Source organism: Corvus kubaryi, unplaced genomic scaffold (assembly GCF_017639235.1).
Source record: "Corvus kubaryi isolate FWS band 111438036 unplaced genomic scaffold, C.kubaryi_AGA036_p1.0 37308, whole genome shotgun sequence".
In the NCBI taxonomy this organism is placed as follows: Eukaryota; Metazoa; Chordata; class Aves; order Passeriformes; family Corvidae; genus Corvus; species Corvus kubaryi.
Window position 1 is genome coordinate 7,910,358 of NW_024581096.1, and position 135,185 is coordinate 8,045,542.

The 135,185-nt window shown below is 38.1% G+C and overlaps 1 long non-coding RNA gene across 1 annotated transcript; it reads right to left on the reverse strand.

The window, feature by feature from the left end:
* Window positions 1-53,617: 53,617 nt before the first annotated feature.
* Window positions 53,618-106,588, reverse strand: LOC121664812. The gene is made up of 6 exons (XR_006016141.1): window positions 105,448-106,588; window positions 101,911-101,993; window positions 92,342-92,394; window positions 63,533-63,645; window positions 62,722-62,887; window positions 53,618-57,841 (listed from the first exon to the last, which is right to left on the reverse strand). It is a non-coding gene; the product is annotated as an uncharacterized LOC121664812 (long non-coding RNA).
* Between the last annotated feature and the right edge of the window lie 28,597 nt (window positions 106,589-135,185).

Below are 135,185 nucleotides of genomic sequence, written 5' to 3' on the forward strand. Positions count from 1 at the left end.
CCTTCCTTCCTTCCTTCCTTCCTTCCTTCCTTCCTTCCTTCCTTCCTTCCTCTTTCTCTTTCTCTTTCTCTTTCTCTTTCTCTTTCTCTTTGTCTTTCTCTTTCTTTCTCTCTTTAATTCTTCCTTCTTTCCATCCTAACACAAAGAATTTGATTGTTGACATTTCATAACTGATGTATAGGAGTCCTAAATACACACAGGAAACTCACAACCATATTCTAGCAAAAACCCAGTTTAGACCAATGAAACATTGCAGTTCAGTAATAAGAAACAGAATGAATGCCTTCCGTTCCAGCTTTATTTTTTATACTCTTTACAGCTGTTCCACTTATAAACAAGAACTTCAGTACATAAACAGAGACTAAGCATAATAGAATGACAAATTAGATCCCTCAGAACTGATGATGTTTATTTTTCTTATTCATTTTTATTAGTGTTGAATATTGCATGTCTAATCCATACTGAAAGAACTATGTAAAGTGGCTGGCCTGACCCATTTATCTGGTAAAAATTGTTCAACATATAGAGCCCACAGAAAACCTTAATTTGCTAATAATTCTCAGTGAAAAGGGGAGGAACAGAGGAGGAGCAAGTCCAGCTTTAACTTATTGAACTGCAGCTAGAACAAAACTCTTTCATATTCAAGCAGATAATTGCAGGGAAAACAGTCTATTTCAGTCTTTAAAATTTGATGTCTTTGTTTTCCAAATATTTATTTGTACTGCACGAGAGGCTTTATGAAGGAAAGTGTTCTAAAAGCTGGAGGAGACATTCAGGCTGAACACTATTTTACTTATAATTTACAGACTTGTAGTACTTAATATATAATGCAATAATCTATGCTGTGCCATTTGTCACTTGGACTAGGCCACAGATTATAGCTTAGGGCAGTGCATCTGTGCACAGATAAGGCAGGAAATGGCCTAAAATCTTGAACAGCTGAGCATGATGTCTCAGTGTAGTTGCAAAATTCAACCTCTGCTCCAGAGGTCACTGCATGCTTCAGTCGTGACAGCCCAAATTGTTAAGCATGTGACTAATATGCATACAGAACACAGGCTGCCTAGTGTCTGCTGCAAGCTTGATGGCTGGTTAGCGGCTAGTCTTAATTTTATGTGACAATCCTATGTAGGAAGTGCCGGGTGGGTGACTAAATGGAGCATATTGATGTCCCACTGGGTGTAGCCCCTGTTGTTTTGACAAATTCTCCTTAGCATTTATCAATCAGGCCTACAATGGGGAGTGTGCTGAATATCTAATTCAGACATGCTAGTCAGGACTAATAGAGCAAGATAGCATGTTATTCAATTTGTACTTGTTAGTGATGTCCCACTGTCACTGGGCAATTTACCTTCACACTTCACAAATGAAAAGAGAAATTTGCTGGGCTTCAAACACTTACATGAGTTACAAGCAAAATTTTAATTAGCATGTCATTACAGCAATAATTTATTGCTTCTTTCTAGTGTCCTAGCACCCAGATTGCACTTTTCCTTTTTTTTTCCCTTTAAGGCAAGAAGTGGTTTAAAATTTATGGGGCAGGTACTTGAAACAAAAATAAAAACCAATTCTGCAGCAATTGAAAAACTGCATAGTAAGATACATATCAAAAACCATTATTATTTGAAGCCTAAAAGAGATTTATACATTTATCACTTAAAGGAACGTTTTGAGCTCTCCTCTTACCACGTATAAAGGGATTCTGTAAACAGTGTCATTTAAAAATCTTCTTATTTTAATTAATTTTATAACTATTTGAAAGTGTAGTTTTCATCTATTTCCAAATGGAGTATAAAGAAAGTTGGAGAAAGACAAGAAACAAAGTGTGTCATGTAGAAAACAGTAAAGCAAAACCACATTTTTATTATATGTACATAAATATTAGTAGCGAATTTTCAGTAAAGACCCATGTCAACAACTAAAGAAGCCTAATTTTTGTAAACAGAGGAGAGATGGATTCTTTAGCTAAAGTCAATGAAAAGAACGGATTACTCCCTAGAAGTGTTTGGGAAGTTCAGAGCATCTTATATTGCCATTGAAGTTGAAAAGGGCCTGCCCTGCACTTTGAAGAGCTGGTTCCTGTGGCCTTTGATGCTATTGTATTTATTTGTGTATATTGGTTCACACACTTATTTTTCTAAATTGCAGCCCACAATTGACAGAACACAAGCATACTCAGTGCTTTAAGAGAATTATAGGACAAAATGCAAGCAATCTGCATGAAGCAGAGGGGAGCTCAGGGATACTTAAAATTCCTCAGACAAAAAGCAGTGTGAATTAGTCAGGGTGAATGCCATGCTCTACATTGCAGGATGCAGGACAGCTCTTCAAATGCCAACTTCGCTGTCTCTGTGGCACATTGCTCAGAAACACAGCCATGCTCTCTTGAGCTATCTTGTAGCAGGTTCTTGAATAAAATGATAAATAAGAAATGTGAGCAAACATTGGGAGGTTTGTAGAGATGGCTGCACACTAGAGATAAGACACTTGTACAGATTCTCAGGGAAGCAAAATAAATTTGATTCCAGGACATCAGTGATACCACATATTAAAGGAGATTTTCTTCTTATTTTTTTTATACAAACATGCTATGGAAATAAGTATGAAAACAGAGCATTGATCAACAAAAGGGCCTGCAAGATTAGGCCTCCTGTGTGGTATGTAGGAACACCTTAGAGGAAAGTTAAAGAATTGAGGAGTTTCAATACACCAGGAAATGTAAATTTTGCTGCTAGAGGTTATGGTATTTCATTGCTTTCAGCACTCTGAAAGAAAACAGTGTGATTTCACAAAGAGTCCATAAAATTTAAGGGAAACTTTTGCCTTGAGTTATTTTTGTCAGTGACAATTCATTTTCCCCTTGACAGGTCCTTTCAGAGTAACAATATATTTTGGCCTCACTTTCAGTCTCATTTAAATTGTTTCAAAGGCAAAATTACCCTACGGATTCTGACTTAAACTCATGTGGAAACAGTGGAATTTGACTCACAGGTGTTAGTCATGAATCAAAATCCCACTGCTCCAGGGCAAGCAGTATGTTGCAAACAGCAGAGATACCAAACCATTGGTCATGACTGCTTGAGCATGAGGTGGCTTCTACAAGCACCACTTGGAGTACTGTAGCAGCAACAAGATGCCAGGAAATCTTTGCAAAACTTCGAAAAGCCTGGCTATTTTATTTCCATGCCCTAGTGTTGATTCTGTGCCAGCTGAGAGGGGAGCACAGGCATGCAGACTGTGGAGTGTTGTATCAATATCATCAATATGAGGAACTCTAAGGCCTTGAGAATCCACTAGAAAACTATAACCATGGTCAGAGCAAAAACTGGGATGGGAGCTGCTACCACTTTTTGATATTTTGATAGCTCTTCCCTCACTGTCAAGGGTTCTTTCCTATCTCTTGGCATATCCAGACATTTCAAAATGCAAGTACTGAAAGCAATTTATATGCAGATGTAGAGAAAAACGCACATTTTCTCAGGTTTTCTTCGGCAATTTTTCCTTTTTTTTTAATTCTACTTACTGTATAATTCACAAAAAACGGAAAATTGTCAATATGCTTGTACTCTTACTTACTATTGTCTTTATCTGCCTCTATTCCCCCTCCCAGCGTGTCTGTGGTCCACACAGTGAGTGCTCTGCTTCTCTGGTCTTCACATTTTTCCCAAAGATTTACTGCTCTAGAAGGCTCACAGACACAACCCTTGCCAAGACGATATTTATTATTATTAGATAGTAGTTTATATATTTTACAAGTCAGCATTTTTTTCTTTACTGTTCTGTTGATTTTTATTTTAATTTTTATGGAGGAATACCAAGCCCTAATCCAATCATTTAGCTACATAATTTTGCTTAAGCACATTCTCTCTTTCCTAAGTATGCTTAGGAAGTATTCAGTTCCTAGTATTTAGTTCAAGTCTCATCCTCCTAATTCTGAAACATTTGCACAATTCCAATATATTTTGTTACTTTTTATTTAAATCTGCATACAGGTAGCTGTAAGCAGAATTTTCCCTGATAGTAGTGAGGGGAGGTAAGTTTCCTCTATCTAGGCTACCAGGATTCTGAAAATTATTTCCAGTTGCAATAGATAGCTAGAGATCTCAATAAAGGAGACATGCTTTCTTTTCTTCTGAAATAATCTTTTCACTAAAAGGAGTACTAAGTCCACAGTCAAGAGCTTATATACACAAAATGTGGTACTCTGGAGCCTAGTGTTGTGCATTTGATGAGATAATATTTAGAGCACTAATCACAGAACAAATTAAACCAGTGACTTCTCCAGTGATTCAGCAGTGTTAAGTCATAATTTTCTAGCATCTGAAAACATTTCCTGGGACTGTTTAATTTACTGAAATTTCTACACTCTTCCTACCCTAGATACTTGATACTGTTCTTAGCAGTGCTCAAAATCTAGAAGAAAAGAGACTCAAAACAATTTGCTTTGCTATCTGAGTTAAGAGCAAAGGTTTTGATACAGAATAAGATGTCACACAAGAGAAGTTGTGGGCTAGAAGAGGAAAAGACTGTAATTCTACTGACCGTGTTATTAACGAAGGTAAAGCCAGTCATTACAAATCCCTTTTCTGACTTAATATGTAGTGCTTCTTCTGATGGATTATATATTACATGAATAGCACCCATCTTCAGCATTTCTTAAGAAACTAAATCTAATCCCTTTAATGTCATTCTACAACAGCAATGTGAATGGTCATCTAGTAGTTTTAGAAGAAATTTATTTAGCTTGCTAAATCTATAGTCAAAATAATTGGGAACCTTGCATTTTCCTTAAACCCCATTTTATTCATGATATGATTAGAAAAGATCACTGTAGAGTTTTCCTCATCATCATTAGACATACTTATACTCTACATTAGATTTTCAACTGAATTAACTACTATTCAAAACAATGGGCTTGGTGTTACTCACTGAGAACTTTCAGACTTACTAATTTTTCCAGGTGGAGATCTGCATCTTTAACATATCAACTTATGGATATCACACAGGTATCTTGCATTAAGGCACATCTGAGTTCTGGATCTGTAAAACAGAAGAAAAAAAAGGTCAAAATATGCAAGTAGTAGGCTTTTGGGGAAACATTTATCAAATAAATCGATTAAAACTTCAGGCCATCCCTCATTTTTTCTATATATTTCCTTTCATAGAAAAAACCTTAATTTCAAACTGAAAGACATTACTGTGAAATCAAATACTCAAACTCTTTGTGTTCTAACATAATATGTAGCAACAATGAGATGTATAGAATTCTATTTTTTAATTTTCATAAAAATATTGTGAAGTCTGTCATCATTTCACTAGTTTTCACCTATTCTTGATAATCCCCTTTCTTTTTCTAGAGTTTTGATTGAGCTTAACTACTAAGTGAGCTAAAAATGTGGATGGATTCACCAAGACCAGGATCTACCTAACCAAGCAAAACTAACACTTAGTTCAAATCAAGGCACTAGGCGATGTAAAAAAAAAGCCCCAATCAAATCAGCAAAGCAACTATTGACTTACTCTTTCCTGGTTTTCCCTTTTTATATGTTTTTCCCTCTACCCAGATGAACATTTTTGTCTTTTATCTCCAGGTTATCTAACAGGTTAACTCTATCTCCAGGTTAAATCTAACTCTGTAACAAACTGCTGTCTTTATGAGTTCTCAGTTTTTCTTCATGACATCTTAATATCTCAATACTTCCCACACTAAAAGAATTTCTTTATACTGGGCTTAACATCTTCAAATCTAGACAGTTCTACTGTTTAAAAAAACTGAAAAAAAAGAAAAAAACAAGCTAGAGAAATTGAGGTATTCTGACAATTCCTAAACTGACATGTCTAGTCACTGAAAATAAAACAATTTTCTCCATATTAAACTAAGGATATATCCCCCAGTCTAGAAAGATGAACCCAGACAAAATATTTCTGCGAGGAACCATGTGAGAAAGAGCTATCAGCAACTTTTCTCTTTACTTCCTATGTAACATCATCATTAGGACATCTATCTCACATATTTGTCTTTTAAAATGTGCAAACATTCATATGAATAGCAGTCAGAGTCAATCCAGATAAGTAGGGGGTGTCTCTGTGTTCTGTGATGACTTCAGAATGCCCAGCATAGAGGGATAATCTGACTGCATTCTATCAGGGAGTGGTGGGTGCTCTCAGGGTTGCCCTGCTCAGTATCCTCCTGCCATTGCCTGTCCTTGTGTACAACTCTTCCACTTCTTCCTTTTTCCTTTCTTTCTTTAGTCCCAATTATCCACCTGCTAAGAGATGGCTTATAGATACTGCTGCTGCTGCAGCTGATTTCCTCAGCAGAAGAGCAAGTGACCATCAGGCAACATGGGCGGTAAGAACCTCCCATAAGAAAATACTAGAAGGCATGCATCTTACTGTTTGTATAGAATGCCTTTCCAAAGACTTGTCTCACAAGGTGCAACTTCCTGAGGCACTGGTACTGCCTTTAAATAGTGATGTATTTAACAATAATTTTATTTATTTATTTATTTATTTATTTATTTTTATACATCATTTCCCAATAGTGTCATGCTTTAATCAACTTTTAACCACCAGGCATGTCTTCTTGTGCATGTCTCATTCTCAGTTAAAATTAACTCTGGTCCGAGATATTATGGATTAAATGAAAAGCTTCTATAGATATGTTGCAAGCAGGAGAAGGACTATGGAAAATGCAGCCTGATCTGGAAGGAAACTGAAGACCTGGTGGCCTACAAAGAGAGGGCTGAGGTTCTCAACAGCTTCTATGCCTGTTTCCCACAAGTATTCCAACCGTGTCACACAAGTCAAGAAAGGAAAAAGCAGGGACTGGGAGAATGAAGACCCTAAGCCCACTGTAGAAGAGAAACATGCCCAAGATGGTCTAAGGAGCCTGAATGTGCACAAGTCCATGGGAACCGATAAGATTCATCTGTGGGTCCTGAGGAAGCTGGCAAATGAAGCTGATAAGCCACTCTCCATCATTTTTTAAAAATCATGGCAATCAGGTAAAGTCCTTGGTGACTGCAAAAAGGAAAATATAACCCCCATTTTTAAAAAGGGGGATGCAGAAGACCCGAGGAACAGACCAGTCAGTTTCACCTCTGTTCCAGGCAAGATCATGGAGTAGATTCTCCTGGAAACTATGCTAAGGCACATAGAAAACAAAGAGGTGATTGGTGACAACCAACATGGCTTTACTAAGGGCAAACCATGCCTGACAAATCTGGTGGTCTTCTATGATGGGGATACAGGTCTGGTGGAATTAATGAGTGAATTTTCACTTCATTGCTTTGTGGTGTTGAGAAACAACTAGCACTCCCTTAGAAGAGAAGGAAGGGATGATGGAGGAAAAGGTATTTGAAGCCTCTTCCATCTGCATATCTTCTCAAAGGAAAGGAGAGAAAAGCTCCTTGTCAATACCAAGAGGGTAAGACACCTTTCTAAAGTCACCTTCGGGGATTTTATTTAGGTGCAACTTCACTAAATGCAAAAGATAAAGAGTTGGGATTTCTTCATGGAACTTAACTTTCTTTCTCAATAGTTCTGGACTCTCTTATTTTTTTGCTTCATTATTTTATGACTGTTTTGCCAGTAAGTTTTCTTATGACGTGTGAAAAAGGAACTTTCTAGCACCCTATGATGCCAGGGCAGCATATGTCAGAGACCACATGATTTTATAGGACCACAACAGTGGAAGTTCCAGGTGCCACATGATCTAGAGGTTTTCACCAACATTGTGGTTTAAAAAGGCACTTATAGGCAAATCAAAGCTCACGGAAACTGAACAGAAACAATTGAGATGTGAAAAAGAAGGAAACAAATGTCAAGGTAGATGCAGAAATTAGACATTGCACTGGAATAGTTTGCATTTTAAAGTGGACTGAATTGTGCTGTAGACTAGATAAGACTAGCTAAGTCTTATTTGAATTAAATCAATTGGCCCATCCTTATATCTAAGTAAATAAGCACAAGTAATTACTGTGAGTCTTTAGGGACTGGAAATATGATAGAAGCTTTTTGCATTAGTCCATCCTTCATATCTATCTGTGATTTTTGACATAAGGTGTATTGTAACTGTTGGCACTTTTTTAGACAAAAAATTTTTGTGAGATATAGCAGTTCACTGTGATCAAGAATGTGATTTTTATGTGAAAAAAATATACTCATATACATGAACTGTCTGGTTTAGAGGTATTGCTGGGAATTATATGCATAAATGCCTGTAATAACCTAATCAGTCACCCATAATTTGAGAAGTGATACGGTGGAATGGAAACAAGGTGGGAAGTTATCAGCACAGTCCTTGTTTTTCACTGACTTCCCTGAAGACTTGGGTTAAAGTCTCTAGTATTGATAGTTGAATAATGCTCAGTTGCTTTCTGTACAATTTGATTACCCAGCTTATCTATATATAATTTAAGAATTTATATAATACATGTATGCATATTTTGTGGGGTTGCTGAAATCAGAATCTGAAAGTTTCATGGCAGTAACCTTTGAAGAGGAAGGATCAGCTTCATTCTGATAGTGAGATCCACGTGAGTCTTCACACACATAAAATTAGATTTTAAATACTTTGCTGGAGTTCTTTCCCAGTAAATTATCTCTTAATTCTTTGCAAAAAATTAAATACCCCAGCTCTTCCTTCAGGAGCTCTTTTCCATAGTAAATGTTACATTATATGAAGAGGGACTAGAAACACTGCTATGCAGTCTGTGTCTGTGATATTCATAGGCTACTAGTGGGCAGTATTCTCCAGACTATTTATCCCCCTTGCTAACTCAGTTAAGCTTTTCAGCAATCTTCTCAAAGTCTTCCTCAAATCCTTAAGACTAGTGAAAGAAAATTACCAAAACAACAATCAATTTGTGGAAAAAGTTAGTCAGAAAAGTATCAGATTCAAGATATAAATTGTTCACAGTCATGACAAGGTCTTTCAATGACTGAAGGGAAGATATTATGAAGGTCTTTCATGGTCAGGGTGTTTCAGTGCTGAGGCTGATACATCAGCAACTGATACCTATTTGCCATGCAGACTAGTAAGTAATTTGGCACTACTGCCCTTTCTCTGACTTTTGTTCTGTGGAAAAAGGAGAGGGAAGAGGTATCAATGAATATTTATCCCAGTCTAACAAAGATATGTTTATCTATTACTGTGATGGAATCCACACACACATCTTGAGCACAGATAGGCTTTTATAACAGTGATTTCACACCATCAATGTTTGATGTAAAAGGCATTATAAAAACATAAAAGGTACATTCCACCACAGCACATTATATTTTTATTGATCTCAGCTTCCAGGCAAAAACTAATTTAGTCTTTATAAATCAAATTTTAAAAATAGCTCAATCTCCCTTCCGCCTGCACCACTCCTCTTGGAACTGTATTCACAATGTGATTTCAGTTTGCATTTATTGTCTCTGTGTGCAGAAAGCTTGCTCCTTTACCGCTTTTTCCACAAGATACAGATTTTTATGCATCTGAATCTATTTTAAATGACCATAAGGACATGGGTGGTGACTTGTTGGAAAGTCAGGATTGATACTTCCTTAAATGTTTGGTCCGAATTTTGGAATAGTGACTGAAAGAAAAGGAGATGATAACATCACATTGAACTTCAGGACCATCTCACTTAGGTAACTCAAGACCAAAAGACATCTTGTTATCTCATTTTTATAATTCATACAGATTTACTAAATAGTAGCAACAACTTGCTGTATAATTTTAAAAACACTTTATTTGAAAATTTGCAGTTTACTCACGCATTGATCACGAATTCAGGGCTATATAGCAACATAAGCAAGGCTGAAATACATTCAATATTACTCCAGTTGAGATGTCACTTGATGTACAATTTTTTTAAAACAAATAAACCACTTCCAAAGAAAGGACAGCAATATCCAGGCCTTCAAGTTTCATAATTTTAAAACTATTAAATACATTTGCTTATTTTTCTCTCTTTACTCATCTCTCTATTTGTTTCTTGTTTGAAATATGTCTGGGCTGTCTGCCTGACCTTCTTTCAAAATTAAATGTAGGGGTATATCTTTGATTTCAAAATTGTAAAAAAATTCTTTTGTTTTACTACTTTTGTATTAATGAAAATTCTTTTTTTGTGTTTCTCTTAAAGTGTAGCCTGTACATCTGCAGTGCAAATCTGAATGATGAAATAAAGGCAATTTTCTTCTAGTGCATGCCTTTTCCTAAAAAAAAATCCCAAAACAAAACTAAACAAAACAAACCCCTCCCCCACAGAAAAACCCACCCAACTCTTTACAAGATACAAGACAAATGACACAAAAGTGAAAGGGCACTGATACAAACTGGATAGGCTTACAACATAATTGAATTAAGTCCTGTGTGCCACATATGATCACAAAGCAGGGCCATGTCTTAAGCACTCTGAATGTAGGGAGGCTGCCAGTCAATAAAAAGACCCTTTAAACTGTTTAAATGCATCATGAGCATGTGCAGAACACTCCTAGCTAACAGGTGGCTGAATAAAACTCAGCTGGTGTTGCACAGGGCTATAGCATTGACCTTCTTTAGGATAATTTCAGCCCTCTTAAAAAAAAAAAAAAAACAACTGTTACTGTACTTGGTGTAGTGGAAACAATTTAGGGATGAATAATTTCTTTTACCCCCTTGAGACACCGGTGGCTCGCTCGCCGCTCTCCGCTCTCTCTCCCTTTCTGTGTCTCTCAAGTGAATTAACATAAAGGAACAGGGACAACAGCAAGCTGAAAAGCGTAGCTGGTGGGAGGATTAAGTATATCATTGAAAGGAATTATGTTGTAAATGACTGGGAGGGGTAGGGGCTTCTGTTCCTTGGTCCCATCTGGTCTTTAAAGAATACCTTGTTGTAATTACCCCCAGATGGCTTTGTGCTACACTGGGTCTGGACAGCCAGGTGCCACTGTACCCTGCTGGGTGTGATATTCATTGCTACATGCAGTGACAAAAATGGACTTCATTGCAACCTAATTTCTTCCAGGGTATTACACAAATATGGAATGAACGTAGCTTATCAAACAAGAGCTTAGTGTGCCGGGAGCTGAAACTGTCACGCGTAAGACAAGACTGCCTTGTTGTTTCACTTTTAACAATTGTCTTGAAATGTGGAAATATCAACAATTTACAGTGTTTGTCTGCTAATAAATATATATTATATCATGTTAGCTATTTTTCCAAAAGCTGAAATACTCAAATTACCCTAAGGCAATTGCTGGAAATAGTAGAATAACAAACTCCTCTTACAAAGTCAGTTTTTCGACAGGATTTGCTGTAGGCTGGGTTTGGGCCCAATCCTGGAAGATGTCAGCACAGAAAAGCCTTTCTCTTCACTCCCAGCCTCAGGCTTGTGCTTCTACCCCAGATGAAAATTTTTCTGCTTTCTTTCATCTCTTTTATTGATATTGCTTACTTTATCTCATGAAGTTCTGGCAATTTTACTTCCAAAATCATACCAGTCTTACGTTTTCAAATCCTCCTCAAAAAAGAAGTTGTGAAGCTATTCCAAAAGAATTATTATTACTATACAAAACTAGGCCTTTTGCCACAAAAGGGAAAACAGAAGTTTGAGGAAAAACGGAAATAGAGGATTCGAAATCCTGGCTGGCTGTGAAACAACTAACTGTATTTTGAGAAGTGGGTGGTCACTACTTCTTTCCTCATGAAAATGCACAAATGAACATTGAGTAAAATGCCACAAAGAGTAAAGATCTTCGAGCTCATCTGCTTCCCTGCTTTGTCACACACCTGCCTACATCTCCCATGTCTGTATAAGCCCATGCATGCAGCTTCTTCATTATGTTTTGCGCAGCTCATGCACAATTCCCTACTCTCCAGCTCCACTGCCAGTGGCAGTACTGAATGACCAAGGTGTGGAATGGCTATCCCAGCAATGCTTGGTCACCACAATGCCAACAATACCACCTGCTTCCTCTCTGAGGTCTGAAGGGAATGAAATGGTGACTGCCTGCTTCTTATATCTGTATTTAGCCTAACAATGCCAGGATTGTCTTTCCCCAGCCTTTCTGTACTTTCCACCACGTTGCGTATCAAGAGGAGGTGTAACTCTGTGGCAGCTGGTTTTTGACTGCAAGTTACATATGTGCTCAACAAATGTTAGTACCTTGTGAAAAAGATGCTCTTTACATCTTTAACCTATCTGTGAAAATGTGTATGTAGAATCATGACTGAGTCCCTAATCTCCTTCGCAACTATCATCTGGTTAGTAATGTACATCTGAGAGAAGAGCCTGGTTGAATTTTGTTCTAAGTCCTTTTTATTCTATCCAGACAATGCACATTTTAAAACTGTGATATTTCCTGAGAAGGAAAAGGAGTCTTAAAGAAGAGAAAAATCTAACTTTCAAAACATAATGACATGGTAGTTTGGGTTTTTCAAAATTGTCTCCAATTAAAACCTGTATCAAAATATGACTATTCGACCTTAAATCACCAACTAAACTTTTAAGTCTGGGAATTATTAGCAGATAATTATGGACTCCCATTTTCATAATTAAACCTTCTTTTTTTAAAGGGAACCTTTGATTTTACTAATTGCTAGTTACTCAGACTTCAAATCAGTCATAACAAAAATAGAATTTCTTTGCAAGGTAAAATAAATTTTTCACCCATTTTCTGTGACTTGGACAACGTAATTTTACGAAATGTCCCTGATCAGCTCTTATCCACCTTTTCCAGGAAGTTAAAATTCATTTATAAAGCCTCAATGTCATCTTCCATCACCATTATGAATACTTTCAAAAGAAATAAGAGTGTTGTCCCAGAAACAAGTGCATTAGTCAATCCAATCCTTTGCTATGAAAAATGATGGGACAAATTTTGACATTAGAGACAAGGTCAGGCTTATTCTGACTTAGTACTGTGTAGCGGTGAGTTTCTACATGTTGATCAAGATAATAAGATATGTTCTCTCTTTCTCTGTCCCTCCCTCTCTGTCTCTCTTCCTTCTTTTTGTTTGCATATACATGTGTATAACTGAGGGAGAAAATCCCAGATGTTAGGCAACTATAATTATAACATCCATCCTCTTAAAAATTAATAAAATTATAGTTTGAGTGTTTTTCAAAAGATAAGCCAAATCTGAGATATTTATGAATGTCAGATTATTTTTATTTAAGAAAGTGATGAACATGTATTAAATTAATGAATATGGGCTATATGAGTCAGACATGTTTGTGAAAATTAATTTTAGTCCACATAAACTTCACTACGTACATGATTTCTAATATATGAATGTAACCTAGCTACATAGAAATGAGAAAAATATCAGTTCTGGCCTTGAGAGCGAGTTATATTATTATGTAATCAGAGTTACTAACTAGAAAAATGAAGTTCCCAAATCCTCTGTTCTGCATCAATGAGACTGAACCAAAAATAAGAATTATCTGAAGTTTGCATATGAAATACAAGGTCGAGTTTCAACTTAATTCTTAAGCTTTGCTTTGTCACCAGTGCCAGCTCTGTATTTCAAGTGTCTGCCATAAAAACAATACGCTTGACAAGCCTCCCTCTGACTGCAAACCTCTCATTTCTCATCTTCTTCCTTCAAACCTGCTTCTGCCGATGAAGAAATTTAGTGAAATATCAGTGCTTCACATCCCACTGCAGAACCTGTGTGAAACTGAAGAAAAACAAGAAAAACATCTGCAGCGCATTATTACAAGTATTTTGCCCCTCCACCTTGTTCACATTCGGGCTTTTTTCAGACTGGGAAGATCTGGTAAAAAAACTGGTGGCTCTTTTTGTTTGTATTTTGTGACATTAATTATAAATAAAGAAATTAAAGAAATAATGGCAGTACAATTTTAATGTGTATGATTTAATGACATCAGTCAACCTTTTAAGCTTCACTTAGTATTAGCCTTAAGAGATTATGCGTTTCTAAGCAAAGCTTACAGCCTATGATTAATGAGTATCTTCTGAATGTAGAACATTAATGCAGTCCCTCAGTAGGTATGTTCATCCAGGAGACTGAATGTTTACAGGCAAAGTAGAATCACAGAGCTCAGGAGATGACATATTTATTGATTAATGCACTGTTTTGTCAATAACACTAAAGTGAAGCTGTGTCATATTGAACCATTTAACCAGGAAGATCTTGTGTGGTGAGTTTGCAGAATTAGGCTTGTTTTGTTTTGTTTTGTTTTGTTTTGTGGTGTTTCATATTTGAGAAAACAAAAATTATTCAAAATGGAGGCAGTAGTGACAATTTCTGTTGAGTATTTCTCAACCTTCTGGGTATTTCTGTTAACCAGGTTATGATCCTGGTTTATGATGTACCATTACAGGATGCATACTGACAGTTAGCATGGCTTTAGTGTTGCACATCACCTTTCTCTTTGTTTGCAAGTTCTGCATGCACCGAAGTAGAAACTGCAAATGATAACAAACTTGCTATCACTTACTGAAAACAAGCAAACAAAACATTCTTGTCACCCTTCTTCATTTTAGACAAGACTGAAATCCTGAGAAACCTCTTTGTTTCAGCCCCAAATGGAGAAATTAAAGCTGCTTAGGCGAAAATAAGTAAGCACAGATATGATAATGCAGGAGAAAAAACACCCAGAATTGTACATGTACACATATAGGTGTATACACTTATACCCAGTTAAGGACTTTTACATATTTTATCTACAGGGAACATAATAGCACAGTGCCACAAACTTGGCTGGAAAATAATATCCATAATCTCTGAATTCACTGACTTAATATGGAAGAAGCTATCTTTCTTTCCTGAGTTATATGGCTTCTGAAAAGCATCTTCCTCTTACTATGGGAGTTTTAGAGTAAATCAGTATTTATTGGAAGCAATTTTTTGGTAACAAGGTCTGCTCTTTGTTCTCAGATCGGTCATCTTGAGTCACAGTGTAGCATGGCAGTGAAGTTTTAAGAGTGACAGCAGATATGGAAAACCACCTCTGACAAAACAGCATGGCCTTAATGAGAAAAATATGACGCGTTCCCAAGCTGGTGAGTAGAGTGTAAATTTTCAGTATTTGCTAAGCTGAAAGCCTTATTGTTTCATGGTTGGAATTTACAGGTAATCAAAAATGGCTACACCCTAGTGTTGGGGATCTTCCACTCAAATTTCAGCTTTCATATAGTCTTAAAATCAAGCCAGACCTCAAACCTCTAAAAGCTGAACCTTCTTCTGCACATGGACATATCTTTTTAATTACTATTAGCCTGAATCCTAAGACTTTACAGAGATTTATGGCCCTTTATGAGATGGAGTCTTGCAGTGTGCTGTAGTTACCACAGGCAGAGTACGAGCCACAGCAGGAAACATGCAGGTGGTGTAAAGCTCTGCTGACCCTGCCATGAAAACAGCAGGGTTCTGCATTTGCCAATGTTATGATGCTTTAAAGGAGGCCACAGGGATGTGGTACGGGGATGTTCTCACCAGTCATCTATTTGTAGAGAGAGCAGTAACAGCCAGCCTTTGGCTGGAGTGGGGACTGTGGGAGCTGAGAGAAAGATGAAAGAGGGTAAGGATGTGAACAGCAGTGGGTTGTAGGATGTGAAATAGAGAGGGTACAAGGGTGACCTAGCAGTGAGATTCCAGGAAACGCAGGAGGTGGCAAGTGCTGCCAGTAGCCTTCACTTCTGTGCAGCCACCTTTTACAACCTCCAGTCCACATCAACCATTTATCTCGTATGTTGTGCATTTTAGACATCATCTAACTCTGAATTCAGATGACCTTTCTTACTGATTTCAGTGGGAAGACACCCCCTTCTGATGACATTTGGGACCATGTGTTTAAATACTGTGACCTTCATATTTTCTTTACATTTTCCTTTTATGACAAAAAGGTTTGACTTGATAGAAATATCATGCACTTGTCCAGTATTATGACTAATGTGTTATAAAAACTTATATTTTAGTGTATTAGTCTCCTTTTGAAAGTTATGTTCTAAATTAACAAATCCTTTTGTCTTTTTTTTTTTTAAATGTGGTATTTCCCATCCCGACCTAAATTCTAAAGTGATGCTTTGTGAGAGTGATGCCTTCTGTTATGCCATCATACAGAGGAAGTAGTGACTTTGCCTCTCTTTGCTTTCATTACAAATCAATGTAACTCCTAATATATTTCTTCAGTTGGTGGGCTATTCAATAAAAACTTGCAAGAAATGAGAAGGTTTTTCATTTTCTACTTCTCAGCTATTTGCACTTACTTAGTGAACAATATAGTTCTAAAGCAGCATCTTGAAAATGGAGCACATTACATAGATACTGTGTAGAAATCTGCAACCACAGTATCATTAAAGGAGGCACTCATGACCGTCATCCCTTTTGTTAACCTCTAAACTAAACAATTCATTTTTATGAGCTAACTTGTGCTTAAGGTAAAGAATATATAGTTTGGAAGGCCCAGATAGATAATGAAAATATATTTGTGACCAGGACAATACTGCTATTTTCAACAGAAAATTAACATGGAAACACAGCAATATTTTTTTCTTCATATGTGAAAACTGATTTAATTTTTGAATAAAGTACTTAAAGATGAGACAAAAAATGAAATGTTCACTATACAAAGTTTTCTAACAAAGGAGAAAAAGAAACTTCTCTATTAGGTAAAATTGGAATATTTATGTGACCTTCTACTCATGGAAAATTCAATAAAGGATCTTAATATATTTTTAGGTGCATGCAGGCTTCTACTCCTACATGAGCATTTACACAATTCTGCAATTCAACACAGAAAAGTTCTGTGAAATTATTCATTTTATCTCCATGTTGGGGAGATATTGTTCACAAATTGTTTTCCCTGTTGTGACCTATGTTCTCCTGTATGTCCAATCTTGGAAAAAAAGGAGGATGTTTTAAAGAGTAGTAGAATGAAAAATTTTCTATTTTATTTCATATACTAATATCCCACCATCTGCTATCTGATTATTCCTTTAGATCACACAACTCTCTTAGGCTATAAACACCAATATGTATAGACAGATATTCAATTTAGGGCTTGCAAAGGCAGAGCAGACAAGGTACAACTAAAACTATATACATTAATTTTCAGTAATTCATCCTCAAGTACTCCAACTGAGTAGTGTGTATGAACTTATGCAAGGGCAGGGCACAGATATAAACAAAATCTTGTAGATAAATGGCAATTCCAATTTATTTATGACAACACTCAGAATATGTCTTCACTCAAAACCTCTTCTCATCAGATATGATTGTAACTAAAGTACCCTACAATTGTAAAGATAAGAGGATATTATTCTCTGGCATTTCATTCTTCTTTAATTTTTTATTTTATTTCACCTCATACTTTATCCTTCAAATGCAAAACCCTAATAACTTGTCAGTCACATTTTATAGTGTAGCAAAATTGCAAATTAAATTGAGAAGGGGTGGCAAAGTATGTTGCCCATCTATTCTGTAATCAAATATATCCCTGTGTCTAATCAGTAAGAGGACAAGTCAGCTGAAATGCTTGTGCACATCTTTACATTATATTCTCAGCACCAGCTGAACCAAGCAAAAGTCTATGTGGAGATTCACTCCTCTGAGACCTACTGCAGTATTGATTCTTTATTAAGGTACTCAGTAGCAAAAAGAAATTCAGCATGATTATTCAAACATGCTCCTGAAAACACTACGAAATATCCTTTGCTTGACAATACCTTCCCAGACAAATTTTAATGCACACTTTACAAAAAAGTTCAGAAATAATTTTGAGGCAGACAATTGACTTAAGAGTCAAAAAAGTCATATCCCTGTTGGACAGCACTACAAATCATTGAAAATTTCTTATTCAGCTTCTCCCTTGATATTGATTATTTTCTATCTACCAGGAAAGAAAGAAAATGCAATTACAGCAGCACTGTTCATGCTGCTACTACAGGTACAGGTCTATCAGGTTTTCCAGTATTAACCCCTATTGTCACAGGTTTCTAAAATCAGCAGTAGTCTGGCACCCATGAGCTCAACTCTACTTCAGTGTCTGAATCTTAACAAGGATTGTATATTTAAAACACTTGGGGCCATATTCTGTTCACAAATATCCTCCTATAAATCTGAACTCTTACCATAGTACCCAAGCACAATCTTTCCATTCCACTTTTTGCAATCTTATAGGAATGATTCTGTTAAAACATAATGCATGAAATTGCCATTTCTAGTCTCCTAATACAGATTTAATAATCTGGAGATGTCAGAGAGAAAGAAAGTGTTACAATGTCCCTTATTAAAATAATGATTGATTATGTTTAAACCCAGTAGGATAAACATAATGCACTTCAAAAATGTGATCATTATCATGTCTGTAAGTACACCAGAGGAGTTTTTATGATTCAAAAAATTTGATAGGCATTTCATGCTGCGTCATCATATAGAAGAGAATTAAGTTCTCTAGATCACCACTTTTTATCTTCCAGATAATTTGCTCAACTGACAGTGAAGGGCTAGCTCTTGTGCAGATGATCTATGAAGTGGGTGGAACTTTAGCAACACACGGTATGGTTTCAGAGGAGCGTATTTAGCTTCATTTTTCTAATTACAAAATTATATTTCAAGGTCTAGAAACCCCCATTTTAGATTATATTACAGTTCTAGGTAAACCAACCTAGAGAAAGCCTTTTCAATATTATGCGTGATAAAGCTGAACTGAGTGCTGAATCCCCTATTCAGTTATATGACATTTTTTCTGAGTAGTGTGAAAAGTAAAATTTTACATTAGTTTAGTGCTGCTTAAAAAGAACAGGAACAAGATACACCTATTTTTCTCACTTCACTCTGAATGAGGATCTAAACCTGGAGGATAACACTTTAGCAGTTATTTAGCTTTGTTTTAGTTATGATTTAAGTGTGAAGAAAATTAAACTGACTTTCATTAAGTTTAAAAGGTTCTTCACTTAATAATTTTTAGGCCTTTGAAATGGAAATTAGAGGAATAAAAACCATTCTGACATACCATATCATTAGAAAACTTACTAAACTTACTTCAGGTTTTCCTATCCTGCCTCAGTTAAATATCAGAAATAATGAGAAATTAATCCTAATAAGAGATTGAATATTTTGAGGCTTTAAAAATGGGTTTCTGTATTATTTTTAAATTAGATTCCAGAAAATTATCTTAGAAACTTTCTGAGGATGAGCCATGATTACAGAAAAAAATAGAGGCAGGCCTGAAATGAAGAGCAGATGTAAGAGTCATTAGCTTGGAAAAACCTCGGTGCACACTTCAGAAATGGCACCTCTGCTGAAAACTGTCCTACAATACATCATTGCACCACAAACTGAAAAAGAAAAGCAACTCTCAGGCAACTTCTGAGAGCTAATGCAGCCAGATATTTCAGTCTAATTTTGTTGAATTAAGGAAAGAAAAAGCAGACTTTATCACAGCCATTAATAAAATCTATTGCCATAGAAATGAATCACAAGTGAGATTTGAAATATCACCTATTTGCAAATTACATGTGTGTTATTCAAAGCATTTAAAGAATATTAAGTAACCCATAAGGACCTATTTTTTTCCTTCCTGTGCTCTCAGGTACAGGTCTGAAATTAGCATCAGAGGGCTTATTTTAAAGCAATACACATGATAATGTTCCTTTCACTCATACTAATGCCACTATGAAAAGGTTTCAGTTAAGAGTGGGTTAACCACAGTTAGTGGGTTAAAGTGTACAGAGAATGGGCTAAAGTGTAATGAACCAAGTTTATTGAGAGAGACATGACAGTGCTGTGTCTTGTGGAGCACTCTGTTGTGGAGGGATGTTGCTGTCTCTCCAGGTGATAGAGGAGTTGGTGACAAAATGAGGTAGTGACCCACTCAGAGATGTCTAACATATGCTGGCGCAGATGCTACCAGACATCTCCCACAGGGAAGCAGACAGGGAGTGATTATTGAATATTAGGGAAATTTGTACCAGAGAGGATTAAAGCTTCTTTCTTTCCCTTTCCTGTTTTGGGGGAGGGGATGAGAAAGGAGAGGGATCATTTCACTGCCCTGCTCTAGTGAAGAACAAAAGATAAGCAGCTGAAGTTCAACTTCATGAGCTGCCCCCCTCTTGATATACGTAAAGCCACATGTTCAAGCAACAGTAGATTAATGTGGAGATCTTTCATCTCTGGAGATAAGAGTTTAAATCTAGGTCAGATCCCATTCTGAGATGAAATATAAAAATGCCCGTGCTATCTTTTGCTTCTAGAATAGAATAAAATAGTTTACTTGCGTATTTTGCATTTTATTTGGAAATTAGTTGATTTCAGAAGTTTTAAAGTTTGTGTAGATGTTAAATTAATACATTATTAGTGAATTTGTTGGACATTTGTTTTTGTCTGTTGCCCCTATTAATGGGGTGTATAAAGCAAGTTCAGCATGCGGGTACACACAGACTTCTAAAAGAACAAAGGAAAAATGGGCCAAATTTTGGCTGAGTGAAACTGCCCGTAGGGGGAACGCTGATAGCTCAGAGCAGAACCAAATATATGTAAAAATAATTAATTAAAATATACATGCACTAGTTTTGTGACACATTGTGGAGTACGTACACCAGGATTCACAGAATACATGACTGAATTTATAAGAGTGGGACAGAATATAAGGCAACTTTCTGCATCAAACCTTTTCATTGTTTCAAATTATTGAAATGGATAAAAATGTCTGAATAATAAAAATTATGTTTTACATACCTATGAATTTTACTGAAATAGAAGAAAACTTGACAATCTTTCTTTCTACTGATTAATCTTTCTGATATTTCGTAATAATGTCTGTGCACAAAAATGAAGTTTTTCCAAATATAATAATTGAGTATTTCATTGAGCCTTCCTTTTTCCCTTGTAGTTTGTGGCCTCTAAGAGATATGGACATACTAAGAGGCAAGAGAATGCAAGGCTAAAGCTCTCTATCTGCCTGATGTATCCAGAAGACAGACACCTGCTTAGTGGGAAGGAAGAGTGCTGCCGGCTGCACTTTCCCCATCCAAGTTTTGAAAACTTCTTTCCCAAGAGAGCAAGGAGTGATCAGATATCTACAGAGAGATTTCATTTTCAGAGCTGTAATTTCAAAACTGATGTTGAAGAAAGGGTTTGCCTACAGAAGTTCTATCTAAAAGATTTGCACCAGTGTTTGGATTTATAATCTGTATTCATGCATCCAATTCCTATATTGTAACAAATCTTCCTGAGGTGACCAGCTGTCTCATGACTGGGAACTACATGGCATGCAGACAGTTTTTTCAAAGAAAATAATTTTTTAAAAAGAAATTTTTATAAGAGGACTGGATTGAAGCGTGTTAACCAGCTCACCAATCCAACTCTCTCTGTGCTTAATATTTCAGACCATGATTTTGTTTCTAAGTTCCTTTCCCAAGTGTTAATTTCCATGAGGATGCATTTTTCTGAAAAGAAACTGGGGTGCTGGGACCAATAGAGTTGTTTATAATACCCAATTTGGACCTCATCTACATGTCATGTTCTGTCTGTGTATGGTCTATGGCATTAGCTTTATTTCCTATTGTTATAAATCCTAAAAGTAGATTTTTCAAGTGTTCCTTAAACAGGAAAATATTTCATTTTGTCCCTTAAAACCTTTGTCTTGATAAGCAACAAACTCTGGCATCAGAACATAAGGACTATGTAAGTTTGTAAAAATTATTTTTGGGCCTACTCACAGGATACTGTACTTAGGTGCATGCATGCCTCACAGGTATGGCACCAAAGAGAAAAAGTCTTTGGAGACACTAACAGATTTCCTACCCATTTTTTTCTACTTTAGCAGTGTCACCTTCTATCACTAGTGTACTTCAAGTGCCCCAACTGTAGCATGCGACTGTTCTTCTGAATCTCTGACTGAACACTTTGATGATTTCAGGCAGCAAATAGATCCCAGGAACAAAGACATTTCCCAAGAAAAGTTTTCCAGAACACAATTCAGACAAACTGTTGCCCTATTAGTATTTACATGTTTGCTGAAATATTTTGAGGGAAATTAAAGTGATAGTTTTTTAGGTTCTGCAAAAAAATGAAGCGGATTTGAGATAAAATTTCAATGCCTTCTGTGAAGATTATTTCCAATAATGACTAATATGCTTCTGGAGGTATTTATGGCCCTTAAAACATAGTTTTGCTCCTAGAAGTTTAAAAATGAGGATTAGACTCTGTGCACCTTAGTTCAGAAATCTGGATGAATAAATCCTTTTTGCATGACTAAAGCAAGCAATATTGACTGCTTAATTGTACAGCAAAGTCAAAAATACTTAATAAAAGGAATGGGAATGTCTAAAGGCAGTGGCTAAAGTTCAGGAGTACACATATTCATTTTTTTTAAATGAGCTTTTAAAAATGAGCTTCTTTGTTCTCCTAGTTTTATTTATATGATTCCAGGTTTAATAAGATTTTCTCTAGCAGAAGGGAACATAATAATGCAAGACTAATTCAAAGAGATAAGTTGATGGGGGTTGCGAGGTGGTTTGGCACACAGCATAAAAATGGATGCGAAAATATCATGCAGCTAAATCAGTGCCAGAAAATGATGCCATCTAAGGAGTGAAAGCCACATAGTCAGCTACATAACAGTATGACTTTGATATAACCCTACAGGCAGTTCTACACCCACAAGCAGTCAACACTGAACACAGCCACATTGCTGGCAGTGAATCCACACAAAGGACTAGCCATGGGCCATGATGCCATTGCAGGAAGAATATATATTTCAACATTTGACATCTTGCTCTAACAGCTGCCAAGTTTGGCTGTAGCTATTGACCTGATTGCTCAAGGACAGAGACGAAGAAAAAAAGAAGCGATATAGGCAAGTGATAGGCAGAGATTTAAAGATCAGAAGCATCCATGTAGATATATGAATAGACACTTTGCCCATAGGCATGGAAGCTCATCTTCTGGGAAATAAAAGCCATATCATTATACAAAAAAATACAACATTGAAAGATATTTAACACAGTGGAGATGAATGAAAGAAAATTACAAGTTTTGGAAAGCACTTGTCCATTTGTTATATTCTGCAGGTTTTCAATGCTGCATGCTTAAGAACATGATCAAAAGAGATTCTGTATTAGAAAAACTTCCAAGAGGAAAATCATGCTTACATAACTGATGAGAAGTTTGCACCATTTCTCTACCAAAATCTGTTCAGTCTTAAAGGTAAAGAATCAAAAGCTGTTAATTTCCAGTGGGCTTCCCACATCTTACAATCAGAATCTCTGATTTATCATAACCTTCACTGATACTGTCCCTGTTCACAACTTTCTTTTTCCTTCTCTTTTGCTGTTGTGCTCAGCAACAAAATCTCTATGGCAAGAATAGTCATTTACTCCAGGGCAGATTTATCAGGAAACTAATGGGGTTGTCATGTCCCCTTAAATACCCATTAACAATTCCCCCTGTGATGAGTATTACGTGTCACAACAAAAGCATAACTGAACAGGTCCACTTTGCCATTGCCAGTCCACTGAGTCAAAATGCAATTAGTTTGGTTTTTGGGTCAAGTTATTAATGAAACTATCCATTTTTCTTTGAAAGTAAACAAGTATTTTATTTTCTATTTGTTTGCAAAACCAACTATCAGGATGGGTTACCATCCCTATCCTAATGTTGTGTTTGAGGGCACAGAGGAGAAGAAAACACTCATAGGTTTGTTATTTCCGTTTGGAAACAAGGCTGTGTAGCTCCCTAGTGATAGATGCTCTGTGCTTTGCAGTCTATGGCTGAACTGTAGAGCTAAAATGTGTTATAAACGGAAAATGTGAATGCTTTAGATGAAAGATAAGGACTGAAGCTATTAATTCTCTGTTCTTGATGTTATGTCTGTCCAAATTATTCTGATATTTTCCTTAATATCAGAAACAAGCAGTTATTTTTCTAATACAATTTAGTTTTAGTTCTAAAACTAAAGGAGAGAAAGGCTTAGGAAACAATTTTAATATTACACACTTCAAAATAAGCTTAAAAGTGTAGGGTTTTTTCCTTCAATATTTCCTTGAAAGCTCTTATAAAAATATATCTTCTGAAAAATATTTTTTTCCTTTTGCACTTAAGGGGTGAATTTATGCATTTGGTTCTACACTTTAAAGGGGTTTTTACAATTATTTGAACTGTGAAAAGTGGTAGGTAGAAATCTATGTTCATGTATCCCAATACCTTGTGCAATTCTTATGAGTTCTGTGTGTTCCGTCATATAACTTTATGAAAAGTAATTACTGACTTTCCAGATGAGTCACACTTTGACAGCTACTTTAAAAGTGCAATCTCTCCAATTTGGGTAAAGCAAATGGGCAAACAATGAATAGCGGGAATTGTACAAATAGCTATAGCAATTCAGCATCACAAGTCAGTTGTGAAATCTGTAATATGTGAGGAGATTAGTAAGCAAGTATAAGAACAATTCAGTACAGAAGGCACCCCAAAGTTTCAAAGGTGACCTGCAAGGAATGTTGACTTGTTTATTTTTCCTGAAACATGTCTCAAGGTCATTTATTTATTTATTTATTTATTTATTTTCTCATCTGCTTTTAAGGGCATGAAAACAAATCTTTGATTTTTCTGTCTCCTGTTATTCTTTAAAATATAATGAACATGAAGCCTGCTGCGTATTTGTGTTCACTTTGTTGGAGGGAGAGGAGGGTGCAGAGAGGGTTTGCTAGGAATTGAGAGGAAGGTATTGTGAGGGGAGAAAAATATTTTTTCATTTCACCTTTAAAAAAATATTTAAATTGACCAGTCAGGTTTACCTGAAGTCTTCTTCCTTTCCTTACATTCATCTTTAGTTTTGCAATTTTCTTCCCAAGCTTTGTTCACACAAAGATTTTTACTTGATGTCCCCTTCAGATGCTGTTACCTGTCGCTATTCAGTGGTGAGAGGAGTCTGATGGGCTACTTGGCACAGGTACAATGCAAATTCGGTCAGCCCGATGGTATGGAGTTTATTCAATGTAAGGAAAACAATTGCATGTTGACTCCAGACATTTCATGGTAGAACTCAACTCTTTCTCTAGAATGGTAGAGATTTTCTCATTTTATTATAGGGTAGAGCAATAATGTGAGAAATGTAGTCTTGCAACCAGTATCCAAACTGCTCTGCTACAATTAGGTAATGGCAAGGATGCAACTGAAGCATAAGTGATGAAAAAACAGCCAAGAGTCCTTGAGCAAACTAAAACCATCACTGTTTCCTTTCCTTTTGTTACTATATGCAGTTCTCTTCCATCCTTTCATTGTACCTAAATCTCGCACCCAGTGACTGGCAGAAGGGACTAAACACTATCTTTTTTAAGATGCTCTGACCGTACATCTTCCTGCTTTCATCTGTCCAGCCTGAGGCTTTCATCTGCATGCTCTAGTGAAGCACACTGGGTCTACTGTCAATTAGAAAATTGAATTTTGCCATGCTTGTAAGACAGACACATAATGCACCAGAGTTTAGTGCTTCCACCATGTGGATTCACACCAGCTGAGGAGCTGATTCTAGAGGTACAGCAAGACACCAGTTCTTGAGTGTTTGTTTTTTAAATATTGGATTATGTTTACTTGTTCCTATTAATAGAGGCTGACATTTAGCTGGCTACACACTGTGTCAGTTGCTTGAGATTCTTGGATTAGAATAAAACAAACATCATGATTCATTTACTGAAGCTGTAGGAAAAACTCTTGCAAGTGAAAGATTTAAGCTGGAGTGATTTCTCTTCCTCTTTTGCACACGATGCTAAAGGTGAATTGTGACGTGCTTAGGAGATGGAAATAGAAGCATTGTATAAACATACAGATAGGCAATTGTAGTAATATATAGTAGATGAGGCAAACAGTAAACACAGAGAATTAACACCAATTTGAAAATACACGTATGGATGAGTAGCACACCACATTGCCTTTATCCAGTACATGAAACAAAAGGTTTCACTTTTGCTGCATTGAATCCTCCTATTTTTACTTTTACTTTACTCTGAGGTCAATGACTATTCTAAGAGAAGAAAAACTCCAAAACAGAGTCTGTGTTTGCTTAGCAGAAGTTAAAAATTGATGTTCACGCAGTAGGTTTAGTCAATGCATTGTGGGCTGGTTCTGATTTCAAGCAAACACAAATTAGAACTGACTGTCCCGAAGTGAGTGGAGCTGCTGAGAAGTGAAACTCCTGTTAAATCACAGTAAAACCTACAGATGCATTTTTAATCAGGCAGATTTCCTCTTTTTATTTTGAAACATGGAAGAATAGACTCTGAGAGCCACCTGGGAAGTATTATGTGAAGTGGAAAGGAGTAGGATCAGTTGAGTTATGGGAGCAGAAGTTGATATCTATGCCATTAAACAGTGCCTAAGAATACTCGTAGGAATTCATCAGCACCTGTGCTAGCAATGTGTTGCAAGAGTACCTCTTATGGCCTATGGCAACAAGGCCAACAATTCCCTGATACAAAAGAAATGGCGAGGCAACTTTCCCAAAAGACAGCATGGATGTTACCTTTCTATTCTGGTGAACAGGACGATTGACCCTTGCAGAGACTTGCTATTCCACATCAGCTGGTATTAGTTTCAGAAAAAGGTTCTGGAGGTTTTTACGCTAATAGTGTTGTCCTATCCTTCTTTGTTGAACAGATCTAACTATTGTATTTCACGCCTTTATGAAGAACTTCAGACATTTTTTAAAAAGGAATAGGCATTAATCAATTTGCACACACCACATAGAAAGTATTTACCACAAACAGAAACTCTTAAAATAATCTTTAGAACAATGAGATTTAGTCTTAGTAAAGATGTCACCTCTTCCTCCAGAGCCTGATGTTGTCTCTTTGCTTCATTGCATTTTCTCCTAAAAGCTTGTAGGAAAATGCAAGACTGCTGCTCCTTTTGCACCCAGCCCACTTCATTTGCTAGGAAGAACTTACCCCTCTGCATCTCAGAAAAAGAACCAGATAGGAGTCCTCTGGATGATTGGGTATTTAGTCCCACCTTACAGGCAGAAGATAAGACACTGTCTGAAGCAGGAGGCAGAGTTCAGAGTGATATAATTTGCCAAAGACAGAGCTAAAGGTTTTTTACTGGTATAAATTCACAGCTTAAAAAAAGTGTCCAGGCTTTAGTGTTCTGGGGTAGGGTGAGCCCTTGAGGATGCACAAGTATAGGACAAATATCAGGCAATGTCCTGGCAGCCCTATAGTTTTAGGGCACTAGTGGTGCAGATTAACACCAGTAACGATGAGAAATAAAGATGTCTAAAGGAAGAATATGGAATGGCAAATCTGGAAATCAGGATAATACCACCTCCCCTGAGAGCATACCCAACTAGAGGCAAATTTTGAGGAAGATGGTTAAGCAGTGATCAAAGGAGTGGTGGTAGCCAGTCACTTATCAGCTTTATGCAATAAAGTGTGCACTAGAGTGTGTGGCTAGAAAGAAGTGATGCCAGGGAAAATCCTCCTCCTTTTGCTTTTCTTCTTTCCTTTCTTCCAGGTCCTTCCAGCCTCCAGTACTGAACCTGTCATATTGTGAGTCTCAGAGTGAGCTGCCCATAAGCCCAGGTTTTGCTTGGGTTGAAAAACACAGATGTGACTGCAAAACAAGATTCTTAAAAGTAATTATTAAATTTTACAAGTAGAGGTTTTATTTATGACACATACTTGTCATGCAGCATTTTGTACAACAAACCGGAGGATTATTATATTTGTTTTAGTTGCCTGTCTAATGGGAGAAATGAAGACACACCTTACTTACATAAAAGAGGATCCTATTGGCAAGATACATCCATTTCTGCTCCTCATATGAAGTTATGCTGCAGCCTGTTAGCCTAACCTCTTTTAAAATAATTGCCATACACTGTAGGCTTTTTTTCCTAGAAGGAAGAATGCTAATACATGTCAGAGAAGGGCTGTACATAGTAACAGCATTCTGTCTTAATGGCTTGGAGTTATAATGCAACCTATTGCTCTGCAAACGTGGGCTTCATAAAGATCATGTGCATGTGGATACTATGATAAGATTAAGGGTAGTTCTTGCTTCATACAATTTGTGTTATATTTATCTTGGGACAGAGTTCTCTGTCTCAGTGAAATGTGACGTTTCCCAATGTTCTCTCAGTGTGGGTCAGAGTTGGTATAAAAGGAAAAGTTTTCTTGTGGGCCACTAGTGTCTCACCCAGTATGTCACCCTGTGCTTTGTGGGCTTTGCTGGAGGGGGTTGAGTCTGGTAATCTTGGGCTAGATAAAACTGCTAGAGGAATTGGAACAGCTAGTGTAATTTTGCCTCTGTTATCAAGCTGAGCTGTCTGAAGTGGCCTGAATTTCTTACACAGTATGCTTTATCCCTTGTGTTTATACAGTAGTTCTATTTGAGAGAACAAGGTTTATGTGTGGAAAAATGCTGGACTGCGGCAGAGGTCAAATGTACATACTGTACAGCAAACACCACGAGTAATTTGTGCACCTGTATTTTCGGGAAATGCTTCTTTGTGAGTTACAGTAAAGTGCTTTCTGAAGCTGGGAATGCCTCATTTTTTATTGGCTTAAGTTTGCTTTCAGCTTGAAAACTTAAAATTCAAAGATTAGGTTTAGAAAGTGAGTTTGAGTAGGTATTTTTAGGTTTGTTACTATGAGAAAGAAAATATGGATTATCTGAGTGCTTACTTTTCATTAAAGAGGAGACATCTTACTTTCAGAATAATAAAAAGCATGCAAATTACAAGAATTAGGCCTTATTATGACATAATTTCATTTTTAAAGCTATGATAAGGGAAATCTATAGTGTCTACATGTACCTGAATATAGTAACACATAAGTATCAATTATGAGATAAGTAGTTGTCATCCCCATTCATGTACGTTTCCTAAAGACTGAAATGTAAATCTGTTACACAGATTTGGACAGAATAAAAGAAATTATATTGGTTAAGGTGTAAAGCTATTTAAAATTACAGTGACTCTGAAATGTATAATTCTTGCAGAGGTAGAGAAATATTGTTCATGCAGAAATATTGTTTACAAATGCAATTCAATTAAGTCTGTAGTTTCTCTATGAATACATCATAATTCTGAACAAGTGTAATTCCTGCAGATAAACTTTCAGATGCAAATTAATCCGCTCTTTATATTTTTTAATAATAATGCCACATTCAGAAATTTTTTTTCTTTGTATAGTATGATAAACATCAGCATAAATTCATTTCAATTTCACAGCATAAGCACTTAGAAATTAAGTCAATGTGACTACAGTTTTGTAAAATACTTGATGCTGTTGCAATATTCTTCATACTAAGAAACAGAACTAAGACAAAAATTTCTAATATTCTGAACAGTTTCATCTTTTTGAAAAAGAAAGAATAACAATAAACAGATGTAACGCAGCATTCATGGCTAGAACAGTGTTTAATTCTAGACTCTGGCATTGGACTCATGTAGTGATTTCAGCAGTTTGAAGGACAAATTCACACAAGAAAATCTCTATTCCTCTGATCCAGCTGTATTGTAATTTTACATTGGTATTCTTGCATTTCTGCATGTTTAGATTTTTCTTCTCCTGTCCAAGGATGACTTTTCTAACATTATGTTTTTAAATCTGACAAGGTCATACAAGCTAAAAAAAAAGAAGAAGAAGAAGGGTCATCAAAAGGGGAAAAATAACAGAACTACGGTGAAATGGCTCTCTGTTGGCCTTTGTATCGATTCAGTGTGTCAAAAGGGTCTTTTGTCGTGCCCCTACCACGGCATACTAATTTGCTAGATCAAGTCTGTCAGAATATCGACTGGAAGTAAAGAACTACAGTGGCAGCTTTTGTGTTTCATACAGCAGGGAGCCTGTGTGTGAAACAGGATTATCAGAGGGTCATGAAGAGAGTCAAGGGATGTCCATCACTTCCCTTCTGGTAATGTAATGGGGCGGGTGCCTGGATGTGATTAAGATGTAGGACACAGGAGGCATAGCGGTGAACAAATCAGACACACACACACACATGCAAATCAGGTTGGCTGCTGTAAACCACATATTTTTAATGAAAAATCCAGAAACAGACCAAACAAATATCTAAATAGCTGCATTCTGATTAAATATCAAACTGTTTATTCAACGTCCAGGACTCATGCCTGTGCCTGCTTCCTTGTGTGTGTGTGTAGAAAATGTACAATGCATACAAGAAAGTGTTTAATTCCTTTTTTTTTTTTTTTTTAAATGCAGCATTCCAATTTACAAGTGTTTTTCCTACTTTTTTTTTTTTAATGTTGTATATAGCATTGCTGGGTGATTACAGCGAACATCCAGGGGACATACAAAGATAAAATGGTGCTTTGTGCTGTGGCTATGCATGTATGCCACATTCAGACAGGATGCTCATCACTCTGCTGTGGGTTTAGCCTTGACTTAGATGTCATTGTCATTCTAATATAGCATGAGCAAAATATCTTTCTAGAAATCAAGAAAAAAATAGAAGTATTTGTAGTGCCTGAACAATACGTAGGCTTGGTAAGTGCCTCTTTTTAAAATTGTGGCAGGGAATATCTGCTTCCTGGAGATTCAGGCTGCATCTCTAGCTTATGTGAGAGCTGTAAGGAGCTTTCTGGCACACACACTGACATCATTTGCAATCCCTGTCATCTGTACAATCCATTTTTCCTGAGCTTTGTTCCTAATCTTTAATCCTTTATTTCTGAAAATTCGGTGCTAAATAGGAAAACAATGTAAGATGCCAAAACAACAATGGCTTTTACATATGTAGCTTTTGAAGGCCTGATCCAAACTCCATGGGCCAGGGCAGGAACCTGAACAAGGATTTTGCAGCAGACAGCTTAGACCAGCAATAGTTGTTTCAGTCAGTTTATCAATGAAACATTGAAACTTGGAAAAGTCTAAACCTATTTCTCATTCCCCTATTTACTACCAGGTATAACTAATGGAGTGTCACAAGCCAAGGGTTCCATTGAGAAAACCACTTTTTTTTCCCTCTTTTTCCTTTCCTCTCCCTTTCCCTTGTCCTTTTTCAAGGACTAGGAAAAGTGTGTAACTTTTTATACCGAAAGTGTTGCTCCGGATGCATAGATAGTATTTTGTTTCTTTTGAAGGCAAAGCAAAGTCCTTGTGGACTGTAATATAAATTAAGTAGCACCCTGTTTTGCATGTAACTATTTTATCTCCTCTAAAATTAGGATAATTATCTGAGAGCTGTACAAATGATACCCTGCTCAGAGCCAAAGAGGTTTGTCAGAGGTAGCCAAACACTGCTCTGCCTGAAGCTGGGTAACAAATGATGTCTAACAAAAAGGTCTTGTGGGTATAGGCATACCTAGAAATAATGATTTTGATTTAGTACTTCCTACTGGAGTCAAGAACCAGTGGTCAGGTATTAAGTAGCCACTGCATGCAGAGGAAAGAGAATTGCACAAGTCCATAACAAGGGAGATTTAATTTGTTTTCAATGTCTTTGTTGGTGCTGTGCAATATTCATTGCAATAGGAGCGTATGGCAGTATGAAGCAATATTTATTACAAAATAGCTTTTCTGTGCATATCTCAGGTAAAAGCAACTGCTGTCATAGTTATCAACTGTGTGGAGCTTCAAGGACAGAAGCATGTCATAAAGCATGAATATATGAAAAGAAGAGGTGATCCCGGAGAGCTTCTCCGACAGGAAAGCCTGACTCATTTCTTTCTAACATGCCATGCACCCATGCTCTGTGGCTGGAAACTGCCCTTATTCCTGCTGACCAATATTTTCCACTTACCCATTTCCCAGGGCTTTTAAGTTTTAGTTCACAGTCAGGAGAAAGTGGAATGGTAAGAGGACTACTATCCTGAAAAATTCAATTTTGCCAAGGGTTTTTCTAAATCTCAGAACTCCTTTTCAAGGAGCAAAACTCATGATCCTAAAATACCCAAATGAACAGAAATTAGCAGAGGCTAGATATTGAAGAAAATGCTATCTAAGTGTATTATGAAAGGAAAACTACAGAAAATATGTAAGACATATTTTTATTTCTTGTGCCTCATGACAAATGGCAGTATAATTATAATATGAGGCATATACGACAATTGTGCAGAGGTGACATTACGCAGTGCCTTGTTAACTCTTTGTCAAGTGTCCAAAGACGGAGGTATGCATCACATGCAAAGGGGACCACAGAGTGCAAACCAGTAGGATTTCTGATCAGAATGACATAACTTTCATGTCATTCTGTGGAAATGGTGGTAAGTGTGGAAATGGAAAATACTAGTACATATAACAGTGTTTATCTGGGGAGGCAGAGCAATTCTTAGAAGCCTGATGGCTTTCATCTTTTAAAGTTAGAGCAGATGTCAGGGTGGGAAAGGATCATGGCACATTACTGACTGTCAAGGATGCATAATGTGAAGGTCAAGACGTGACCTGATGCAATTGCATGCTTGGTATTGTTTCCTTCCCTGTCACCCATTAAAATCTGAAATGCAAGCCAAACATATTTGAAAAGTGAAAGAAACATCTTTTTACAAAATGAGGAAGTGCAGTAGAAACACATAACCAAGAAAAGTATTTTCTTTACAATGTCAAATTAATTCTTGTCATTTTTCAATACAATTTTTCCCTCTATCTTTTCTCAATCTCTCAAGACTCAGAATCAAAACCTGCAAACAACAAAATGCTGAGTGTGAAATTTCACAATCATTTTTTACCCTTAAGACTGTCCATCCCACCAAAGCCCTGGATTAGAGCCTATCACTTGTCACCAAAGATAGTTACAAAATACCCACCAGGAAAAAATGCTCTGCGCTAATAGTCAGGATTTTTTCCCTTTGTCTGCGCCCAGTGCTGCAAAATGCTGGCAACAGGTTAAAAATAAACCTAGACAGAGCTCAGAGAGAAGGTATAATGTGACCCCCTCTGCCTGATCTATGGTTACTGGAAGTGGTATGCCTTAGCACTGAGCCTGAGCATAGCTTTCTTTTTTATCACACAGCCATCCCTATACATGTTCATTTAGGTTTAAAGCAAAGGAGCTTATTCCTGTTTGCTGGGTGAACTCCAAAGCAGATAATTGTGTATTTCCTACTTAAAAGTCCCCGTTACTTTTCCATGTACATGATATCTAACAATTTCCTATTGCTACATAGCATATTATCAGGCAATTTTTTACTCACTTCTACAGGTTTCTTTACTTCTGTATGTGTTCCTATGTAGAGACATATTTATATTCTAAAGGGCACAGATGTTAAGCAATCCTCACTTATCCTTTACCTATTTCACAAATGTATTAGGACTCTGACAAATGTCTTTAAATTATATGAATACACTTACTATATTTTATTTCAGTCATTACAGTACAAGATGCAAAGAGTTTTAATGGTACTTGATAATTCTTCTTCTACCCCTTTCATAGTTTTGGACACCAAAGTTTCTTTCTGCATTCTAGTAAAGCAGAACACTACCTGCGTTTTGATTTACTTTTCACCTAAAAATTCTGAATGATGTATAAGTATTTGGTAAACTGATAGAAAGAAAATTGAAGTGCTCTTTTTGGAGCAATTTCTGAATCAATACAAAATGCTCCCATGACAGAGATTCCTTTTGGAGAAGGGACCACAGAAGTAATTCCTTAATCTGAATTGTAAAGTGTTATTAACATGTTTCAATAGTTCTCCACTTCATCAACAATCTTTAATGGAAATGTGAAGTGCCCTACTCTTGGAAGGACTAGAATACTTTTGGGCAGTTATCTCTGCCTCAAGAAGAGCAACAGAGAATTGCCAATGATAGAGGAGTACTCAGAGCTCATAATAGAGTGCTCGGTATCTACCATAATTTGACATCTCTGAAGATTTTAACTTGAAACAGATCAGAAAAATCTGCTTTTATTACATTCTAAAGCCCTTGACCTGTGATGAAATGATTAACAAGTTTTTTTTACTTTTCCTCCAGTTAAAGTCAATGTTTTTTTATGTTGACACATAAAGTAAAGCATCTTAATGTCTTAATCTAAGTATATTTAAATACTGTTTTTGAAACATCTAGTTATCTAAATAAAAGTATTTTCACAGGGCTTTTAGTTCCCTTGAACTGTATTGGAAATCAGGCTCACTTAATCCAGTTTCCAAAACATGTGGGAGTACCTCACCAAGACAGAGAGCAAGGGTCTGTCTGTAGCTGTGGCTAGAAAACATGCCTTCCAGCAGGGATCCTGGTGTGGTTGACCCACTACACAGCACTGTAGCTTCTCTTCCAGACTAGTCAAGAGGACATGGTATCAGAGAACAGGAGATGGCAATAGATAACAATGTTATTCTTTAAGTACATATATTCACATTCTGCCTTCTTGGATGTACACAGGAGACATATTTTGAGACCTGACTGAGCTGTTATGATCCAAGGACCAGAATTTGGACCATGTAATTGTGACCACAAATTTCTATTTTATATCAGCACACAGCAGTCTAAACGTAATAGAAGACCCTCACTTCAGAACTGAGAGGGACTTGTACATTGTTAAGTGATCCAGTAATGACAGAACATGACAATGCCATACACAGTCCAGAGAACAGCAACACAGCTGATGAAAGGACCAGAGTACAAGCCTTATCAGTGGCAAGTGTTGGAACTGGGGATGCTTAGACCCTAGAAAATGAGGCTGAGGGAGAACTTACTGCTCTCTAAAGCAGCCTGAAAGGAGGCTGTAGCCAGGTAGGGGGTCACTCTCTTCTCCCAGGTAACAAGTAACAGGACAAAACAGCCTCAAGTTGTGCCAGGGGAGGTTTAGATTAGATATGAGGAAAAATGTCTTCACTGAAAAGAGGGCTACACAATAAAACAGGCTGCTCAGGAAAGGGTCCAATCACTGTCCCAGTGTAGATGTGTAGACGTGTAGATGTGGTTGGGAATACGGTTAATGGTGAACAGAGCAGTGCTGGTTTAATATTTGGGTATTAGGACTCAATTATCTTAGAGATCTTTTTCAACCTTAATGATTCTATGATTCTATGGTTACTTATTTCACAGTGCAAAAAGACTATATAGCACAAATATACTGGTAGGGATGTAAAAGGTAATGCAAAATTTCTGTGGTTAAATTAATTCTTCATGTATTGTAACTATATTTGTCTTTGAAATATATGTGCTCTGTTCCTTTCCTGTTACTTTAAATTTTGACGTTCTTTTGATAGAATTGGATCTAGGCTACTGAGGAATGAGATACACGTTTTTGACTAGATTCTCAGATCTGGTACACTTAGTACTAAGAGTAGAAATAGTATCTGTGTTTCCAGACAAAACAACAGTACTACTAGGACCTGTAGTGCTAGTGTAACATTACATAGGGGAACAAAAACATATGAATTGTGTGACTGCAGAACATAAAACTACCTCTTGGTCCACTTATACTCTAGGACAGGAGATAGGCAGGTAATAAAATTAATAAGCTAGACCACTGACCTAGCCCAGAGTCCAGTACTGTACAATCTGGAGTTGCCTACAGGAAAGTAACTCAAGACCCACTGTGCTGGGACTCATGCAGCTGAACTTCATAAAAGGTTTCCTCTGTAGCCTCTACAAGCCACAGGTGAGAAGAGGGTGTAGAGGGATACTGGTCTCAGAGTTGGAACTACAAAAGTCAAGATGGAGCAACTCCTTAGAAGCAGTCAGAAGAGAAACTATCTGAAGGAGACTGAGTCTTAAATCCCGCTTCTCTCCAGGACTTAGTCCCCCTAACTATGAAATTCAACCTCATAATCTGTTTCATCTCGCTGGCTCTGGACTGCTGAGGGGAATTTCAGGGCATGAGGGGCATGTGTCCATTCCTTTATGTCTTTACTCCTTGTTAAGATTGGACCCTACTTACAGCAACCTTGCAAACAAACAAAAATCCAACTAAAAAAAACCAAGGGTCATGCCACTCTTGATAATTCTATTATTTAAGTAGCCTACAGCTTAGACAGTCATTCTCTGTTGCCTGAACAAATTAAAATTCACATCATCCACTTCCTGGTCTGAGGACATTGGAAGCCTTAGCTAACCCTTATAAAATTATTTGAAGATGAAAAATACTCACCAAGCGACATGCTGAAGCACTCTTGGTGATATGGAACCCCAAAAAGCAAGTTCCCTGTTACCCATTCCAAACAATTATCAATAATCAAGAAGTGCTTTTAGTGGCTTTTACAGATTACAGTCCCTCAGTGATGCTGAGTTATTCTATCCCTGTTTCAATATTTTTTAATAATCATCTCGCTTTGCTTACAAGCATCCATATAACACTTACAAGTCGCTACTGAATTATTTTCAGTCAGCTACTGAATTATTTTTAATTTGTGTGTAATACCTTTACCCATCTACACACCTGTTTATCCTCTCATTCATCCATTCATCCACCCTTGCTTTGATATAGGTGGCATTACTCTAGCACTCAAAGACTTTACAGGCCAGTGGATTTTCCTGCTGCAGAACATGGAAGCAGTATTACCCACATTTTTCATGTCACATAAGTTGCATAAGTGACTGAAGAATAAGAAAATTCTCTTACCCAAATCTTAATGGAAATCTATTGTAGAAATTAGTCTTCCACTAGCTCAATGTATTTTTCCAAAACAGGTGATAAAACTTTTCTTGGAACTGTTTTGTGGTCTTTGTGGTCTTTTATTTCTCACTTAAGGTAGTTATTGTTCAGGCCTACCATGATCATTGCTGTTTGATACCACATTGACAGGCATCTTGAATCAACACCTCTTCTTTTTTCTAAATTAGAAATTTGGAAAGAATTCTCCTGGAGGTATTTATTCCAGGACTATCCTGGATTCTGCTTTTAAATGTTCTAGTAGGGGCCACTTCTGTTTCTGTTTTGACTGAAAATGTCTGAATTCTTTAAACAGTGTTTGTAATGAATGTCAAATTTCACTTCAAGTAGTGACAAACTTTTATTTTTCTGCTTTTCTATTTAACTCTGCTTTGAAACATTCTTCTTAATTAACATGGTAATCTTTTGTTCTGAGATGATTTGTCATCTTCTTGAAACATCAAAATGACTTCTTCCTAAAATGATAGTGTTTTAGGTACTCTTCCATCTGTATGATTTTTGTGTCAAGTCTACTAGTTAATTGACACAATTTTAAAATCTGTCACCTTGAATTTTCCCTCTCCCAATACTTTCAGTGAAGCTGGAATGGCTCCACCATTACACCCCAGACCTTCTGCATCTCCCTTAAGTTTATAAGATGAAAAGAGCTGTCAAATTATATTACTCCCATATCCAGTCTCTCACTTCACCTGCCTGGATGACCATAATAACTACATCATAGAAGTAATCCTTGCACTTCTGGACTCTGACAACTGGGGAAGGCTTATTCACTTTCTGCTCAGGTGCAATCCTTGTCACGTACAATAACAACTTAGAGATGAACTACAGCAGAATGAGAAAAATGCTGAGAACATCCGCTGAGACTCTTCTTCTTGTGCAGAGACTAGCATTTCTACCAAAACATTGAAGAGATCAGGACATCTCTTAAGACAGAATCTTCATTTAAAAGACAAAATTTAGTCTTTACTAGACAGACAAGCTCTTATTTTCTCTTCCTCTTAGGACAATTTAACCTACAACCAAAGAAATGCTACATTGTATGGAAGGAAATAAATATGAATCCAAGCCAGAAACTGTTATTACCCTCCAGAAACAGATTTTTTTCATCTATTGAAAAATGTTTTGCTTACACTCCATTAAAAAGTTATGGCTTATTGTTATTATTGATTTGGCCTGAAACTTCAAATCCAATTAGTTGGTACAAGTAATAGGCAGTTGCATTTTTTAAATATGTGTCAGGAATACAACAGCTGGATTTATTAACAGTTCCGTGATAACAAGTAGAGAAAAGTAAGAAAAATAATAAATATTCTAACATTAGAAAATGAGAAAATTTTCAGAAAAAACTACCAATTTTGGGAAGGCAGGATGTTGCTGCTATGGTTTCAAAGTCAGGATTAAGCAGTATTAGGTCTTTTTTTTGTGTGTGTGCATTGTTCAACTCACAATGTCTGAACCATACATTGCATGAATTTGGGGATCAGAATTAAGCAAGCAGGATTCTTGTACCATTTTAAGATTTAGGTTCTCAGATTTTCACTCCAGTTTAAAATGTCATCTGAATTTCAAAATTTCTGTCAAGAAAAGTTTTTGTAAGCTAGGCAACAAAATATGCATGAATGAAAGGGGTGATATTTGCTGAAGATACAAAAATATAACTATACATGCAAAAACAGTTACAGATAATAAAATATAAAAACTACATTTCCACACCTCCTTATTTAAAAAAACTTTTAAATATTGGATGTATAGGAAAACAAAGAACAAGAGAACCTTTGTGTATTTGCAAAGCTGTAGCATCAAGAAATACAGTGTATGATGTGGCCCTTGATAGAAAGCCTTGTAGAGACAGAAAAACTACAGTCCAGTAAATTTGTCAGTAACTTGATATTTTGTAAAATTTACATTGGAACATGCTGGCACAAATATATCCCAGGTAGCTTGCAAAGATGTGCTAGCACAACCTGAGACAGTTCAAGTTTGTATGCTAGTTTCAAGTTCATTAAACCATACAAGTTTTGCTATTAAGTGCAGGATCAGGTCCAGTAAAAAATAAAATCTAAGCATTACATATCAGGAATCGTAAGAAAAGCCCCTCTAAAAAGAAAAGGAGCATGGAAATTAGCAAAGGAAGGAAACCAAGGTTTTGAAAGGGGGTATAGAAGGCCAGTCATCCCTTTCTGTAAGGAATACAGTGTTTTATGTGACTTCTTCTTCCACTGAAGTAGCAGTAAACGGAAGGAATTGCACGTTCATATTTTTTCACATTATAAAGACAAGACCGTGATCCAGTTCATCATTCTATGTTTTGGACATTTTATAACAAAAAAATTCCAATGCTTCAACCCTCAAAGTTTTTTGTTCAAATATTCTAAAGCTTTTGTAAAAACTAAGCCACTGATAGGCTTTGTGATTTCTAGTCTATGATTTGTCAGTGAGAGCACAGTACACAAAGTGTACACATGCACACACAGAGTCGTATATACTCACAGGTTGGGGTTGGTTTTTTCTTTTCAGAAAACGGTAAAAATATGTATTTTAATCCATCAAAATTCAACCATCCTCAATTGTAAGTGAACATCTGCTTTCATCTAGGAAACATTTTAAACTTCTTGACAGTTAAAAGAACTGTAATCCCAAGAGACAAACACTTTTCTTTTCAGAGAAAATTCATATCATGGATGGCGTTATGGTAGGAAACTGCAGTATGCTGTATGCAGCTGTAAGTGAACACACAGCATAGTTATCTCCATAAGCTCACTGGAACTTCAGCTTTGGACTCAGTAGAAAAAACAATAGCTGAAAAACTAGTTGAAAATGCGAGTTAGGTTTCTATAAAGTCTCTAGGCAGATTATTAGCAATATTTCCAAAAATATCAAAGGGCAAAGTCAACTATTTTTTTGTAATGGATTTTCATTTATAGTCCTTGTTTAATAGTGTTTGAAGTCAGTTATCCCAGCTAGTAGAGGATAGATAAGATCAACTTCTCAGTGCAATTTACATAAACAGGAACATGTAAAACCTTCTATCTAGGTTTTCAGCCATTCTAAAAACTGTGGGGTTTAATCAGTAGGTTACAATCTACTATCACTTAGCATATCACTTGAGTTACATTTTGTATTGTAATTTGAACTGAAACAGGATATAAGGTGTGGATTCACTCTTGTTCAGGCACCAGGACCCTGATCTTTTGTTCTTCCCAAGAACAAAGTAAGTGTTCAACATGCTCCTAGGAATCAGGAGCTCCCTCTGCCTCTGCCAACAAGTCCTAGATCATCTTTAATATTGTCTTCAAATTATGTGTTCCTTTTGTCCTATAATACAGGAGTTTAAATTGGAGTAAAATTCTGTTGCAACAATACAAACTGAAAATACTTTAATAACCATTCACATGCTGCGAGGCAGGATGTAAACACAGCAGCACTGAGTTAAAAGAACGGCATTGCTCCATTGGCCTAAGTGATCACTAGCAAAAGAAGAATTCAAATAATAACATAATGAGGTTTATTTTTATAAGTTCCTATAGACAAGATCCTTAGTGATTGAGTTGCTATGCTCCTTTTCAAACGTGTTTGGTACCTCCCTATCTTACTGAATTTAATGAGAAGAGAGCTTGTTTGAATTCTACCAGTGCCTCATGTATCTTATGAATAGTGCCAGCATATATGACAATTACTGAATGCAATTAAGTTAATTTCTTTAAAACCTGCAGTAAATCAGGGTAGTTATCTCCATAAGGCAAAGAAATAAAAAGTTCTCTGGAACAAATATATCAAAAATGTTATGTGTTAATCTTGTCCATGCATGCTTAAGTGCATCTTATTATCTTTATTAGTAATTATTATCCTTGATAACAATGATTACCCTTGAAGTAGATATCTGTATGTATAAGTATACTGGTGCGTTACCAAATCCAAATGAAACATGACAGTCATACAAGCTGAGCTCCTGTGATATGGCTGATATAAAGATCCTAGTAAAAATGTTAGGTCTTTGACATTAAGCACTTACCGAACAACTCTTGCAGTTTAGGATGCCACTTCCTCCAGCTTATCTGTCTCGTCTCCTCCAGGAATTACTCCACACCAGAGCTGCCAAAATAGAACCTGAGTACTTTAGTGCAGAGTCTACCAGGCTGGGCCTGATAGTCAAAATAATAGTTAAACCAAGACACTGGACTTTTCACTGAAGCACCTGAGAAATGTCAGCACATTTTGTTTCATTGATGATTCTGGTTGTTGAGTACAGCTAGTTAGCTACTGGTTCCTTCCCATATCTGAATTTTAGTGTAATGAATTCATCTCACGACTGGGATGGGTAGGAAAGTAGATGTAGAGAGTTATCAGCTGAGTTCAGCTTAAAAGCTGTCTTCTGAGTTGTTTATGTTAGACACTCTTCTCACAGCCCCAGACAGTCAAAGTTTTTCACCTTACCTGAAATATTTCTATATATATTCTACATATTTGGCAAGTTAGAGACTAAAATTAATGATTCTTCATAGGCAGTATGATGGATTTTCCAGTTATGTCAGAATTCTTTAATTTTCTTCCTGCATTCTTAGGTGTTAAATATTATGTCATTTCAAACAATCCCCTTGTGATACAGAGAATTTTTCTCATGGGTTTTCTGTTCTTCCACTGCCACATGTCCATAACAAATTTTTTTACATGTGAAATTGCATCTTACAAAGCAACAATATACAAGTAGAGTTTTAAAGTAGATAATTTCCTGAATTTCCTGAAATTTCTCCCCCTTCTTTCGATCTCTAGGTTTTTTGCTTGCTCATGTGAATGAAAAATTCAGAAATTATTCTTCATACCTCTGTTTCTAATTTGAGTTTGTCATTATAACCTCATATTCTATCATTTATTTTAAGATTAAATTTCTGCTAATCTCTGCAAATTTTCCCCTTCAAGCATACACACAGATAATTCTCATTAAGGGAAAAATGCAAATGCCAGAATGCGAGAAATGTCTCTCTCCTCATACGTTTTCTCTGACATGAATTGCAGGAAATACAGTTTACTGTGTTTTGAAAAACTTGAGGCTGTATACTGGGCACAGCTATTAATGAAAGACAGCTACAGTGCAGACTAAATGACCGAGACCAAGATAAGTGTAAGCACAGATAACAGACAAATGCAAGAAGACAGTATTTGCAACTTGCTAGTCTTGACTATCATGAGTTAGCTCTGTAAATAAAATTAGCCTGCTTCACTCTCTTCATCATTGCAAAAACATGAAGAGCTCCCAAGTTTCATATGTGGCAGTTCACTTGCTGTCTGTCAGAACTAGAGTTTCCTTCCTTGCTGTCTCACTGACTCACCCCAAGCAGCATCTGTAAGCTGGAAGATAAGGAAAGACGTGCCTACTGAGCTAGCTGTACATGGATACGTACCTGCATCCTCAGCAAGAACAGAGAAGAAATTGCATCAAATTAAAAATAATCTTAGAAAAATATACCAAAATTATCCGGAACTAGACAAATGAGCAGCATGTTGCCCATAGCTGTAGAATAACCAATGTAGAATGTAAGCTTGTACACTCATTTATTCTAATGAAGAGTGCTCATCTTCCACAACTTGTAAGTGGTCATAAAGCTCCATTAACCATAGATGTGTTTCTTCCAAGAACTCCCCTTTCATTCATTCTTGCCTTCAGTTCAGCATTTTATCTAAACAGTCCATCATAAGAGTAATGTCCTTGAAAATAATATTTACCATATTATAATGTCATTTTTATTCTTCTTTTTTAAAAACAGAAGATATGTCTTTATTGCCTACCAGAAATCATTTGAAATCTGGACATTATTCTCTGCTCATCATTCTCTCAATCTAGCCATGGCTGTGAAAGATAATAAATAGTGTTTTCATAAATATATCAACAATTAAAGTAGAGCCAAGGAAAATCTCCATCCTTAATTGGATGTGGTGGGGAAATTTGTCACCAAGGATGAGGAAAAGACTGAGGTACTTGATGCATTCTTTGCCTCAGTCTTTAACAGAAAGATTGGTGATCATCAGGGCAACCAGCCCCCTGAGCTGTTCAACAGGGATAGGGAGCAGAGTAGATCCCCTGCAATCCACAAGGAAGTAGTCAGTGACCTGATGTGCCACTCCGACACCCACAAGCCTACGGGACCAGATGGGATTCTGCAGATACAAAAATGCTGCTAGCAAGGATTTTCTTGCTATTTTCTAAGCCTGTGAGAGACTTTTCTCTCTCACAGAAGAGGTAGCAGAGTTATGCAAACAACCAAACACCTGCAGCCTTGAGAAGTCTTGTTTATAGTACAGCAGAAAAATATTTTGACAGTGGATGTTTTAGGATTTTAGCCAACCACCCCCAAGGGGTGGCTGATCCTTTGTCCAATTAAACTATGAAGAAAAAAGTCTATAAAAGAGTTGATAAAATAATTAAATAAATCAATCTTGCTGCACGATTCCTGCCTGCTGGATCTTCTCTCCTCCTCCTCCCTATGGATATGGGACATGGTGATATATCCTAGGGTTGCAGTAATAGTATTCACCCACGGGTACTGAGGGAATTGGCAGAAGAGTTTGCTAAGCTGCGCTCCATCATTCATCATCAGTCCTGGCTAACTGGGGTGGTTGTCAAATGTGATACCCATCCACAAGAAGGGACTGAAGGAGGATCTGTGGCACTACAGGTCTGTCAGCCTTACCTCACTGCCCAAGAAAGTTATGGAACACATCGTCTTGAGTGACATTGCAGAGCACACACAGGACAACCAAGTGATCAGGCCAAGCCACTACAGGTTAAGGAAAGGCAAGTCCTGTCTGAACAACCTGATTTCCTTTTATGACCAGATGACCCACCTAGTGGATGAGGGGAAGACTCTGAGTGTTGTCTACCGGGACTTCAGTAAAGCCTTTGACACTGTTTCCCACATCATTCTTCCAGAAAAGGTGGCAGCCCAGGGCTTGGACAAGTACACTCTTCATTGAGTTAAAATCTTGTGGGATGGCAGGGCCCAGAGAGCGATGGTGAATGGTGCCTCATCCAGCTGGGACCAGTCACCAGTGAGATTCTGCAGGGTTCAGTGTTGGGAACAGTCATATTTAATATCTTTGTTGATGATTTGGATGAGGAAATCAAGTGCACCCTCAGTCAGTTCACAAACAACACCAAGTTGGGCAGGAGTCTTGACCTGCTGGAGGGCAGGAAGGCTCTGCAGAGGGATCTGGACAGGCTGGATCCATGGGCTGAGGCCAATGGTGTGAGGTTCAACAAGACCAAGTGCTGGATCCTGCCCTTGGGTCACAACAACCCCAGGCAGCACCACAGGCTGGGACAGAGGGGCTGGAAAGGACCTGGGGGTGCTGGTGACAGCAGCTGGACATGAGCCAGGGTGTGCCCAGGTGGCCAAGAAGGCCAAGGGCATCCTGGTCTGGATCAGCAATAGTGTGGCCAGCAGCATTAGGGTGGTCATCCTCTCCCTGTACTGGGCACTGGTGAGGATACATGTCAAATCCTTCACGCCAAGAAAGACATTGGGGTGCTGGAATGAGCCCAGAGAAGGACAAGGGAGCTGGGGAAGGGCCAAGAATAAGTCCTGTGAGGAGCAGCTGAAGGAGCTGGGGGTGTTTAGCCTGGAGAAAAGGAGAGTCAGGGGAGACCTTACACTGTCTGCAAGTGCCTGCACAACAGGCTGTGGTCAGGTGGGGTTGGTCTCATCTCTCAGGCGACCAGCAACAGGACAAAGGGAATTGACCTCAAGCTGTGCCAGAGGAGTCAGAGGAGATTCAGGATGACATCAGGAAGAATTTCTTCACAGAAGGGGTTGTCAGGCATTGGAACAGGCTGTCCAGGAGGTGATGGACTCACCATCTCTGGAGATGTTTGAGAAACTTGATTTGGCACTTAGTGCCTTTGTCTGGTTGACAAAGTGGTGATTGGCCAAAGGTTGGACTCAATGAACTCAAAGATCTTTTCCAAACGATATGATTCTGTGATCCTCTGGTTCTGTGATTCTTCCCACCTCTCTAGATTAATGTAACAGTGGCTATAAAAAAAAAAGACCTGTCCTGCTCACCTAAGATCATCCACTTTTATTTTTTTCCACTCAATTTCTGTATGTAATATGTACTGATATTTTTGGAGGTGTCTGGAACTGAGTTTTATGTGATTTCGTCTCTTGAACTGAAACGGAATGTCTGATAAACGAGACATGATTTAAACCTGGATTTACCACCTGCAGCCCAGTTTCTGATTAGATAACAGAAATCACAGTGGAATGTGTTTAGCGCTATACTTCTCTGTTTCATTTCATAAGTAATGATTTGACACTATACCAAACCAGACCACATCACACCGCAGTATTCTACTCTACACTGTGCTACATCAAGACACTCTATAACACACTACATGACACAACATCACTGTGCTTCCCTAGCACCATGCTGTACTACACCAGACTATACTATGCTACAACACACTGCACTACACTAAACTAGACCCGGCTACAAAGCCCTTGACTTCCCCTCAATAATTTGTTTTGCCTGAACTATGTGGTCCAGTGACTGTCCACACAAGGCAGTAGTAACAATATCTGTGTTTGCATGGCACGAGGTGTACTCCATCACACACAGATTTTCCAGCCACAGGAAAGGCCCAAGCAGCTCCCACAGCCAAGCTGAAGCATATGGTGTGTACTGGCTGGTAGATTTACAACCTCCAGATGCAAAGTAGCATACTCAGGATATAGTGATTCACCCAGTCCTTACAGTTAGATGAGCCATACTAGTTCTTGTCCAGTGTTTATATATATTTTTTTTTATCTAGATCTGCCTTTATATGAGGAAAAGCCATAAGACACAAAGGTCTCATAGCACTGCTTATTGCTTACTTACCCTAATGTTACCTGTACAGCATCTCAGGCTCAACTTAACAGGAGCCAGCTGTGTCGGAGCATAGTGATAACTTGGCCCTCAGTAGTTCCCTGTGGAGCACAGAGCCATTGATGTACTCCCAATCAATTCCTACACAGTTACAGTTCAGTGAGCTATTTAAAGAAAAAGATGACTGTGTAAAGCAAGAAGGATATTCAAAGAGAAGAACATATTGAGAAATAAAGAACTAAAAGCAAGGCAAAACCTTGAGTACTGGAGATAGACCTGGCACTGAGAAGATGGGAAAGAAGAGGGAAGGAAGAAAAAGGTATGAAAGATACAAATACGTACTGGGAATAAATGAGAGAGAGATTCACATCAGCATCAGCATCACTATTGATATTTCTAATGCTTTTAATGTGGAAAAGCACTTTAATTCTTTAGCAAAATTTCTAATTTCTCTTCCTATGCATATGTGCAAAACATAAATCACTGGGATAAGCCAAGTGTTCAGGAAAACCATTCGAAAAAATAAACAGTAGGTTTCTGTGATTAAAATAATATAGTTAATCTTTTCAGTGAGAATTTCTGCTTTTAACTTAAGACTATATTATATATGTAGTGTGGTGCTGATTGACTTTAAATAACTCAGTCAAATGAAATACAACATGCCAGGGATATTCAGATAGAATATTAATAAAATCTCTGTTGATTGTTCCTATTTCAATATAAGAGTTAACTTCTTGTCCTTGAACTCTTTTTTATATTTCTTAAGCATTTTTCATAGAAATAAAATATACTTTTAAAAGCATATATATCAGTAGACTTATTTCCATCCTCTTAATACCATTTCCATGGTTAATTAAAAAAGCAAGCCAAGGGGTTTTTGGTCAAAATCCAGTGCCTGAAAATAAAAATATTATGTATTTTTAAGACAAAAATGGAAATAATTTTAATTTTTCCTCTTATAAACTGAAATTTATTTTTATTTAGTATATGGAATAAGCTTGTGCTCTTCTTTCCATCTCTCCTGATATTATCACTTACAAATGCTTAACTTAATTAGCTGCGATATTAGAAACCCAAGCAGCCTAGAAACTTCCTCTAAGTCAGTGAAGAGCTACTTTCAAGAACTGCTCTTACATATCACAGTTAAATTCTAACTCTCTGATTCCAAAATGTAATCACACAAAACATATATTTTTATTGACACAAAGAAAAACCACAAAGAGCTGAAGATGGAAAGGAAAAAAAATTCAGAAATGCAGTCGAATTCGACATATCTTAAGTATCCATAGGTTTTTGAACTACTTCTTAAAATGTCCAAATGGTAACACCTGCAAGTCACAGCCTTTTAAAACATTTGGGTTTTGGTTTGAAGAGGTTCTGACAGCAGTGCTTAAAAAAAAAAGGATGCAACATAAAGGCTCTTAATACTGCTGCTTATGAGAAAAAAACCATTCTCTTCCAGAAAAGTGTAGTTTAACAGAATCCATTCTATATACGTTAAAATAGAGTCAAAGTTCAATTTAAAGTGCTGTTGCACACTTTACCAGAGCTCTTGACTTCAGAATTTTTTCTCAACTGGGCTTACAAATCCTGTATCTGTTGACCTTCAGAACAGGGTACAAGACCATTTATTCTCTCAGCTTTTTGCCTTTGTGTGTGTCTGAACAAGGTGAGGAAAGAGGAAAGAAGAATTGTCTGGGGAAGTCACTGGAATTTAAGCTACATGATATGGACAAGCAAATTCATCTGAAACTGCTGGAGAAAGACAGGCAGAATGCAATTAGTCAAATGCTGTTAGCAAGACTACCATAAAATGAATTTTTTTTTTTTCTGCTTCTCACCTGTTTATAGCAAGCACACGAAAACAATCATACCTTTATTTGAAAGAGACAAATTTCCATTTTTGATGAAGTTGGGATTTGTAGTCTTCAGTTTCTGTAGCTGATTTGAATTCCTGCTCATGAGGTGAAAAGATTGTAATACATTTGGTAAAACATTAACCATTACAAATTGATTGACCCCGTATCTTGCTAATACAGACAAAGCAGCATGACTGAAGCATTCAGTAGAAGTATCAATTAGGATTTCCTTTCTTAACTCCTTCAAAACCTCAAGAGAATATTCTTTATCTAATATTGTCAGACTACATCATAATGATGATCCTGGATTTTAATTACCTTTAAAATAAGAAATTAATACTGCAATATTACTTCAAGAATACTGGAGTAATATGTAAAATCAAGGACCAAGTTTCTGACAGACCTTTCTTGACTGTGGGTACTGTTTGAAAGCATCACAGACTTCTTTATTATGTTTAACTCTGCCAAATAGTAGTTTAAAAAGTTTAGAACTGCTTTTGTACTTATGAAAATAGAACATAAAATGGAATATTATGCATCAGAATATTCAGTCTGATACAAAGACTGATGGAGAAATATTTTTTTGTCTTAAGTTACAGTAACATTTTCACATCTGTCATTTCACTCTGGTTGTTTCTTGAGATTCTTCCTGGAGGCTGTGATTCATGATTCAAAATAAAACCAAGCTTCTTACACAGCACGTATTTCAAAAAACCTGTTTCTTGTTACCCTATGGTTTTCAGAAGATAACACGAGTTATCACAGCTAGAATTTCACAGATTTAAACAGCATTTTAAAAATATGCAGATGTGTCTTACACATACTTGACCAATAAAGGAGCAGTAGTAGAAATTGTTCCAAGGCAGTACTATATATTGAGAAAGTTGTGTTCCTTTAAAGCACACAAACAATTAAGTAAGGCAAAGAGAAGTAGTATGATTTAGTAGCATTACAGTTCTTTCATTGACACCATAAATAGCTCATTTGAATGTTTCAATGTTGTTTTGACGTAGAAATCTTACTATACGTTGTCACATTTTTCTATTTGCTGTTGTTTTGCGTAGTATCCTTTGTGTGCCAAATCATGGTAAAAGGTTGGTTGACTTTATAAAAGCTAAAATTTTATATCCTCTCTTGTGCCTACCTATCCATATCCATTAAGACCTGATCATATACATGCTTACAAATATGAATGATTCTGTCTTATTCTTTGAGAATGTCTCACATATGTAAATTCAAGAGACTGAGGACCAAAAGCTGAGCTTGTATTAATGAAAAAAAGAAAAAATGCTTTGAATTTTTTGAATCATCCAAATGATCTAAGTAAATTATGGTTCATTTGTGGTATAAATTAGCTTGTAATCTGAAAACATTTCTATATGAGAAATCAATTCTCTAACATAAATATTGTATGCAGCAACACCATGCTTCTGAATTGCTGAAGAAGCAAAGATAATTTTTCAAAGTCTTGGTATTCATTTTCCTTAACATACTAAAACTTTGGAGGCAGATTTACCAGGGAGTTAAGTGGACTGTTACATATACATTTGTACACTTTCCTACAAAAACTGATACTTTCATGGATGCACATCCCCGGTTTAGAGCAGTACTATATTACTGCCTGATACTTCACTCCACTGTTTATGGAGATGTAGAGTGGTTTAAGCAGCCTAATGGATTTCCAAATATTAGCAAAGCAATTGCCATGGAGACACAAAAACTTTACCTGAAAAGAATCTCTAGAGATCCTGACTCCTGCGTGGAGTATGACTACCGTGATTTTCTCCATCTGAATTTCAAAAAAACTTCCAGAAAGAGACCTCTTTATTTTCCCATGTAAATTTCTTAGTGAAAAATCCACCATTGCCCATTCTTTTTACTATTTTCCTCTAGAAGAAGAGCTTGTTTCTCTCACTGGGAACCTTTTGGGTAACAGTAAAATGCTAGTAGCTGTCCCCTCAGTCTTCTCTTCACCAGACTACCAAGCCCAGCGGCCTAAATCCCTCCCCCTAAAGGTCTTTAGACACATTTTCTGCTCTCTGCTAGATTCTTCCCATTCTTCAGAACACTCCTTGAGCCAGTAGTCCCAAAAGTGGGCTCATTATTCCAGGAATGGTTTCACTGATGGTGAACACAGAGCAACACCTGCCTTCATTCTTCTAGCTACACTCCTGCTAATAAAGTCCAATGTACAGTTTTCTTTATCTATGCAATTTTCAAGTGATTACCATACAAATAAATCCTTCTTGTTCTACTGTAGCTATGGATAGAGATCCAAATAACCAACAATTTTTTCTTGAATCTGTTCTCTAGGCCTTCTCTAAATGAATCAACTGAATAACACATCTCACCCTACCATCCCCCACCAAGAAAAATATGAAAGATAATGATTGAGTTTTATTCATTATTTGTGTTAAAATAATAGTCCTACAAAGCTGAAGTCCAAGGGGACTAATAGATCATTTGGACTGACCTCCAGTATGTCAGAGGCTAATAATTTTCACTCAGTGATATACTCTGGGCACTATTGCAGAAGTCTCCTTTTTTACAGGGCTGCTCCCTTGCAACTGGTTGAGGAAGGTAAAAACAAGTCACACACGCAGAAAGAGGAGAGAGAAAGAAAGAAAATAAAAAGAAGAAAGGTACATCACTTGAAAAACGAGGCCTTGCAAGTAGGCAGTAAAAACTCCTGCTAAAAGGAACTCAGAGGCCTTTTCCTTTGTTGATCCCTCCTTTGAGGAAAGAGGATCCAGTCTGCCTCAGAGAGAGGATTAAAGATAGACTCGTAATGTCAGAATGCTGAAAAAAAGAAACTGTGAGAGGCAAGCTCAGCTGACGGCTGGAGAATGAAAAAGGAGCAATTATCCTTGTTTGCTGTGATAGTAGGAATGAGCCAAAAAATTTTTATTCAGCTGAAGCATAATTTCTTATTATACTGAACAATTGCTTATATAACTGTAAAAGAAATGAAGCAATAAGGTGTTACTTCATTAAAAATGACACAAGAAAACAGGGTCAAATATCAAGGTGAAATTCTATAGAGAAGTAAACCAAAATATGGAGTATTTCTAGAAACAACCCCATTTTTCTTGTTGTTACTAGACTAGTATTACTTTGTTTCCAGAACTAAAAACAGTTTATCATCACCATATGAAAGAATGCCTTTGGGAAAAGGCTAATTGTAGAACTATAAAATGTCAAGGATTCATAGGGAAGAAACTAACGGGACTCAGGCAAATTTCTAATAAAATCCCATACTTTACTTTTAAAAATAACTTATATCCGTCTAAACTGAAACACCACTTGGTTCAAAAGACAGAAAATCACACGGGCTGGACCATTAGAGATGACAAAGTAAATGTTAGATGTTTCTTTTTCCAATGTTATTTTGTGAAATAAATTTTCTTAATTGTCTTTGATGATTAAATTTAATGTAAACACTCTTTACCTCTATTTCAGTTGTGTCATATGTAAAAACCTAGAGCTGCTTTTTATTATTATTAGTTGCTTCAGAACAAATTTCATAATAGTTAGGACCTGATCTGAGTATCTAAGATGTTCTTACAGTCAGCACATTTTACAAACAATAAACTACACTAAACGGTCATATGATCTTTTAAGAGGTTTCATTTTTGCTAAACAACTGTGGTTTTTTCATAGAATATTCCTTCTTTCCGTGGTCTAAGTATAAACATATTTGCCAAAACAAGTGTCCATCTTTGTTTATTTACAGATACACAGAGCTTTAGCTGTGAAATCATAAAATAACTAGATGCACTTACTATCTTTTTCATGCATAGACAAATTAGTCTGGCTTTTCTAAGAAACTGGCAGTCCTCACCACAGTCTCGATACTGCTTTGATTTTCAGTAGTGCACAGCTGCCTTTATATGTGATCTTGATGGAATATGACAGGTACGAAAGCATGAAGAAAGAGATTCCAACAGTGATTTTCTGAAATCTTCAAGTTTAAAAGACAGAAGGAGAGAGAAGTCTCTGATTAAATCCTGACAGAGGCTGGATGTTGTATCCCGTGGCTTTACAGCCTCATGTGAAAGTGGCTAATGACCAGTATTGGATTCCTGGTTGGCCCCTCTTAATTAAATTATATACCAAAACCAAATAAAACCACTTTGACTTATAAAATAATGGTTACAGACATTGAAAGATGTGGTGAACCTTCCTGAGTGTTTGAAACTTAGAAAAAACTATTTAGTGGTCAACAGAATGAGCACATGTCATAGGATGCCTTAAATACCACACTGGAAGATTCTCTATCCAAAAAAACTAGATCATAAATATTTGAATATTGTTATCACTCAAACAAAAATGAGTAAAAATGTGCATTGCATATAAATGTGTATTGCATATAAAATGATTGATCTGTATATCTAAACAAACTATAAGGTTCAGAGTCTGAGCTTTTCACATTGTATATATGGTGTAGGAACCCAGAGTGCCAAGATTATTTCTCTGCCTGTTCTTAAGGGTTTTTACCCCCCTGGACACCACTGGTATAGCTTTAAACCTTGGAAAAAATTGCCAACAGTCAGACAACAGCTAGAAAATACAGTGGTGTGAATTAGGTTATAGACTACTATGTAAGATTGTCACAGGGTGAAAAATTTAGAGGTTTTAGGCTTCTCTTTATAGTATATAGATAAGAGTAAAAAATACCAAAATGGAGGGTTGTTGTTGTTCTCTAAACCTTCTTCTCCTTCTTCTACCACTCCATATTTTTCAGTAACAGTAGTTTGGATTGATTGGATAGAAAATTCCGCAGTTCCTAGTTGTGTTACTGAATAATTGGCAGGAAAGTGAAAATAATGTAGGTTTTTTAGTAACTATTGGTTAAAATGTCTTTAAAAGGCTGTGTAAATCTTGATAATTAGTCTCTCTTGCTCTCAATCCTCCTTTCCCTCCCTCCATGCTGTACCTGGGTCACGCTAGTGGCTCAGTTTCTCAGATGACTTAATAAACAGCTATCTAGAAGCATTGAAACTACAGAAGATGTCTCGTTTTGTCTTTTAAGCGCCTTGCAAGGACTTTCAGCAAATTCTCTCCCCTCAGGAGAGACTCAATTTATGGCACGCTAAAGTGTCAATATGGCTTTATGTCTAAAGCCACTTCTTTTATACAGGTAAGAAGACAGAAGAGTAGGGAGGCAGATGAACCCTCTAGGTTTAGAACAAGAAAGTGAATGTGCTTTTCTTCTCCTTCTGCCTCCTGTGTTTGTCTCATCTGGTCAGCACCTTTTTAGTAGGTATCAAGAGCGATTTTAATGGAATAGAGTGAAAGGGTGATCTACTTCTTTGTTACAATGATTGGTAAAAAATGGAATTTCCAAACTTCTCTGGACTGTGGATTTAGATGATAGTCTGTGTCTCTATTTAACTGTACTTAATGACTTGAAAGCTGATAATGACTGATAGCTGATAATAGCATCAGAAAGTGTGTTCTGGTGGCCACAATCAGCCAGGAAATCTTTCTGTGTGAACCATGCTAACAAGGATGAACTTGAGTACTTATGGTTTCCATATTTAGCACTGTCAGATTAAACAGCGAAACAGTGCTCCAGCAACCCCTGCCCACACATTTTGTTGTGTGTAAATATATCACTGGTTTGTTTCAGAGCTTTGTTCCTAAAGCAGAGATTTGTAGTGTTTCAAAACTTTGAAAAACTCTTCACAATAAAAACTAAAATGTTTGTCAAAATAAATGTTTAAAAAATATATTAGCATATATGCTCAATGCTGTTTTAGACTTGTTTCAGACAAGAATGCATCAACTGTGTTATGTAAACCCTGAATTAAAAATAAAAGCTTTTTTTCTACCTCATTGTAAGTTTGTTATGTTGCTTCCAGAAATGCCTCTAAAAACCTTTGGGTCCGAAGCAGCTTCTGAAGATTCCTTATGTCTTTGAACACACATTAAAAAAATTAAAGAAATGAACACCTGTCCCTGTCTCTAGCCATGAAATTTTGTCTTTCATTCCCTAACTGGTATAAAAATTAGCAAAAAAAGACTAACCTGTCCCTTCCATTAATTCACCTGATAGACATGCGTGTCAGAGACAATTAAAAGACCAGTAGTTAGGCAGTTTCTCAGTGCTTATGTGTTATGAAGTGAATAATCAAAATTAAACAAAATTTGAAATTTGGAAGCATGGACAAGTAGCAATTATGATCCAAAAATCTTTTCTAGCTTTGAAAGTAACTGTTCCCCAGCTTTGCCTCATTCTCACTGGTAGCAATGTTTTAACATCCCAGAACCCAGAAATGCTCGAATCTTAATCTGAACTAGACTACCAGCAGCAATGCTTATGAACCATGATAGAGATTTGGGAAAAGATCAGGGTACACATGATGAGGGCAGAGTGTTAGCTAATCTCCTTTATTTAGTTAATCATTGCACAGGAAGATTTCTAATAACTTTTGCATTTATATCTTTACAATGAACAATAATTCTTAGCCTTGAGTATACAAACTTACAAACCTGCAAAATCAAACCATAACACAGCAGTATGTTTCATGAATAGCAAAGCTATTTTTGGCCAAGCATCTAGTTTCACACCTTTCCCCATTTTTTATTTTATTCCTTCTCTATCTCTGCACAGTGGCATTCATGAGAACTAATTCACTTGACAATACAGATGGAGACAAACAAAAATAGTCATTTCAACATTCTAGTATTTCCCTGAAATATTTCTGAGAGAATCACAATAACGTATGTCATTACATATACAAAACACATGATTGTATGAGGTGCTAGAAAGGTTTTCCTGGCATGCGTATGTACTGACCTACATAATTCATGAATGGTGAAGAATAGGACCATTATATGCAGCAAAATGAAGACAGCATTGAATAATACCAAACTTCATAAGATGTCTGTAGCAAGCTTTGCAGTGAATCAAATAGATTTTATTCAAAGCTTAGAAAGTACAAGGTCAAACAGTTTATTAAAATGGATATATAATAAATAGATAGATTCATGCCCCGTACTGAAATTCATGCGAACTTCATTGCGTTAAGTGGTAGGTCCAGCTGTGTGAAAAATATCAGCATTTGGCCCCTTGCCACAAGTCATTTTAGTAACATCTCTATTATTTTTCCAAGGGCTGCCAGGGCAGTTCACAATGCAGAGCCAAATGATCCACCTCTTCCACTTCATGTTGTGCACCAGATGTTGATACATTTGCAGACACTAAGTGCCGTTTATTCCGTAAGGACATAGTTTCAGAGCAATGTGGCCCTCAGTGGTCTTTCCTGTTGTGCATCTATTTACTCCAGATAATGTCTAAAGAATCAAACTTTCTAATTTACTTCTCAGATAACAAATTGCTGTACTTTGGTGGCTGCAGCTGAAGAGTTTGCCTGTATGAAGGCATTAATAACATGTTAGTAAAAAACCTAAGTCAATTACTGTGTTTAAAAAAACAGGGTCCAGATATATTTCTCCTTAGGGTACCTTTACATTCTAGCAGAATAAAGGCGGCTATTTAAAAATGATTTAGGTAACAACCATGCCATTTCAGTTGTCATCCCAAAATATTTGTTAACAGGTAGAGTCTCAGTCAGCAGCAAATCATAAACTATATTAAATTATTCTGTTTAAAATTTTGAATTATGCTTAGTTTTACTGCACAGTTGTTTATAGTGGGTATATACATATAACTACAGCCACATTCTAGACTTAAGAATGTCAAACTGATACTAGAGATAGTGGGAAGTCATACACTCTGTATAAATGGGGAGTCACTTACTAACTGTTTAAGGGCCATGGAGGGGTATGCTGGGAAGAGAAACATTTAAATTAATGCAGGAAGGAGAAAGCCTTATGCTAATTAAAGTCCAGTCTCCAAATAAAACAGTAAATTTAAAGATAAATTCAGAAAGAAAGACTACATGGGTATAGATCTCCTAAAAACCAAGCAAAAAGTTTGGTTGTAAGAGCATCTTTGGCTAGGATGGTCTTCTAATATCCTTCGTTAAAATAGCAGTTCCATGAAAAACTTGCAAGCTGATGGAAAAAGACACCTTCTGATCTAATCTTTGTATATATTATACACAATATCCCTTTACCTTCACTTAGTTCTTTTCTAGAAAATTATGTTCTGCATATGACAAATAATTTTATGTGCTCAGGTTTTGCTTTTCCAGTCAGACTTCAAACTAACAGAGTAACAGTTACCAGCAAGCATTCCTTGACTTAAATGCAGCAAATTCAGATGCTGAGACACCATAACAACTGCCCTAGCTCCTCTGTGTGTCATCCACTCTAAGATAGTGAGAGCTTCTTTGAGGTGCATGGACCAAGCACCAGGAAAGCATGTACCAGAGTTAATAAACAAAAGGCAGAAACATTTTGAAAATACAATTGATGAAATTAATGGCTCTCTGGCATGCAGTAATATACTGGGGTACATGATTGAACTACAAGAGTCACAGGAAGGATGTCATAGTAACAGTCCTTGTGAATTCTTCCCGCCACTGTCTCTAAGCAAAGTAGGTTTTATTTTTCTGATAATGCAATCAAGGTTGATATAAAAACTTCAGAAATCAATGGATGATTCTTCTATAATGAATGATTTTCATATAAAATCCTTATCATCAAAAGTGGAAAAATATATGTAGCAAAATTTGAGAGATACCACTTCACAGGCAAGACCTGAAGGAGCAGAAATGTTATTTATTTTAATGCTGTACTATTCAATGATACAGAACTAAATTCTGTTTTATGGAAGTGTACCTATCAGAAAACCATATATTACAAATCTGAAAACATCAAATATAGTGGGCTTGTCATGACAATTAATGAAGGCAAAAATTTGCACTTAGAATTCATCTAAATTAATATTCCTCTACCGGGTAGTTCTCAGTGTGTCCTCAGAAGATCAATCAGCAATTCTTCATGGCAAAATCATCTTGAAGAAGTAGGCATTTATTTTCAAAATACGGATTTTAGCTCACAGATAGATTAACAAGGTGTACTTCAGACTGCTGGAAACAAGTCCCCAGCTTGTAGATATACTACACTCTTAGCTTAAGCAAGGTGACAGTTAAGTACAGTCTACATGTGCAAATAAGTTCCCTATAAATAAATAAAGTACATGGCCCTGAAAGTAAAATGGTACCTTGTGTTCATTAACAAAACTCTCTATTATCACTCAGCTGCATAAAGAGGATCTTTTATAGTGGTAGGGTCAGAAGATCCAACATTCCAAAGGTGATACATCTGTGGAAGCCTTTCAAGCGTTCAGACAAAGCACGTAACAAGCCTCCTAACATGACCACAAGTCTATTCTCTTTCTATCCCTAACTTGTTTTGTTTATTATCAGACCAGGTGTATTATAGCAATTAGAGGTTCTGATGCAACCTTACCTTAGAGAAATAAGCAAAAACAGCAAGTATGCTATTAATTCAAAGGTATATTTCTCTCTTATGAGGACCATCTGGTAAGTCAAAGGAAAATGTAGCTGAATGCTTATACTTTGAATAGAGTGACAGAATTAGTGCCAACTCCCTGGAAGTATTAGTGTTATAGTAAGAGGTTTTTCTGTACCTTTGTTTCCTTTGTGGGTCTGGAAGAGCACTTTGACATTTCACCATATGCACAGTGTATTATGTATCAAGGAACTAGTGGATATTACTGAACGGTTTTAGCTCGTTTTGTTTTTCATAAAGGAAGATAGCTTTGCTGTGATGCCGGCTCCTTTCACACAGATTTACCACTATGCTATTTTATTCTCCTTTCACCTTGGAACAAAACCTTAATTTCATATCTCAGTGTAAATTAATTCTTTGGCATCACTAACCTTGAAAGCCCTCTGGGGCCAGCTATTTTCAGCGCTGCCATTTTACAAGCATTGCAATCATGGATATATGACTAGGTAAACTGATAAATTGTGGTAGCTCTAAGAAGATTGAATATTTCTTGCGCTTTACATGGCACATATGTTTTGCACAAATATTGTCTCATCTTTGTTTCTACTCGTCATCGTTCTAGAACTAATTAATTAATTGATTGATTGATTGTGTTAATTCACAGCAATTTTTTTATTCATAGCGATATTTTTTATCCACTGTCTTGCCAGGATCAGCAAAACAGCACTACTATAAAAAGTAGAAATCCTGGCAGGAATTCCACTTCTCTGACAATTCCTGTGTCTTTGTCTTTCTTTTAGAGCAGGTGCTAGCGCTGTAAAATAACAAAAACTTTTGGTCTGGAATGGACCTTGGGAGGGCATCTGGTTCAACCTGCAGCCTAAAACATGGTCAGTACTGAGTTCAGACCAGAATGTTTAGGATTTTTTATAGTCCAGACTTAAAATTTTCAAGGATGGAAATTCCCCCGCCATTCTGGAGATCTTGTTCTAAGATGTAAGATGGTAGGGCATGAACATGATTCACTGTGGGGGATTCGACTGGAGAATATAAACTCATGCATTCAGACCTGATTTCCTGGCTCTAGGAAATCTTCTTTCCAGCAGACTAAGGACAGCAATTTCTACTGCTGTAGTTCTTGTTACTGAATTCTGCAGGGATGATGAGCTCCATCATTAGAACCACACTGGTTTTCTCCAACGAGTTTCCATCAGGACTAAAGGAGACAAGAAATACATTTCTTTGCTTTCCATCCAGAATCTTTTTCTTACTGAAAATATTTGCAAGATCATAGCTACACTATCTAAACAGTCCCCCCTTTCTGCAAGACTATGTAGTCTTAGAATTTATTTGGAGTGGATCCATGCTTCTCTGTTTCTCTGGAATATGTCTGTGAGGGATAAAAAGGTAAGAATGCCACAAACTCAGTTTGTGCCAAATATCCAGGTGATATTGGAAACCTGACTTTTTATTTTACTACAGGCATAATGCAATTTGTCTCGAGATTACCTTGCTTGGAAACAAGGTAAAAAGTTAAGAACTTTAGGAACTGTTTCTCTAATACTGATTCATTCTACATAGTATTAGGAATTAACTGAATGGTTTGACTGACAAACCTGCAAATCCTGAGCTCTACCTATAGCAAGTGAAAACACCACTACAAAATTGTTCAGATTTATGTAGCCTTAAAAATTGCTTTTAGAAAGTAAGGGTGATTATTGTTCACAACTCAGAAACCGTGTTAAGGGCCATGAATGAATACTGCAATTGAATCAGTTTGTCCCTTTTGCCATCAAGTCAAGAGCTGTTTTCTGTGTTGTATCAGCAGAGTTGTGAGCTGATAATGCATCATTTTTCAGGAGAAAGCTGCTTTTTGCAGTGGAAGATGTACTCTTTGTACTCTTCAAGGAACTCTAAGTTCAGGTCGAAATTTCCTCAATACTAGGTGCTCAGACAAGAAGTACAGTTCCCTGGTATATTGGAACAAAATGTTTGACATCAGTGCAGTAAATACACATGACAATTTTGTTTGAGGTGATCCAAAACAAAATATTTTTTCTGAATTTGTCCATGGAGAAAATTGTTGAAACAGAGTCTAAACTGCAAGTCGAACAAAAATGATCGATTTATTTAGACACCTGATTCAAGCAAGCCTTCAGCAAGCCTTCAGCTTAGTTTTTCGAGTACAGTTCTGTTGTAGTCCCTAGTAGTTGTTATAAATCAGACCTGAGGCCCTACCTAGTAAATCTCAGGTTGTGTACACAGAAAAACAAGACTACGCCCAGCAGCCATAAATGACCATGCATCTGCTTTATCCACAAGATACCTGTGTGTCAGAAATAGCAACTGGCTGTAGTTATGTGGGTGAGTGTCTCCATCAAAGACTGTCCTCTCTCTGCTGTCTTTTTCTGAATCCTTTACAGCATAGCTTCCAACCTGCACAGCAGAAGCAGCTCAGAAGCAGCAGCTCTATTTCACTTAAAATCACCTTTTTTCCTCAGAACATTGACATGCAGAATATACATCAAAAGTATTTTGCAATTAGCAGTCAGTATAAAACTGCATGAAATTTGAAACTTAAGATCATCACTTTTCTCAGGATCAGAACATCACCTCCCATATCAAGACAAAAAAGACTCCTTCTTTGACATGTTGTTGATGAAAATAAGCATAACCTGTATGTATGTGTTTTTAAAGAGCCACACACCCATCCCTGTCCCAGAAAATTAAAATCCAGCTGATCAAAATATTTTAGTGAGTAGCCAGTTTATACACTGAAGAAAGGTGATAATATTAGTAAACTGGTAAATAGAATAGAATAGAATAGAATAGAATAGAACAGAACAGAATAGGAGTGAATATTGGTGTCACTGCTGATTTTTTTTCTCGCCATGGGAAATCTCAGGAACATATTTGAGCATCAATAAACCAAAAATCCTCAAGGAAAAAAATTCCATATATGTCCTAATATCTGGTACCTCCTCCAGCAGGTAAATCAATAAAACATGAATTTTTTTATTCACATATTTAATTTAATTTCATCCCTTTCTGATTTTGTGTCCTTAATAGCCAAAACAATGCAAATTAATTTCTCGTTCCTTTCTAACTCTAGATAAATTAAGTAGTTTTTATTTTTCTCATAAATATATAAATTTTTCATATTGAAATAGGCAATAAAGAGGGGAATACTCTAGATTTAACTGAAATAAAAAATAAACCTCTTTTTCTTTGCAACAAAACAAAACAAAACATAACAAACAAAACAAAAAGGGGGGGGATTTGGAAAGAAAAAACAGTTTAACCTAGTAAAATCCCTTTCTCTAACTATGGCGCACTGATGCATTTCTGGTATTCTGTATTGTGATCCTCCTGAAAATAGAAACTTTATGTTTAATTGATTTATTTGTAATGATTCTGGCTTAGGGAAGAGACTCTTTGAAGCTGATTGATTACTGCAACAAGCTTAAGATTTCATACCACAAGAAACCTTTTTGTACTAATAAACAGTGGGACAATAAAGCTCTGGGGCATGGTGTTTCCCTTCACATTAAAGTGAGGATTTGCAACATAAGTATGTGAGGGACATAGTTTATGTGCTCCCAAGAAGCAGACATAATGAACTATTTCTTTTAATGGCAGATTATCCCTGTTTCTATTTCCTGGAGTGAAGACCTCGCAAATTGATGTATCTGTCCTCTGAGGTTTTCAGAGAGGCATTATGGCATTTTAAAATATTAATATGAGAGTACATTTAGCTGAAAGTAGCTAGCCTGGTAGTCTCTTGTGGCTGCCATACAGGTCACCAGAGACCTCCTGTCTCTCAAGGCAAATGATTTACTCTAAGTGTATCATTAAGATATACTTTTTTTGAATTTATGATAGTGCTTTCTTACAAAGTTATACCTTTTCTATAAAAATTTAAGCATTTTTATGCTATTTTCTCCCTTCACTCACTGTTCCTTAAAAACCTGGTCAGTGTCACGGGCAAATTGAAAGTGCCACCCCCTGCACTGCAATAGTGGGTCTGTGTTGAACACTGATTAGCTAGGACTGGATGTCACATCTTGTTATAACTTTACATAGCTGAAAAATTTCCTAGGAGATTTGAAAAGAACTGCAATTATTCCTCCAATGAAAAAAAAAAGAAGAAGAAAGAAAGAGAGAGGGAAAGAGAGAGGAACAGAGAAAAAGAGAAAGAAAGAGAGAAAGAGAGGAAGAGGGTAAGAGAGGAAGAGACAAAGAGACAAAGACAAAAAAAGAATGAGAGAATGAGAGAATGAGAAAAAGAATGAGAGAGAAAGAAAGAGAGAAAGAAAGAGAAGAAAGAGAGAGAAAGAGAAAGAGAAAGAGAAAGAGAAAGAGAAAGAGAAAGAGAAAGAGAGAGAAAGAGAGAATGAGAATGAGAGAGAAGAAAGAAAAAAGAGAGAAAGAGAGAAAGAGAGAAAGAGAAAGAAAGAAAGAAAGAAAGAACGAAAGAAAGAAAGAAAGAGAAAGAAAGAAAGAAAGAAAGAAAGAAAGAAAGAAAGAAAGAAAAAAGAAAAAAGAAAGAAAGAAAGAAAGAAAGAAAGAAAGAAAGAAAGAAAGAAAGAAAGAAAAAAGAAAGAAAGAAAGAAAGAAAGAAAGAAAGAAAGAAAGAAAGAAAGAAAGAAAGAAAGAAAAAGAAAAAGAAAAAACATCTCAAATGCAACAAATTTCTAGATTAAAGAAATGGAAAAATGTTGGAACCCCGGGTTTAGAGAATTTAGGTTTCTGGGATATAATAATATATATGTGTAACAATATGGAGGATTTGGGGTGTGGATTTGTTCTTCTTAATTAAAGACCTAGCAACAGATCAATTGAAAAGGTTTCCTCTTTTGGGAAATCTAATACTTTATATACGGTTGCCTATTTCACATTTTCTTCTACATGATAAATGATATCAAGGGTGAGTCTGTGACCTTCAGAACTTCTGGAGGAGTATCATCTGCTCAGCTTAGTGTAATTAAAAAAGTCAGGAAAGTAGAACATGTCATTTGTATTTGCTGAAATTGTATTGGATTTGGTACTTTCACGTTCATGTATAAACACACGCAGGTTTTGTCTTTTCACAAGTGGCAGAGTGTGATTCTTCCCACATATCTGTTCTTAGGAGATCATGGACATGATTGAGGAGATGAAGGCTTCACAAGGAGGTGGTTTTCTGAAAAGCAGTCCAAGGCTAGCTAAAATCAGTGTTTAACTCCACAAGGGTAGATCATCACCCAGAATATTAGAAACTAACTTAAATACTGGTCTTTGTTTTCTGTCTTGAATTATTTAGGCCTAAACTGATCTAAGTAACATACTATGATAATGTAGTAGTTGAAATGTAGTTTTCCTATATAATACCACATTTGAAGCACACCTGTCAGATTTCTCCTCTATGTTACAGGTCTATTTTGGGTTAGTCATGTGCAGAAGGAGAGAAATACAGAGTTTATATCTCAATTTGTTCCAAAATTTAAGCCTCAGAGAGAACAGCGTAGTACTTGAATATACAATACATCTCTAAGAAAATAATCAAAATATGAATTAAGAAATAATTTTAAATCCTTCAATTCTAGCATAGTTCAAAACCATGTTCATAACCTGGGGCAGACACTGAAACTTTTGAGAAAGAGCACAGCACCCCCAACTCTTTGTCAGCTGATGCTTTGGTCCCAGGTATGTGTGCCACAGTTTTACTGCCCATTTTCTTTAAGCACTAGTATCCTCTACAACATGTGCAGCAGAGAGCAGCAGATGGGCCTGTGCTAAAGGCATAAAACCCTCGGGTGTCTGCATGCAGGAAAAATGTGTCCATGTGGCTTCATAGCAAGATATTAGATAGCTGCCACCTGCTCCTCCACACCACCACAAGGGTTAGCACTCTGCTGCAGAAGAGGATGGAGAGGGAGGTGGGGAATAGGTGCAGACAGCCATCCTAGATGATGTGCTCCCCTTCCAAAGCTGTGGGATTTTAGACAGCTGTACAGGTAATGCCAAAAGGCAACATCAACCTAAAATCCCTTGAACAGCACTGGGGAGCTTGCCACAGGCACAGCTGTGGCCACGAGCCCACCCCTGTTGCAGTACCCGGGGCAGAGGTGGCACAGCACAAGCAGCCTGAGCCTTGTAGAGTGGCAGCATGTGGGTCCATGAGATGGTTTCCTGCTGGTTTTCCCAACTGTAAAACCCACCTGTGCTTGGCTCTATGCACTTTATCATCTGTACATCAGGAAGATTGCATTGCACTTCACATCTGTAGAGGAAAATTGAATAAATTTTTAGAACTGCCTGTTTTGACCTCTAAGACATGGTCAATGTTAATTTCAAGTTAATCTACACAAAGGTATTTCCAATTTTCAGTCGTCAGCTTTACATTCATGTGTGTAAGCAATATGATACAAATTGCAAATTTAAAATTATTTACCAGGGAATTTCATTTTTTAATACTTTTAGCTATCAATTCTGACATGGTGTCAAAATCCTTACCAAAAAATGTAATAATGTCTAAAAAAAATCATGTCCTCAGATTGAACACAAAAATGAGTATGTATTTAAAAAACAGACGTTTGGCCCAATTATAAATTTTTGGGGCTTTTCTATTCTTTAGAGAAACTGAATGTTCTTTTTTATACTTTTGGTTTCACATTATTTTGACCCTTTTAGCTTTCAAAGAAACAAAGACTTTTCATTTTCTAAGTGGAAAAACACATTAAAGAAACAAAAAACACAGAAAGAGAGGGAGGAAGGTAGAAGTAAAAGACAAAGAAAATAAAAAGTGCAACAATCCTCAAAAGAAGGTTGGAATACTGATTCATGATAAAAACTAAACTATTCATGCATTCAACATTTTTATAGAAGTTATCAAATAAAGCAAAAATTATGAACTCTCTAGACTTACACAGAATGATTTGCCAGTTTTCCAATTTTTGAGCAATTCCATTGATAAAAAGATATTTCGGATGGCTAAAAAACATTTCAGATAAGTGCTCTTTTCAGATGCCTTCAGAGAAACTGTAAGAGACAGAGTATTTCATTTTTGAGATTGTTTTATACATCATTTCATTTGCCTAGACACATCTGTATTTCTGTGTTAATTCTAATGGTTGGAAAAAACCAGCAAGGACCATAAATGTAATAGAAAGTCCTGAATAATACAGACAGTCCTACCCTTTAATTTACTCTTATTCAGTTGTTTGTCAGAAACTATTCTGAGAATGGTATTATTAAATGAATCTTAACCAGCATAATTCCATTTTCTATAACTAGAGAATACACATAACAGAAAGTGTAAAGGCTGCTGGATACTCTTGCAATTTTTTCCTCCACTTTTCATGTACATACTTTTTGTGAGTTTTCTTTTTTTTTCTTGATATAGACTGTTCCAAATTTGGCTAATGACATATATATATATATATATATATATATATATATATATATATGTTATATATAAGGGCACAAAACTTGATGATGTTGTTACTTCCCAGGAAATCACACAATGGTTCTGTTGGCAAACACTACAAATAATTTCCTTTTTTCTGTATTCTGGCTATGTCAATAGTGAATACAAATTACCTCGTTTAATGTCACATTTGAATTAGAGGAAGAAGTGGATATCTTAAGCAGTCTCCTTAAATATGGTATGGGAAAAAGTAACAGTGATAGCTCCTGCAACGATAAGTATGAGTGCTCCACTTGCAGAACAGATAATACAGGGGTCTTGTCAACTGTAGCCAGTGGGACAGCAACTTCAGAGCACAGTCAGCCTCTTCTCGCTATAGTGAGGGAGCACTTGTATCTTCTGTCCGTCGAGTGTTTAGAGTGCATACTAAGTGATATTGAAAGGCTTTTTATCAGCAATCAGTTCAAATAAGTTAAGCACTTTACTTTCCTAATAACCAATCTTAAATTCATCTTTAAATTTAACTCTAGCCAGAAGGTTGAATGCTAACTTAAAGAAAAAAAAAAAACAAAGATAAAAATTACAAGAGCAGTGAGAACTAAAGAGACTATTAAAACTTGGTTTTGTTGTTTATTTGCCTCATACTTTCAAAATATTGGCAACAAAGGTACTTATGTCTGAGGTTATTGGTTTTTCCCTAAGTAACATATTTAATATTCAAGAAGAAAAAGCAAATAAGTTTTCATTCTTTTACAAGGGAAATTATGCCTATGTACATATAAAAACTCTTTGTTTTTCATCAAATCCTTATTAGTGTCTTTTGTTTATCAAAGAAATAGAGATGCTCAATATCTTTGAGCAAGATTTCTCCTTCAATATTAGCCTTATCTTGAATCTGCGTTTGTAAGTCTGCTGCTGATTTAGCCCATAAAAGATGGTGCTACTGCAGGACTGTGGCTGCTTCTTGCCATTCTTTGGGTGGAGCAGCCAGCTTGTTCTGGACTTTAAAGGAGCTCTGCATATTCACCTTAGAGCTGAACCTGGTCTGTAGATGAGATCAGTCAAGTGTGCTTATAGACTTAGATTATTATAATGGAAATATTGTATGTTTGACAAGTCATCTTTAGTCCATAATTGAACTATTGGTTAGTACTCCATCAGTGAGAGTGATTAATTCCATCATTCCCCTATTGGAATAGTAAGAGCCTAAAGCTCCAGTGTGGTTTCAATATTCAAGTAGTTTCCGGCTGGATTCATCACCTAGTTTTAGTTGTCTTAAACTGATGTAACCAGTATAATACATCTGTTTGTGCTCTTTCATAGCCAGTGGGGAGACTCAAGCATCTGAACAACAATATATCCACCTAACTTTGACACTGATATTATGAAAGATGAAACTCCTTATCCTTTTGATTTCTATGGTGACTGTAGAAGAAAGCTGTAGAACTACCTTGGAACATTGTAGGAACTGAAGTTAAGTGGGATGAACCTGAGTCTTGCCTATCATGAAGACATTTTTTGACCTTAAATATCTATTTTTGGATTCTCGTGAGCGTGTTTCAATTGCCAATTTTATCTTCCTTAAAGAAAATCCCTGGAGAATGTAAACCAACACAACATTGACTTTAAAAAAGAGAAATATGTCTGTTCTACCAGTCTTCTACTATGTTCTACCAGTGTAAAATTAAACAGTTAATTTTTTAAAAATTACACATTTAAACTTCTTTTACAGATAAGGAAATACTAAATACATGGTCTATAGGATAGTTGTGTACCTAGTTTTAAAGCTGTAACTGGTCTTGGTAAAAAATTTTCAAACATCGAATCTATTATTTCAAATATATCAATCAAAATCTTCTCTAGATATAGTTGTGGTCAGTGCAATATCTCTTATTTTGCACCAAAACATGACAGAAGAATCAGTCAATCTCGGTGTTATACACCTCCATAGTCACACACTGTGCAAAACGAAATTTCTCAATACAGCTACTTACAGCTCTTATTTATAATATAAGGACTTTTCTCATTATATATCTAAAATTAATTTTTAATGTTATGAGATAGTGAAAATTTTGATACGGGTTTATTGAATTCGGGATCCATCACACTTAAGCACTTGACATATCTTTCCTATGCAAATTGTCTGAGAGGAACATAAGTCATTTTTAATAAATGTGGGGAAAAGGTCTGAGGTGAAATGAGGTTGGTGGTTGGGGCTCAGATTCTAATGAGATAAATTAAGGCTACTCGCTCAGCTAACACTCAGTGCAGTTGTCAGCACTCCTGGTTTTAAAAGGGAAAGAAGATCGAAGAAAAGATTTAAAGATGAATGAGCCAAGTGGGCTAAAACCCCCTCTCCTTTCAGTAGGCAGTGATTCTGCAGGGTCAAAGGTGAGGAGTGATGGGAAGAGTATTAAGAAATCTAGCAATTTAGAATGGAGATATATTCTCACAGACATGAATTATATCTTCAGAAGGTATAAATTTGGATTCAAAAGGGCTACTTTTTCCGGGCATTAGCAGAGAAAGTGGCCTGATCCTTGAACCTAAGTCTGGGTTTTCAAGTTTCCAATAAGTTTCCAAATTCTGGGGGAGAGCAATTGTATCATGAAGTCCTGTAACCCATTCTCACACAGACCTCCACACCACTTCAGAGAGCTACATACATAAAAAGACCACAGAATGGGATCTTAAATTTTCAGATTTCATATTTGATAAATTACACCACTGAATCCATAGTGTTGATTCTCTACAGTGATGTTTATAGAGTAGCTGGTATAACACATATAAAGCACTGTAAATAGGTCAGGTCTTATTGTTTATTTTAACAAATGGATAGGTTTGCATTAGCATTGCAGAAAATATATAAATATTGATTTGAAAACCTGCTGTGCACAATAGAAGAGCAACCCTTGTAACCCTTTTAGAGAAACCCAGCCATAAATAAAGTTCATCTCCATTTTTCAACAAAACAATTAATACATAATTCATCCCAAAAGTATTATCATGCCTATTGCTACCAACAGCAACTGAAGTATTCTAACACTGCTAACGCTACTCTGTGAAGACCATATTTATTTGTAAATCTGAAGGAGGGGTGTAATGGTATGTACTGCAATGGCATTTTATTTGTGGTGAGATCTATAAGGGTAACTTTTAATAGCTCTGCATGGGCTGAGTGCTAAAGGATGACGCTGACAAATGTTTGTATTATCTTGACCATGTGAAAACAAAATCAATAAATGCATTTTTGGAGCTAAGGAAACAGTTATGTATTGTCTTAGGTCATGTATTGTTCATTTACTTTATAGCTTCCTGTATGTTAAAGGCTCTGTACAAAAATATTAATGGTATACAGCTGTATACAATCAGAGTTTTTTCATTAAGTCAACTTTGTTTAAGTAGGATATTAACTAGTTGACTACAGCACATTTATAGTCACAATGACCAAAACTACCCAAAAGTTTCAGAGATTCATTTCATTTTAGATGGATACCAGACGTTATCTAAGCCTTCTGCTCTGGGAATTGGGTTTGACAGCTCACAAGCAGGACTTCTAGTTATATTGCCAGTTCTGTCCTGCTCTACCAGGACTGAAAGCAAGTAAGAAATAGCTAGCATCTCTTTATACAGTGTGAACAAAAGAGAGAAAGGGTACAGCGAAATTTTTCAAAGCTCCTTCCCATCCATGTGTAACAAGTTGCTTAGAACTGTTGCAGGTACCTGTCATGTCACAACCCAGGGGAGAACAACAAAGAGAACAGCATTCACATTAGTAAATCTTCAGGGCCACCAACTGGCTACTACATATCAATGGCAACATGTGTTGGTTGGAAGAGAAAAACCCAACAGAGAGATATCAAAAGACAAAAATTAGATACAGCTAGGGCTAAAACAAAACACCACAATTATTGGATGTCCTAGTATCATTTGCCATAGATTGACATTTTGATAACTTATTGAAAAAAGCAAACTTTGATGGCAAAAGTCCTACTAAAGTTTGAAACAGAAAAATTTCTTCACTGAAAGGCTATTTTGTTTTACTGAAAGATATTTGCAAAACAATTCTTTAAAAAAGCCTTCTTGGCTTTGTTGAACAAAGCCTTCAGTACCTGGCTGCATTTTATCTTCCGCTCATTTATGACTAAAAGTTCGTGTGCAGATCAAGTAAATCAGAATTTGCTTTTCAGCCATCATAAAACAGAAGAGAACTGCATTCGCTACTCTGTGAACCTCAAAGTGTCAAACTGGCTGTAATAGGAGGGTTTTCATCTCTGCATTCACCAAACTCTAAAAAACAGTATGCTCTGTTTTAATGGATCCATTTCATACTTTCATACCATACAGAGAAACAGGAGGACGTGTCTAAAGGACAGAGGATTCCCTCATAAAATCTATAAATTTAATAAAACAAGTCCCATTTTGACATATTCAGGGTGAAGAGATGTTAGTGCACTTATGCAAGCACAAACTGAAAATCTCACGTTCTGAATAGTTAACTAAAGAAGAAGTAAAAGTCACATGTGTTAACAAGAGAATTTGATAAAGTTAAAGGTTTAGATTAAACTTCTTAAAGTTTTAGCATGGTCGAAATGTTGAAATATTGACACAGAAATGTGCATTAATGTTTGGAATTGAATCTTAGCTGTATCCTTCTCAGCTTATATCTTGAGAAGATATCCTTATATTAAAAAAAAAGTAGTTGGATTGCAACTCTTTTTTTTACTTAGAAACATGAGTACTAGATTTGGCTTGATTTTATGGAGATTTACAAACCTTAAGATTGAAGAAGAATTGGACAAGTATACAGTTTCTATATGGCAAATTGTGTGAATATTTGAAATATAGCTGTCTGGCATCTGAGATAATTCCAAGCCTACAGTAATAAAACTTCAGTGACACTTGGGATTTTATTTTAAATTAGTTTATTTATTCTTATCTCTAGCACTTGAATTTGAGTGGTTTGTAACGTAAAAATAAATAGCACAATTTCCTGCATATGTGTTGTGTGTCCTAAGTAATGATTTTTTTAAAAGTCCTGAAGGTTCCTCTCCTATTCATTTAAAAATTTAATTTTCTGAGATATTTTTAAACAGAACACTAAATGTAATAGGTAAACCAAATATATTTGCACCTAAGACATGATGTAAGCTAGATGTATGTGTCTTGAAAATTTCCTGTGGGGTGGGGTGAGATTATTTGCTTTTAGCCTATGATGAAATTAATAATAAATATTTTTGAAATATGGGATGCCTTCATTTTATATATAAATAAAGGTAGAAGAATTTCACTCAAGACTACATTATTTCAGAGAGGGTTGAAATTTATTAAGGGGGAAATGAAAATAAATATGATGACAAAATGGAGCACTTGATTCAAGAAGAATTTCAAGAGTTTGAAAATCTCATTTTATTTAAAGAATCTAAAGAAAATTTTTCCTGGATGTGATTTTCTTTTGAAGAGATACTTGAATTCTCACCACATAATCTACTTCTTGGTTTTGGAAGAGTTCTTCTAGCCATCTTTCCAAAGGGAAGTTATATAAATAAAATACAATACCATTTTTCTCAGTACCAAGCGGTCTTTCCTATAAAAAGCACCCTGGTCATCACCAGTACTGTTCTTCCCCTCCTTTTAAATTAATTTTAAAATGTTTCTACCTTCTGCTAAAGCAACATAATTTTCCCTGACATGCTGCACCTTCAGTCATCTGATCTATACTGCACAAATATTGGTATGAGAGATAAACAGCTTCAAAAACACTGTTTTTTCCCTACCAGAACAGCAATAACTGCTGAAATTGTTCTGCACCCTCATACATAGATCAGTTAAGTAACTTCACGTTCTCCGTTCTTGTGGTGTTGGTGTAGGAGGAACTTCAATGCTCTAAAAAGCCTAGTTCAGGCAACCTGATTCCCTAGATAAATTATAGAACATGCATTCTGCATCAAGGCTTTGGCATGATTTTTACTTTTTGTGAAGCACTGACTGGATAGTCCCCTTCTCCCTGAGAAAGGCACAGAAGTATGAGTCCTCTGCTCCTGTTCCAGAAACCATTGCTGTATTTCTCTATGGGAGAAATTTCAAAGTACTGCATTTATTTTCCCATAAATATTTTATCAATCTGAAACTTCACTGGACTTTTAATACACAAATTTTTAGGAGGAAGCCTAATATTCAGAATTGGTTTTTCTTTCTTGTAAGATTTTCATACTGAACACATACCTCCAAAATGTCCTGCTTTCATTACAGCTTAATATTCAATTATATTGAATAATATTCATAGTTTATAGCAGAAAAAATTATCCTCTTCCTGTTTTGATAAGCAATACATTATGCTAAAATTCAGCCCAGAAGTGAAAGAATAAAACTGAGAAAACATGTAATTAAAAAAAAAAGAGATATTCTCATGTTTCAAGGTCTGTTAAATATGAAAAAGACTCTCTCTAGAGATATGATGGAATGATTTGAATGATTTAAATCTCATCTAGAGGGAACATAGGAATATTATACCACAGAGAATGACACAAAGAGATAGCTGAATGACCTTGTAGGTCTTCCCATCTAAAATTTCCCTTTCTTTGAAAGGACAATTCTATTCAGCCATAACTGAGAGTTTTTCATAACTAAGATAAAAATTTATCCTCATATTTGATCCTAGTCATTCACAATGAGAAGAGGATACCTTTAGACAATATGTAGGAAGTTTCTGTGAAGTCATTGTGGTGGACATGACACAAAAAAGTAACTTAACCTGTAAGCTTAAGTTAAAACTTAAACTAAAACTTAGCTGGAGATTTTCAGATGAAAATATTTCTTATATAGCACATCATAGGGTCAGAACTAAATGTGAATACTGCAGCAAGTGTGTATCAAATTACTGGACACCAGCTCTTCAGGTGCAATGAAATCTCATGGAGTGATTTGAATAGTTGAAATTTTTATAGTCAAAGGAAATATTTGCGTGTGTGCGCACACAGTTCTCCTATACAGTCAATAACAAAAGCTACTTTTTATGTGACTGCATTCATCTATGTCAATATATATAGGATTTTTGTCAGTAATCTAGCTTCTCCCAAGCAAGAAAGAGAAACAAACTAACCAATACATCCTGAAATTATTAAAAATATCACATTAAACCATCAAATGCTAAGGATTGTGAATGTGGCTGATTTAGGGTTCCAGTTCAGTAGATTTTTACTTATTTTTTAGCAGATTGCAGAAGATATATTTAAATACTAATCTTCTTCAAAACATAACTTAAATTGGCTTTTAAACAACAGATGATTCCAGTACTGCTTGAAATCTGTATTACCTCATGCTCAGATCCACCATATAAAGACAACTAATACAAATTCATGTTATCATTCATATAAAATTCTTATATTTGTGCTATGTCTCCTGTATAGATATCACATAGAAGGAATATATGTACTCTTAGCGGTAGATTCTATTTTTAATATTTTTAATCTCTGAGCAGTTTCTGAATTTGCACTGACTGCATTCTTTCATAATTGAAAGGTTCCTAAAGATTTATCCTGTCACCTTCAATCTTCCTTTTGGAAGCATTACCATCATAACTTAAAATAACATTTCCTTAGTGATTTTCTCTAGCAAGAGCCTGTGTGCATGTCAAATCAAGTATGTCAAAGCAGGCTTCCATAGGATAAATTTCAGTCATTTTCAGCATCTCCAAAAAGGTGCTCATACAGACTTTGTTATTACTAATGCACTTCAATAATAAAAACAGAGATACGGCCATAAAGATTTCTTATGTGTTTTACAAAACATAAACAAGAGGATTGTGTACTATTTCCTTCATCTACTGGGAATAAACAGAAAACAGTAGTGGGTGTAATGACTACATACTGATTCAGAAAACAACATTAATAGTTTGCATGTGTAAAATTTCGCATAAATAAACAAATGAGTAACAAATGAGTGGATGGCTGGATTTGGAAGACAAGGAAGTTATTGCTGCATTAGGGAAGACTTAGATGAAAACATTAATTCAGACCTGCTGCAGCTAAAGTCAATGGGAGTATCATCCCTGACTTTCAGACTGAATTTCAAACTACCCTGCAGCCTAAAAACTTAAATGAAAAAAATGGAAATGGGTTAATGGAACAAATACATATGAACAAATTTTAAAAATAATTCCAAAATTTAGCATAAACCATTTTAATTTTAGCTGGAACTCTAATGATGTTAGAATATAAATTTAAGCAAGAAAACTATTTTTACATTTTACAAGCCATTACATTGTGAGGAGAGCAATGCAGACACTTTCTTTATGCATTCCTGATGCTTTGCTGTGGTTCACTAGAAGTGTTTTAGATTGGGTTTCCTTAATCATGACTACTCTATGCAGGAGTCAGTATGACACACCACCTCATTTCATATTCTGAAACAAAATTTAAAATGATCATAAAATGAAATTGGGTAGTGTACACTTGAAATTGTTGAGAAATGGTAGTTAAAAAGAATTAGCTGAAGGGTCTCATGTTTAGATAGTAAGCTAAATGTATGACGAAGGAAGAACCTTCCCAGCTGCTCCTGTTTCACAATGTGAGTATTGAACAATCTGACTTTTCTTTGTTTGTATCTTGAAGTTTGAATAATTAAACAATAGGTCATTCAAGCTCTGTTGTGTCATCAACTAATTACTACATTTATGCTTGTCAATAGCAAATCCACGGTAGTATTTTAAATTGCATTTATTGTGCTTTAGCTTAATGCTTACTGTTACTTTTCCTCCACATTTTTTCCCATCATGAAAATTAACCCACAATATATCTTTCTGGAAAGAAAATAAACAGCTCCCTTGCCAAGCCTTTCATTACACTGTTGCTTTCCATCATGAATTGTGGTCTAACAGTAGCCTAGTAAAAAGCCAGGGCCTTTGAAGTGTTGTGCTAATTTGATTAATACATAGTTACATCCTGTTATGATGCACTTTGCCTTATGCATTTTAAATGGAAAATGCAGAGTGGATTACATTTGTGTTAAAAACACAGCATACTAAATGAACAGCATTGAAAGTGGTCTATAATAACAAGAACTGCAACCACTTTAAACATGTAAAAGGTTATTGCTTGCAGGTTAATGATAATTGTACCAAAATGCATGATTTTATAACAATTAAAAGGTCAATATAAATACTAGTGAGAATCACACAGCTGTAGTGGGGAGTACGTGATTTAAATTCCTTGAATAAAACAAATGAAGTATTCAGAAAAATTCTCTGAAGAGTGTGTCCTTCTACTGATCCCCATAAGTACTTTGGGGCTTGAAGTCATTGTTAAGTCACCTTCCATCCTAACAGAAAAGAATTTTATGTGCTTTTCCTTTCTGTTTAAATGAAGACTTAAATTCAGCTTCTGTATTAGTTTATATAAGTTTTCTGTCTCCTAACAGGAGACACTATTACACTGCACTATTACATATACCAGCTTTGGTTTTTTCACTTATTTTTTCAATAAATTAAATGCATTGTTTTATCATAATACTTTGAGATACCCATAATCACCACAGAATAAGAAATAGATTAAATTTCAAGTCTATTTGATTTGAGCAAATCCGACTTTGTGCTTTAAGTGTGCATCAATATGCTTTAAAGAGTTACATTATTATTGCACCTACTAAATTTTCTAGCAACTCAGTACAGTAAAATTGTTTTCAGAGCCGGGAGGAAACACTCATCAGAACACTGTCCTTTTATGTACTTGTGCTAAAACAGATAAAATATTAACAATCAATGATGACCCCAAAAACCTAAGTATACTGTTAAAAATTACAGTTATTGATTATGATTTGCACAGGAACTGCACTCAGATTGTGTTTCACTTTTTACAGCTCTGCTTGAATGCAGAAAGGTGTTATTCTATTAACTTATTGTTTTTCCATATATTTCAATCTTTGGTGTCATTATATTTCTTACTTGCTTGATCTTCAAAGCTAATCTGGCACCTCTTTTTTTATATATTTTAGCTGAAAAAAACCCATATGGTGGAACATAGTATCATTATTGAAGAAGAAGTCCAGCAAATGACAAAGAATTGGATTAAAAAACAATAAATCACTAAGAAGTACAATAAAGTGTGGGGTTTATTTCTGCCTATTGTATGGATTTGTTGGCAAATTCAAGGTGGCAGACACTTGTTATTCCATCTACCTCCCTCCAGGGAGAGACAGCATGTCTGCATGTGTTTCTAATTTATTTTTAAACAGTTTAATTAATGCTTCTTACCTATTCATTTGAAAAAACATAGTCATAATTTATAATTTGTATTCCTGAAATCCTGTTGAATTGCTTTCTTTACTCAGTACAGACTTCTCGGTTCAGTTTTATTTAGTCATTAAATAATGCTGTCCAAACTTTTTTCTTAGAAAGTTTTCATATGTTTGCAGTTTTCTCAAAGTTTACTCTATCTTTCACTAGGCAATTGTTATACTGTTAACTGTTACTTAATCTCAGAAGAAATATCCACCATCATGTTTTAAACCTATTTCTAAGTTTTCTATTTTTTTCTGTATTTCTTAGTAGTGTATCATGCAATGGTGATGGAAACCATCTATGGAGCTGACTGAGAGAATACTTTTAAAAATATTTATAATTCCAATTATTTAGATAAGGAAATCCTACTCTGATCAGACTGCAACATCTGCTGTAAAAATGCAGTGAAGTCAGCTGCAAGACCTTTCCCTTTGCCTACCTGGGTTATTGGATCAGAATCAGAAAGTACTATTTTCTCCTTTTCTGGCATTTACACTGTGCATTGCACTGGCAATATACAGAGGAGAAAAACCCTCACCTATCTTCTGAAAAATCTTGGATGCAGTTCTACACCAAGAAAATGAAATTTGTCCTTTTTTTCTGGTTCTTACTGTCATTCCTTTGCAAACTTATAAATTATGTAATTCCCTTATATAATGATACTTTTGAGCATTTCTTTTACTCCTCATGAGATTTTAAGAATAAGACAAATCTGTCTTCCTAGTATACATCACAGGTATGCTGGCAACACAGTTAATCTTTATTTCATCATCACTCAGTAGTATCATCTAAAGCTAATAATGCTTACTGAAAATGTGACTGTCTCAGATTCCAGTCCTTAATGAATAACTTAAAATAATAGTACTAAGTGGAGGCTCTGGTTCACAGTATGAATGAATAGAACACTTTTATAACAGCCTAATATATTACAAAACATTGTAAAGCAGGACCAATGCATTTTAAAATTTAACTGAGATTTTAATTTTTCATAGAAACTTTGAAAGGTATTTCAAGAAAGCCAATAAGCAAAATAATTCTGAATAGATTAATTGCATTTTTAATTATGATTATGGCCAGCAGAGAGATCTGAACAGCAAAAGTTTATTATTTTATACAGTCAAATCTTTATAAAACCATTTTATCTTACCAAAAGTGACATTGATTTCTGACCTTGAAAGAGGACAATGAGCTGAGTGTGACTGATAACCTGGGAAAAGATTCTCCTCCTCATACCCTCCTGTTCTGTCTTCAAAGAAGATTTAGAATATGCCTGAAGAAATAGGGTTGAACTTGGAAACCATCAAAAGTATTCAAAAATCATCACCAATAGCCTTGATAATATGAATTAAAGGAGAATGATATGTTGTTGGTCAATGAAATCACTTGGAGAGTGATCAGTCATAGTTTTCATCTGAAAATTAAGAATATTCACCCAGGAAATACTAGGTGTATTCTTTATCATTTGCATTATAAGTCTGAATGTTATAATAACATCAATGTTATTTTAAAGACCTTTGAAAGGCCACACAGAGTAGAATAATATTTCTTGTCTCTTAATCACATTCAATACATAACTCCCACCAAAATTTTCAATCCTGAGGTTCTGAAAGATTTGAAGACCAGGTGGATCACAATATTTTTACACCATATCAGTGGACAGATGCATTGCAGTTTCTTACATCTCAGAATTTCTCAAACCAGAGCCTTTAAGATTAGTCACTCTTTTCACTAATGCCTTTGCAACATTTTTCCAGGGAAGCCTTTTGGAGAAATATGTGAAAATCATTCTGAGACTCAACACAACTTGCTGTAACCAGATAAGGACTTTGAGTAATCCTTCATAATCAAAGACAAAATTCATATTCTTTCATAATGGAATTTCCATTCTGAACTACTGAAATACAAATATAAACAGTACACAAAATAATTATACTCATTAAGGATTAATAACCAGATCTGTCACCATACTACCCATATATCTGAAGGGAAACTAAACCAAACCTTCATAGATTAAAGTTTGCATACCTGATACGTCCAATGAATGGCTTATTTTGTCTGTAATTGAGTTAGACCCTACTGCTTATATGCAGACAGAGAGATTCTTGCATTCACTTTGAGTTGTGCTGCTTCAGCAAAGCTCTCCAGAAGTGTTGCAAATCTGCAAAATAGAAGCCTTATCTGCTTCTTCAATGATTCAGGTTGGCAGTTCCCTACATGAAATGCTCATTACCAAGTAACACAGCTAATCTAGGATTTCCAACAGAAAGCACTAGAAAGGTAGGCATGAAGATTAAAGGATTTTCAAACCCACACAGGGAAAGGGACTTACTTAATTTTTTAAAATAGTTATGAGCTATAAGTGAATATGGAAATTGGTCCTGAACTTTTTCTGATTATTTAAACAGATAGTTTAACACTGAATGTTTTTTATTCCTCTCACTAGAAGTACAAGTTTAATGATATTTATCACTTGCATTGGTAAAAGGGGTATAAAAAAGAGTATAAAATAACAAAGAACCAATCTTTCCCCTTTGTTATTTTATAAGGAACTTTGAAAAAATATTTATTGGATGTAGGGGGAAACACAGTGAAAAAGGATGAAGAAAACACAGAGAAAATGCCTTCTTTTCCTCACTTTTTAATAGTAAGATCAACTGGGTTCTGAGTACTAAGCCCCCTAAGCTGGAAGACAGGTCCAGGGAGCAAATGAAGCCCATAATCCAAGGCTACATAGTCAGCGATGTCCTGCACCACTTAGACACACACAGATTTATGGGGCCAGAGGGGATCCTCTCAAGGATACTTAGGGAGGTGGTGGAAGTTCTCACTGAGCCACTTCTCGTCATTTATCAGCAGTCCTTGTTAACTGGGGCGATCCACTTGGCCAGATCTTGGCAAATGTGGCTTCCATCTAAAAGGGCAGGAAGGAGGATCCTGGGAACTACAGGCCTGTCAGCCTGATCCTGGTAGTGGAGCAAGGCCAAGGACAGGTCAACTTGAGTGGCATCACATGACACATGCAGGACACCCAGGGGATCAGGCTCAGCCAGATGGGTTTATGAAAGACAGGTCCTGCTTTGCCAACATGATGTCCCTCTATCACCAGCTGACCAACAGAATGCATGAGGAAAAGGCTGTGAATGTTGTCTGCCTGGACAGCAGTCAAGCCTCCAACAATGTTTCCACAGCATTTTGCTGGAGAAACTGCCTGCTCATGGCTTGGGCAGGTGCACTCTTCACTGAGTTAAAAACTGGATGGATGGCCAGGCCCAGAGTGAATGAAGATAAATCCAGATGGTGGCCAGTCACCAGCAGCGTTCTCCAGGGCTCAGTACTGAGGACAGTCTGTTTAATGTCTTTAGTAATGATCTGGATGAGGGGATCAAGTGCACCCTCAGTCAGTTTGCAGATGACACCACACTGGGTGGGAATTTGATCTGCTGGAGGGCAGGAAGGCTCTGCAGAGGGATCTGGACAGGCTGAATCCATGGCCTGAGGCCAATGGTGTGAGGTTCAACAAGGTGAAGTTCCAGGTCACGACTCTTCAGTCACACCAATCCCAGGCAGTGCCACAGGCTGGGGCACAGTGGCTGGAAAGCTGCACAGTGGAAAAGGACTTGGGGGTGCTGGTGACAGCAGCTGCACATGAGCCAGCAGTGCCCAGGTGGCCCAAAAGGGTGATGGCATCCTGGCCTGGATCAGCAATAGTGTGACCAGCAGGACCAGGGCATGGATTGTTTCCTTGTACTGGCACTTGTGAGGCTGCACTTCAAATCTGGCGTCCAGTTTTGGGCCCTTCACTCCAAGAAAGACATTGAGGTGCTGGAGTGAGTCCAGACAAAAACAGCAGAGTTGGTGAAGGGTCTGGAGCACAAGTCTTATGAGTGACTAAGGGAACTGGGGCTCTTAAGCCAGGAGGAAAGGAGTCAAGAGAGAGAGAGAGTGCTTTTAATTCTCTACAACTACCTGAAAGGAGGTTGCAATGAGGTGGGGGCTCAATCTCCTCTCAGAGAACAAATTGTGCCAGAGGAGATTCAGACTGGACATTAGAAAAAATTTCTTGATGGAAAGTTTAACAGTCTGCCCAAAGGAGTCACCATCCCTGGAGGTATTTAGAAGATATGTAGATGTGGCACTTCAGGAAATGGTTTAATGTTGGACTTGGCAGTGTTGGGTCAAAAATTGGATTAGATGTCTTTAGAGGTCTTTTCCAATCTAAGTGATTCCGTGATTCTATGAATGTACCACTTGGCCCTCCAGTTCTTTATCAGCCTATAGTAATATTTTTCTGCAGAAGTTTCCCGAACTGAGTCTACTCTTAAGACTCTTTTTTTCTACTTCCATTACCTGGTGCCTCAAGAGGAAACATAACTTTACTTCTGAAGTACCTCAACATTCAGTTAAGGTATTCAGATGGGACACCATGCCACAGGATTTAAAAACAAACAAACAAAATTTTGAGACTCAGTCACATAAGTTTGGCACGTGTTACAGTGCAGATACTGCAACACACTGCATCAGACAACGAGGCTCATGGAAAGAAATATATATGGACTGATTCTTGATAGATGTTTCAGAGAGATGTTTATTTCTCCAGCCACATGGCTGGAGCTCTGCCAAGGAACTGCTGCACTCACAGGACCCGAGGGTCCTTCCCTGCACAGGGGAACACAAAACAACCAATGGGGAATGAGGCTGACCAGGGGCTCAGGAAACCCCGTGTCTCCCCCCCAGGGCCCCTCTCCCAGGGCTACATGGCAGGGGGAGGGCCCCAACATTTCACCCGTTTATTTTTAACAAAAAGAGATTTAAAACTTAACATTGAAAACAACTGGATAAACATGAGATAACAAGGAGAGTTTCAAAACAAAACAAGCCACCCTCCTGAGTCTTTAAATGTCCAAACAGATTCTCTGGAACATCTTAAGGCTGACAGAAGGGAGACAGGACTCTCTAGGCATGCTCTGTGGGGAAACTGAGGCAGGAGAGGGTTTAATTTCTTCCCTCCCCCTTTTCATTCCCCCTGGGCATCGGAGAGGAGTTGTAGGGAAAGGGAATTGTATAGGGAAACCATGGGGTGAAAAGTGGATTAGGAATAAACTGGGGATGGGGTAAACTTAGGAAAGGGTTCATATTGGGTATAGGGTAAAAGGGGAAAGTAGGCTGTGGGTAGGGAAGCTGCTGGGATGGATATTGTTTATAATTTTGTGCAGAATGGCTGCCTTTGACTGGAATACCCCCAGGCCCAGTAATATTTGCTGCTTGTAAGCCTTTTCTACGTTGCACAATTTTGAACTCCACCACCTCTCTATCTCCCAAGCTTGGGATGCATTTTTCAGGGTTATTCTTTTTAATAGCAGTTCTATGAACGAATATGTCTTCTTGGTTGTCACATTTTGTTATAAAACCATAATTTTGTTTAATGTTATACCATTTTACTATTCCTAAAACTTTAGCTACAGTGATTTTTCCTTTTTCCGAGTGGCTGTTGTTTTCTGTCTCACTGCATTCCTGGTTTCACTTTCGTTTTCGCTCGCTCCCATGTTGGAGCCGTTGGGGCTGCTCGTGCCTGCGCGCTCTTCCCGGGGTCCCACTCGGGGCTGCACGTACTGGGCCGGGCTGCGCCGCTCAGCTCCCTGCGCACCGTCTCCTCAGCTCTCAGCTGTGCTGCCGCTGCCAGGCACCACACCCACATCTCGGCCAGGCCCCCGAGCAGCGGCCACCCCGCACCCTGCTCCAGCGCGCGTCTTGGCTGGACGCAGCTCCACTCCACCGCCACCGCCGCCAGCTGCCGCCTGCGCGCCGCTCCTCTCTGTTGGGTGTTCATGGGGCTTGCTCCACCATGCGCTGTGCGGGGCCGGGCGGGCACCGCCGGGTTGCACCACTCCCACCGCGCCTCGCTCTGCTGCCAACACTGCAGCTCGCATCGTTCCGCCCACATGCAGGAACTGCCTCGCTGCTGCTCGCAGAGGGCTCGGTCCACATGGCCTGGGTCGCACGGTCCCTGAGCCAGGCTTCCCTTCGCTCACAGCAGACATTGCTCAACAGTCTCGGTAATTAAATAATATTCACAAAAATATTCTTCCATCGGCATATATTTTGACTCAAAAATTAACTGTGTCCAAACAGTATTCCAAAAGTCTTTGGTAAGAATGAAATCCCAAGAAACGTAGAAAAAGTTCTTAAACAACCATGCCAGGAAGTGTTTCAGTTCCTTTTGAGCTTGAATTAAGCTAAAATTTACGAATCGCTGTTCAAGAATCTTTTCAAGTTTAAGATAAATGTCCACATGCGGCTCGGAGAGCCAAGAGTCTTCCCATGGTTCCTCCATAATTTAGATATGGAGTAGCAAAACAAAAACAAGAAGAGGAATACAGAGTTTACTCACAAATCAGTCCCTGTAGGGATTGGGGATCATTCTGCTTGCAATTCTCTACCATTTGTTACAATGCAGATACTGCAACACACGTATCAGACAACAAGGCCTGTGGAAAAGAAATATTTATGGACCGATTCTTGATAGATGTTTCAGAGATGTTTATTTCTCCAGCCACATGGCTGGAGCTCTGCCGAGGAACTGCTGCAATCACGGGACCCAAGGGTCCTTGCCCGCGCAGGGGAACACAAAACAACCAATGGGGAACGAGGCTGACCGGGGGCAGGGAAACCCCGTGTCTCCCAGGGCCCCAGGGTCCCTCTCCCAGGACCACATGCCAGGGGGAGGGCCCCAACAGGTATGTGCATTTCTCAGCTTGGTTCAAATATCAAAAAAATATGAGACCTGGATCCTTATATTTTACAGATGTATATCTATAAAGCATTAGACACGCACTGTTTACTTATAATTCACAATAAATACAGGAAAGCTTTATGCTGAAAGTAAATTCAAACACAGGGACTTAAGTAATCAAGTGTTTTAAATCGCTCTGATTAATCACTAGAATATTTTAAAGGATCTAGTTTCAGCATGTTTTGCACAGAAAATGTCTTTTAGTCAAACTATCTTCTCTCTTTCTCTCTGGTCTATGTGTAATTAATGAACCTTTAAACATTATGGGATTACAGAGAGCTAAGCTGACATTTTTACTTTCACTTAGCAGCCTGAATAATTGGTACACTCCAAGCATTTTAAATACTAAAGTAATCATTGCTTTGAATTCATCTTGTGATGTCATAGCAGCTGACAATTGACATAATAAATTTCAAGAATATGAAAGCTTGAAAAGAATGTTAGGCACATCTTATGCTTAATACATAACAATTAAATGATCTATAACTAGCAGTATATTCTGATGTTAACTTTAATGAAATGCTTTTTAAATGTATAATGTATTGTTATTGGCTTTCCACTTCTGGGCAAGAAGAGAATTCATTAAATTTTTTAGTGTGTTTTTCTCAAAATCAGAAAGAAATGTATAGAAAAAATTTCATATTTACTTAATATTTTGAATAAAATTGGAAGTTCCGTGATGAAAATTATAAATTTGACTTTAAGAGTTTGAAACTGCCTCAAGTTGCTCTGAAAGTCAGTCATAACCAAATAACAAACAATTGCAGCTTGTGTCAACTGCAATTTTACGTGAAAACTCAGTTGGCAACTATTTCCTAAGAGATTTTGGAATGGAGGACATATAGCCTCCCAACAACCAGCCTGTGGTGCAGATCCTGATCCCACAGTTCAGAAAAATCTGCAAGGTCATGCAGCCTGCCTTGAAGGTGTAGATCAGATCTATCACAAGCTAAACAATTTCTGGAATAATGTTTCACAATTTAGAGTACAATCACTTCTCTCCTAAGGGAGACTTCCTCTGGTTAATGGAATTTGAACAGATTTAATATCTATGCTCAACAGATATTGAATGGAAGGAGAAGTCATCCATGAAAACAGAAGACCAAAAGTGGAATATTTGTCTTTGGTTCTTCCTAAATAACCTGGGAAATGTTGCTGCCAGTTGAAGAGACATCAGCAAAATAGGAAGGACAAAGGTGATGTTTTAGCTTAGAGTTAATTTTTTCTTCTATTAGCTTGTATGGAATTATGTTTTTAGTGTTGAAATTAGTGTTGAACATATTGGGATGATTTTGCTTTAACTAAGCAGCTCTTAGACACAGTCAAGGCCTTCTGTTCCTCACCGCTTCCCACCAGTGAGTAGGACAGGGATGGACAAGAACTTGGCAGGGGCCAGAGTTGGGATAGCTGTGTACCATGTGACGTCATGCTTGGTGTATAAAGCTGAGGGAAGGATGAGAAAGGATGGGATGTTCAGAGGGATAAGTTAGTCTTCCCAAGCCACTGTTACGTGTGATGAAACCCTGCTGTCCTGACGATGGCTGACACCCTCCCGCCCAGGGGAAGAAGTGAATGAATCCCTTGTTTTGCTCTGCGTGTGTTCACAGCTTTTGCTTTCCCTACTAAACTGTATCTCAACCTATGAATTGTCTCAAATTTGCTCTTCTGATTCTCTTTCTCATCTGCTGTGGGGGAATGCATGAGTGGCTTGGTGTTGTCAGCTTGGGTTAAACCCAGAAATCATGCTGCACTTCATAGATACTAAGACACTTACTGAATACCAACACATTGGGATAGGAGGAAAAAAGCCCCATTGTCCTTCTGAAAAAATCTTGATTATTTTAGGAAAAAGAAAGTAGCTTAAAAAAGGAAGAGTAAGAGAGGTTGCTTTTCCCAGCCACAAACCACACAGAGATTGTGTTTGGATGCAGAAATAGTAATTAAGATGTTTCTTTTGGACTGATTCCCATCTGCTGATGCCAGTCAGTGTTCTCTCCTGGTCATGTAGATGGAATGTCAGAAACAGCAACAGGGAGAGGTTTCATTTGGCTTGAAAATTTTTTGAAAGGAAGGCAGAAATGAGGATGGACTGCTTTGACTCAGTAGTCTTTCCCTAAAAGAGGGTCCATAGCTCATAAAGTCTCAGAAGTTTCTCTTTCACCTCCAAATTCAGATACATTCTTGATCTTTCTATTGAGAGTTCGTTTCACCTCTCTGGCTTTTGTGGGTCTGTATAGAAGGGTTGAAGTTCTATACAGTTACAAAGAATGTAAAAGTTTAGTGGTAAAATGTTTAGGATTGTAATGTCAAAAACCTTGTCAAGAATGAAACGCAACTAAGAGATCACTGAGAATGTAAAAACAAAAACAGTAGAAGTTGGTCATATCTGATAACCGTTTCAAGATAAACTTCACTGAAAACAGAACATAAACAGTATGAAATTCTCTTTTATAATACAGTAATACAGAAATTCTGTTTATATTACAGTAGCACCAAACATTCACAAGGAAGACTTACACACTCTTGCTTTGAACACACTGTAATCACTGACCACAGAAAGGATTTTCTTGGAATATAGTATGCTCTAACTCAGAGGCAATATCCTTTACTTATTAATTTATAATATATGTAAAGATAAAGCAAAATCAATCGGTTAAGCTTTTGAAGCCGTGCCACAGTAAGCAGTGTAATTGTTAATTGTCTTCAGTTTGATAATGGATTACATAGGAAACAGACCTGGGAAATACATATGACCACACAACTGCCAAGCAATGATCATGATACGAGCACGATTAAGCTGCTGTTCCACGTAAATCATTGCAGTGACAAAAACTCCCATGATAGCAGTCTATAAACAAGACAAGTTCTCTACTGCAGAAGGAGAGGTTTTACATTTTCTGAAATGAGTGAACAAAGATTTCCATATGGATAATTACCGCAAGGCTGACTGGAGTTTATGCAAAATAAATCACTCAAAAATGCCTGTCACCTCATCTGATGAAAGGCAATATGAAAATGGAATTAGTCATAAATATAATTTTATCACAGCATCTAAGAACAAAAGTACTGAATTATTTTTAATGTGGAATCTTTTTGTTGACTGTTTTAATTGCTAAGGAACTCAAGAGATCCGCAAGTTGGCTTATGCAGAAGGAATAGTGTGCTATTTCATTAACTACAACAGCAAATTAATGTGTTGTTCCACAAGTTTCACTTGTAGCTAAAATGGCCTATATTAAATTTTTCTATATTACCATCAGTGTATTCTTTCATCCTGTAAGTGGAGAAAAATTAAAGAATTGATTGAAAGGACATATTTATCTCCTGTCATCGTTGATGCTTAAAACTATAGAAATATAAAAATATTGTTGGAAGTCCTTTGTTACTAGAGAGAGAAAAAGGCACAAATTATTATTTTTTCATTATTTTTTCATTATTTTAAAGATATGAAATGGCATTAAAAGTATTTTCAAATGCAAAATGTATATTACAATTTAAAAGTTCGAAAGTTGTCATTTTCAAACTATAATGTCAACTCTACCAGGTAGAATTTTCTTTAAAAATTAATGGATAATGAAAATTATTTCCTGCTAATGGTTCAGTTACCGCATTTTTTCTATTTAAAATATTTTGTTTATTTTAATTTCAAGTCCTTTTTTTCCATCTGTCAAAATAGTTTCAAAGTCTTAGAGGGTGTATCTTTATGTCTACCTTAAATAAATGCGAATTCTGAGATACAGAACCCAAAAGTTACTGATACCTATACCTTTCAATTAAAACAGAAACAGAGGAACAAACTTCAAAATGTTGTCCAACATGCAGAATATTACTTCAGCACTTTATCCGGATATTGGTCTGTTGAAATAACTTAATACTTTAAGAGTGAGTGCTTAGGCACTTCTCACAGATGAATATGGCATCCCTCTCAGTAAAAAGGGGTTTTTTTATGACACAGTCTTAAAATTAGAATAGTCTGATCTGGTGTGTGATTAAATTTATAACATAATGCATTTTGCTGAAGGATAAATTATTGATGACACTATCCTTAGTCATAAATGTAAATCTATTCCAAAAAACATATCACAGCAAAGCTGAAAAAGGGAATGAAAGTTCAGTTTTATTTATTGCCTCTCATATACTTTCGAATTATTTTCCATCAAACAAATTACTGAAGGCCAATACTGCTGCTTCATCTAAAAGAATCCAGACTTTCCAGAAAAGAGTAACATCAGTGAAGACTTGAAACATGACCAAAACCTGGATGCACATTGAGGAATTTTAAGAGGAATATAACGTATTGTTAAATTCCATGGGCTGTTTGACCTTGCTTTCACCAACGGGTATGATGTGTATATGTGTTATGATGCCTTGTCATGCTGTAGTTCCCAAGGTGTTTCAAAACTTACAGAGTATGTTATGTACACTTCAGATACATCTATATAAATAAAGTAGATATTTTCCTTTAGCAGACATATTAGGATAGGTCAGAGAGACCTGAAAAATACCAACTTAGTTGTGAATTCCCATACAAATTTAGTTTTAATTCAAAATGCAAATAATTTCATTAACTCCTTTCTAGGGAAAAAAAAAAAACAAACAACAACAGTGCAATTTAAAATGCCAAGCTGTGGTATCTCACAGCTGGACTGTACATTCAAAAATGGTAGAAATTTACTTTTAGAGTAGAAATACACGAAGTTTTGTTAGCATGCCCTTTAAAGTATTGTGTCTGTGTCATCCTTCTGATGAAAGAATGAGGGCTGCTTCGCATTTTCCTATCTCCCATTCACACTCTTCATGAAAAATAACTGAAATATAATTATTATACTTAATAATAATTAGATTTTATAAACAAGTTAATTAATTGATTTGTCTTTTGGAGTCAGCATGAGCAGCAATCTTGCCTACTGCCCCATGAGCTGTATATTTTTTTTTGCTGCCTTTTGTGAAAAATTAATGGCCAAGTAGCAACCTTACTCCAGTATGAGTTATTTGCAGTTTTGCTGCAAAAAACAAGAGCTTGCAACAAAGCAATACAAACACAGCATGAGATTTTATGAGTGCTGAATCTTGATGGAAGAAGATAAACAAGTTGTGAAAAATATCCCAAAGGACTGAATGTTTTTCAGTGGGTTTTTTCCCAAATGTGGAATGAAATCCTAAAGCATTTGTTTCTAAAATCTCTGCTATAAACTCTCCCTTCCCTATAATCTCGTCAGCTCTGGGGCAACAGAATCTCTAAGGTCAGGCTTTCTGTTAACTACAACGCTTATATTTCTCCTCTATTTCTTGGCAGCAGAAAGGAACGGATGATTTATTTTTAGTGAGTTGCTCAACCCAGCACAAGGAACTCGGTAAGTGACTTTTTTTTTTTTTAACTGTCAGGATTGCCAGCAATAGCACTGCACACAGTAGTATTAACTGCATCTATAAACCCCAGCACCACTTCTCTTGGCTCAGACACAGTCGTATGTTCTTCAAATTTCTTTCTGATATTTCAGGCTCTTTTTTCTACAACATGATGACTAATATGTGAGATAAACTGGCCTGTATTATGAGACCAGCACAGCATGCATAGGTGAATTAGTTGCATTATCAGTAAAAATGACAAAAAAGTTTTCTGACCTGTAACATGTGTTTGGGTGAGAGGAGAAAGATGCAAGAGAAAGAAGTAATGACGTGATACAGCTACTCCATCTTAAAACAGATGTTTCTTTTAATCAAACAAGAATAGTAACAACAAAAGCAAGAAGTTGTTTACAGTTCACTACTCTTTCCTTAAAAAAAAAAGTTTCTTTGGGAAATTAAAACATTTTAAACGAGTCTCTCCTCTGTTCCCAGGCTGAGCAATTTAAATTTTCACTCTACCTTAAGTGGAATTTACTTGATTAAATCTGCTCAGCATTGACTGAAGAATTGATACTACAGTAGTCATATCAGAAGTCTCTTTCCACAAATAAATCTTCAAACAAAAAATAAAAATCTGCAAAATCAAAAATAATATTGAAGCAGAACACAGAATTATGTGCTGTTTGCTTTAAGTGATGCTATAGTAGGGATGCCATTAAAAAGTTTTGTGAGCATACAGATGATTTTTAACACTCAGTTGTCTAAAATAGTAGCCCATAAAAAGGAAATAGAAAGTAAGCTTTGTTGTCTATGGAAATCACTCTTTAAAAGGTTCTTTCAATTACAATATATCGAAGCATGTCTGGAAATGCTGACTGCAGTACTAAGTTCATTTTACAGCCAAGACATGAAAGCCGTAAGTGTAGATCCCAGGCAGATGAGAATGGCAATGCCATTTGTTAAATCATCAGGAAGGCACCTTTGTGCTCTCTTTCTTTCTGTCTTGCATGTTTCAGGAAGTTATACATAAACAGTTAGAAAATTCTTTCATTATCAGTCCTCTAACCTCCTCAAAACAGTCTTTCCATTCCCTGTATGGGACATGATGGAAATCAAGCTCCTGTCCCCCTAGGCTACCCTGGCTGTGGGGCTGCTGGCTAGGGGACATGCCACAGTGCAGGGCCACAGCAACCTCCCTCTGCATGTGGGATGGGTCATAGCCCACAGGAGTCTCTCCATCCAGAAGGGGTAGCTGGGCTTGGATAGAAGTGTAGCTGCTTCAGGTAGATGTGCAACAGCCAGCTCCCCCATCCTCCCTCTGTTCCTCTTCTCTGCCCTTGTGCCATCCTAGGTTTTCTACTTGACCTAAAAGTTGCTTGCAATGGGTTCTTCTCTTCAGGGTCCTGACGGTTAGACCTCGGCAGCTCTCTTTTGCACTCTAGTAATAATGAGTGCACAAGCAGAGATGTCCTCTTGGCTTTGCTATTGTGACAAGACATCTCTGAAAGCAGCACCCAGTGCCCAGTGGGAGCCCACTGACTCCTCCAGTGCTGGGGGTCCCACTTGTCACACTGGCAGAGACATGGCTGTGGCACCAAGGCAGGTAGAGGCTGTGCATGGAGTGAGGCACTGTGAAAGGTAGGGAAGGTGATGTTTCACTGGGAGCAGAGTTTCCAGCGAGTAGATCTTGGAGCTGCTTGTTATTGGCAGAGATTTGCTGAGTCCATGTGGGATTCCCGACATTTCCTCATTTCCTCCCAACAAGTCTGAGGTTCAAGTAAATAAATAAACTATAAATGACAAGGAGAAAGGCCAGGAGAGGGTTCCGGCTGTCACCATGCAAATCCAGAATGCTTTTGACTCCAGCTATATTCCATTTATATTAACAAATTAAAACACAAAGTCACATTTGTGCAAAAAAATACTAAAGAGCTGATCTGTCAGAAAATTATTCACAAAAACATCATTGTTTATATTATATTCTTTCTTTACATATTTATTGCATAAGCTCAGCAAAGTGATTTCTGTGTAAGGTAAAAAGAGAATTTTTCAATTATTTTTATGGTACCAATAAAAGGTAAAAAGGAAGGTACATACCTGTCATCTGATAAAACTCCATCACCTCCCAGTCTCATTGAACAGCAAGGCAATCTATTCACACATTAATTATTTATATTGAAAGACTCCATCACGTACAAACAAATGCTTTGTACTAAAGTAGGATGAAAAATGTTATTTATATTTTGGCCTCACAATAACTTGCCTGTCTCCACTATTACTGACACAAGGAGTGCAAACAAACTTCAGCTGGTAGGTATAAATGCTGGACAAGGTCTGATTCTGACACAGCAGGCTAATCAGCTTCAACCTTCTGTTCAGCAAAATAGCTTTCTGGTTAACTGGAGAGTAAAAGTCAGTAATATACATGCCGCAAATTTAGGTTATTCATTTTGATATTCAGTTCAGTTCAATATCCCCATATAGTCATGTTGTTTAAATGTGTGCGATGCTCCTACATCAAAGAATTTTAAAATCAGACTTTTTGCATCCATTTCACCTTCTGTGAAGTACTCCATTATCTGGGTATTCCTGTTGAAAACATAAGCCATGAAACAGCAAATTCCTATTTAAATTGCTGTTGTCAGACTTCAGAGTCAATACCCACAAAGAAAAAGTGGAGACTTAATTAATCCAGTTCACATCTCAGAACTTCTGCTTTCAGCTTTGAGGTCTCAGATGCAGGTTTTTCGTGACTGAACCATTCCTGTGGGCTCCCATGTGGACAAGAGTTCACCCTCTGTTTTTGTTTCAGGCATGGTGATAAGCAACAGACAGTTTAGGTAACCTGCCATTTGCAGTCTTGATCTAAGTGGAGCCCGATTCTTCCTCTGGAGCTTTAATGCTTATTTACATTAAGGTACTTTTCATGAAAAAGAATATCTTGCTTAGGGCAAATATGTTTAATGTTTACTGCATTTATTACATAGTAACTATTCTCCTTAAAAAAATATTTACCTCAATCTGAAAGCCTTCCTCATTTTAAAATAACACTAAGCTAGTTTACATAGGGACTTTACAATCACATTATTTTTCAATAACTTATTTTCATTGATCGGTCTAACAGTTTGACATGTTATTTATGGGCTACTGTGATGAATCACATCCGTTTCCAAGGTAAAGTAAGCAAATTCTCTGTTTATAGGATTAAAGTTGAAGGTCAGACTTTGATTATATTTTCTGTTCTACTACAGCAATATAAAGCAAGGCCTTTAGACTTCAGAATTGGCAACCAGTCATATGAGATGCTTTTATACTTAAAAATTGACCACAAATTTTGATTAAATCATAATTAACATCTAAGATGCAGGAAACCTAGCAGATAACTGCAATAGACTCTGAGATGAACTTATTTTGTGTTTTGAATACACATTTTAATTTTTTCTTACCTTGCAAAGAGGATTTATTTATTTTTAATCTTTTTTAAGAAAAGAGTTTATATCTACTGGAATGTGAGAGCTGGGAAAAGACTAACCTTCAATGCTTATGGTGTCTTGTGGTATTTATCTAACTCACTGGCCCACTGCTGTTGAACTTCTACCAGAGTATATTTATCAGTTAGCCATTGGCAGGTGAAAGTGAAATTTGCCTTGTCCAGAAATGTAATGTATAAACAACATTTAACCCCCCTTTTTAGCAACACATTATTAAAATGTGAGCTGGGGTCTCAGAGCTGCTGAAGCTCTGGCAACCTTAAATTGTAAAGGATGTTTTTGTGCAATGCAATAATTCATTGCCCACATACCCTCCACTCCAGTCAAAAACAATGCCCAGCATGCTCATACAGCCAAAGGGAGAGGGCACAGATGATGGAAATATTTGCCTTAAAAGATAAATATGTGCTGATGAGAATCACATCCAAAACCTCCCTAAAAAATTATTTAACAAAGGAAGCATGAAAGGGAAGATTGTGAAGTACATGCTTTCAGTGAGCTGCGGAAAGGTTGCTTAGGAAGCTTCTTGTGATACAACACGAGTATTGCTGCATTTAGATTAGAGATACTGACCTTGCTTCATCACCCAGCTTTATAAACCTGTCTCTACACTGCATGATTTTTTTGTCTTGGAAGGATTTATGTCAAATCATTTGTTACTGCATACGTTGTTGTGCCAAGACTTTGCAATTCCTGGCTTGTGACTGCAGCTATCATTTTAGGTCAGTCTTAGGGAATATTATCGGTGCATCCAGTGGAAACAGGATTCTCCCTTCAAACTAGAACTCTTCTCTAGAGAGGTCTGAATCATGGCAGGCTTTTCTATGGGCAGACTCTGTCCTCTATGAGCAAGGTGAAGAAGAACCCACTCACACAGGAACATCCCCATCCACAGGACTTTCTGGCACTAGGTCTGTCCAGGCACCAGAACTAAAAGTGAACTTGTAGACCTTAGGAAGAATAAGTTAGTGCAGAAAGACAGAAACATAATCCATGCTGTGGCACCATGAGGAAGGAGGCAGCACCAGAAATGAGGCTGTGTGAAAATTGCTGTCTGTTACTATTATTGCCATAAATCTAGAGATCTCTCTAGTCCTCCTTCTGGAACCCATGTTGGCCCTTTTTAGCTCTCCTGGCACATTCCAACGGATGAAAAGGATTGAATTGACAAAGTAGACTGAGCTACCTCCTGGGTGTTGTAGCTTTAACTGTATTGAGGTATGGATGAGGATGAGCTGAAAACATACTAGAAAAGCCTGTCAGAGGTGACCGCCTTCAGGAGGTCAAGACTGGATGCAGAGCTCTCACAGAGTCCCAGAGAACTGATTAGTGACACAGTTATTCACAGTTTTGGAGACCCAAAGTGTGTCTATCTGATCAGACCTGAGCCTGAGCAAAAGGAGATGCATAAACACTCCAGTCCAGGAAAAACCTCAGGAAGCACAAACTCTGGAACCGTTTATCTCAGAGACACAATTTGTGCTATAGCCCATGCCTACAAATTGCTAATGAGCTAGCTGAAATGGGAAATTAATCAAAAAGACAGAATGAAGGTTGTACCTGTTTCCTTCCCTGCTTATTTGGAGGCTTAGGAAGGGGCAAATTTACACCCCATAGTGAAGCCAAAAGTGAGGGTTTTGACAAAGGAGCAACTGCACCCTTCACAGCTCCTAAAAACCACCATGTAAATGCCTACCATCAGCTATGCACTAGTTTAGCAAGGCTTGACTCAGAGTTTATGCAGGTTGAACAAGAGGCAGAGTGGAGCCCCTGCGCCATTTTGTTCTCAGGGAGAGATATGGATGTCACACACAGCCTTGTCCTTACTGAAGAAAATTTTGCATTCTCTTCAGCAGTTCAGTCTTTATCTCCGAGTTTCTGCACCCACACCAATTAAATGATTCCATCTTTAGCACTAAAGAATTTGTCTTGTAAAATAGGTCTTCAGCTTTGAAGTCTAGTGCAATTAAAATCAAATACTGCTAATTAGGAATGCAGTGCATCAGTTAGTACTCAAATGAATTCTGTTAATGATTTAGGACTACTTTCATGAGCAAGAATTTTCAGGACTGGACTCCATATTCATTAAGGGAGAGCCTGTTTTTATGCCTAACTTGCAAACAGCAGATGGAACACAACAGGATCCTTACACAGCATAAAAGTGAGCACATAGATAAGGACTTACAGGATCAGAATCTTCCCAAACACATTGCTTGTACTTCACTGATTTCTACTAACAAGTATTAAGCTGTGTAGTTTTCTTGTGTGCTGTGACTTTCGACAACAATAAAATGTTCCCTTTTTCCATATGACGCAGCCAGGTCCAGATGTGCTATTTTGGTTTGAGATGGTTAAACTTTTTTTTGTTACTATGGAGATTATCTACTGAATGGTTTACTTACCGCCTCAAAGCTGTCATCACGTACTGTTTAATTTATAGAGCTGGTCCAAATCTCTGTGGAAAAAAAAGTCACCAATATTTCTCACAACTTTCTTTGATTTATTTTTCAGTGTCAACCAAGACATAACATTTATTATGATTCACCTCAGCATGATGACATTTCATTATTCTTACTGAAGAAGATGTTCCTGAAAAAAAGAGATCAAAATCTCTTTAGCCTCCTGGATATCACATAATAAATGAGGGGGTCTGTTTTTCCTCAGTGCCTCAATAAGAAGTGTTTATGTTTCAGGACCAAGCCCCCACAGAATATTTACAAAATTTGTTGCGAGGTGTTGAGACATAAACCTGAAGTTCAAAACTTACATCAAATACAAATGAAGACCTATAAAATATAGTGTAAAAAAAAAAGTCAGAAGAAAAAATTATAAATGTTTTTAAGAATTACTGAAATCCTTAAGTGTCTTCCCCATAAATAACACATAAAATTCATTTTATCAAATGGACTTTGGTGTTAACCTCCTAAATATTATAAATTAATTAAATTGCAGTGCGCTAAAATAAAAGAGCTAAACATTCTAGAGTTGCTATAGATAGCCAACCAAAGCCCATTACACTCTTCCTTGAGCAAGCAAGAGAGAGAGAGACTTAAAATAACATCTGCTTTACATAAGAAATTGTTATCAGAAGCTAAAACCCTAAACTGAAAGTTACTTTGAATTTCATTATGGTAAGTGAATATGAATTAATTTTATTATGGGGAAAAATGTCTTCCAGAAATCTCATGGAAAACAACCCAGAGTAGGAGATGTTTAAAATAAGAATAGCCAGATGATATTGACTATAGGTCCTTAGAAAACAGCATCACATTCATGATTCCATAATAACACTTGTTTTACCTCATTCCATGATCTATAAGGCATACTAGCATTTTATTGCTTCAGAAAGATTAAGAAAAGTATCCTGATATACTTATATATAACTGATACTTGTCAAAGCATGCATGTTTACTTTTCTGTGTATTTTTGTATATTAGCATTAAGAAATTGATATTTAAATTTGTACTGAAACCGAATAAATTCCATCTTATATTAAGCACTGTATGCAGAAGGAAGCAGAGTCTTGGAGGCATTTCTATTCTGGGTCTCAGATCTCTTCTCAAGTCATACAAAGGCAGATGTCACAGGGGTCATATAAAGGTCTCTACTCTGATACGAGCTTTAAGGACAGCCTCTGTGGGAACACACATGTTGAAAGGTTGTGTGCTTTAAAAACGTGAAACCTAGCTTGAATGCTAGGACACAAGCCGTTATACAATATCGAGTTCTTATAAAATAGTTTGTGGTGGCTGAGGAAATGTATTCTACAAAACAAACATTTCATTGCTGGAATCAAGTTCATGCATCAGTGTGAGGTGTCAGTGTATCACACAGCTCAGAAGCATAAAGCTGTTTGGTTTCCTCACCTGTATGTTTTCTTAGTCAACCCTGCATCGGAAAATGTCCTTCTCTTACTTCTACCCAGAGTCATACTCCTCTCTCACTTTTCCACTCACACATGGAATGTCAAATGACTACTTATTCCCTTGGATTTTGGACTAGGGCCAGGGATCTTGCTAGTTATGTCTTCACAGTGCTAGCTATTCAGACTTTGTGCAGCTGAACTACTGTCATAAATTTAGGGTATTTTTTCACTAGGTGATTTTTAGCCATGCTATTCCCTGTTCCAGCTGCCACTGCATTACACAAACACGGAGGTCAGCGCAGAGCAGAGGAGAGGTGCAATGGTGGGAATAAAAGGCTCGAAGAGGGGCAAGAACGTTTTATACCAGCAGCAGCTTCAGTTTGCATCCTATTACAGGCTCACTCAATCTTCCTCAAACAGTCCTTTGCTCAGGTCTATATATCTCCAGCTGTGGCTTCTATTGTCTCCAGCTATTTTGTAACTTGCCACTTAATTTGCCTTTCATTTCACCAGAAGGGAAGAGTTTTAACACATCTGTTGGTCTTAACATGTTCTGCAGTTTGCCCACAGTTCAAAGGGTCATGTGGTGTCTGTCTTAATCACTGCTAGGTCAGTAATGAGAAAGCTCTACAGTGAATAGAGAAGTTGTTTCTAATTAAAGAAATAAGTATTTCATTGTCTCAGCCAGTCTGAAGGTTATCAGAAGATGACAGTGAACGTGTCCCGCTTCTGCTTTGTAAGTCAAGGTTGGAGTCACAAAATGGGACCTGTCCATGCTCCATACCAGGACTGCACAGGTAGGAATGGGGAAACCCTGGAAGCATGGGGTATCTGGGGTAGTGTACTACTTTGAAACAAACCAGTGAGAGGCACAAAGTCAGAATAGCAATTTAATAGGGAAATTAAAGAAAACGAAAAAAACAAGAAAAGAAAACACTGGTTCAAACTGACATAGTCAGGATACAACCTGACACCCTGTTAGTCAGGGTGGCGGTAGCAGTCCAATAAAATGGGGGCTGCAGTCCTCCTGAAGTGATGGATGTGGTTCTGTTGAAGCAGTGATCCCATAGAAAGGGCCTGCTCTTTCTCAGAAGGTCCAGTGGTGGCTCCTGTCCTCTGGAAATCCAGTGGAAAGGGTGTGTGTGCTATGGAATCTCAGATTATATCCAGGATGGAATGCTTGGTTCCTCCCTCTGGGTGGAGCATCTCACAATGGAATGATGAGTCATGAGGCCAGGCATTGATAGGCTCATTAACAGAAGGTAGTCAGGAGGGAGAAGGCAAGGAAACACTGCCCCTCCTAGTTTCAACAGCTCATGAGGATGGTAATAGAATACACTGCAACCCAGGACAGGTAGATAGGTGATAGGTCAGGCTTGTAGCACAAATTAGTTAGGAGGGTTAAGACGGTTTTTTTCTTCCAGGAAGAGAAAAAAGCCAAAGAGCATCTGAAGGCTATAATTAGAGCTTGGAAGTAAAAAACTGAAACTGGTCAAGGAGTTAAAACCATGGAGCACTGATGGCAAAAGGAGCAAGTGATGACTGTGTGAAGGCAGGTGGTAGAAGCACTGGTGTGTGAGTGACACTGGAACCCCTCCTCACAACCAGGGGTGTCTCTGCCAAGCAGCCAAGCTCTGCAGTACTGGAGCCAAGGGGCTCCCCCCGCATGGTGCCACTGCTGCTGCCACAGGGCTGACTCCCTTTCTGAGCTCTCTAGCTCTCAGCACACATATCTCTGCACCTGACTCCCTTGTGCAGTACAGATTGGCCTTAAGACTCTTTTACGTCACTCTGGGAATGAAATACAAATAAATCCAGATTAAGGTTTTTTTCTACAGACAGTGTGGGATAAAGCTTTACTTTCCCCAATATGCACACACTCACACACCACATATGTACATGCCAGTTTGAGTTACCCTGTTTTTACAGATTCAAGGCCAGCCTTAGACAAGTTACCCTGTTGTAAGTATATATGCCTCGTCATTCTCTTATCTGATCAACAATGCATGCAACTTGTCCTGTCAATTATGACATAGTTGAATTTGGCCCACAAAAATTATTAGCATCAGTAGTATTTTTTAATTCCACATTTGTCCAAAGATCTTTGGCAACAGCATAAATCGTTGCCAAAGCTTAATGCTAATCTCCTGAATTTTGAAAGCACAACAGGCAAAGTCAACCCCTGAATACATCTGAGACACAGGCATTCAAGACACAAACATTTGCAGGAAATAACAAAGCCCTGCTATTTCTTTAGTAAAATAATAGCACTAGTGCTGAACAGAGAACAATTTTAGAGAACAAAAAGGTAGTGAGATTAAAAATACACCTGATTAAATGGGACTTTTTGTTTTGCCAAATGCCTGGGTTTTTGCTAGAAACAGATAGTTCCCGTCAATTGTGCGGGTCAGAATTTGTGGGAATGAAACCAAATGAAAATATAGGACATGATTTTTTGCAATGGGTGGCCGAGCAGTTAGTTATATGCAGTGCTGCCACAATCGAGATTTGGTTTCTATTTGCTGATGAGTGAATTCCAAACCAGGGGAGGCATGGGAAGCTTGCAATGATCTCCCTTGGGTGCCCCTCATTCTCCTGCCAAAACTCAGGAATACCTTAAGCACAATTTGTTTTTAAAAACAAGTTCTTCCTTTTAGCACAGCTCATGATGTTCCAAATGAATGGCTGAGTCCTACTGCTAAGTATGATGTCACATCCCCTAGTCAACCTTTCCCCATTTAGACACAGAGTGAAATTAAAATTGCATTTAGGCCAGTGCACAAAAACCCAGACTTATTTCCAGAATTACACTGCAAAAATTAAGAGTTTAATTGCTTGGCAAAGCAAGCTTCTCACTCTGTATTTATTTGTCTTTTCAGTTGATGAAGATACAATCTCCTGCAAGCTTTCAAAACAGTATTTCCAAACAGTAAAGCCAGGATCCAGGAAACAGAACTGAAAGGGACAGAACTATCCCTGGTGACAGGTAATAGTAAGGAGATAAAAGGAGTTCAGACAAGACAGGAAAGATCATATTTTCAGCTAATATGACTATCACAAAGCATTGATACACCTTTTAATAAAAATCTTGGCATTTATAGTGTTTCACATGGCCTGCCTAATAAAACATGGAGAAACATGCCTAGCATCCGAGACAACTCCTCTAGGCTCAGAGCTGTTCTCCACTTGCACCATGCAAGCATCTGTGAGACATGCCCACCCACTCCCTGATGTTAACAGGAGTACAAACCCCAATTCAGCCCTCTTCTCACCTCTGTGTGTGGCATAAGATGCACTAATTCCTAAACACCACTGATCCCAGGCTCAAGCATTGTGGCAGCAGCTGAACAGCCCAAATCATAAATTATCCCTTTGCAATGGCTGATGAAATTGGGCTTGATTCTCACATCACTTACACAGAAGGCTTGCACCAGTAGAACTGCATGGATTTTTACTGAGGTATATTTGATTCACTCCAGTGTAAACAAGAAGCAGCTTTACTCAATTACTTTCCAAGTTAGGGGGTTCTCTGGCAGAGCAATATGAGTAAGGGTGCATCAGCTGCCTGAGTGCCTTGCCCACAGCAATGCCAAACACTACCACTGTCATCTGCTTTGTATTCTTCCAAGTCTCCAAATCATATTTTAAAAAGGACACAGAAAAGTACCATTAAGAATCCATCCCCATCAGCTGGTCAGTCCCATTCTAACACACTCCTGTCATGATTACCAACACATTACACATGTGGGGTATAAAGACAGCACTGTTGATGTTTACCTGGTTGGTTTATAGGCAATCAAATGTAGATGTTGAAAATACCCCTCCATCTTGGTCCTTCACTCTTCCCTCTCAGCACTAGTAGCATTACTAACATGATATGTTGGCACAATCAGCTGCTTAAGCAATATTTGCTGAGAAGCAGTTCAAAGGACGTACATGGTGTGCCTGTGTGTGCATGAAAGATGATCCTGAAGAGGTAAGAACATGGACCACCTCACTTCTTCTTGAATGTGTACTCTTCCTTCTGTGTGTTGAGACTTTCTTATGTCTCCCAGTCCCTTTGTTCCTTGGTATAGTTGGCCACAGTAACATGGGAAATACATAAATATTTAAGGGACAAGAGGGAATGGTGTGACAAAGAATTGCCTCTTCCAAAGAACTACTCAAAAATATTGCTTGGTAAAAGAAAAATATGTCAAGTTTCCCTTCCTTCTTTCTAATCCATATTTTTCATCATACCCTTTTTTCTTCTAAGACATACTTTTTCTCTGTCTTTTCTCTTAAATTTCTCTACATTTTTTCCTAAGCTTTACCTCAGACATTTTATCTAAACTGTGAAGTTTTAGCTAATACAACTGGACTTAAAGTTCAGGTACGGTGGTGTTCTTAGTATGAGAATCACAAGTAAACAAACCAAAACAGGAGGTAGGCTTTCCAGCTTACAAAAGAAAAACCAAGCAGGGACTAGCATTCTGGTTCCAGGTTTGAATAGTGTATGGCCTACCAGGGTTTGGCCTCTGACATAATCAGCAGGAACAGCTGTAATAATATCCAAAAGACAATCTGCCAATTAATTATTCTCTAAAAGCCACTCCTCTTGTCCATGACTACTCTGGAATTTGTGTCCTGTATGGTGCTGGTCTTCAGCTAATAGAGCAAAAAGACCTCTTCTTTCATGATGAGAATATTCATCTAAATAGAGGAACCTCTAGTCTGGCTTGGTCCCATCTGCAGACAATTGCATCTAGATATTCTCTGCATCGGTAACTTAAAATTACCCTTATAGAGTAGTGGTTTCTGCTCTTGATATTTTGATATTCAATATCATATTCATTTTCTCACCCCCAGAGTTCCCAGTACAAGGCATGTGCCATTCTGAAGTGTCAGAGATGTAAGGAGGAATTTGAGCACTTCACTGATGACATAAAAGGGCTTTAAAATAGGTATTATTCCACATCAGAGTGGGTGCATTTTGGAATCCACTGCATGCTCATATGGAATGTCTTAGATATATTTTCAAAGACTGCAGTATATAAATAAAACCTACTAAAAATAATGGAAAGTACTAGAAAAAAAGAAATGCATGCTGCCCACTGCAGGGTAAAATCCAGCATTGTATTAAATAGTAGATATATATGTTTTCACCATTCTCCTTCTATAAACTGAATCTGTTACATAATTATTTAATTTCAATCTTTTACTTTAAGTATGCATTAAAATTTAGAAATATATATGGTTAAAAAACTCCAATGAAAAATTAAGAAACAGTAAAATGGAGGAAATCTATTTAGGGCACCACATATTAATCTATAAACATAATTCATATGAAGTCTGGGGATCCAGAAAACAGGATCCAAGATATTGATCATCATCCTCACTACAGAAGCACAAATTTGTGCCAAAATTCTCTAGTGTTTTGAGCTGCACGTGCACATAGTACAGAGACGCTACGATCCCCAAACTGTCGCTGTCTCCTACTGGCCACCCTCTGAATATATCTAGCATCCACCTAGTGTAAAACCCTCTGTTTCAGAACAAAGAATGACCTGGATGATGCAAGCTATTTGGTTTTTTAAGAACATCAGAGAGTTAGTAAGAAAACAGTAACTCAAGAGTGTATCACTTGAAAGAAACACAACTATTCAATAAACAGAAATATGAGAACAAAAGGAATATAGGGCCTGAGGGCAGGATGGAATTTGTTCTTCTAAGACTATTTGGATTCCCAGGTTAAGTTTATGAACTTTGGTTCTGAAAATAGTTGCTGAACATTGTGGAAAATAAGGATTATTAGGAACTGGGGAATATTTCTCATAAACTGCTTGTTTTCTTGTTTAAATGGAAAAGGTTCAGAGATGAATGGGTGGCAAGCCATGACTTTATACCGTCCTAATTACATACCTACTTCAATTGTGATATCTCCTAATTCTAACATCGGCTCTTTGCCTTAACTATATCTAATTAAGAAGCTGATGCAGACTAGATTGTTACCATTAAAAATTGGGATTTTTTAATTTAAAACAGCTTTGGTGCCTGATATGTAGATATGAAAGATTAGTAAAATTTGCTCACCTGGACAAGAAAGGTTTATAACAAGAAAGGTTTTAATGTCCATTCAAGAATCTCCCAGCCAATCAAACAAAAAACCCCTCACCAGTGTACTTTCTCAGAGGTGGATATTATACTGATGTGCTACAAATCATGGAACTGCTGCACATACTCTGGTGTGCGCACTGTGTGTGAATGAGCAACAGAGAGACTTTTTGGCCTTTGCCATGCTATTCCCACAATTTTACAAGGGGGAAACTCAGGAGCTGTTAGATGTTATCTCACTGCAAGATGACTGTCGCATAGAAATGTGAACGTTACAAATTCACTGCTGTGAATTTTAAGCAGGGCATCAATTTTCTGTAATTAATGAGCTGGATGCTAGTCAGCCTTTGAATCATGCTTCGGGTAGCTCCTACCGGGTGGTAAAACAGCTTGTGAAGAGTCAGGCACAAGGCTGAATCTGATAGTACTCGAGAGCCCCACGGTAGCCCCTGGCAGCGTCCCTGGCAGAGCTGCCGGCAGTGACACTCCTCTGCGGCCGGCCGAACTCCAGCTGCAGTGTTGTTTTCAGCTGGGCTGAGGCATGTTGTAATGCCTGGAGGTACAAACTGCAGGCATTTTCCCTGCACTGGAGAACTAGAGAGATGCGCTTTAAGGCTATAGTCACAGTTAAGCAAGGATTGTAAAGCATGCGGTGCGTGTGGGCAGGAGACATTTGCTTAGGTGGAAGGAGTTCATAACTGTATGTTTCTGCGTAACTTGCCTGCCATTAATCAAGGAGAGCTTTGAAATTAGTCGACTCGATAAGAAAACTAGAAGGAAAATACCTCTTAACCCATCCAAAAGCAGAGGGCATCCTGGCCCGGCGGCGCCGGTAACCGCCCGCTCGGCCGGCGAGGGGAACCCGGCGCTGTATAACCCTGCCCGGTGCAGCCGGCCGCCCTTCTACCTTCATTGATGCGTTTTGCTTCGGGCACAGAGGCGTGGGTGTGATGTTTAAAATTATGCAGACTGGAATTTTTTCTATATATACTAGTTTAAATTACTACCTACAATGGGTAGGAGGGAACAATAGGACTTTGCGGTGCGAGGTGATATGCGGTGGAATAGGATTAAGGAGGACAATAATTATATGGAAGAATCTTGTTTCCTAACCTCCTACGTGATGAGGTGTAAAGCGTAACTGTAAATTACAATTAGCCGGAGAATAAAGGTTTCCTCGGGAGCGGGGTGGAATTTCATCGCGGTGTATCGATGAATTTTAAACCCGAGAGGCTTGATCGGCACCGCCGAGCTGCGGCTCTGCCCCACAGGAGTCATTCTGCGAAGGGACAGAACCGGTGCCGGGGGCAGCGCTAAGAGGGAGAGCAGCGCCGGGGACTGGGGCTGTGCGGGGCTCGCAGCGGAGCGGAGGGGCGCGGAGGGGCGCGGATGGGCGCGCAGGGGCGCGGAGGGGCGCGGAGGGGCGCGCAGGGGGCCGCTCCCGTGGCGGCGGCGGCCCGGGCTCGGCCTCCGCCGCTGGCAGGAGAGGGGCAGCGGCTAATCGGATTGGGTAGGCTCCCGTAATCCCAGACCGATCGGCGCTGGTGTCTCTCTCTCTCCAATATCACTAATGTCGCTTCTATTAGCTGCATTAGACAGATGTTCAAAAGCTCCCTCTCGCTCGCTCGCTAAATCTGATCCCCCTGTAATACTTTCACTGGTATTAAATCCACATGCACCCACTCTTATTCCCTCCCCCCGACACCCCTCCTCTCCCCACCCCCGCCATCCCTTTTACTTTCCTGAGTGGACCCTGGCTCCGTTTGATCGTCTTTTCCAGGGCAAAACGAGATCTTCTGGCGAACAGACAATGGGATTGCCCTCCCTCCCCATATGGTTGTCTCCCACTGAACCCTGTTTCCTCCACAACCCAAAAAAAAAAAAAAAAAAGTAACAAAAGCAAGCAAACACACAGAAAGTCCTGCCAAACTATTACTGCCTGGGATGTCACTATTGCTGGCTACTCAGAGGTTTTGATTCCACGTTCGTAAAAGACAGAATTGTGAGACTTACCTCTTCGATGCAGGATTGCAATTACTGTTGGGATGCTCTAGATCTCCCTATATAAGTTTATAGATGGATAAACACACACGCATCTGTGTAGAAAGATCAGATACATACATTCAGCAGGTGCATCTTCCCACTTTGTTTATCCGGACCAACATGTCTTTCCTCTAACTCTTCTTTTAAAAAAGGCTAGGGAACATCCAGCCAAACGGGCTTTTAACTTCTTATTCTTGTTCTGGATTAGTGTTCCTTGACACTTTTTCCTGCTTCAGTTCTACAGTTCTTCCTTACTTTTTGCAGTCCTTTTTCGTTGTACTCGCCTTTCCCTCTTACAGGGTCACAATCCCCTTTGTAACTGTGTGTTTTATTCCACACCCCCCCCTCCAGCTGTCCTTTTGTTGTTTTCTCCGACTAGCCTGCAGAAATGAAACACATATGCAACTCTGTCTCCTTGCATTTTCAGATGTTTCTCTCACTATTGTCTGCTACAGCTCATTGAAAGTGCAAAGTGAAAACAGATGTATAAAAGATAAAAAATATACATATACGCACACCAAGTCCATGGAATAGAGAATAAATCTGGTATATCCCAGCAGAAAGAAAGAAAAATAGAGAGATAGAGAGAGAGGGAAAGAAACGAGAAGAAAGAAAGAGAGAAAGAGAGAACGAGAGAAAGAGAGAAAGAAAGAAAGAGAAAGAAAAAGAAAGAAAGAAAATATGCACCTCAGGTCCTTAATTAGCAGAACAGGGCATTTTCATGAGATTTGATCATTTCCCTCTGCCCGGACAAGAAGAAATCAATGGGGCAGGAATCTATAAATCAGTCAGCATGTCAGGACAAATCAAAATAATGCTTCTATTATTTCAATCAATAAACCATTTTTATACCTAACATCTGATCTACACAGTGTGTTTGTGTTGGAAATTTGCAGATCCGCTTTGCACAAAAACAAACTATTAACATCCGTGTCAATCATATTTGTAACTGTTTGAAATGGCCGGAGATTTCAGCGCGGGGCTGACTGAAGAATTCCGGGAGAAACAGAAATGCGCGGGGGGCGGATCGCGATGAAAACACTTCCAAAAGTTTGTCGCTTCTTTATTGTTTGTCCTCCTCCCTTTCCCCCCAACTCCTGCCTCAGCCCTGAGCTTTGCGAGCGGCTGAGCCGAGAGGGCCAGGTGGGGAGGAGGAGAGGTGGGTGGGGAAGCGGGGAGGGCAGGCAGGACCCCACCGTGTTCCTGTCCCGCGGTGCCCCAGAGCCTACAGGGGTCCGGCTGTGCGGAGTCGGGTCTGCGGCGCGCCCCGCAGGTGCAGTCGCCAGCAATCCCCAGGCCAGCAAAAGCCCCGGGCAGCTCGCGCAGGCGGGAGGCTCTTGGCTGCCGGAGGGAAGAGCAGCCTCATGCTCGCCGGCCCGCTCCCTTCGGGCCAGGTCTGCTCAGCGACTCCTCCACTACCTGTCTGGAAACCCCTCCAGCCCCAGACAGGAATGGGAAAGGTGCCAGATGGGTTTCCTCTACATCTTGCTGTACAGTGCTTCGCCTTGCTTGTTTGCAAATCCACCAAATAATTCATGCCAAACAACCATTTAGAAACCATTTTCTTTGTTTCTTTGAAACCCTACTGTACAGCTCCATCTGCCTGATATAAATGAATAATCCTTCTTGATACCATTCCTAATCCATTTCTTTACAGTCGAATTGGAAAGGGGGGTGGAGGTGGGATTAATCATCTTTAAAAATGGAAACCCCCAAACAGCCACAGATCCGGCATATTTATTGCTTCAAATTAAACAGATGTCCCCTCACCCAACCCCCTCCTTTGTGGCTGGATTTAGGACAAACAGGGGCATTTCTCAGAACCAAAATCCTATGCAAAATTCTTTGGAGTTCAGAGCCTGGATTGTTTTTTTCAAGGGCTAAGTAGCATCAGGCATTACGCATATGTCTCAATCAATCCTTCATTAGACAAGAGAAGGAAGACGAAGAAGAAGAGCAAGGAGGAGATTTTGGCCCTGTCGAAGGGGGCTAGTCCCGCACTGCCCTGGGTGCCCATCCCTGCAGCCCGTCACTTCCCTCCCCTGCCCGGTCCCTCCCGGTTTGTTCCATGTCGCCGCATTACAGTGGGCACGGGGCGATCATCTGTAATTCATTGTTTGTTTGGGAGGGAGAGAAGAGTAGAGAGCGAGGGGGAGAGCGAGTTGCAACTGGAAAGGTTGCAGATTATGTTGGTTTGTGTTGGTTTGTTTTTTGGTTTTGTTTTTGGGGTTTTTTTGCCCCAGGAATGATAAACAGGGTGGGGAGGGTTTGATAGATTCTGTTTTCCCTTCTTTTTCTTCCTTTTCATTTATTCTTTCTCAAAGTGCTAATATTTTTCCACTATAAGGATGACTTGTGTGCGCCCCTGACAAGGCATCTCGGAACAAAGAACATTTGCACCTCTTCTCTTGGACAATCAGCGCGTGCTAACACCAGGCACCGTTGCTCTGCCCCTACCCCAACGCCCCTCGGGTTTTGTTTTGTTTTCCTTGTCTTCTAATTTCTTCTTCTTCTTTTTTTTTTTTTTTTTTTAAATTTAAATTTCCTAATCGAATTTCTTCATTCCCTCCTTGTTATTTTCATAGATGTTCTATTTCCCGTCTTCCCTCTCATTTCCAGATCAAACGAAGCTTGCCTATCCTCCCCGGGTGGCGGGACCGGGGGATTGGGATATTACTAGAAAGCCGTATTCCCACAGTCAAAAAGGAAGAGAAAGGGAAAAGTCTCAGGATTTAAGGCAAAACGCTGAGGAAATCGGTGGACATCGGCGGGCAGCCCCGGCCGGCGCACGGCGACCTCGGCCCCCGCGCGCGGCCGCGGCTGCGGGGGGCTCCGCTGCCCGCCGGCCACTGTTCGCACTCGCCACCAGCCCCGCCGCACTCGGGGCCACCCCGCACCCGGCTCGGGCGGGGCTGGCGGGGCGGGAATGGCGAGCACTCCCTGCGCGTGTAGCCGTGGGCTTCCTCCTCTGTGCCCGTGCCCGCCGCCCGCGCATTTGGGCAGTGCAGATTTAGGTCCTCTCCTTAACACAGCAACAAAGGGGGAGAGAGAAGATTGACAGCAGATGCTTAGTTTTTTGAATCTCAGAGATGGTGCAAGTACATTCTCGGCCGAAAAAAGTATCAGCTATAATTAATGGATGAATTTGTCGCCGTTGTTACTGTTATTGTTGTTGTTGTTGTTATCGGACAGGCTGTCCGGTTCCGAGACGAGACCTAAACATTTTTTTCAGTTTCATAATTTCAAACCGAGTTAAGTGCTGGATCATCAGTTTTTCCCTTTGTCTGCCCCAGTTGTAAATAATGGCTTTGAGATTAGCTAATTATGGCGCATTTATCACTGATAGAGAGGAAATAAATCAAAGCCGGGCTCGAATTTTCAAACTCACTAGTAGAGAGATGCATAGCAACTCTATCTGCAGCAGATAGGTGCTGTTTAAATTACTGAGGCTATAGAGTAAACCACATCCACGTCACTTTAAAAAATGAAGATTTTATTTATACATACCAGTTGTGCCATTAAGTGGAGGTTTGGGGTAATTTTTTCAGTCTGGTTTTGTAAAAAAGTGCTGCAGTCTGAAGCCAGCAACGTTGACATGTCGTATTAACAAACTTCTTGTAATAAAAGCAGAATATAGAGGAGACAAACAGAAAGATGTGAGAGAGAGAGGAGAGAGAGATGCAGATAAAAGTCCTGTCAAAAAGACCGCTTGTTATTTTTCCTGTTACTAGATTACACAGAACTCTGTATTATATATGTATATTATATATACATTTACAGAAACTAACATTCATGTCAGTTACTGTATTTTTAAGAATTTCACTAGCCTTCACATCCTCCTGTCCTCCCCACAGCACAGCGCTTTTTGTAGTCATTCAGAATTTTGAAACATTTATCCTCAGGGGTGGGAGTTAGATAAGTATATGCCAGAAAGCAACAAGACAGCTTCTAGGGGAAGAAACCATGTAGCTCTTCAGAAAAAGTAAGAGTCTGCAGAAGAAAATTCGGAGCCCCAGCCAGAACACCTACAAGCCCCCCACAGACACAGGCGGACACACACACACACGTACGCACTCCACCCCAAAAAGCACCTCTCCACCTGGAAACAGGCAGAGACCGCCCCCGCCGGCCCGCAACCCTCCATCCTCTTGCCCTCCGTCCCCGCGCCCCTCGCTTCGCCTCGCCCGCCCCGGGCCGTACCTCCGCCGGGCTCCGCGGCCGCTGTCCGCGGCGGCAGCCGGACTCTCCGGCCCCAGGGCTGCCCGAAACGCGGGGCCGTGGGAGCTTCCACAGCCCGGCCACCGCTGCCACGCGCAGGTGGCCAAAGCTCCGAGTGCCGAACCCACCGGATGACACCGCCTCCCCCCTGCCTTTTAGACAAGAACCTTGTAATTAATTTCAAGTTATTCCGCGTACCGTATCATTAAAAACAGTCTGGGGAACGGCTTCAGACCCCGGGAGCGGGGGATGGGGAAGGGGAGGGCGATTTGCATACAGCTTTGTCTTTACCGCGGATTGCGCTGGCGCGGGTTATACCGCTAATTGCACCAAACTACCGAGCACATCGGCCTCCACCGCGCTCCTGAGCCCGGCTTCCCCACGCAGCTCCGGGCCGGCGGCCCCCGCCGCGGAGCCCCCCGAGGTCAGACCGTGCCGCGGCGGCCGCGCTGCCCTGCGGGGGGAGCGCCGTGGCTGGGCGGGCTCGGGCAGCGGCGGAGCAGCAGCGCGGCCCCGCGGCGGCCGGGGGCAGAGCCCGCGGCCCGGCCCGGCTCGGCCCGGCCCATCCCGTCCCGTGGGGTCCTGCTGCCACCTGGTGGGCCGCCACCGAGCGCAGCCGAGCGCCACCGCACCGCGGCCGCGCAGGCTGAGCGCCCCTCCGGCTCCTCACGGGCGGCACGCCGGCGGGTGATGGGCGCTTCTGCTGCCGCCCCCAGCCCGGCCCTAAACTGGAAAGTGATTTTGCCGGGCGGTGGCAGGGCTCTTGAAGTCACGCTGGCTCTTTAGAGAAGGCCCTTCCAGGAGGCCCCGCGCGGTGAACAAAAGAGAGGGACCGAGGGATAACGCGACAGCCTCTATTTTAGGAGGTGTAGTGAGCACTATTTTCTTCTGCCTCCCTTTCGGTGACCAGACTTGCCATATCATGCTTACTGCCAAGTGGAGCCTTTATCCAAGGCTGCATTTTCTCCTTCATGGTTTTGGAGGAACGTGCAGCATCTCGTTATGAAATACAACTGTGATGAAGGGCAGAGATCAGGAAAGGGACAAGAGCACAGGAAGCATCACACCTACTGCCTCAGCACCCATATAGTTCTCTCTTGAGTAATCTGGTGTGTGATGATTGCAGAGTAAAAGTACTAAAAAGACATACATTTTCAGTAGAATAGTCCTTTCTTAAGAAATTTTGCTTAAGTCTTGTGGTGAATGAGTTGAGATTATCTTCAGCCTTGCTAGTATCAAGAATGAACAAAATACATTTTTACTTTTAAAGAAACAATCCTCTGCATACCTTCAGTATTTGTACTAGTCTGAGATTAGAAAATTCTGCTTCTTATCTCCTTCCCTGAGCTGGCCCTTTCAGAAAAAACAGTTGTTGACTGTAGCTAGGCCAGCGGTATATCTGCACACAAGATCATCACACTCTTGTGTCAAATGAGTGCCAGGATAGAATTCCTCAGCAATTAACAATCCAGAACCTGAACACAAGCCCATTTTATGATCCATTTAAGCTAATAAGGAGTCACTGGTCATTTCTAGCAGGGCCTAAGATGGATATCCGCTAAATCACTGTGTTTAAACTACAGCTCACCTGCCAGACACGTTGCTGCGCAACTGTGCAGATCCAGAAGGAAACCAGTTCTCAGTGGATCCCAGATCACAACTGGTTTCCTAAGGACACTTGCAGCACAAGCTTGGGATTGTCTTGCCTAATTGTTAGTTTGATATAGTTAGTTATCATTAGCTTGGTATAATCCACTATGAGAAGGTTTTTCTCTATGGCAGATCAAAAAGCCACAATTCTTACTTCCATTACTGTGTAAGCGAATGACACAACCAGTTCTAACTGATGGTATTAGAAGTACTCACTAGCTACAAATCCATTATATGTATCCAGTGGACTTTAAGTCTAGCCCGTGCCTTCCTCTGCTAGGTGGATATATTTGTGTCCTTTCATTAACTCTTTGTTAAAATCTTAGATGTGGGATCCATACATGAATAGAGACAGAGCATGTTCATAACATTTACATTTATTTCCAGATACTATTAGAAATTCACGGGTCGTGGGTACTTATGGATCAAATATTCTCACATTAAAGTACTGCAAAATTTGTGATTGACATGTGTAAATTGCACATAGAGCCATGCTGCCTGTCAATAGGTTACCAAGATGAATGCAAATGACATTCTGTGCTTCAAAGACTGATAGCTCTTGTATCCATTCTGTTACATCCCTTATCATCCCATTTAAATAAAGAATTTTATTGACCCCTAGAAATGCCACACAGATTCTTTCCACAAGCAAGACAAGGATCCCAGCTTACCTAACAATGAGGTGAATGTTTTCTTCATTATTATTGCAGAAGTCTAAGAAATCTTTCATGTGTTCCTTGATTCTTAGAATGTATCACTGCAGGAATCACTCCTAATCACATTTAAATTGGAGTCATTTATTAGACTCATTGAGGACTAGGAACTGGGAAGTCAATGGCACTAGGGCAATTGCCCCTGCTCAGAATGTGGCTGTATGAACTAGAAACATCTGTAACAAAATTAATTAGCTACAGAAATTTCACTTGTTATTTCCCAGCAATCAAATGAAATGTAAAACAGACCCCCTTTTTTTTCTTTCCATCACTATTTCTTCTTTTCCTTCTATTTAAACTGCTGGAAAAGAATTAAACTAAGAAACTATTTGTATGATCATTTCATCAGTTCCCTAGGAGAAAAAGAAAAAAAAAATCATACATATGTGCCTATCACACATATATGCACATATACATATATGTGTCTATATAAAACTTGTGTGTAAATGTATAAAAGTGATATAGTATATTAATCCATTTAGGCTATGGGTAAGACATTAATTAAAGTGACCAGATTATTAACTGGTATTAGATATTATAATAGAGACACAATTAATGATATTTACAGTAAAAGCTATTGGTACCACATCTACCACAACTACAATAGAAACAACAAACATTTTTTTCCATGCTTCCTGTTATATATCTTTGGCTTATTTGTTAGTTCACAAATTAAATATTAATAAAATCTCTAAAAAAACATCTCTCACATGTATGCTAGCATATCAGTAATAACCATTAATATGTCCCTTTGTTTTCATATATGTTGTGATCTGAAATACCCTACAAATTCAGCAGCGGGCGGGCTGGTGTTTTATATGCAATTACAACAGAAATCAATTCAACCAAAACACCTGCTTAATTCAAGTGCAAGTTTGTGCCTTACCTACTCTCTTTATGCTTTGATTGCCCCATATCACTGACATTTCCACTCTGCAATATTTGTCTTTTAGCCACTAATTTTTATCAAGATGTCTTAAAAATCCACTAAGGCAGTAGTATTTTCAGCATTACCTCTATGTCCCCAAGGTTTAGTTATACCTTCTGCTCTGTGGCAGAAAAAGCTATTACAACATTTACTTTTATCCATGCTCTTTTTTTTATCCTGGGAAAGAGGTTTGTGGGAAGATCCTCACAGGGGTTCCTATCCCCTTTCACTTGCCGCCTCATCAGTTCTGCTCCTGAGACAATTCCCTGGGCAAGATTTAGAGGAGACCATGAAGAGGCAGCCTTTCCACAGGTGGGGGCAGGAGCTAAGTGCAGCAGGCTAACCAGTGCTGAACAGGGAAGAAGTGACAAGAGCGCTCTCATAATGGAGAGACTGAGAAGGATGTGGTTTCATAAAAATCAAGAGTGCTTGGGATCAGGCCAGTTAGAAAGAAGCAGTGTGCACGCAAGCCCAGAGCATCTGCTCTCCATGAAATATGCAAAGATGAGGAGAAAAGAAAAAGACTTCCTATAACAAGAAGCAAAACTATCCTGCATAAAATATCAAACCTCAGCTTAATACATGCCAATGTCTACATTTATATCCATGAACAGTACTATGGAGTTTACATTATAAAGTTTTTGAGGCAAGTACTTGTGGGTGTTTGCGCAGCCTTGGAGCCTGGCTGGGGACTGTAGGAGGTGACACAACAGATGCCTATCTTCAGGATTCAGGACACGAGACATAATATCCCACAAGGCTGTGAAAATCTTAGGCCTTATGCATAGCATCACAACTACATGAATAATACCTTCCTTGAGAATCACTTGATCACCTGTAATTGATTCTCATAATTGAAATATGAAGTTCTTGTATATTTATGGACTTTTTTGTGCTTCCTCTTTTTGACGGTGTTGAGGCAGATCTTGGCATTTCTTGCAGTTCGAAGTCTAGAGTCAATAAGTAAGGAGAACCCTGAAGTGTGGAGTTTGCTCAGGTAGGGTATTTCTAGAGATACAATAATTACATTATAAAACCTCTACTTCTAGCTTTCTTACGGAGTTTAGACAGGCCAAAACAAAATCTGTGCATTGTCCATATGAATAAATAACAAAACAAAGCAAAGCAAAACAAAACAAAACAAAACAAAATCAGAAGATTACAGTCTTCTTAAAAAGTCTAAATATTCCTGCTTTATTACTGTATGCTGTAGTGGGTTTAACCATTCAAACCATGACAATGCCCAGTGGCATACTTCTCAACCAGCAGGATAAGTGAGGCACAGGTAGAATAAAATGAGAAAAACACCAGTAAGTTTAACAGTTTGTTGTCTAGATGTTTCTATGCAGCAGAGACTCAATGATGTACCTCTAAACTTGTATATAAATTAAACCCTAAATAGCTGCACATGCATGTGATGGAGATTACTGCTGTGTAAAAGGAGGAGTAGCTGTGCAAAGAAAGATGCCCATGGTATGTCCACTGACTGTAGCTCATCCAGTGTTAACACTGAATTACCTGTGAGGTAAGGCTTGTTTTGTTTTATGCGTATATGAGCAGGATCTTGTGAAACCCAAGAGAAAATTCAATAACTGCAAATTTGTCTCTAGGGAGGAAGACAGGAGAGAGCTGCCAGCATCACTGCTGAGTGAGTAAGTAATGTCTGTGTTTTGGTCCCAATTACAGACAGACCAGTAGCTAAAATTGCACGGGACACTCTGACTGTCCTAGTGTTTGCCCACAGGAGGTTTTTCATCTTGTTCTGCATTTCACAGCACTCCAACATTTGCAGAGAGCTGCTTTAAGGCCAGGTAAGTCCTTCCCTCACAAGAAGTACATAAAAACGGCAGGCATAGTGAAACTCCCACGAAGTGTAAAAAACTATGCCTAAATACAGTTTTGTATTCATCAGCCTTATATGTGGGGTAACCGTTAAGAGTGCCTGTTAAAGCTGTTTAGTGCAGAGTGGCCATGGTGTAAAATAAACCTCACAATTTCTTCTTAGTAACTATGCCAACTAATACAAATTGATTCCGTATGTTGTATTTCCTAGCAACCATTTTCCTGGAAGGAAAAGAGCTGTTCCTTTGGGTCAAGTCACTAAATGTGCATTTCAAGGTAAATTATAATTGAATCATTGAAGAAAGTAACTGAAAGGGCTGCAACATGTTTATATCTGAGTGTAAAACTTTCCAGTACTCTTGTACAGTATCAATTCAAGTCAAAGTCTATGCAGGACATAAAAAAGCACCAACACAAGAAGGCAGCCCTCTGGAATCACAGTCCCCAAACACAGTTTGGACTATGGAGAACACTGAGACCAAGCAACATCTTTAGCAGCAACATGTTAAAATATTCAAAGACTGTGAAGTACCATATATATCCCAGATAAAAGTTTTTATGAATACAAACAGAAGATTATTGTAAAAATTTGACCACAGGATCAAGCCAAGTATAGCTGTGAGTGGTAAATAGTTAATAAGCTCTGTTTGGAAGTGATGTGCCTTGGGCAACCTCCAGAATATCTGGAAGAACAGACAACCCTGACACCATTTCCACCATTAATAGAAATGTAAACAGTTAGAGTGCTTTCTTTCTGCTTTCCTAGACGTCTGCATTCTAATTCAGCCTAAGAACCAACTCAGTCTCCCTCATGTCTTAAGACTTCATATAGACAGCATCAACATTATCTTTGCCAGACAAACAGCCACCATTAAAACATAATTGAATTGAATCTGTCTCACCAATGAGAATCCTGAGGACATCTTCTTTAACATTTATTTTCTCCCTTTTGAAGTACTAAAGGGATTTTCTCACTCAAAGTGGTGTTCTGAGAAATTGCAGAATAAATAATGTGTGGGTTAGTGTTTTAGCTTGTGACCATCCCAGAGTTGAGTGCTGAAGCCTTTGAGCCAGACATAAAACGCCCCTGACATCAGCACTTCACTTTGATCCTCCACCCATCCGCTTGGCATGTGTGAGGCTCATTACAAGGCACCTAGTGTTCCTGGCTTTGGCATGAGACCAAGCTGGTCTGTATTGACAAGGCTGACAGACTTCAGGACATGTAAAGAAACAGAGAGAGTGAGAATTAGCCTCCTAAACCTGAGGATCAGGATCACTTTCCCTTGTGACTTTCCCAAGGTTAAAAAGGAGCCAGATGAGGAAACAGGCAACTGAGCCCTGGCAGCACAGCCCTGGTCAGCTGAGGGGAGACTAGGGAAACAAGCAGCCTGCAGGGATTGTGGGGAGAAAATTAAACCTGTGCCTCTACTGAAGGCAGAGTACATGAGAACCTGGAATTAAGTCGGAGAGTGCCAGGGTCTGGCTGGAAGGAAAACCATGTTTTTCTTTTGCTTGATGCATGGTGACAGTCTGAAAGTCCCCATCCTGTATATCGAATCTCTGGTTGTACTGTCCAATCCCTCCATCTTTGATCCACCTTGTCTGGCCACTGGGATCAGCTGAAATTTGTTCTCTTGTCTGCTTCCCCCTGAACAGAATCTTAATTCTGAGCCACACATAACTTGCCTGCATGAGAGCTTGGCAGACCTGATCCAATTCCTGCCCCAATTCTTTCTCCATCTTTTTGTGAGGTAAAAGAAGAAGTACACCAACACTAATAGAATAGTAATTATGTCTGTCTAAAATCCTACAACTTGCTAAATCATATTATTCTTAGAATGGTTTGCAAACACTAGACTGTATAATTCATAAAAACCAGCAGCTCATATATAATATACATTTGTCATAATAAAATGCCTATAGTTATTCTCTTTTAAAAGCTGCAGATTTTTCATTAGGAACAGACACTTTCTATATTTCTCATCAAAATTGGCATCTTCCACCTTTTTGGTACTTTTTCTCTTTCATAGTTTTCTCTTTCAAAGTTTTTCTCTTTCATAATATTCTTGCATGCTACAGATGATAAAAGAGGTGGTTGAGTTTCAGCTTTTGAAGCACCAATGGGCCATCTGCAATGAGATGACTACTTGTTGTGCTGGTTTCAGCCAGGGTGGAATTAGTTTCCTTCCCAGTGGCTGCTGTGGGCCTGTGTTTTGGATTTGTGCTGAACACAGGGTTGATAGTACAGAGTTATTTTTGCTATTGCTGAGCAGGGCTCACACAGAGCCAAGGCCTCTTCTGCTTCTCGTACTGCCTCACTGGTGAGGGGGCTGGGGGTGCACGGGAGGTTGGGAGGAGACACAGCTGGGACAGGTGACCCCAACTGACCAGAGGGATGTTCCAGAATATGTGACATCATGTTCAGTATATGAAATAGAGGGAAGAAAGAGAAAGGGGGTGACATTTGGAGTGTCAGAGTTTTTCTTCCCAGGTTACATGTGATGGGGCCCTGCTCTCCTGGAGATGGCTGAACACCTGCTCAACCATGGGAAGTGGTGAATCAATTCCTTGCTTTGCTTTCCTTGTGTGTGCCGCTTTTGCCTGCTCTATTAAACTGTCTTTAGCTGTACCCATGAGTTTTCCAGCTTTTACCCCTCTGATTTTCTCCCCCATCCCACTGGTGGGGCAATGAGCAAGCAGCTTCATGGGCCTTGGTTGCTGGCTGGGGTTAAGCCACAACACCTCTCAAACAGTTGACAATTTGTCATGCTCCATTTTAATAAATGTGAAGAAGGCAAAAAACCAACTTGGGTAGAGTGAGAAATTAATCCAAACATTGAAACTTCTCCTATCACAACAGACTGTGGAGAACTCCGAACAATTTTTGTTTTGTTTTGGGAGGGTTCCTTTCCTTTGTATTTTTTGAGGACCATGCTCTAAATCTCAACAAAAGATTCTTATCTGGATATGAACCATGAGAAACCTCAGTTAGGATATTTGGGTCTAGGTTTTGGGTCATCCAATTACAACATTCTTGAGGCTGTTCAAAGCAGCAGCGTCTCCAAACCTCCCACTGAGAGCAATTTTCACAAGTGGGATAGGCACCTGCTTAGGGGACATTAGTTATATCCACTGTGTCCAAAATTTTCCACTGCTAACACTTTTTTATTATCTGCTAAGGAGTGATGTTGGCAGCATTTTCTTTTTATGTCATAGAAGAGCAGTAGTAATGATTTAAAAGCCAGGGGCTTTGAATTATTGCTTAAGGTTCTTGATTAGCTAGGTACTGTGTTCTCCTTACATTTGTCTACAAGAAAAGATGCATTTATGGGAAGTTTTCCAGATGTCTCTTCATTAAAGTGAAGAGGTCACATTTTATTTGCTGCTAAACAAAACAATACATTACATTGCAGATTATTGTACCTAAGTGTGTGTGCTTGGATTATACTTCACAGAAAGGAAGTCAAGTACTGAAATATAATTTTTTACTTCTTGAGAGCCATCTTGGCTCAGAAAATACCGTTTCTCTCCAAATGGTAAGGGATTTGTGAAATGCTTCTAATCTTGCCTTCTCTGTACCATAATTTAAAATGCTTTCTGTGGAATTTTTAAACATAAATCGAAGTATAGCAGGAGAAATTTTGCCTAGCAAAGGCCTGGAAACAAATTTCTACTGGATTGGAGTTTTAGACGAGACATACTTGCTTTTGTAATGTATGACTTTCATGTGCATATCTGCCTCTTGAGCTTAATAGCTGCAGCGGTGTGTCCAGAACACAATTACATAGTCTAAAATCTGTGACTTAAAGACTGATTCACACTTCAGAAGTTAAAAAACTAAATAGCCTCCTTTGACACACAAAAAGGTTGTACATGGACTGCTCTCAACCCATCTTTTAGGAATATTAGATGGTATAGCTTCATTTTGCATAAATAATTAAAAGTTACAGGATACAATGCCTTGAAGTGACTACCTGAAAACAGAAGCTAGACAAGATTAAGAGAATAAGAGCAGGCATTTATTTGAAGGGCCTTCAAAGGTACACCCTGAGCAGTCAAGAGGCTATGCCCAAGATGGACCCTGGGTCACGAGTTTTTCATACTTCTATAAGTTTGGTCCATTTGCATATCAGGGTTAATTCCCCAGCTACAATCTCAGGCAATGAAGTAATTACCCCAAGTCTCTCCCCGTTCAAAAGCTTTAATTTACATATTTTGGGGCCTGGGACAACAAGGTGTCCTTGAAGTGCAAACCTAGAGAGGGTTTGTTATGTCTAACCAGAATGAGAGAACAGCAGCTAACAGGCTATATATATGAAGTTTCAGAGTTACATACTGAGCAGTACAGGATCTGAAAAATATAAAAGTTAAAACATAAGTCATCAGATACAATTAGAAAAACTACTTAACTGCAAGAGGAATGGTATCTTGACCCAAAGGAACAGATGGAACAGCCTGATGGAACAGTAATTATGCTGGTTTGAAAGTAAACCAGCGGAAGAAAGCAATCCCACACAATTACCTTGAGAGAGATTTCAGAGTTAAAATTTAATAGAAATATTACAATAAATGCAATCCTTTTGTGTGGTCTACCTTTCTCCCTGGTCTCCTGAGCCACATCAGTGAGGACTGACGCAAAATAGGTGTTCAGTAACTGTCTTCTCTGCAACCTCTGCTCCTTTCAGTAGCAGCCCATACATTTCATAGCATTCCTTCTGTTACTCGTGTGTTTGAGGAAGCCCTTGCCCACTCTCAAAAGCTAAAGAATACAGATCTTTCTCTTTGCAACAGCTTTTGTGTAAGTTGCTTGGTTTCTCCTCATGTACCTCTTTGGCAAAACAACATGAAAGGAAATACACATGCTGGTTAATCAAAACAGTTTTGCTTTTTAGGCTTGGCTTATGTGCCAAAAGGAAGAGAAAAGCCCAGAGTGCTGGAGAGACTCCATTAAAAATTCAAGCAATAACTTCTGTGTTATGAATAACTACCTCAGCCATATTGCATGGGGGATATTATTTAATTTAATGTCAATTCAAGATGCAGCAACATGCTTACAGACATGACTGAGATTGCCAGCTCAGTAGCACTGGAAAGTTCTAGCTCCTGACAGGTTTGTATGTAGCTTACCAAAGAGATTTCTCTTTAGTCTCTGCCTTATTACCAATATCAGAGTCATGGTGTCCCTGTAATTCTGCCCACTTACTAATAATTTTATTTAACCTGAAAACAACCGAACACATAATGCAAATCATGATATTTTTTCCAGAGCTGTAATTGTTTCCTGAGGTGATTTCAGTGGCCAAACAAACATAGCAAGTCAATTGAAATGGTAACAAGGTGCAGGTTTTACCTTCCAAAAGGGAACCAGCTGCCAGTCTTGTACACTTGGGACTGCTAATGTGCAATTCAAGGCTAAAGCTGAACTGCTTGGTACTGTGGAACTTCAAAATCCTTTGAAAAATTGGTTGTGAAATCATGTCTTTTGTGAGCTTGGGTACTTGGGGGACTTAAAATGTTTTACTAGAGAGGAATACAGACCCTGTATTTCATATAGAGATCTTCTCTTACGTATGCAACTGGAAGTTTTAGCAGCTACTAGGGTTCAGATTGCATTCGATTAACTTCAATTCTGGGTACCCGAAAATAACCGCTACCTGTATCATGCACTCTAGTTCTCATGCACCTAATCACAACGCTCCGTGTTACTCCTTTCTTTTCTGTTCCTTCCGGCATGTTCCTTCGCCCACATGTCAAGCTCACTCTACGGTCTCGTATTTCAATTACCCCGGTTTAAGGAAATGTCATGTTGTGTTGGAACCTAAGAATAGAAGGTGCTCATCAGTCAACATTTTTATAGCGTGTTAATCATCACCGCAGTGTGCTGATTTGGTACTCTGGATTTTGACCACTGCCTTGGACAATCACTGAGCAGTTCTATTCATCATCTACCTATTCTTATGGATTTGTTTCCATCATGGCCACCTAGACTAAAAAGAAGGGAAAAGAGGACAAAAATCATCAAAATTTCATCTCTAATGAAAAGTATTCTACACAACCTGAATTTAATAAATGCAAAAAAATAACCTATGTAAAAAAGAACATGCATTCCCCTCAGAAACATCCAGTCTGGATTATGAATAAATATATAGTATAAATAGATGAAGTAATCTGATTTTATAAAATAGAGGTTTTTTTCTAAAAAAGAAAAATTCCCTACTTATAAGAAAGAATGGATTTCTTTCTTCAAAGGCATTAATGGATTGAAAAGTTATATTTTCTATGTATTTACATCCTGTACAGAAATGAACTTCAGATACAGCACTTTAGTTCTTACCCCTACTCATTGTTACTGTGATTAAGAACCAGCAGAGTTACTCTGATTATAGCTTAAGTTACTGCCACTGTCAAAGAACACCTACTCATATTATAAAAAACCAATTTTATAAATATGTTGGACAAAAGCATTGAGATTCTGATACACTAATGCTCTCACATTCTTTTGTGAATATCTCACCTACTTTTGACAAGAACTAGTAAGTATACTTAATAAATAAGTACATATCAGGCAAGAATATATAAAGCCATATATAGGTATAAAGTGCATGTAAGAAGACCACAGATTCAGAAACTGCTTTCTACCCCATTTTTCCATAGTTACAACCTCCCACAAACTATCATTTTTCCCTAGTTAACCTTGGTTTCATAGCTGCACTGAGGAGATCTGATGTTCATGCCACATGGGAAGACTTTCCCTTCCTGAGTGAATCTTGCTCTATCTTATCACACTGTGTCATGATTACCGGGAGCACCTGGCAACAGGGGCATTTTCCTCCCTAATGGATTGCTGCCAGTAAATCGGTTCATTCTTACTGGCCTCTACATCCCAGCCACATTTGATGGAAAAAAACTTGATTGGATTCCAACAAGAAATAGAGTTGATCATATTTCAAAGGATTTTCTCACTTCTGAGAAAAATACTTCTTACTATGCAGATTGTTTCTTGGGATGTTTGGCAGTAGCCCAAGTGTATCTCAGTCCTGAGTTAGCTGTCTTAGCAGCCTGAGGGTGAGTCTACCAAACCAAAGTTAGGGTCTATAAAGCCAAGAATACTGTCCTGCAGAACAATGTCCTTTTGACCAAGGAATATTCCATATTTTAAATGAACAAGGGCAAATTCACAAATCAAAGTATATCTGTTGTGAAGGGGGGTGGATTTATGTCCAATATTTAATTCAAAAAGATGGGAAAAGGAAGACAATTATCTTAGTGAAGAAAATAAAAGGAAAAAAATCAGAACACAACCTGGTCAGGCCTAGTGGTATTATGAAATATAAAACATTCTACCCCATTCACAGAATCATAATACAAGTATAATTTGAAAGGGATGTCTAGATGTGATAGTTCATGTCTTGACTGAGGCTGGGGTAACTTGAAAGTGCAATGAGGTTCCTCAGGACCTTGTACATTCAAGTACTGAAGCTCTTCGTGGGTGGAGATTCCTATGAGGGAGTCAACTTTCAAGTTCACTTTTTCTTTTTTCTTATTAAAAAATTATTCACTGAAATACTCTGGCATTGAGCTTTTCCTAATTCCTTTTTCAGAAACTTGCATTTTAGATTTGCTTCAGAGGCCTTACAAATGTAAGCTGTTCATTTTGTGTCTACAAAACAAGTCTGTGAACTGACCACACGCTCTACATCATTATCAGCCAGGGTGTGTAAGCCCTGGCCTTGGCTTGGTAGCTCATCCCAGTTTTTAAATAGTTGTCTTTCCCAAGAGACAGGGGTCAAAAAGAACCATTTTAATGCCAAGGAAAAGTGTTCCAAACAGAAATAATTATATTCCTTCTTGAGGAAGAAAAAAATGTGGTGGTTGTCCTCATTTCACAAATATTACTGTGCTGAAATCTTGACACAAGAACTTCCACTTTTTGTAAGGTAGCTCTCAACTGTTGAATAATTTCTCAGTGTGCTAGTAGGTGCTTGCAAAACCCTGGCATTTGTACTGAAGATTGCTAAAACTCCTTTTGCCTTGGTGTTTGGAGCTGGGGAAGACAGGTAGGAAGAGGCAGACTGAGGGGCTGTGCCCAAGAGAGACACTGCAATTCTAAGCCTAAAGGAAGCCCAGAACAAAAGAAGTGTCCGTGAGAAGAAACTGGATGTTCATCCAGGATTTCCGGGCACATTGCAGAGGTGCTGCTACTGCTCTGGGACATTAGAAACCTAAAAATTATGTAGGGCACTCAGTGACACTTAAAAACAAGAAGGGGATGGCATAAAGTCTCCTGGTGTTCCCCGCAAGCTGTGACAGCTGTGCTGTTTCCCAGGATGCTATGGAGCTGTAACAGAAGAATACAGAATGGTGCTGCTCTGTGTTGCTGATTTATACTCTAGAATGAAACATTTTAATTAAATTATTGTGAAATTAAAATATGATAATTTTCAGTAAACAGAGTAATTGGACATTAGAGGAGGAAAATGAACTGTGACTAGGGCAGCAGTTTAGTACTGCAGGAAAATTGCAGTAAGCCTAATGAGGTGCTAAAAAGGAAAGTGAAAGCAATCCCAGTTAGATAGTTGATTTAAAAACCCAGTTGCTTTAGGGCTTTCATGTAAAATGTATCAACCTCATTTCTATCTACAGCACTTTATCTATTATTGTCAACCACTGTCATGACAGTGTGAGCTTCACCAAATGAGCACAAAGACAAGGGGAAGTCAAAGTTAATTTAAAATGCAGTATTTTAAAATATTAAAATCTTATTTAAGCCCTGGTCAAGTATAGAATCTGTTTTACTTTATTAGTTCTGAAAGTAACATGAAAAATTGAAATAAACTTTGAAAGGCCTTGCTATTTCATAAACAAAATATGTATATGCAGGTTTTCTTCTAACATGGCTGTTTAACTCGGAAATATGCATAATAGTAAATATTCACCAAAATAAATGCATTTGTACACTGCCTGGCATAATATATAGGGCATTTTTACAGAGTGCTGGCTTAAATCCTTTAAGGCATCCTAGTTTTCAACATTTAGCTCCACTCCATATATAATTTCTTTCCTTATATCTGCAGTGTTATCTGTTGGCTGATTTTAAAATAGGCTTTCTCAAACAGATATATTCATGGGTCCAGTCTGATCACTGAAATCATGCTAGACTCATGAACAAGCAAAGCACATATGTATATACTTAATTGTCCCTATGCAAATAGATTTATTGAGGTCTGTGTGGCTAGAGCTGGACACAGTTAAGAGTATTCTACAGGATCTTCCCAAACTTTTGCTATTCCGGTTTGAGAAGGTGTAGGACAGTCAAGAGAATGAGGGAGGTTGATAGTCTATGACTCAGAAAAAGGAATTTTGAGGAAGGGGGGTTTTCTGCCGATAGAAAGTGAGATCAGAGGTGTGTTACACTGATTTACTATATTTGGAAAAAAAATTAAATCAGGGCATGTGTCTGCACTTTTTTCACTCACTGTGTATGGGACATCCCTTGTAAAAACAGGTTCTTTTTATTAAAAAGAGGCGCCAGTGAGCTGTTGCTGCATTTTAAAGCATAACATGTGAATCAATGAAGGGAGAAAGTGAGTGAACGTGGAAAGAAGATTATAGAGTAAACAACAAATCATCTCAGCTGTCTTTTCCCCCAGAGATTACCTTACCTTCGAGGCGGACAGAGCTGCCGTACAAGCGAGTACCAGCCTGCTGGTGGCCATCCCCGGCTCAGCAGCGCATCCGGCACACGCTGCTGCTGCTGCTGCCACTGCTGCTGCTGCCACTGCTGCTGTCGCTGCTGCTGCTGCTGCTGCACGGCGGTGCGAGCCTGACATCTACCGTGTGCTGCGGCAAGGGAGGCAGCGCCGCTGCAGCCCAGACCGCCTCCAGAAAGACTGCTCTTAGAAACCGATACAGCTATTCCCCTTTCTCTGAATGCTTCCTTCCCTGCCCCTTCCGAACCAAAAAGTATTTCTCAGGCCAGCTATACATTCATACTAAAGGATTTATGGTAATTTCAAACTTTATCATGAGGAAATTCCAAATTAACTTCCAACTTGTAATTAAAAAAATCCAACCCAACAATGGACAACAACAAAAATGTTTATTCCAGTCTGCATAAAAACTACTGACACCTATGGCTCGAAGAGCCAGAAGATACAGTGACCTAGGGGGTCCCTAGGCCTTGGTGCTTAGAGATTAAGTCAAACGAGGAGCAGCTGAGAGAGCTGGGGGTGTTTATCCTGGAGAAAAGGAGGCTCAGGGATGACCTTATCACTCTCTACAAATGCCCGAAAGGAGGCTGTAGCCAGGTGGGGGTTGGCCTCTTCTCCCAATCAACCAGCGACAGGACAAGAGGACATGACCTCAAGCTACAACAGGGGAGGTTCAGCTTGGTCTTCGGGAAGATTTTCTTCACTGAAAGTCTTGTACAGCATTGGAATGGACTGCCCATGGAAGTGGTGGAGTCACCATCCCTGGGTACATTTGAGAAAAGAGTACATGTGGCACTAAGTGCTGTGTTTCAGTTGACAAGGTGATGATCAGACAAAGGTTGGACTTGTTGATCTTGGAGGTCTTTTTCAGCCTTAATGTTTCTATAATTCTATGACCCAAAGGAGCTGATTCTGGACTGTCCCTGATCCAAGTGTCCTCCACTGGCTGGAGACCCAGAACTAGCTAAGCAGAAACACTATACCCTGGATTTAAGACATCCATGAAGCTACTTGAACCCAGCTGGGGGTTTAGAAAATGCTACTAATTCTCTGTCATGCCTTCAGTAGAAAGATGCTCAAATGTGTTAAAATTTAGGTCAAATTGTCCAGCTCACTTCTAAAAATAAACTGTAAGATAAAACGTGCAAAGTCAAAGGCAGAACTTAAAAACCCTCTAGGCACACCAAGGTACACACTGGGTTCAAGGGAGGAAAGTCAGACTTGGATCCCAACTTCTTTTGAATGGCTTTTAATTTTATTTTAATTGTTTTTATTTATGCTATTAAGGTGCCTAGATACAGTTGAAAGCTTTACCTTCTTGTTTATTTAGCTGAGCATCCAACTCCCACCTGGAATTCAACGTGATGCCTACCTGGAAACAGCATCTCCAGATGCTGACTCATTCCCTTAAATGTTCGTAGCTTAGGGTGGGCTAAATTATTCTATAGAGGTTCTTATCTTTTTACCCTGATGGAAGAAAGTAGGTAATTAATTACTTAAGCTGTTAATAAGCCACTCACATTAAATGACCTTATATAACCACCCCATCCCCAAAAAACTGCCTCAGGAATCACACTAACCTAAAAATTAATCTGATTACTCATTACCAGAAGAGGAATTCTTGAATTAGATGATTTCCTGGATGTCCTCAGGAGGTATAGAGCTTATGACAGACCCTAAGAAAGAACTTCCTTCAGGGAAAAGAACTTTCTTCTGAAAAGGCAGAATAGATCCAAATGCAAAAGACAAGAAGAGAAAATTCTATAAACAACTTAGATTTTATTGTAGCAAAAAATTAAACAATTCTGTGATTGCCACAGAGTTGTGTGGTCTGTGTGCTTGGCTCTGCACAGCCTCAGTCTTCAGGCTTTTCTCCCATGATGAGGCAGAGAGACAGGAATGACAGGCAGGGGTTTTGTTCCACCTGCTGGGATGAAGAGGAGTAAAACTGAAAATCTGGCCCAATTTATGTTAAAATTATAGCAGAGCAGAATAACAAGTTGACATGTAGATTGATGCATTACTTTTAAAAAGGTATCTGAAAATACTACTCCTCAGACCTAATCCAGACTACAGGACAGCACCTGGGTGTAATTAATCAGTTCTGCTATTTTCATAGCCGACACTAGGAATAACCTTGAATAGGTCACAGTTCCCTGGACTGATATGTTATGGCAGCATCCCAGTGATGCAGTTTAATAATTTTAAATTAATTTTCCCTTTCCCCCCATCCTCTGATTCAGTTTCCCACTTTCTGGTAACTGTCTTACACTTTTATCTCGATCAATAATGTTGTGAGTAGTCAGAGCACCTGACAGATGACAACATCTTTGTTATTTAAGGAGGTTTCTTATGACATAGGACCATCTACTAAGGGCATTTTCTGAAAAAAAAAAAAAGAAGCTTTTATTTTATAATATACTGCAGATGCAGATGGAAAGTGATGTATTATGTGAAGTACTAAACAAAGAAATAAATAACCAGCTATAGGAGTATTTTTTTGTTCCTGTCACAAAGCAATCTAAATTTTAGTATTTATTCTAGAAATGTCCTAGCCTCTTAGAGGCAAATTATGCATGAAATAATGCAATTAAAACTGAAATAAAAGATTTAAATGCAGCCTCTAGAGGCATCAAATGGCACCACACTGTCTCACTCTTAACTGCCTCTTAAAATGACTGCTCAATTTATAGGAAAATCTTTCCATCCTTGCTCTTAGAATCCTCTGGTTTTGATGGCACTAACCATAATTCAGTTTCTCTACTCCATGGGAACATGTTAACATTTCCTTCGTGCTCCAAAATGAACAAACAACTCCATGACCAAGTACAATGTTATGCAAGAAGGAGAGTCTTAAGCCCTGATTTCTTGGCTGGTTTGCTCCATCTTTTTCTTCAGAAGATACTCTTATATCCCTCCTGAGACTCGCAGTTAGTACTTTTGTCACTGGCAGCCTTGGGAGTGACTTTTAAAATTACTGATGACACAACTGTGAAGTGAGGAATATTTGGGAGTGGTGGATGTCATCTTCAAAACTGCTATAAATGTAATGTCACCAGCACTGTAAGTGATAAGGATGAAAAAGACACAGTCCTAGTGGTGTAACATCTAGCAAAGAGCTTAAACTACTCCTTTTTTTCTCCTTCCTCACACTAAATGGCTAGAGTTTTAATGACAGACATGTAATACCCAGAAAAACAAGAAAAATAAATGAACACGTTTTTCTGAATTTACTTGTCAAAAACAATGGTTTCCACAACCAGTTTCACTTGGGAAGGGTAATTCATGGCAAAACAGGAAGGAATTGTGTCAATTTTCAGTTCGCAGAACTTAATAGTTTATATTTATCTACTGGCACATCAGGGCCTTAAATAACTTCACTAAAGTCTCTCTGACTGTAGTGAATTACATTGCATAATCACAGAAATTGATTTTCTTGACAAGAACAGAGCTCAATCTATGAAAACTTCTCTTTGTGACTGTGAGCAATGAAGGGATATCCTGACATCAAAATAACTTTAGACAATGCATTTGCATTGTAGAAAACACTCTTTAATAGGATGACAGATATGTGACTGCTAGCTTGAGTATCTGAAATATCACAGAGTAATGTCAGGATTTGTTATCACACTACAACTGTGGTGTTGAGTTTCTACGAATCAATCTCACAAAATCTCAGTGGTAAGTTTATGAAAATGAGCAAACCAAAAAGATCCCCTAGGCAGAGATTCTCAGCGCTTGTTACAGGAGGTCTCAAATAAATGGCGTGAATATCATCAATATTTGAAGTAGCCCACAAGGTTAGATTTTGCCAGTTTCCGTCAGGAGTGACATATTATTACTCAAAGACTTGCCAACATGGGATATGGCAAACAGGGCACACTGTGAACATGATCATACTCAGCAAGTCCTAACTTGCTTCAGACAGAAAAGTTTCTGTTTGCAGGACCTGCTTTAGTGATCCAGAAACCTTGATTAAGTCCCCATGCAATGGGGTAGTAGATGTTTTCTGGCTGCAATAGTTCACTGCAACTTTGGTCAGGTTCCAGTTCTGTCACACTTCAACACCATCATGTGACCATTCAGAGCAGTGCAACCTTCCAAAATGTCTAGGTGTTCAAGAAAATGACAGAAGCAACATCTCACATAGCAGAATAGTGAAATTGGCTTCCCCTTTTTCAAACCAACAGGCACATGCTTGGTAAGTGTTAGATTAGCTGGTATTGACTGAGATAACAGAATTAATTTTTCAAGGGGTCTACTATTTTTAGTAAAATGCTTAAAAGAGTTGAATTTAACCATTGCAAATGTTACAAAATGAATGTTTTGTGTAATTATTCACAATTATATCTTTAATGGATTTATAAGGTCCCTTCCAACCCAAACCATTCCAGCATTCCATGATATTTTATGCTGCTGTTATAATAGTATTTAAAAGGACAGAAATTTGTACAGAATCCTTTAGGCAAGATTACTAATGCTGTAGTTAGAGATTTTAGGCATAAAAGTACAGTAAATCATATTAGTATATTAGCCAATATGCTAGTTAGTATGTTCCAAGTACAGATTTGAAAGTACAACAGAGCAATGCACACAGCCTTCAACATCCGAGAACTTAAGCCTTTGACTCCTGCATCTGCTAAAAACCTTCTTTGCTCATACAACATTTTCCAGACCTGTTAATTAGAATATTGCCTTGTAACATTTCTCTTATCGTGAAATAGGCCCCAGAAAGCTGCAGGTTTCCCCCAGTGAGAAAATCTAAAATGCAAAATGGACAGCATTAGAGACAGGTTGCTTTCCAAGCTGCACATAATGTACATCTTGCCCAAAGTTAATGGCAAAACATCACTACTCCCAAAACAGCCCTAAATCTCTTAGAAGACAGGAGAAAAAGGAGACCAAATGTGATGATCTGTATTACAGAAATGATAGTACAAAAAGTATTAGACAGAGAATAAACTGTATCTAAACAGGAATATCAAACCATCTCAGAACATTGTGTCAGGGTTGGTAGACAGTAAGAGAGCTTGTGTTAACAAAAAACGATTGTGACAAAAGCATCTGTAAAAAAATAAATAAATAAAAATTCTATCAGAATCTATCTGTATCTGAAGTTACAGACTTCAGAACAGCCCATTATAACATCCGTGTGCCAAATAACCACTACTGGCTTGTGGCACTTACCCATTACTGGCCTGTGGGACCAAAGCAGCTGAAAATAAGGATCTGGAGGTCACTACAGAAGCATCCAGATTTGCTGTGTGAGTGGTGTTGACAGAACATAAGAAAGAGAAACCTGATTTATAGAGCATGGACTACTCTGCAAAGGTAAGCAAGCACAGCCAGAGATAAGACGTTTTGTAATGCTTTATCAAAGAGTGTATATACAAATACAAAAGCAGATCATATTGTCTTTGATGGTAGAATTTGATGATTTCTGAAGAAATGGGACATTTTACAATGACTCATATCATAACAATGAATCACAATATACCAGCAGCTGTTCATGTTGGCAGAATTATTCTTGCTTGCCTTAGATGTATATTAAATATACAGATGTAAACTCTCAGATAGGAATAACAGAGAAGGCAGGAGAACCCACAGGGTTGAGTTGTTCAGTTTTATGAAGAGGTTTTTCTAACCCTAAGGGACTAACAGCATAATGCGTGGGGATTTACTGGGCCACATGGAAGAAAAATATCTGTAGTATTTGCAGCTGAGGTCCACACAGGAAACAGCATTACAGAATACAGTCAACACTGAGACATTATTATCAGCATTTCCTTTCTACTGTCAATTTTCCTCCAGAAATAATACATTGGACCTTTCCAGAAGATCTTGAAGAGTCCCAGCTAAATTGAAATACAAAAATATAAAGAAAGAAGAAATGCTACAGTCTTTATACAAGCAAACTATTTTGACAATTGAAACATATACAGGTAGCTTAGATACAAATGCAGCTAATCAGTACTAACATGGAAAAATAAATTGAAACTGTTTCTAAAGCATGAGATTTTTCAGGGATTATGATTAGAATTATCTACTTTTCTCTAAGGAAACTTCAACTGTTTTGAAAAGACATAGAAATGAGACTGATACAGGCATTTCCAAGATTTTAGACTGTGCAGCAATAATGTAGTTAAAGTGCTAGCAGTCATGGTAGTACTTAGGGCAACTGCTTGGGGCTTCATGGGCAAATCCAGTATCACTACTGGAGTCATCACCAACTACAAAGCTTATTGTTTTAGAATTCCAGTGGTCTAAGAAATTCGTAGTGTAATACTTGACTGTTTATTGGACACTATTCAGGGTCTGCCTTAGGTGAGCTGAAGTCGATAGCTGTCATTACACCAATCCTTTACATGATTGTCCCTTAGAAAAGCAAAGGAAGACACATACTCTAATATTAGAGATCTTTATTTCTGTTTTCTGAGTTGTCAGAAATATTTGTTATTCTGTCACTGTGTGTTTTGGTGAGTATTTTTTAAAATCCGCAAGGCAGAAGTGTGTTCTGAGGAGAATTGGGAAGAGGTGATACTGTTTGTACTACTTATGCAGGTTTGGACAAATTTGGAGGAAAATATCCTCTGATAGAAGGCAGGTTACAACCATCCCTCCCCCACCAGGTTTGGGGGAAAAAAAATTTTCCTTGGAGCAAAGAGACAAAACCTATTTATTTAACAAACACACAGGAAAAGAATAATAATGCTGAATAATGAAACCTCTCGCTGTGGAGAGAACCTGGGAAGATTTCAGAGTCCTTCTGTAGGTGTGGTCTCTCTCCTCCTCCTCAGAGCTGGGTCAGTGTGGGCCCACCTCCAGGGCCTCGGTGGAAAATTCTCCCAATGTGTTCTGATATTGAAGCAGTCCAGAAGAGAAGAAGGGAAAAAGTGAAGTCCCAGGAAAACAAAGTTCAACTCTCTGTCTCCCTCCAAAGAAAAGGAGCCAAAAGCTGGCTGGAAAGCAAGCAGGGTGCTTCCTCCACTCTTGCTGCTGCAACAGGATGCAGAGGAGTGTGTATCTGTGTCCTTGAACAACTGTTTTGAAAAGTTCACTTGATTTTTTCCTCTCCCCCCCTCAGGTTCAGTTTAAAAGCCACATAAAAGGCACAGGATTGATTTTCTGGGCATAGAGCAGCAATAGGGGATACTGGTCATAAAGTCACCCCAAGACACTAGTATAGGCATTATTTGATATTAACTGTAGATATTTGTGTTTCTGGCTTTAAGATCTATTTCTGAAACGTAAGTTACAATTATAATTATTTTATAGTTATTGCTATTGTTATTCCTACTGTTTCATCTCTCAACAACTATCTTACTGTGCTAGCTACTGTACAAACAATTTAGCAGTCATCACTAAACTCCTTCTGCAAAGGCAGGGACTCGGCAGCTACCAGCATACTGCAGTTCTTCCTGCCATGCAAAACTTTAGGCAGTGCTTGGGGCACTTCAGCTGAGGCTACAGAGACCAAATGCACTCTGCCACCTTAATCATTAATATTTTCCATGTTTTAACAGAGAATGTCTAGTCTTTTTTGTAATGTGTCACAGGTGTTTGGCAGTAGCTGAGCAACGGCTGCTTAGGAGCATTCACAATATTTTCCATTGTTTTGACTGGACAGAGCTGTGAAATCACCCTGCTGTTTCATATTCTCTCAGTGTATGTACTACAAAAACCCAGGAGCACACTGCTGGTTTAGACATTTCATTTTGGTCTGCTGGGATCTGGTTTGTGTATGTTCATGCTGAGATTTAGAACCAGGGTTTTTTTCGATTTATAAGGATGTCTGTTTCATGTTTTCTGTTTTTTTAAAATAGGGATTTTCACTCTTCCTCTAATATTGGCTTAAAATCCTGGACCACTTTCCTGATCACTTTCAAGTTCTTCCTCCATCTATATTCTTATCTTCAAGTGCAACTGAGACATACTCTATATAATTGATATTAAATTACAGTCTGTATTTCCCTCTCTCATCTCATGATTTAATGTGAATGTGGGATTAGTGTCTTTAGAAGACATGTGAGCTTGCCCTTTCAAAACAATTTTTTGATAAGGCATATCAAAGCCTGCTTTATTTTTACACAATGCTGAAAACAAGTACCAGACTCTGTGTGCCTGAGCAGGACTGGAACTTTATCAGATATGCAGCCCCTAGGTTTGTGTACACTTCTATAGTTACAGCTTCCTTAGGCATACCACGAGGATATCTTTACTTGATCAAGTTATATTTTGTTTTGAGATTGAGGAGAATACTGAGCAGGGAAGAGAGAGAAAGAGAAATAAAATGAAGGCAAAGGAGTGAATTAGAGTAGATGAAAGGATGCAGGAAGACATCAAAGCTGGATGGGAATCAGTGAGGATCTTGCTTTCTATTAGCAACATTAGACCTGCAAGGTGAATTAAAAGGCAGGAACTGGAAATTGAATGGTTATTTTCTTGTAAGAAAATTATTTTAAAAAACATGAGCAAAGGAATTGCATTCATACAGTTGCCAAGAAGCTTGTTCTTAATGGATGCACACCTCATATATCCACAGGATACTTCAGGAACTTATTCTTTCTGAAATATACTATCTGTTTTCTTTCTATTTTACAATCTAAAACCAAATTAATTTTTGAGCCAACATATAATCTAACTGTTTTCAAAGTGTGCACAGGATCTTGCATTTCTACTAAGGCCAGATCAATTTACTGAGGCAGCAACTACCTGCTTTCTTCATTTACCTGTCAGATTTCCTTCTCTACATTTCATTCAAAAACTATGTAACAATTAAAATACAGCTTTATAAATACATTTACAAGCACAGCTATGAAATGATTCCTTTTTTATACTCAACAGAAAAACTTAAATATATAATGGGTATTGAAAATATTTCTTCCTGCCACGACTCAAATATGAAAGGAAAATAATTTTAAAGACTGGTATCACCAGAAAGAGTTACATGCATTTCAAAGCAGATGCATAACTTGGTAAGAAAAATGTGACCTGATACAAATTCATGTTTTTCTCTGTAGTCTGTCTACAACAATGCCTGGTAGCACCTATATAGAAAAGAGGTTTGTGATCCTTTCCTGATTTACCCCCTTGGCTTCCAGCTATAATGACAGTGATTTGATGAACTAAAGATTGAAGTAGGATCATCATATCATTTGATGGATTCACGCTCTCTTAACTTATCTAATCCTATTTATTTTTTTAGCCTCTACAACATCCTGTGGAAATGCATTTCATAATGTCACTGTGAGTCATGAGGAGAGCACCTAATTTTTTATGTTTGATTTTGTATACTTTACTGTGTGCCTTGTGGTGCTTGTTTTATAATAATGATGAATCATTTCTGTTCACCTTCTCTTTGATGCCAACTTTACATAGCTTTTGTCCTTAAGGACACTTTTTCCACAAGCTGAAGAGTCAAAGCCTGTTTCTTGTGTGGAGCATCTAGCCACATATCCGCCCTCCTGTAATACCTAATTATAATTATATATGATTATATTTTTATATTATACAATATGTAGAATTCAGTATCTGAAGAGTATACAGACCACAGGTTTCACTCTGAAATTCCTTCCTAATAATTCCTATTATATAATTTGTCTTCTGGACTACCCTGAATACAGACCTCATATTCTCAAAGGACTATCCACAATTACCCCACAGTTTCTTTCTTGTTGAAAATAATTTGCAAATAATGACTTATTTTCTCACCTCTTTATTCATCTTTGGGGAAAACCTTGTCTCATTAAGAGAAAAGTCTCCTGCAAAAAACAAATTAATTACTTCTATGCATTTGTTACCTATGGGAATTAGCCTTTTGTGGGAATATATATGGGAATATTTTTATTAATTTTAGTGTTCCTGTACTTGCAGTCTCCCTTAAGATTCTGCTTTATAGTCAATGGACTTGGAATGGCCCTAGTGGGCAAGTTCTTGTACATTTGAATAGTTATCAATTACTTCTAGGCAGATGTCTGTGGTAGTAAATTTGTGAGATAGCAATTTTACCACTTGTCTAACTAGATGACAAGAAGAGTAAAAGGCTAATGAAGAGTTTTATATAATTAATACTGTGAAAAACAGACATATCCACCTTATCTCAGTTTCTGCACAGCACAACTCATTATGTTTCCCCTTCTAAGTCTTTTAAGCCTTATAGACGTCTGTTAGAAAAGCATATATTCTTTGGATGAAAACTACAGGTAACTTCACCCCGTTCCCATTGGTTATATCTGCTAAAAATTTGACTTTAATTTTGTATCCTGTTCATCTAGGGGTAAAATTGTCTTGATCTTTCTCTGCCAGATTCTTCAGGGTTTTTTTAGCAGTTCTATTTCCCTCTTTCCTCCAAAGTATTGCAAACACTACACAGAATGGGAAATAAGAGATATTTAGACCATTACAACCAGACATGATTTGTTTTTCCCTGGAAGGATTACTTGTCCAATTACTGCTTTCAAACATGTTGCAGCTGATGTTATGGAAGTATGTGGAGTTAGGAACCATGTATTATAAAAGCCTTTAAAAATAAGCATAGATTTCAAAATGGAACCATGCAGGAAATAGTGGTAAGCACGTCTAGAGGAAGAAAAGGGGCCAGGCTTTAAAAGCTGTTACAAGAATTACTAGTTTTGTTCCTAAGGAGATTTACAAAACCAGCTTTATCTCACTGCAATTTATCTCTTAACAAATTTAGTCAACACTGTAAATGGAATTGGCCTCTCTTGGCAATACATCTGAAAAAATTTTTCCAACAACCATGACTCCAAATTGATTTTTTAAAAAGTAGTTCTCACCCATACCAGGTATTTTTCATGCTGTCACATGCAGACCAGGTACAGGAGAGAAGGTGGAATACAAAAGAGCACGTGAATGGCTATGGAAGAGGTAACAGAGACTCAGATCCCAAAACACTAAGCTTGGAGACATTTTTCTTTTAATATGTGTTGAAATAATCTGCAGTGAAGAAACAGCTGTAAACTCAGAGACTTTTTTTTTCCAGAAACTCAGAGTATCTGTAAAATAAGAGGTTTGTAGTAGGAAAAGAAATGTGTTTTGTGTAGGCTAGAAATATGCTTACAAATAAATGCAACACAGATTACCCCCTAAAGAGTTTCATGGTGGTACATTATATTAACTTACACTACTATTTGGGGCAGAAAAAGGAAAGAGAAGGTGACTTTGGGTGGCATGAAAACATGGTATATGAACTGGTTTATGAAGACTGGTATAATTGATCCTCGGAAGACCTGAGCAGAGCAGGAAGAGAAAATAAACAAACACTGAGTGTGATGTTTATCTGGTATGAATTACCAGAGGCACAAGTTTACACTACGTAAGTATTGGCTATACAAGTGGCACTAACAGACCTATTACAGCGCTTGGATGTCCTTCTCACAAAGCTCTGAGCAGCACTGTAGATGGTCAAATTTGGTCCAACATTTTTAAGGGCACCTACCAAACTCAAGAACAGTTTCTGGTTCAAAGCCCGAGTTTGCACACAACACTAAGCTTTTTGAGAAGTCTTCTTTCCTAGAGTGAAATATAAGCATTACAAAACTGCTATCAGAGTGGAAAATCTGACACAAAAAACTCTGAAATAAAACATTAGATGTGAGCATTTCAATGACTCTCAAGGGCGGCTCAACGTGCTGTAGAACAATTCTAGGACACTGACCATCTGCATCCTGAGATCCTCCCCAGCTCCTATTTTCCTAATGTCCTGACAGTCCCAGGAATCCTTGAGTATCCTTGGGATTTCTTTACTACAGAGCAGTACTCTGGAAGCAGAGATCCCTAACACTGCTGGGGGCTGGCTGACTGCCCAGCAGAGAGAAATTTGGAAACATAGCCTCCTCAACTGTGCATTGGCAGTGTTTCTGCTTGTCTCTATTTAATATTAATTTACAGAAGACAATTCATAGAGACATTGAATCATAGAATTGAATTGCCATGGGCAGGGACACCTTCCACTAGACCAGGTTGCCCAAAGCCCCTCCAACCTGGCCTTGTACAGTTCGATGGATGGGGCATACAGAAAGCATTCTTAGACTTTATTTAACTGTCATTTCCCAATAAAATTGCTTTTTCTTCCAAATATTCCTGTCAGTCTTGTTTCTGGGGCAATAAGAAATCAGATATCATGATGTACATCAGCACCTAACTGGCTGCAGCTGTCCATGTTTGTGCCCAGAAATTATAAGTTTACAAGTCCAGTTCTACTGGAAATCAACATGCTGAAGAAGTAAAAAGGTTACAGAAGTACTGTAAGCAAAAAGGGTTTTAAAATTGAATTTAAGGTTCTTACATATCAAATGCTTATGAAAACGTCACCCTTGATCTCTGGACAGACTGCAGAATTTTTCTTGCTAGAGAAGTAGTTGGAGGCAGTATAGCCCTGAATATGGATATCCAGGCAGTGCATGGAGCTCGCTGTGCCGCCAACAGGTGGACGCCCTTTGGATGTACAAGCTAAGCTGAAAAACAAGTCTAAGAAATGCCCTCTTCCTGTGTTTGCATGGCTTCCATTATGGTGTCCTGCTGCTTCTCAGCACAATTTTCAAGATAAAATGTTTTCACTTCCATTTCACTCTATCTGCATAACCAGAAAAGGTGTTTTGCAAGGACTTCCAAGTAGTGTGATACACTGCCATTAATTGCCTCTCCCACAGAAGACAACTTCTAGGGAGCTAAACCAGCTCCCAGGGTGGCATCACCTACCCACTGCACAAGGCAGACCCTGACATTTTGGCTCTTTTTCTGAGGAAATGGTTTCTTTCAGTCATTATCAGAAAGAAAGAAGGGAAGGACACTTCCCCTTATATTTCTGTGAATTCAATACCTTATTTAGGAATGAAGTAATAAATGACAACTGATGACCTTACTGTCATTTCAAAGATTATTTAAATACCTGTTTTAGAGAAGGACATTAATTTCCTGTGATGTGCCAGAGAAGTCTGTTCTGCTGCATGAACCTGGATCATATCTTCTCATAAATGGTAAGGAACCCTGGCTAAAATGCCTATGTCCCAGCAGAGAACTCTGAAGCTCCCTTGCTGCTCAGTCTGGAGGGAGGAGAACACACTGGAGTTTCCCTAGGCTACATAATTATGTCATTTAATTATCCAGTGCCAGCATACAGAAATCTCTGCCACAAATGGAACATTACTGTGTCTGACATGCAGATGCCCAGAATCACAAATTGGCCACTGCATGCTCCTTTTGTGTCCCTTCTACCAGCCTACTGCTACCTGCACCTTTGCATCAATCACATTTTTTGCCTGGATGTACTGTCTTTCTGTGGAACAGAATATATGCTGGAACCTTCATACCAGAGGAAATTTTTCTGCTTTCTGCCTCAGTTGCTCTTTCTGAAAGACACAATAGTTCCCTTAGAAGTACTGTAAGCAAATTTTAATGTAGTCAACAGATTTGTAGCTATGAGATGTAAGTAGAAGAAATATCCATTCATGAACAAGACATTACAGTCAATCAAAGCATTGCCACAGTGAGGGCATCCTAGGAGGCAGGAGACATTTCTAATTAAAACAGGTGAGAGACAAATATACGTTAGGGATTTTCCTCACCTATTTATACAAAGTATTTAACATACCACAGTCATTGTGTTTGGAAATAATTTAGTTTTATTACCACCAATCCAACAAGAACACCTGGCTAAATCAGTGTCCTTGGAAATATGCAGAAGGATATATGTGGTCTCTGCAAAAGCTCCAGACAAGCAAATGTTTAAAATGAACAGGTATATCTATTCTTTTGCCTTGGATAACAGCTCCCAGCAGCTAAAGATTACTCTTTGTTTTAGCCACTTTCGCTATCACTCTAGGTTTCCTATCCTTTTGTAAATATATCATTTTATCTACGTACCTGTGAAGAGAAAAAACAATAAATCAGAGGAAACACAGCAATAGGACCATCCAGAGAGTGCTTGGGAGTGGCTGTCTTGTATATCACTTTGTAACTTTTTAGTTACCTCCTGAGATGTTAGTATATTTTGGCAAGTCAGGTTTGCTAAATGCATCTCATGTGTAATTCTCCTGCTGACATCAGGACCAATCTTTCCGTGGCAAAAATCTTGCTCTTCTTTGCCAGGATTTAATATATACAAATGTGTATTCATTTAACAGTTGCTGGTATGCCAATATACATCTTTATTTTTTAAAG